The sequence below is a fragment of the Hippopotamus amphibius genome, chromosome 1 (genome assembly GCF_030028045.1).
Source record: "Hippopotamus amphibius kiboko isolate mHipAmp2 chromosome 1, mHipAmp2.hap2, whole genome shotgun sequence".
Taxonomy (NCBI): domain Eukaryota; kingdom Metazoa; phylum Chordata; class Mammalia; order Artiodactyla; family Hippopotamidae; genus Hippopotamus; species Hippopotamus amphibius.
In genome coordinates, this window is record NC_080186.1 from 56,600,054 (window position 1) to 56,727,431 (window position 127,378).

General features: G+C 38.6%; 3 protein-coding genes and 1 pseudogene across 4 annotated transcripts; 3 read left to right on the forward strand and 1 right to left on the reverse strand.

Annotated features, from left to right (window-relative positions):
* Positions 1-5,573: 5,573 nt before the first annotated feature.
* LOC130858221 (guanylate-binding protein 5-like) lies at positions 5,574-13,706 on the forward strand. Its single transcript, XM_057744329.1, is given in 10 exon segments — positions 5,574-5,763; positions 6,286-6,413; positions 7,456-7,565; positions 7,806-8,023; positions 8,392-8,634; positions 9,591-9,871; positions 10,633-10,845; positions 11,610-11,712; positions 12,008-12,189; positions 13,593-13,706. Coding segments are annotated over 10 exon segments (1,782 nt in total).
* An 8,125-nt stretch (positions 13,707-21,831) lies between these two features.
* LOC130860212 (guanylate-binding protein 2-like) lies at positions 21,832-45,345 on the forward strand (annotated as a pseudogene).
* A 19,287-nt stretch (positions 45,346-64,632) lies between these two features.
* Positions 64,633-89,337, forward strand: LOC130839502 (guanylate-binding protein 4-like). 2 transcript variants are annotated; one of them, XM_057713698.1, is made up of 11 exons: positions 64,633-64,743; positions 68,169-68,364; positions 71,552-71,679; positions 81,033-81,142; positions 81,346-81,542; positions 82,892-83,137; positions 84,025-84,305; positions 85,507-85,719; positions 87,521-87,623; positions 87,950-88,143; positions 89,017-89,337. In XM_057713698.1, exons 2-11 carry the CDS (start codon positions 68,175-68,177, stop codon positions 89,254-89,256), a joined length of 1,902 nt encoding a protein of 633 aa, XP_057569681.1. In that variant the 5' UTR covers positions 64,633-64,743; positions 68,169-68,174; the 3' UTR covers positions 89,257-89,337. The 2 variants fall into 2 exon arrangements, with proteins under 2 accessions (XP_057569681.1, XP_057569686.1); XM_057713703.1 differs by lacking the exon at positions 64,633-64,743 and adding an exon at positions 67,090-67,098.
* An 18,723-nt stretch (positions 89,338-108,060) lies between these two features.
* LOC130839590 (guanylate-binding protein 1-like) lies at positions 108,061-119,466 on the reverse strand. Its single transcript, XM_057713833.1, has 11 exons — positions 119,374-119,466; positions 117,318-117,517; positions 114,858-114,985; positions 113,862-113,971; positions 113,382-113,578; positions 112,528-112,770; positions 111,400-111,680; positions 110,543-110,755; positions 109,791-109,893; positions 109,353-109,546; positions 108,061-108,250 (listed from the first exon to the last, which is right to left on the reverse strand). The coding sequence occupies exons 2-11, from the start codon at positions 117,505-117,507 to the stop codon at positions 108,134-108,136; spliced, it is 1,776 nt and encodes a 591-aa protein (XP_057569816.1). The 5' UTR covers positions 117,508-117,517; positions 119,374-119,466; the 3' UTR covers positions 108,061-108,133.
* Between the last annotated feature and the right edge of the window lie 7,912 nt (positions 119,467-127,378).

Here is a 127,378-nt window from a genome sequence, read left to right on the forward strand (position 1 = left end):
AGAAGCCAAGAAGATGCAACAGGGAAAGAATAGTCTCTTCAATAAGTAGCATCAGGAACATGCAAAAGAAAGAAACTGGATCACTATCTTTCACCATACACAAAAATAAAATCAAAATGGATTAAAGACTTGAATGTAAGACCTGAAACCAAAAAACTCCTAAAACAAAACATAGGAGTGAGCTCCTTGACGTTGGTTTTGGCAAAGATTTTTTTAAATTTAACACCAAAACAAAGGCAACAAGAGCAAAAATAAACAAATGTAACTACATCAAATAAAAAAGCTTCTGCACAGCAAAGGAAACCATCAACAAAATGAAAAAGTGACAGACAGAATGGGAGAAAATATTTGTAGATCATCTATCTGATGAAGTTAATACCCAAAGTATATAAGAACTCATGCAACTCAATAGAAAAACATCTGATTAAATTTGGGTAGAGGACCTGAATAAACATTTTTCCAAAAAGGACATAGAAAGGGTCAACAAGTAACCGAAAAAAATGTTCAACATCACTAATTATTAAGGAAATGCACATCAAAACCACAATGAGATATCACCTCATACCTGTCCAAATGGCTCTTACCAAAAAGACAATAAATAACAAGTGTTGATAAGGATGTGGAGAAAGCGAACACTTACGTACTGTTGGTGGGAATATAAATTTTGTACAGCCACCACAGAAAATAGTATGGAGGTTCTTCAAAAATTAATAATAGAACTACCACATGACCCAGCAATTCCAGTTTTGGGTATATCTCTAAAGGATATGAAAACACTATCTTGAAATATATTCACTGTCATGTTCACTGCAAGATTATTCACAATAGTCAAGATGTGGAAGTAGCCAAACCATCCATCAATGGGTGAGTAGATATAGAAAATGTGGTGTGTATATATGATGGAATATTACTGAACCATAAAAAAGAAGGAAATATTGCCATTTGTGACAACATGGATGGACTTTGAGGATATTATGCTAAGTGAAATAAGTCAGAGAGAAAGACAAATACTGTATGATCTTACTTATAGGTGGAATGTTAAAAAAATTAACAATAAACTGAAATCACAGGACAGATGGGTATTAGCCAGAGGTGAAGGGAGAGTGGATGGAATGTGTTAAGGTGGTCAAAAGGTGCAAACCTCCAGTTATAAATAAGTCCTGGGATATAATGCACAGCATGGTGACTATAGTTAAGAATACTTTACTGCATATTTGAAAATTGCTAAAAGTATATCAAAAGTTCTCATCATAAGAAAAAAATGTAACTATGTGTGGTCACAGATGTTAACTAAACTTTTTGTAGTAATCAATTTGCAATATACACACATATCAAATCATTGTGTTGTATACCTCAAAGTAACACAATGTTACATGTCAGTTATATCTCAGTAATAATAATAAAAAGACTTAGAGAACTTTCTATTATTAATATCTTGGGTGGTTGAAAGATTTAAGTAGAGAAAATTATGAAGCTCTGAAAAACAATGTGCCAACACTACCAGACAATGGCTGAAAATAAGGAAGACAAACCAAATAAATATTTGCATGTTTGGGAGGACTGGATTTGAGGGAGGCAAAGGAGGCAGTAGGTTGCATTCATCTAGACTAAAATCTTCTCATAGGGATTATGATGCTTCTTGTTTGTTTGTTTCTTCTCTTTGAACACTGCAGTATATGGTAGGTATTCAAAGTGGTTGCTTTGAATATTTGCCTGACTGATGAAAGATGCAATTATAAAAATCTGTTGACCATTTAATGACTGATTATTATTTAAGTTCTTTAAAATTGTTTAGGCACAGTGGTTAAGAATCCGCCTGTCAATGCAGGGGACACAGGTTTGATTCCTGGGCTGGGAAGATCCTACATGCCGCAGGGCAACTAAGCCGGTGCAACACAACTGCTGAGGCTGTGCTCTAGAGCCCACAAGCCACAACTATTGCGCCTGAGTGCCACAATTACTGAAGCCCGTGCACCTAGAGCCCGTGCTCTGCAATAAGAGAAGCCACTGCCATGAGAAGCCCATGCACCGCAACGAAGAGTAGCCCCTGCTCACCGCAACTAGAGAAAGCCCACGCGCAGCAATGAAGACCCAATGCAGCCAATAAATAAGTAAATAAATAAATAAATAATTTTTTTTTTTAAAAAAAGAACAAAGACTTAAAAAATTAGCATCTGGTTTATCTACTTAAGAAGTTAATTTTTGTTCACTGAAATTATACCGCAGTTTGTTCTGTGTGTCAAACTTAAGTTTTCTCAGAAAAAAAATTCTATCAGAATTCCTAAATGTTTAGCAAGAGATGACCTGAATTGCATAGGATGGCTGGTTCCTTAAAAACAAACAAAAATGGTATACTCACATAATTTAAACATACTTTGGGGCTATATTCACTGTTGCAGAATTATTATGGTTTCTCACAGCCCTGAGGGGTAGAAAAAGGTGCAAATGATTTCAAAGTTCTCTTCCACGTACAATACGCAATTTCTGGGAAATCAGGCCAAGTACATCCAAGCCAGGAAATCCCCTTTAGAATCACTAATGACTAAGTTTGCCTTGTGGTTTCAGCTTGGTGCAGTGACATTTGAAAAACCTCTTCCACTTTCAGTTTTTGTTTCTTATTCCAATCCTCTGCCATCTGGCAGAGTGGAGTAGAGAGAAGAGAATCCACCAGAATTGGATAAGAAAAAAAAAAAAAAGTATACCAGAAACCAACAGAGCTAAACTGAGGGACAGAGTTACAACTCTTACCAAGTTCTCATCAAAGCAGCTTTCTTACCAACTCTTAAAGATCTCTACTACTGATTTTACAGTTAAGGTAAGACTGGGGCAAGGGTGGAAAGGGTCAGGATGTCTTAAAAAGTCTGTTCATGATACGATGCAGCTGAGATCAATGTGGACTATCAGTCCTTATTAAAGGTAAATTGTGGTGTTGTCATACAGGCAGCAGAATTCATTAAGTGCCAGTTCTGGCTGAATTAGCCACGAGCACGTGCAGGGACCCAGAGTCTGAAATGTCTTTACACTATTCTTCTTCCTTTGTCACCTCATGATCTATGGTGATCATAGTTGCCCCTTAAGTTACTTTTGATAAAACCTAAGATCCTTCAAACTGCAGCCTTAACTTTTGAAGAACTATGTACTATTTTCATGAGAAAGAACATTGAATGAGATGTAATGTAAATGGATTTCTTACATTGTTAAGGACAGAAGAAAAAAGTTGAAACCCAGAATGAACAATGGGGAAGTTTCATGAAAACGGCTATATATCTTAGTCATAGTCCTGTTCTTTCTTTGAAGATCAATTTCTCCCTTTAGAAAGAACCCTGAAATAATGAGTTTTGATTTCTTGACACCACTCATTCCTTAAGGCCTTTCTACTGTTCTATTTACTATTACGACTCAATACTGTCTGGCAATTTTGTTTACTCCTTGGAACTTTCTCCTCCTTTGAATTTCTTATCATGGCACATACTTCACACATCTCCTTGTTTGATTTCCATTTTTCTCCTTAATAAGAGGTTTTCCTCTTCCTATAAACTCAAACCAAAAACAACCCAAAGCAAAGTTAAGGCAAACAATAACAAAAGTAACACAAAGCCCATCTAGAACTATATGGCTGAAAACAGAGATATTTCTTCTAGAAACTCCATCAGTAGTCCTTCTGCGACTTTTCTTCTATATTTCTTGACATTTTCCTTCTTTACACATTTTTTTCCCTTTCCTACAGCACATTCTCTCTCTTTCTCTCTTTTCAGCTAGCTGCTATACTGATGTAAATAAATATTTATTTACTTTCTTTTTTTGAAGATAGGCTTAGAGTGTTAAGTGAAATGCCAGTGCTACACAGATAGCCAGATGCAGGTCTGACATAAGAAATCAGGTCTGCCCTATTTCAAACCCAAAATGTAAATTTGTGTTTCTCTGTGTTAATACATTCTTGCATTGTTTTTATCTACAAAAGGTTATGGGGCTCTAACAGAGTTAGCGAGAATGAATGCATCTCAGAGCACACGTCATAGGCTGAGTTATGATGTCAGAACAATCAAACACACTGAACCTGCAGAGATGTTCTGGAAATTGGGCTGTCCTACAAACATTAAAGATGTTACCCAGGTAACGTCTGGGGATAATGTGTAAAATACTTTCATTAATATAGATATAGCACTAATGTTAATATAGCACTCATGTTATTCACTAGGTCTGAAAATTCAGATAAACTAGTTTCCTTTCCCATTAGTGACATCATCCCAAAGCACAAGAGCTTGTAAGTTCCAAAAATCTGCAAATAGATTTAGATTGTGTATCTTCTGCTTTTCTAGCTAATTGTTGTATCTCATCACTGCCAGGTCCCTGTATCTTTCTAACCTAAAAAAGACTGCAACCCCTGCTATATACAAATCAGACAACAGAACTCAATGTACATAAAGTGGCACTACTGCACTGGAAATGAATTAGAATGAAAAGAGACTTGGCATTTGGGAATGTTAAATTATGTGGGATCCCATCTTTTTGGATGTGCCTTGGACTGGACATTTCCTGGCTCCCATGCCCTGATGCGATGACATTTGCAATGGATCTATTATCTGTTCCTAAGCAGTTTCTGTTTTTATTTATCTGTCACCTGGATAACCTCTGGGGCACTGGCTATGAAGAAAGGGGGAGAATGGGTCTTTATAATTCTTTAAAAGCTAGCAAGGGAATCCAGACCTTTGCATTGTAAGATTTCAGTTTTTTTAAAAAGGGAAGCAGATGGTGGGTTTTTAGCTTCTATTGAAAATAATCACTTCTAAAATGGAAGAAAATTGTTCTTTATGATATGGCAAGGCAGAAAAGTAAGTATTTGTTTTAATCTCAGATAGCTTAAAAATGTTTTATCAGAGACTCTTTAGGTTACAGGAATTGATGCCCAGAAATTAGAAAATAAGTGGTTAAGTGTTACTTAAGAAAGTATTTCCACTCACTTTCTCATTCATAAAATGATCACTCATTAAAATTTTGATTGAAGAACACATTAATAGCTACACAAAAATTCTTTAAAAGGAAAGCTTTAAGAAGTTAACAACTATTATTTGTTAGATAAGGCTACATAATGACTAGCAGGATTAAGTATAATACACTTTGACTGGACATAGCCCTAAATTAGAGAAAAGCAAGTTGATATAGAGTAAAAGCAAGACATGTAATGTAACAAATGGTGGTCATAAAGGTTCAATCTGAGGATTCAGGGAGGTAAAAACTAAGAAATATAAGCAGGCCAAAACCAATGGAGAAGAGTCAGACTCAAACCAGCAGTAAATTAGACTTGGAAAATGGTTTTCCATATGTCCACCAAATATTTAGGAACCAGTGGTTTAGCCTATTGTAGAACTCTGAAGGGCCTAGGACTTAATTTACTATGATGCTCTTTGCTTTTTTTTTTTTTTTTTTTTAAATAAATTTCTTCAGAAACTTAGGCCATGCTGGGGAGTAGTATGTCTGCAGGTTGAAAAAGCAAAATGACTTTTCTCTGCTTAAAGACTTGAAATTCCAGTCTATCCCACCTCTTCCCTTGCAGATCAGGTGACACCCTGAACATGGCCCCAGAGGTTCACATGCCAGAACCCTTGTGCCTCATTGAGAACATTCATGGACAACTGATGGTTAATCCGAAAGCTCTGAAGATCCTGCCTGCCATTAAGCAGCCCGTTGTGGTGGTGGCTATCGTGGGCCTCTACCGCACTGGCAAATCCTACCTGATGAACAAGCTGGCTGGGAAGAACAAGGGTGAGTGGCACCGGTGAAGTGCAGCCAAGTGCCTTCTGTCCACCCGCACTCCCAGCAAGGAGAACAGTGACGTGGGGAGAGGAAGTTAGAGATGCGGAGGTATATTGAAAGCTAATGTTTGGGCCACAGCTAGTTAATTATCTTCTGGGAGGTAAAGGATAGAGTTCTGTTTCTGACATATCACCTCTTTATTTTCTTAGCATCTCCTTAGACAATATCATGTGATTTTCCAATTATAAGGGAGAAGACATCATTAAAGTACTTCTACATATGTAATTATAAATGATTAAAATTTTAATATTTATATAACATTCTTTGAAAAAAAAAAAAACCATCAAATTTCCAGCCTACAGTACTTGGTATTCTTATTATCTCATCCCTTTACTGTGATTCAGATCAATTCTGGATTGCACTTTCTGCTACATCTTCATCTTGCTCTCCTTAAACGGTAGCTCAGTTATCAAGAAAATCTCCAATTTCCAGATTCCCTCCTCAATTACAGCCTCTCCACTCCCTCTGCAGGCTTCTCTGTTGGATCCACGGTGCAGTCTCACACCAAGGGCATCTGGATGTGGTGTGTGCCTCACCCCTCCAAGCCAAACCACACCCTGGTTCTTCTTGACACCGAGGGACTCGGAGATGTAGAGAAGGTAAGGAACACGGATTCCTTTTTAATCAACCTCCTCATCCCTGAACGTTCTTTACATAGAGAGATTTTTTTTTGTACTTCCACTTGACCAGGGTATACTTTTTTTTTTCCCTCTCTATTTTTAATAGTCAAAGTTTGGAAAGTTTCTCACCTGAAGTGAGAAAAATATATGTATAAGCCAGAATCATAATTGGGAGGCTACGCTAATGTGGAGCTAGGCGGTTAACCAAACTACAGAAAGATGGTACAAGCAAAATCACTATCACAGGTCTGACCCTGTAGAGGATAGAGATTTGCAGTGGACTTCAGGGCAGCGGGACTTGGAGCTCCAAATCAGGGCCCTGACACCAGGAGCTCTCGGACTCTGACAAGCAAGAATAAGTCTCCTCAAATCTTCTATGTACCCCCATCACAGCTGACTCCAAGCTACCAAAGTAAAGTCACTAAACTCAGGGCTCAGAAAAAATGCACACAACCAGCTTTTGTGAGCTGATAGGTGCTGGCTCGAGCACAAAATTAGACCTTTCCCTTGAACTTCTCTTGCTTTTTTTGTCTTCATTTTGCTTTTGACTTACTAAAATTCAAAATAGTCAACACATTTTTGCTTTAGTTGCTTCACCTGTAACATAGAGACAGTATTAAAAACTTATCTCACAGCGTTGTTTTGAGTATTAGATAAGATCAGTAATACGAACTGTCCTGTGTGTAAAAGCTACTCAATAAAATAGATGCATGTATTATGTATACAGACCAACTTTGTTTCACACAATTGAAAACCTTGATTTTAACTACTCTGGTTATCTTCACTAACTTTGACTATCCATTTTTCAAATACCTAACCAGTTATAAGAGGGACTGATAAGTTAAGAAAATTTGGTTTTTTATAAAATTATCAACGCTAATGACAGAACTATTCAAAGTTCATGTGTTTCTCACAAACCATTTTTGTTTGTCTTTAACATTTGTAGGTCAAGAGTCTATTTTTAATACCTGTTCATAAGGGAATGCCATGAGACATGACTGAAATTTGTTCTGACTTCTAGGGTGACAAGAAAAATGACACCCAGATATTTGTACTGGCACTACTACTGAGTAGTACCTTTGTATATAATACCATGAACAGCATCAACCAGAGGGCTATCGACCTCTTGCAGTATCCTTTTGTGGTCCAGGATTGCACCAAAGCCAGAGAGAACTGCCTTATTCACCAGCTGTGTTCATGAGTCTTTGTGTATCAAACACAAAAGTGAAAATATTGTAAACATTCAAAGGACAAGGAAAAGAGTTCTTGTATTTACTGATGAAATGAGAAATTGGTTACAACCCAAAGGGAATATAAAAGTACAGGAAGGTGTAGAATTAAACATGGCTTAGATGCAGTCCTATTTCCAAGTTTTCCTTAATTGCATTTCTGCTATGTGACGGAACTGTCAAATCTGCTCAGAACAGTTACCTCACCTCATCTTGATGGGGCAGATGCTGCAGCTGATTTTGCGAGTGTCTGTCCAGACTTAGTGTGGACTCTGAGAGATTTCTACCTTGACCTGAAAGCAAATGGGCAACTCATCACAGCAGATGAGTACCTGGAGAATTCACTGAGGCCAAAGCAAGGTAACAGGGACTTCAGTTTTGGAAAGAAGGAGAAAAGTAGCACAAGAAATTATCTTTTGTATGTTGCTGGTTAAACTTATAGTTTCCTATATTTACATACCTGACTAAACTACCACATAAATAATTAATACTATTAATTTAAAGTGACCTAATAGATTCAATAGTAAATTGTGTTACTCTCCTTTTCTTAGAGCAAATTACTTTTCCATTTTCCTTTCCCTGATTGATCACCTTTTAAGTTTTTGTTTAGGGTTTGTGAAAATGTAGCGAAATAAATAACATTAGGTAGAAGGCACATTTATTTGTGGGAAATAGATTAAAATGAATGTTAATCCTACACTAAGTAAATCCTATTTTTCCTTCCTCAGGCACCAATCAACATATTCAAAATTTTAATTTGCCCCGTCTGTGTATACAGAAATTCTTTCCAATAAAGAAATGCTTTATTTTTGATTTGCCCACTCATCGGAAGAAGCTTGCTCAGCTTGAGACACTGAATAATGATGACCTGGATCCTGAATTTGTACAACAAGTGGCAGACTTCTGTTGTTACATTTTCAGCCATGCTAAGACTAAAACTCTTTCAGGAGGCATCAAAGTCAATGGAGCTCGTGAGTACATTTTCCAGGATTTTCCTTCAGTTCAAAATAGAGAATGGGAGCACTGTTGTAATTTTCTCCTTCCACTGTCTAAAATGCATAGTAAGCTACTACAAAGAAAATCATACATATCGTATTTATTAAATTCCAGTGAGTACCAAAAATATTTCTAGGCTTTTTAAGTAATGCCTGCAAAGTATGATAAACTAGGAACATAACCTGAAGAAAAGGTTAGGTTAAAAAAGGTCTACCTATAAATGGTCCACTGTTGAGCTAGGCTAACCCACGTGGGTTGGCAGCATTTGTTCTACCAATCTTGGGGATATTTACTATGTGTCACAGCCTTTGATAGGCAGAAGATGAGGAAGATGCATACATTCTCTGTATAAATGGAATGTACTTGACACAAACTTAGATGCCCAAGTTGTCTAGAACCCTTAAAGAAATCTAAGCAGACTTCTTGGTCCAGTTGTTCCTAAATACTCTATGCCTTGGAACTTTGTTAATTATTGCTACACTCTAAAGGGAAGTTGAGTGCAAACAAAAATATGCAAAGGACAAAGAAGACAAATAGGAAAGTTCCAACAAACAGGAAGGTGACCTGATCTAATTTGCCTACCTTGTGCTTTTTCTGATGAGGGTAACAGTCATACCAGCTTTATATGTTGAAGTGGAAGAGAAAAGGGGAATTCTGAAACCTGAGGAAGAGAGAAAGAAAGAGTAAAGAGGCAAAAGGTCTATAGTATTCTTATCAAATGAACACACACAATGTTCTATAACCATTTCCTCATTTTTCAACAAATGTAAGATCTGTCTTCTCACATAATGTCCCAAAGGAAATTATTTGGGCCACTTGAACACTGTGCAGAAGGCTGAATACGCTAATTTAACATTCTCAGAATTACTCAGTTCAGAGCATGTCCTTTTTTTCTCTGCAAATAATTCAAGCATCTCTTCCTCCTGTGAAGATCTAGAGAGGCTGGTGCTGACCTATGTCAATGCCATCAGTAGTGGGGATATGCCTTGTATGGAGAATGCAGTCCTGGCCTTGGCCCAGATAAAGAACTCGGCTGCAGTGCAAAAGGCCATTGCACACTATGACCAGCAGATGGGCCAGAAGCTGCAGCTGCCCACGGAAACCCTCCAGGAGCTGCTGGACCTGCACAGGGCCAGTGAGAAGGAGGCCACTGAAGTCTTCTTGAAGAACTCTTTCAAGGATGTGGACCAAGTGTTCCAGAAAAAATTAGGGGTAATGATGTTTTTTGCTGTAGTTCATGGGACTTAGGGGCAATGTAGGTAAGGTACTGCTATGAAAGGCAAAATGAAGACTTAAGAAAAAATTCTTACTAGACTGAGAGACTGAGAGACAATGACTGTCACTTATGTGACCACTATTATTCTGAAAACAAAACAACAAAAAAAACACAAACAAATAAACATTTAACTACTCTACAGATTATGGAATTTTCACATGCAGACAACTCAACTTAGTATGTTACACCCATGGATTAATTTTTTTAACGTAATCTTATCCCTTAAAAAATTGTATTCATAAAATATTAATTAACTTTCCTTTTTTTATTAATCAAGCATACAGAATTGCCAAATGGATCTATGAAACTAGGTTTAATAGCACACACTCATCATTCTGACCAATTATCCATTCTACCTCCTCATTCGGAATCCCAGCCTAGTATAATACCGGGATGGTTGTAAAACAGTAGGTTGCATTTAAAATTAGGTCATGAGGCTAGAGATCTGCAGTCTGAAGATCCTATCTAAAGCAGAAAAAGCAAAAGAAAGGGGTTTCAGGAGATTTCAAACACAAAAGTCAAGTTATTTTTCTACAGTGTATCATCCTTGGAACTTTTCTAGGTTTGGTAGGGAGGATATAGTATTGCTTGCAGTCTTTGAGTTTCCATAAAAATACAGAAATTCTTTTTGTAAATCATTTCTAAAAGTACTGAAGTGTTTCTAACACCTTTTCTATGGGCCTCTGTCCCTTTGAAGACCCTGCTAGAAGCCAAACAGAATGACTTCTGTAAATGGAACTTGGAGGCGTCACTGAATCGTTGCTCAGCTTTACTTCGGGATATTTTTCATCCTCTAGAAGAAGATGTGAAGCAAGGGATTTATTCAAAACCTGGGGGATATCATCTCTTCATTCTGAAGAGAGAAGAGCTGAAGGCAAAGTACTATCAGGAGCCCAGGAAAGGAATACAGGTATCCCTAGTTTTATGTATTAATTATGGGGAATTATCAGGGGTCTCCTTTGAAAAATCAATGATCACGGGCAGGAAGAAAGACAGCTGTGGAATTAAACTGAACTATCACCATAATCACCAGACTATAATCACAATCCTCAACATTCATTGCAACAAAGGAACTTTTTTGGTTACACAGGACAGAATCCCAATAACTGAACTAACTTAAGGAAATAATTCACTGGCTCACATAAACTAAAGGCAAAATGTTTAAATTTAGTTTTAAGTATAGATATGTTCAAGAGTTTAATATAGTCAGCTGATTACATGTAACAATGTAATCAGTTTTCCCCTGTCTTTCCAATCCCGACTCCAGCTTTCTGTTCTGTTTTCCTCACCATTGGCTTCATTCTCAGGCAGGCTCACTCCACATGGCAGCAAAGATGACACCAACAGCTCCCAGCTTAACGAGTCCTTTGCGCTCTCAGTCTCACAGGACAGAAAGCATCTTTCCCACCATCCATATCAGTCTTTAAAACACCCAAGGTGCAGTATTTTCCCACGTATACCCAAATCTTTTGCATCAAGTGGTCTTGGGTAGTCCATCAGGCCAGCCCAGAGCTTGTGCCCACCCCCTGACAGAAAAGGCTTGGCTGATAGTTCCACTAAGCACAGACTGAGCACTTTCAGGGAGGAAAAGATGCTGGGAAGAAAAAGAAATAATGAGGTTTACAACATTTCTAATCATTTTCTAGCTCTAACTGCATTTTTTGGGGTTCCTAGGCTGAGGAAGCTCTGCAGAAATATTTACAATCCAAGGAGTCTGTGCGTGTAACCATTTGGCAGACAGACCTGGTTCTCACAGAAAGGGAAAAGGAGATGGAAGGTGAGAAGAAAATGGGGAAAAAAATGCAAGACAGAAATTCTATACATTTTAAATTAATTTGGCCTGGTTCACCTGGGATCATTAAACTAGAGCAAGAATGGCAAGGATGTGCCGTCCTTAGCTCCTCAGTCTATATCTGAATAGGGCACATACCTCAGCTACCATATGATTACCTGGAGGGGAAAAATGACCCCAGGGAACTTTCTCTATGAAGCAGCAGCAGTAACAAACGAGTGGGAGGCATAAGGAAGGGTACTTTAATCCTAGAGAGGTTTGTCATCTTCTTCCTTTTCAGAGGCGCGTGTGAAAGCCGAGGTCATGAAGGCTGAGGTACAAAGGTTGGGGGCAATTCTAATGCAGTACCAGCGAACGATGGAGTGGAGGCAGAGATTCCATCAGGAACAAGTGCGGCAAATGGAGATAGAGAGATTGTGCCAGCAGGCACTGCAACAAAGGGCCCAGGAACGTCGACTCCAGGTACTCACCAATTATTTCATTTCTGGATTTTAATCATATTCCTGTCTCTGTATTGATGAGAACGTGAAGCACTGACAATGTGGGAGAAGCAGCATAACATGTGGCTCAGGGCAAGGACTCTGGAATCAGCCTGGGCAAAATACCCAGCTCTGCCTCTTACTAAATATATTGTTTGGAGATGGTCATAATACCTATTTTATAGGGCTATTTTGATACTTAATGAGTCAATATTTGTGCTTAGAATGGTGCTTGGCACAGCCTAAGCACTATAATTTGTTAAGAAAAATCCAAGGCTATTTCTAACCCACACTCATTAGTCTTTTTTGTTATCTTGTTAATTGCTCTAGCTAGTCTTTTCCTTTGGTCACATATTACCTTGTTGAATTAATTTCATATTACTGTGTCTATGCCCCGTCCTTGCCTTAATTGTCACTGGTTCTGAAAGCCTTTAACTTGCAGAGTTTGTTTCATCCAGTCCTCTATTATTATTATTATCACTCAATTAGCAGTGGTTCCTATTTATCAAGCACTGTACAAAGCACTTTATATACATTCTCTAATCTATTCTATTCACTGTGAATCAGAACCAATATGTCCCTATTTTTCTGATTAGAAAAATTAGGTTCCAGAGAGTTAACTAAATGCCAATATCATGCATCCTAGCAAGTTATCAAAACTAGCAAGTTATCAAAACAGCCTTCCCAGTGAGTGAGATCTGCAATGCTTTCATTTCTCCAAACCTAGTCTGAAATTCTTCTGTGAGCACCCTTATGAGACAAAGGGCAGCCTCTCTCCAGGGTGGCTGATCTACCTGTACGTCCTTGTTTCCCAGACACTACTCCAAGACAATTTTGAGGTTACAGACCTGCACTGAAGGATAGTATTTTCAACCTGGCATTTCTGATCTCCTCACTCTTTCCTTCTACTTTTACCCCATAAATGTGGAGACCTGAAACGAATTCCCTTATCTAAGGCTCAGACTCCTCACCTGATTGTGGATATCACCTAGACACCCAGTTGTTGTATCATCCTCTCCTTGTAATACTAGATCTGACATTCCTTTATGTGCACATGAGAAGTCAAGATGTGACAGTGTCCCTAAGGACAAAGGGGGAAGAGGCCTTAGGATATAATTCTTGGGACACCAATATTGAGGGATTGAGAGATGATGATGTTTCTGCAGCTAGAGAGAGACATGGGAGAAGAATTACACTCAGAGGAAACCAAGAGTGAAAGGTAAAATGGACATGAACGGAGAGGAGGAATCAGAGACTATCTTTTGTTACTGATTGATTAAAATAAGTAAGGGAAAGTCAATGATTCGGGCTCCCCCCCACCCCCCGGCCAAATGATCTGGACACTACTTTTTGCTAAGCTTTTTGGTTTTATGTATCACTCTTTAGGAGGAGGTTGAGAAGCTCAGGGAGACATTGCAAGCTGAGAACAGAAAACTCCAGGATGAGATCCAGCATCTCCAGAGGAATGACTCACCAGATGATACATGTATCTTACTCTAAAGTACTAAACACTAGAACTTCATTTTCTTATTCACTTTCACTGAAGACACAAAGGAACAAGAAACTATAGAACGTGAGACAATCACCATTTAAATAAACTTCATAATAATCATATTGAAATAAGTCTGAGAAATACAAATTATGTGTGGAATCACTTACATGTGGAATCTTAAAAATAAAACTAACTAGTTAATATGACAAAAAAGGAGAAGACTCACAGATATAGAGAACAAACTAGTGGTTACCAGTGGAGGGGGGGAGGGGCAATAAAAGGGTAAGAGATTAAGAGGTACAAACTACTACGTATAAAATAAATAAGCTACAAGGCTATATAGACAACAGTGGGACCATGGCCAATATTTTATAATAACTATAAATGTAATACAACCTTTAATAATTGTGAATCACTATTTCATATACCTGTAACATATAATATTGTACATCCATTGTGACTCAATTATAAAAGAATTTCAATATGAAATTTTATTTATGTGGTATTTTATTCTATTCCTTATGATACCAATTTGCCATATTAGGAACCTGATAACAGCTATGAAAAGTGAATCTCTAACATCTAAATACTAGTACTTAGATTTCACCTCTGCTATCATCAAAGAGTGAATTTTGCAAAAATATATTGGTGAAATTGGGAAAGATTCTTAATGTCTTCTCAAATCCACTCAGAACATTTTGGAAATAGAAAGGTAGCTAATGAACCAAAGACCACCCTGTTCTATTAAAACAGTTCCTACCTGTATCTATTCAGAAGACAACAAATATAGTAAAAGGCCAATTTATTAATAATTATAACTGTCATTCTGTTCCTCAGTATAATGGAATGAAATTTTAAAAAGCATTAAAATGTTTCTTCTGCACGTCACAACTTTATACACCAGGATTACTGCTCACAATGAAATGCAAATATGGTAAGAAGGAAATACTCTAACAGAAGTGAAATGTAAAAGCTGAGATAAAATTCTGTAGCACTGTCAGCTTTAAGAAAATGTTACTTGGAATTTATTTGCTAATTTTAAATATTTTCTTTTGAATTTTTATTTTTTATTACTTTATTTAAAGCAGAACCCCTAATTATATAAGCTTCAAGATATCAAAATCCATACATAGCTTAGTATAAGCAAAGAAAAAATTCGGGAAGAATGTACGTCAAAATCGTAGTAACATCAAGGGTTTTATATATGCAGGTACATACTGCACGCATTTTTATCATCATGAATAGAGTAGGCATGTTAACGATAAGAATACTCTTTTCAAAAGCTGTAGGAGAGAGGAAGGAAAAAACAAATGTGTAAGTAAAACATTTCCAAAAAACCACGAACCGATTCACACAAAGAAAACCCCAAACCTCTTTCCTGTCAACACCCCTGAGAAACAGGCTGTTGAACTATCTCATCCTACAGTTACTCGCTCACATTCACGCCTGCGGCTCTGTATTTATTGCTGAGCCCTGGAAACCTAAGCCACCTGTAAAAGAGGGCCAGGCCTGGGTTTCCAACGCCAGGCGCAGAGGAACCGCGCAGGCTTGCCACCAGCCTCACTCCACAAACCGCTCTCCAACCCTGATTGAAAAACAAACACAAAACAACAGCAACCAAAACCAGTTAAAAACTCCAACAGTTAAAGCCACAAAATAAGCTCACCTCCTTTCGGTTCTTCTCATCCCCAACGGCTTTAAAAACATCCTGGTCGATTTTCAGCTTCTAAAGAAGAGTCGGTTTCCGGAGGAGCCAGACGCGGGAAGAACGTGAGGGGCGAGCAAAGGCGGCTGAGAAACGAGCCCTCGTCCCCCAGCGACAGCGCCCGCGCCACATGAATTCGCTCCTAAATGTGGTCATCCACGCACTTTACCGTGAACTAAGCACAACAATAAATTTGCCAGCACAGGCTCATTGCCCCGGCGCCACCCCTGCAAGCCGGGAAGGCAGCTGGCGGCCGCGCAGGGGGAAGGAGGGTCGCGGTTGCGAAGCCAAAGCGAGCGCACCTTGTTCTGGGATGCGCTGCTCCTCCTGGAGCATCCATCCAGGGCTGCACAGAAAGCCTTACAAAGGAGAAGGAGAAGCGCAGCCTACCTCAACTGCGGAAAGGGGTCTGAAGTCCTTTCTCTGACTGAGGACCAAAATCCAGCCCCTTTGCTGAGGTGCTGGGTAGGGTCGATTCCTCCCGCCCCCTCCTCCCTCCTTCAGACATTTCCTAACTGCCCCCTGCCGGACATTGGCGAAACAGAGAAAAAAGTCTAGAGGGTCCTTACCTTCAGACAATTTGCATCCCAGAAGATTGTTTCCCGTTTATTTTTATATTAACTATATTTAATTTCATAAATTCTACAAAGCTATGTTGTAGGGAATAATTCAATCTCCTTTACAATCGCCGACTGTTAAAAACAACTATAAAGTTTACTCTTATTTGTTTATCATACACTTTTTAAATGCATAGTCCATGCACAAATTACATCAAAATTAGCTGTGGTACTTGCTGTAGATAGGGATTTGGGACATTTTTTATCATCATGTCAGATGACTCTATGGATGATAACTTTTGGAAACTGCTGATCATCTACACAATCTAATAACCTAATTTACTGGTTTAATTGAAGTTTGAAGTTTCTTTGCTTGGATGTCTATCCTCCTTTACAGTAAAAACAAAAAACAAAAGCAAGCAAACAAAACACCCCAAACACACAATTGTGTAAACTCATCTACTCCTCCCCAAAGCTTTTTGAAATATTAACTCCAAGAAAAGAACACTTTAATTTCTTCTGCTCATAACACACCAAGAAAAAACTCCTGTTTTACTCCATACTGCTCCCCAACAGAAAATAAAATATTTTGTACAGAGGAGAAGTGTTAAGCCAATCTATAACTTTTTCTGACAAAAAAAAAATTCAGTTAACATAGATATCTTGGCATTTCACAGTTTACAGGACTTATTGACATATGAACTCATGGCCTCATATGGAAAGGCAGTATATTAATCCTGGCAAATTAAAAATTATTTATTAAGATGCTATTTGTTATTAACCTGTACAGTAATAAATGCAGAAGGAATCATTGTTTTACCTACATATTGTTAAGAACATAGAGTATCACAGAGGTAAGATCCTTTTTCAAGCTTTCATAGGCAATAAGTGATTTGAACCTAAAGGTTTGAACCCGAACAGTCTGTCCTGTGGCATCCTTAGATGGCTCTGGATTCCTCTTACCTGACTTGCCCTCCTTTGTGCCCTCCCAGCCACCTTTTTTGATGGTCCGCTCCTGCTTGCTCTTTCTTCTCACCAAATGTGCCCTATCCTTACTTTAAGAGACAGTTACATTCTTTATCTATTCCTTCTTATCTCAAGATCACTCCTCCATCCACTCTGTCTCTATTGCCCATGGATTCCCTCAATCTGTCCTCATTAAGGTCACAGGTCACCTTCATTTCATCTCTTTCTCGGAATAGTCTGTATATAAATTCAATCCTTGATACTCTCTATCCCCATTTCATGCTTGTTTTCTCCAGACCACTTCCCATTATCTATCACACACACACGTTTGGCTTTGTTATCTTTCTCCCTCTACTAGAATAGAGCTTCATGAGGCAGACATTTATATTCATTTTGTTGAATCCTGGATACTGAGCACCTAGAACAGTGCCTAGCACATAGCAAGTACTCAATATGTATTTATTGACAATACATAATGGAAAATATAATGATATATTTGGTCCTTCTCTTATGTGAACTCTTTCAATGTATTTAATACTAATGGGCATTGCCTCCTTGACACCCACTCTTCCTAGTCTTCTGAGGGATGTTCTCCCGGAACTCCTAGAACCTTCTGTGACTACTTCTTAGTCTCCCTCATGTCCTATTCTGTCTGTAGCTACACCCAAAATGTTGGTGTTCTCAAGGCTCCATCGTTAGTCCTTTGCTTTGCTCATTCTATTATTCATGCAACACCTTTGGTCAAGGTGATATAAAGGCATTCCTATAGTTTCAATGAAAGTATATCTAACTTTCTAGGCAGGTCTTTCCCCTGAGTTGCACGTCAGTTCAAGGTAGAAATGTGTATTTATTGTCTTGTATGAACTGAGAAGTGGCTTCACATTGTTGAACAAGATAGATAGAGCCCCCGACTCCGTGAACTTACTGTCAGGAGATACAAATGAGTATGATAAACTGTGGGTAAAAACTTTTCTAGCAGATGATTGTATTCAGGGTTACACAATTCCACTTGAGTATACAAGAAATTAATACAAGAAATAGAACATGTCCAGAAAAAAGATCAACATTCACTGAAAACATTGCTATAATTATTTTTGTTATTATTTGACATTCACTCAGTTATTCAAGCTGAAAGCCTACTTCATTTAGATGCCGTCTTCTCATTTTACTCATTTAATTCTTCTAATCATTTTAATCCTTTAAACAGCACTTATGCTGTTTCTTTTCAATTTTACCTTTCTACTTTCACCATTTTTACTGACTCGCTTCTTCTAGAAACTTTTATTGGCTTGGTCTTAGTTCAATGATATTAGATTATCCTTTCTACTTGAACAGTATCCTGTGCATATATCTATTATGATGTTTTCTCTACTCATGGTACAATATATGAAAAATTATCTGTCTTCTCCAATACAACATAAGTTCCAGAGATATTCATGGTTATTGTGGCAGACTGCTATTTATCTTTCAGTATCCATTCTTTGCTTCTCTCATTGTAAAAGAGCACCTGATTTTCACCTTGGCCCATAGCAACACAGGTTGCAATTACAATTAGAAATTAGAATTTCTAATTTAACTAGAGTTAGAAATCACAGAGAGACTAAATGCCTTGCGTTTCTTTGAAGACAGTCTGGCTATAAGATGTCATTCTAGTTAGTGGATGTGAACAGAAGTTATTATGCATAATCAATCATCCAGGAAATGTCCTTAAAGGGTGGGGACATAACCTCTTTCTTCCTTTCGTCCCATGGTGGGGAGTGCAGGTTGGCCATACCGGTTACTCTCCATTTTACCTTCCACAAACCAGTTGCTGCTCTCTTCTCTTAGGTTCTGAAGCTCCCCCTCTGTCTAGGCTGATCTACCACCAGTGAGGAGACTTCCCAAGGTATGGGAACCTCTCCCCCTTCACAGCTCCCTCCCCGGGATGCAGTCCCCATCCCTATTCCTTCTTTTTCTTTTTCTTTTTGTCCTACCCAGTTACATGGAGGTTTACTTGTCTTTTTGGATGTCTGAGGTCTTATGTCAGTGCTCAATAGCTGTTCTGTGTGAATCATTCCACTTGTAGATGTATTTTCATTGTTTCTGTGGAAGAAGGTGAATTCCGTGTCCTACTCCTCTGCCATCTTGATCTTGTTCTCTTGGCTGTATTTATTAACTTGGTCATAGTTGTACGTTTATATATTGGTCTGCCCATCCAGAAAGTCATCTTCTTGAGGGCCGGGACTGTCATATGACACTTTGCATAAACACAGCTAAATACACTGCCTGGAATTTATTAAATGCCCAATGAATAGCTGTTGAATTTAATTGAGTAACATTGTGTTTCTAACATTGCCATGATGAATAAAATTTGCTAAAGATAAAATTCCTTGCTTAACAGTTCACACCTTCTATGCTCTAGTCCTTATATTAATGAATTAAATAGTGATTAAGTGAATGAATTAAAGAAGAACGGACTTCTTTGTCCTTTGCTCTAATATAGTTTCTTGGGTGACATTAAGACCGACTTGCGGATTCTTAACATTGGCTCTGCTTTTGGGTCGCAACTTTGCATATAATAGCATGGGCACATCAACAACCAGGTGAATGACCCTCCAAGTTTTATTGAGTTAAGAGATGGCAACTGAGACTGTTTCTTCTTTCCTGGCACTCAGTTTCCATGGTTGGAAAGGGGACACAGGGCAAAGGTTAATGTTTATAAAATTTTGTGTGTGTAAGATCTGGTAATTGTGATGGATAGCATTTCTCCCTCCTTGGCTAGGTTCCCAGCTATGTGACCCAACTAACAGAGTTAATTAGGGTAAAATCTTCCTTGACACCTGATGAAGTAAAAAGCTCCATTGAGTTTTATAATTTCTTTCCAGATTTTGTTTGGACTATCTTGATTTCATCCTGAAGATAAAGATAGATGCACAACCCATAGTTGAAGATAAGTACATAGAAGATGCCTTGAAACTGATTCAAGGTACCAGAGTATGACCTGGGTGGTGGAGCATTCCACAAAGGATAGGATCAACTGAATATCATGATTCAGAACTTGACTTCAGTTTTTCTTTGAGCCTGAACTGAGATCCACGCTGAGACATAATGGTTGAGTGGCAATTGGTCATTGATATTCTTGGGTTACTACTTGTAAAACTCCTGTGCTGGATAAGCTCACTGAAGAAATTTGCACATCAGGGTTCTGTAGAAAAACAAAATGTATATGTTTTGCATTTATAATTATTATATACAAGAATTGTATATATATTTACAGAAATTACAGGATTTGGCTCATGCAATGATGGAGGCCAAGCAGTACCACAATCTGCTGTCTGCAACCTAGAGAACCAAGAAAGTCAGCAGTATAATTCAGTCTGAGTCTGAAAGCCTGAGACCAGGGGGAGCTGAGTGTATAACTCTCAGTCCAAGGCTGAAGGCCTAAGAACCAGAGGGGCTCTAGTCTAAGTTCCAGAGTAAAAAGGCCCAGGAATCAGAAGTCCTGATTGCCAAGGGCAGGAAAAGATGGATGTCCCAGCTGTAGAAGAGAGAGGGAGAATTTGTCCTTCCTTTTTGTTCTATTTGGGTCATCAATGGGTTGCATGATGCCCACCCACGTTGGTGAGGGTGGACCTTCTTCACTTAGTCCATTGAATCAAATGTTAATCTCTTCCAGAAACCCCTTCACAGACCTACTCACAAATAATGTTTTACCAGGTATCTACTCATCCCTTAGCCTTATCAAGTTGACTCATAAAATTAACAGTCCCAAAATTTGAGAACCAATGTCGGCACAAATAATTTTATGGCAACTGATACCACGAAAGTAATTTTCCAGTTTATAATAAGTGCTATAACTTCCCAAGGCTCACGTACCTACGTTCCTTATTACGTGCCCTTCCTGTTCTACGTTGCCAAAAATAGCTCATCAGAGCAGTGGTTACTAAACAGAATCTCAAGAAATAAAATGACCTAATTTAAAAACTATATTTCACAAAGAATATTTTGCTAGTGCCTGGACAGTTGCATCTTTCAGAGAAAGGATATTTACACCTGTTTCTCCAAAAATGACATACCCTTCCAGAAGACTGTTAGATCCTTCATTTTACTTTCCTTGGGACTTAACTACTCATACTTACCGCCTTACACATTATAGTACCATTTTATTATTATAATTTCACTACAAATGTCATATTTATCACAGTGGATAACTGATAACTGATGGATGTTTACTCATTCATTTATTCATTCCATCAACATTTATTTAATACTCAATAAGTACCATAAAATGACTCTGTAAGACATTGTCAAGTGTGATGTAATCTGATTATAGTTAAGGGGTGAGTTCTAAATTATATTTAGGTTCGCCTTACTCTTCGGGGTTTTCTGTTAAGACAATTCCCAAATGTATTTATGGTGTATGTATCATATATGTGCTTAGCTCTGATTTCTAAGTTTTTTCTTTCCTGACCTGGGTATCACTCTCTTCCACATGATATTTTACCAAACAACAGTGTATTCTTTCTGGCTTTAGTTTCTTACTTTACTTTAGGGCCCACTCTTCATTTCTGCCATGGAGACAATAGAATCACAAAGAATTATGACCATATTTTTCATTAATCAGTCATTCAATAAACACGTGGTAAACACTTAATTCACCAAACTCCATACCAGTGACAAGAAAACCAACCATAAGCTTCTTCACTTGGGCTGCATGCCCTACTTCCTCTGCTGAAGTACATCCTTGACTCTTGGCCTGTGCAGAAAATGATTTTCCTTATCTTTGCTGGATTAGCACAAATTTGATTTGCAATAAGGTAACACTAGATTGGGTTAAAGGAGTTTTGAAAGCATAGGAGCTGTAATGATGCAAAGATTCCTGGAAATGAAAGTCCTCAACCCCCTTGCCTGAAGGCTGCCCCTACAATGGTCACTATTTTTCTACATCTGCAGGTAAGACTCTCAAAATCCAAAATTCTAGCATACCCAGAGTGTATCAGGTGGTTCTTTCTGAAATGGAAGTGCTTTGTCCTTGACCAGCCAATAAGTGACAAAAATCTCTTATTACATGTTGATAACATGCCAGAAGACCAGCTGAATAGTAACTTCCAGGGGCGTTCAAAAATTTTCTATCCCTATTTGTTCACCCATGCAAAGACTAAGACCCCAAGAGAAGGGATCACTGTCACTGGGAACCATGAGTCACCTTTATCCTAAAGTGTATCTCTGTGTTCAGGATGTGTGGTGGAGCTTTGATTATACTGTGGGTTCATCAATATATGGTTTTTCAATAAAGCTTTAAAATTCCTTATCCCCCTAATCTCTTCAAACACTAAGTCATATGGGAGGTTGACTGAAATAGCACCTAAATTCCAGCCCCAAATTTATAAAGTTAGTGAATTAGAAGGAAATTTTTTCTTCAGGGTCAACTCCATTTTGGGGGAGCACTTATGCTGTCCACTGCTTTAGACTCTGCTATAGCTATCCTTGTAATTCTACAAGTTGGACATATTCTCTTAACTCTGGGCCTTTGCAATGAAATGAACAGATTTCTTAAAAAGACACTCTTGCATTCTCATCTGATACTCCTTATTTGTTAACCTCTGTTCCTCCTTATGGTCCCCTACTTCCTCACTTCCTGAGACTGGAAGGGGTGACCCTCCTCTGTGCTGCCATCGTGCCTTGCATGTTGTCACTCCTGCAACAACACTTTTTATGTAACTGTGAAATCGAAATTGCCTGTGTACATTTGTCTCCCCTACTGTATCTTGATCTTAGGTATTGGTCAGCGTCATATACCTTCATTTCCCAGTACAGAGTCCACCACATAAAAAACTGGTATAGGTTGAATAAGTACAAGAACTGCCATTCAATTTACCATGTCTTCACTATATTCCCTGCTCTCCCAGGGTTCTCAAAATACAGGACACAGTTTTAGGAACTAGTGCAAACGGGACTCACTGAGGCAGAAAGGACATGATCGCCCATCTGAACCTGCTGCCCTGTTCTCTCTGATGGACTGAAACTCCATGTGCTCTGTGTCCTCAAACTTCCTCTCAGGACAATTGCCAGGAATTAAGCTATCCCCTTTGGTTCACAGGTTAATTGTGGTGTTTAAAATAGTAAAGAAATTGCCAGAATCCTGAAAACCCCTTATAGTTCTACCATAGTTTGTTTTTTTGTTTGTTTTGTTTTGTTTGTTTGTTTTTGTTTTTGTTTCTGTTTTAATTCAGTTCAGGGTGCTTCTGCTGAAATAAAATGTTGCTTTTTCTATGAGAACCAATATCTCAGTGCACATAATACCCACAGGCTGACAGTGTGGTGAAATCTGAACATTGTCCATTGAGCCATGAGACAGCAACTCTGTGATCATTCTTCATTTCTCCTTTTCTTCTAAAGGTAGAGGAACACAGCTTTGCTTTCCTGAGGTAATTCTCAGTCACCTGCAGTTTCTCCAACCAATACTGGAATGAGAAGTCTGAGAGCTGAGCTAATCCCAAAGGCCGTTGGTCTCATCTAGAAAAATGTGCTGCATACTACATGTCTGGATGGTCTAAGAAGGGGGTGAGGGGGCAGGGAAAAGCACTCTGTTCCCATCAATCTGCCCAGTATACATGACCGGCAAATATAACATGAAACAGTCAACACAAAAATGTTGACATGCAGTTAGAGCTGTTTAAAGATCGGGAGGGGCTCAAGAGTGAGGCAAAGGACAACAAAGCTGAGTAAAAGCAATATTCAACCACTTTGAAGTTCAAGCATAAGTTGTCATCTGTTGTCATATTTTATATACACCCCAAGAAAAGGCTTTAGGCAAAAGGCCTTTCCATACTTGAAAACTAATTAATAATTATTGACTTACTGAAAGAATAACAGATCAATTTCAAGTACCTTTTCCACAAATATTTTGGAACTCAGGTTCACAACCATCCTTGCATGTGGTATTTTATACACTAAGTCAGCAGCTCTGCCATTCCTAGAGTTCTCTCCCTACTTTCTCAGACTTAGTCTACAGCTTGCCTCACTGATGTTGTCTTCTCACCTGTTAGCCCGATCTCAAATAGCCCTCAGACAGGGTATTTCTTAAGGAAACATTTCAGTGATGAAGTAGGGATTTAGGGGCAGGAAATTGTGAGAAAAGCAAAAAAGCAAAAGGAAAAAAAAAAAAAAAAAAGAGGAGCTCTCTCTCCAAGAACATAGGAACACAGGAAAGAGCTTAAGGAAGCTCGGGAGAGCTGGCAAGAGTGTCAGGTGGACTCCTGTGGCCTTCTCAGTCAGATTAAATTCTTCAACATATGTGTAGCTTGAATATAACAAGAAGGTAAGAGCATTTAAACAATCTCTTTTCAGCCTGGGGAGGTCCCTCCGTGCGCAGCAAAGATTCATCTCCAGGTGGAGGCAGTGAGGTTCTGTGGCAGGGACAGGATCCTCTCTTAGGGCAGAAAAGCAGGACTGCAGGTTCTAGCCCTGGAACATGCACAGCTGGCAGGGTATCTGGTCCTGATCACTCCTCTCAAGCTATCACATAATTTCACCACTATTGACTTCATTATTTCTGCCATACTTTATGTCAATTAATAAACTCATTGTACATTCAGAAAAGAATAATTTCTGTGCTAACTCCTAAGGTGATGATACCAGATTAGGGCAATTCACATACTCATTAATGACCCTACTGGAGGCAGACTAGAAACACACACAGCACACTGCTTATTGCAAAATACTTTAAAGTAAATTAGCATGTAGATAATATAATAATTTGTCTTCTTGTTTGCCCACTAGGATAAAACATTGGATGCTGCAACTATAGCAAATGAGACTGGTTTCTGTCCAAACCAAGGGGACTAGTACAATCCCTCATTCCAAGCCACCTTTCCCATATGACCTACCTTAATATACTAACTCTCTATCTGCACACAGTTGAACACTAATGTATGGTACTACTGCTTATTAAATACTTCTCTAAAAAATGAATGACCAAAGGATTGTGATACTCAAGAAAATATTTCTTGAATAAATGACTTTCTTTTTCAAAAGGGAAATTACTTTTTGTTGTGTATATTTTTCTACCATTATAAAACAATTTGTAGTCATTGAAAAAATCCACAATATTCAGAAATGTATAAAAATAAAAAATAATCTCTAATACCATCAATTAGTGAGAAATAAGATTAATTTTGGAGTGTATAATATATGTTTCAAGGCTTTTCTATACTAATTACTGATTTATAAGTTTTTTATAGATAGAATAACTTTATACCTACCATAAATTGAATTATTCTCAACCAACATACCAAATTTATTATGAATATTAACTTTAATTCATCTGGAAAGGAGTTTGGGGGTAGACAGCAAATTTAACTGTTTCATATTGTTGGGGAATTAAAATTTTTATCAACAGATAACATTCTTCCCATTACAATTGAGAAAAGAAGGAAGACTGTTTCATTATTGAGTAAAAAGAACCAAGTACAAGCATGAAAATGACTAGAAAGGATGAAACTTCACAATTTTTCTATACCCAACCAGGTAAGATCCTTTAGCACTGTTCTTAGCCAGTATGTGATGTTTCCTTGGATCAACAGTATCCTGTTTTCCCATGAGTACTGTGCAACACAGTTTGCTGTGACATCCTGAACTTCCTACACCTTCTTTTAAAGAATTTATCCTAATCTTACTTGAAAATTGAAGTAACTACTGTCTAGTTAATTGGCCTCATCTGAAAGAATAATGAAACATTTCTTATCTCCCTGAGAAGAGATGGTTACAGCCAGATTGAACCTATTTTCAGTTCTCAATTGTCAGGGAGCCTGAAGGTCTAGGTTTCTGGGTGTTCATACTTCAGGAGGGATGAAGCCAGGACACTTGGAGACTCCTCTGGGTTGTAAAGCTGCCAATGGTTTTATTTAGACCCTGGAGCGTTATTTACATCCAGAAGTTTAGAGAAAAGACACTGGCTTTTTGTTTCCAAAGAAACCCTCTGAAAAGGGGATAGGGAAATGAGCTTTTTCCACCAGGTAAAATTCACCTTTATTTACCCTTACATTACACAAAATTCACAAGAATATTCAACTGTTCCTGGAATTGTTTTTTGGTTGCCTTATACAAACAACAGGTGATTTCTCAGCATTAGCCCTATTTCAAGCAGCCCTGCCCTACTTTCACTTTCAGTCTAACTTGTAGTAACAGGAACTAAAGTTTCAAATTTATCTTCTCCTTAAATTGACACCATAATTTTACCTTCATGATAGGGATGAACTACAGACTGTCTGGTGTGCAAAATATTGATCAGAGTAAGTTAGAGTAGGCAAGAAAAGAGACAGGTAGAATAGGTGGGTCCTTGCCCAGTTTCAGATTAGAGTTGATTGAGCGCCAAAACTCTGTCGACACAGTGACCAATCATTTTAGGATCTGAGCCTATTTTCCTGAAAGTGCAGTTAAGAAACTTAATTTTGGACTAGGCTTTGCATTTCCCAATTAGTTCACAAAGACATCTAAATATTATCAGATGACTATGACATTGGAGAAGAAGCAGTGCAAGGCATAGTCATTTTGTTTTTCTTTGTTGTGGGGAGAACACATTTATAAAATAGGCCCCAACTGGCTTTTTTATTAGGATAAAGACGTGTCCCATAACATCTTTAAAAAATTTTAGTGTATGCATAAGATAGGAAAAGAAAATTGCTCAGCTCAAAAGTAAACAGTAGGAGAAATATCACAGAATGAATACAACTACTGTTCATTTGCACCAGTGCACCAGAGGTCTTCTTGTGCCCCCTTCTAATCAATAACCCTTCCTTCCAGTTCTAAAATAACTACTGTCTGACTTGTAACATCAGAAATTAGATTTGCTTGTTGTGAACGTCACATCAGTGGAACGAATCAAGCAGTATGTAGTATTGGGCCCAGCTCCTTTCACTCATGACAATTGGGAGACTAATTTTCAGTATTGGGAATAAGTGCAGTATGGTCATTTTCATGGCTATAAGGTATTCCATTGTGCAGACATACCACATATCCATTTCACTGTTGATTTACATTTGCATAATTTTCAGTTTGGAGATACTATGAATACAGCTGAAACTATCATTCTGCATATGTCTCTGATATGTGTGTGCATATATTTCTGATAGTAATGTACTTAGGAGTGAAATGGCCAAGTCCATAGAGTACTTATGTTCAACTTCAGTACATAAAGCCACAGCCAGTTTTCCAAAGTGGTTGACTCCATTTTTAATAGGACTCCAATCTTATTGGCTTAAAACAATGATTCTTATTTCCCACAAATTTGTGAGTTGGGTGGATTGTCCTTCTGCTGGACTCACCTGCTACCCGCATGTGCCTACCTTCTGCTGGTGAATAGCTGGAGATGGAGGACATAAGATGGATTCATCCACATGTATGAGGAACCACTCTCTTTACGTGGGATTTTCATCATTCAGTGGTCTAGCCTGATCTTTACGGAGAGGCTGGATTCCAAAAGCACAAGTCTGAATGCAGGACTACTTCGCAACCCTGGGTCATGTTTGCTGATGTATCATTGCCAAGTCGCATGGCCAAGCCTGTATTTAATGTGGAGAGGACTAGACAAGGGCATAAGTACCAGGAGGCATCTTCTGGTGCCATCAATATCAATATCTAAGCCTACCCTAGTGGATGTACTAAATTTACTCAGGAACTATGTCTAAGAATTCCAGTTACTCCATATCTTGGTCTACATTTGCAATTATCAGTATTGTTAATTTAAGCCATTGTGGTAGGTTTGCACAACAATATCCTAGCGATGTTAACCTGATTTCTCTTATGATTTATGATATTAGACCCTTTTCTAATGTTTATGATCACTTAAATATCTCCTTTTTGAAGAGCCTAAGTATTATATCCTTTTTTCTATTGAGTATCTATCTTTATAGAAGTCATTTATGTAGTTATTTATATATTTATACATGGTCATTTATCATTTATGTATGTCATCTCACATGCATGGTTTGCCTTTTTCCTCTATTAATGGTGTCTTGATAAACAATATATCTTAATTATTATATAGTCAAATTTGTCAATCTTTACAATTATGTTTAGCACATTTTATGTCCTAAAAAATCTTTCCCTACCCTCAAATACTTGAAAATATTTTTCCATAGTATTTTCTAGAGGCTTTATTGTTTTGCCTTTTATATTGAATTCTACAGTCCTGCTGGAATTGCTTTTTGTGTATGGTATGACATAGCAGTCATTTCCTTGTTTTTCCTTACGGATATTCATTTAACCCAGGACCATTTATTTAAAAAGTAATTATTTCTGCCTGAAGCAGTTTTAAATCATCCCTGGCTGGCCTCCTACTCCTGGCTGAGGCAAAATGTTGACATTTAATTTTAAGTCTGAGTTAATATTTTAAGTGGGAGCATCCACCATTGCTTAACATCAGTTTGTTCGGTCCACACTCACCTTTCTTATTCCCACTAATTTTCCCATTTATTAATCTATTATGTAACTCCCTCTGCAACTAAAGAGTAGGTTCCATTTCAGGTAAAGATTATTTTTATTCATATTTGTATTATATTGATATTTATTTGTATATATACCCAGGTGGAAACTCAGAGATAGAGAATGGGATGAAGAGCAAAGAAAGGAATTCCACTGAATTCTATTGAGTTCTACTGAGTATCTATAGAACACTACACTCGACATTTGTAGGGTATATAAGCCTTTAAATGAAACAAAGACTATTTAGGTCAACATATTTGTTACACTCTGACTCTTTTTCCTCATTGGGCAATGAGGATAATCATTACCCACATAATAAAACATTATTACGAGTCAAATTATATATGTAAAGAGTTTGGCTTAGGAAGCAATTGCTAAATAGAAACATTATTATTATTACTGTTCACTCAGCAAACACAGAGTTATTAAGTGAGGTGGTTGATAGCAATGGGTTCTGGAGAAAGACTTTCCGGGTTCAAATCATACTTAGTACCTTGTGATTTTAATAAATTATTAAATCTCTCTAAAATTGTGGTAAAAGTATTTGTAACAAGACTAAAAGGGAATAATCTATGTAAAGAAGTCATCACTGGGTATGAATCAAATGTGCAAAACAATGGACTCTATCCTCATTATTTTTTAGTATTTATTAAGCACTAAATGCCAACACCTGGATGAGGTGCAGAGAATTAAAAAATGTGTGATACAGTCCTTTCCTCACAGAACTTACAGTGCTCTCTTAAGTAACATGAGTAACCAGCTTCATTGTGGCTGAATCTAATTGGACCAAGAAAATTATTATATTAGGCTTTCTCATCCTAATGCTTTTCAAACTGCCCCCAACATGAAGTAAATAGCATTATTTTAATTGATCCAATGGACTTTTCTTTCATATTTATTATAAGCAGTCTCTAAGACATATTTTAGTAATAAAGTTTAAAATTTCCAGTTGACCTTTACTCTTTGTTATCTAGATTGCAAATTTTTTTCTCAGTTGTTGTTTCCTTTTAAACTATATGTATGCCCTAACATTTTATTTTTTTAATTAATTTTTATTGGAGTATAGTTGCTTTACAATGTTGTGTTAGTTTCTACTGTACAGCAAAATGAATCAGCTATACAAATATATATATCCCCTCTTTTTTGGATTTCCTTCCCATTTAGATCACCCTAGTGCATTAAGTAGAGTTCCTTGTGCTATACAGTAGATTCTCATTAGTTATCTATTTTATACATAATATCAATAGTGTGTATGTGTCAATCCCAATCTCCCAATTCCTCCTGCCACCACCCCTTTTCCCCCTTGTTATCCATACAGTTGTTCTCTATGTCTGTGTAAAGGTCTATAAAGAAACAATAAACCAATAAAGAATACAAACAAGTGGAAAAATAGACTAATAATATGAATATAACTTTCATGGTAAGATCAACTTTGCTGAGAATTAAATAACAAATCAAAACTGTAATTATTATTTCTTAAATATTTTCAAGTTTTAAAAACATCAATCAAATGTCAAACAAATAAATACCAACAAATTGTCAAATATTAAGATAGGTATTATAAGTAAAAATAAATAAATAAAGCTTCCAGTTGAGAAATCATGTCAGACTCTCTCACTAGCATAGCTCTTCGTGATTTCTTTGCTGAGTGATTGCCTTGGGCTCTACTTTAAGTTTCATTTTAGTCTAGTCCTTTCCAGACTTCTCTTGCTAATTTTGATTTTTTTATCATTGGGTTTCTGAAGAAAATCTGGAAAGTCGCAGGACATTGGAGGGATAAAGTAAAGCCCAAATTGCCAGCGAAAGAGAAAAGTGAAACCAGTGCAGCTGAACTCAGAAGAAAAAGAAAGAAGATAAGCACTTCTAACTTTCCAACTGAAGCAGCTTTCTTCTCACCTCTAAAGGATCCCTCCCCCAGGTAAGATTGAGGCTGGGTGGGAAGAGATTTATAGGAGGAAGTAAGTGTTCTCTAAAACAACTATCTCAAGACAGGCTGCAGCTGAGCCTGATCTGGCGCATGAGTTCAGTTGAAAGTCTGATGTTGGGCAGCAGGGTGTCCTTTAAGTGCCCACTGCTGCAGCTCTGTGTCAAATTAGGTTCCAGCAGAGGCAGAGTCTAAACCAAGATCCTGGAATGAATTAAGATTCTTTCTTGACTCTTGAATTACCTTTATCTTTGACAAAAATCCACTTAATAAAGCTCAGATTTCACTTCTTTATTGCAAACTTTTCTAGTGCTAGGTAAGTAGAAGTTGGGGTCTACAAAAAGAGGCAACAGGTTATTGTAATTTGGAGGCTTATAAAATCTTTGTGCAGACACTTCTGAGCCAGTCGACTGATTGATTCCCCTTTTATAAAAGTGCTATGCCTCATGTTATAAAATCGAACAAACTATCTCCCTGCCAGCAGTCCCAGTGGGCCATTGTAAGAGAAAATAGGTCCTGATTATAGAAAAAGAAAAACAAGACTTTTTTGTTGTTGTTGTTGTTGTTGTATTTATTATAAGAATATTCTTACATTATTACATCCTCTTAACAAGTATCCGTAGGAAAAAATTCTCTCGTCTCAGTATCGAGAATTGTCAAATGTCTATATTATTATTTGAACAACATAGAAGCAAATAACTTATGAGTACTTTTAGGGTATAAATAGTTAAAATACATGGCTGATTCTTAAGCTTTTAAAATTTGATTAGAGACAGATATTTTAATATTGTGGTATCAACATGACTACTGCTGTAATTTTGCGTGCTTTTATAGTACTATTCAGCAATATTCATTCTTCATTTACTTTTTCTTGTTTACTTGTGAGACTCTTCTGCCTGATGCTGATAATATAATAAAAACCTTGCAATGAAGTACTAGAACATAGGTAGATAATGTACCAGCTTCCAGACATGGTGAAATGTGTTTATATTTTCAGTTATGAAAAATCTTCGCTCTTCATTTCAAACAATAGAACATACTTTCCCTTTTATTAGTTGCAGTATTTCCTAGAAATAGGAATATTTCTTAGAGTTACTTGAATATTTCTTAATATCCTTTACAGGGTAAAGTTTCTTTTTTTTTCTTTTTTATTGAACTATACTTGCTTTACACTCTTGTACCAGCTTTTGAGGTACACCGAAGTCAATCAGCTGTATTTATACACATATCCCCATATTCCCTCCCTCCCTTGACTCCCCCCCACCATCCCTGTCCTTGCCCTCTGAGGCATCATCCGTCATCAAGTTGATCTCCCTTAGTTATATAACAACTTCCCACTGGCTATCTCTTTTACAGTTGGTAGTATACATATGCCTATGCTACTCTCTCACTTCGTCCCAGCTTCCCCTTCACCCCTGCCCCCAACCTCTTGTCCTCCAGTCCATTCTCTGCATCTGCATCCTAATTCTTGTCTTGTCACTGGGTTCATCAGTATCACTTTTTTTTTTTAAGTTCCCATATATATGAGTTAGCATATGGTATTTGTTTTTCTCTTTCTGGCTTACTTCGCTCTGTGTGATAGTCTCTAGGTCTATCCACCTCATTGCATATAGCTCAATTTCATTTCTTTTTATGGCTGAGTAATATTCCATTGTATATATGTGCCACATCTTCTTTATCCATGCATCTGCTGATGGGCATTTAGGTTGCTTCCATGTCCTGGCTATTGTAAATAGCGCTGCAGTAAACATTATGGTACATGTTTCTTTTTGGAGTATGGTTTTCTCTGGGTATATGCCCAGTAGTGGGATTCCTGGATCATATGGTAGTTCTATTTGTAGTTTTTTAAGGAAACTCCACACTGTTTTACATAGTGGCTGTACCAACTTACATTCCCACCAACAGTGCAGGAGAGTTCCCTTTTCTCTGCACCCTCTCCAACATTTGTTGTTTCTAGATGTTTTGATGATGGCCATTCTGACCGGTGTGAGCTGATACCTCATTGTGGCATTGACTTGCATTTCTCTGATGATGAGTGATGTTGAGCATCTTTTCGTGTGTTTGTTGGCCATCTGTATGTCTTCTTTGGAGAAATGTCTATTTAGGTCTTCTGCCCATTTGTGGATTGGATTATTTGCTTTTTTGGTACTAAGTTGCATGAGCTGCTTGTATATTTTGAAGTTTAATCCTTTGTCAATTGCTTTGTTGGCAAGTATTTTCTCCCATTCTGAGGCTTGCCTTTTGTCTTGTTTATGGTTTCTTTCACTGTGCAAAAGCTTTTGTTTCATGAGGTCCCATTTGTTTATTCTTGATTTTATTTCCGTTATTCGAGGAGGTGGGTCAAAAAGGATCTTGCTATGGTTTATGTCATAGAGTGTCCTGCCTATGTTTTCCTCTAGGAGTTTTATAGTGTCTGGCCTCACATGTAGGTCTTTAATCTATTTGGAGTTTATTTTTGTGCATGGTGTTAGGAAGTGTTCTAATTTCATTCTTTTACATGTTGCTATCCAATTTTCCCAGCACCACTTGTTGAAGAGGCTTTCTCTTCTCCATTGTATATTCTTGCCTCCTTTGTCAAAGATAAGGTGCCCATATGTGCTTGGGCTTACCTCTGAGTTCTCTATTCTGTTCCACTGATGTTCCTTTCTATTTTTGTGCCAGTACCATACTGTCTTGACCCCTGTGGCCTTGTAGTATAGTTTGAAGTCAGGAAGCCTAATTCCACCAACTCCATTTTTCCTTCTCAAGATTGCTTTGGCTATACGGGGTGTTTTGCATTTCCATACAAATAGTAAGATTTCTTGTTCTAGTTCTGTGAAAGATGCCATTGGTAATTTGATAGAGATTGTGATGAATCTGTAAATTGCTTTGGGTAGTTCAGTCATTTTCACAATGTTGACTCTTCCAATCCAAGAACATGGTATGTCCCTCCATCTGTTTGTGTCATCTTTGATTTCTTTCATCAATGTCTTAAAGTTTTCTGCATACAGATCTTTTGCCTCCTTAGGCAGGTTTATTCCTAGGTATTTTATTCTTTTTGTTGCAATGGTGAATGGGAGAGTTTCCTTAATTTCTCTTTCTGCTCTTTCGTTGTTAGTGTATAGGAATGCAAGAGATTTCTATGCATTAATTTTGTATCCTGCAACTTTACTAAATTCATCAATTAGTGCTAGCAGTTTTCTGATAGAGTCTTTGGGGTTTTCTATGTATAATATCATGTCATCTGCAAAGAGTGACAATTTTACTTCTTTTCCAATTTGGATTCCTTTTATTTCATTTTCTTCTCTGATTGCTGTGGCTAAAACTTCCAAAACTATGTTGAATAATAATGGTGAGGGTGGACACCCTTGTTTTGTTCCTGTTCTTAGAGGGAATTCTTTCAGTTTTTCCCCATTTAAAACGATGCTGGCTTTTGGTTTCTCATATTTGGCTTTTACTATGTTGAGGTAATTTCCTTCTATGCCCATTTTCTGGAGTTTTTATCATAAATGGATGTTGAATTTTGTCAAAAGCTTTTTCTGCATCTATTGAGATTATCATATGGTTTTTATCCTTCAGTTTGTTGAAATGATGTATCACGTTGATTGACTTGTGTATATTGTAGAATCCTTGCATCCCAGGGATAAACCCCACTTGATCATGGTGTATGATCTTTTTAATGTGCTATTGGATTCTGGTAGCTAGAATTTTGTTGAGGATTTTTGCATCTATATTCATCAGTGATATTGGTCTGTAATTTTCTTTTTTTTGTGACATCTTTCCCTGGTTTTGGTATCAGGGTGTTGGTGGCCTCATAGAATGAGTTTGAGAGTGTTCTCCTTCTGCTATATTTTGGAAGAGTTTGAGAAGGTTAGGTGTTAGCTCTTCTCTAAATGCTTGATAGAATTCGCCTGTGAAGCCATCTGGCCCTGGGCATTTGTTTGTTGGCAGATTTTTAATCACAGCCCCAATTTTCATATTTGTGATTGGTCTGTTCATATTTTCTATTTCTTCCTGATTCAGTCTTGGAAGATTGTATTTTTCTAAGAATGTATCCATTTCTTCCAGGTTATCCAATGTATTGGCATATAGTTGCTTGTAGTAGTCTCTCATGATCTTTTGTATTTCTATGGTGTGCATTGTTACTGTTCCTTTTTCATTTAAAATTCTTTGGATTTGCGTCTTCTCCCTTTTTTTCCTGATGAGTCTGGCTAATGGTTTATCAATTTTGTTTATCTTCTCAAAGAACCAGCATTTAGTTGCATTAATTTTTGCTATTGTTTCCTTCCTTTCTTTTTCATTTATCTCTGATCTATCTCTATGATATCTTTCCTTCTGCTCACTTTGGGGTTTCTTTGTTCTTTTTTCTCTAGTTGTTTTAGGTGTAAGTTTAGGTTGTTTATTCGATCTTATTCTTGTTTCTTAAGGTAGGACTGTATTGCTATAAATTTCCCTCTTACAAATGCTTTTGCTGTGTCCCATAGGTTTTGGGTTGTTGTGTTTTCATTGTCATTTGTTTCTAGATATTTTTTTATTTGCTCTTTGATTTCTTTAATGATTTCTTGGTTGTTTAATAGTGTGTTGTTTCACCTCCATGTGTTTGTATTTTTTGCAGTTATTTTCCTGTTATTGATATCTATTCTCATGGCATTGTGGTCAGAGAAGTTCCTTGATATGATTTCAATTTTCTTTCTTTCTTTCCTTCTTTCTTTCTTTCTTTCTTTCTTTTTTTATTTGTTTGTTTATTTATTTATTTATTCTACTGGCTGTGCTGGGTCTTTTTTGCTGTGCATGGGCTTTCTTTTTAGTTTCGGTGAGTGGGGGCTACTCTTTGTTTTGGTACGCGGGCTCCTCATTGCCATGGCTTCTCTTGTTGCGGAGCACGGGCTCTAGGCACATGGGCTTCAGTAGTTGCAGCACACGGGCTCAACAGTTGTGGCTCATGGGCTCTAAAGCACAGGCTCAGTAGTTGTGGCACATGGGCTTTGTTGCTCTGAGGCATGTGGGATCTTCCTGCAGCAGGCCTCAAACCTGTGTCCCCTACTTTGGCAGGCAGATTCTCAACCACTGCATCACCTAAGAAGCCCTGATTTCAATTTTCTTGAATTTACCGAGGTTTGATTTGTGACCCAAGATGTGATCTATCCTGGAAAATGTTCCATGTGCACTTGAGAAGAAAGCGTATTTTGTCATTTTTGGATGGACTATCCTATAAATATCAATTAAGTCAAGATGGTCTATTGTGTCATTTAAAGCTTCTGTGTCCTTATTTATTTTCTGCTTGGATGATCTGTCCATTGATGTAAGTGGGGTGTTCAAGTCTCCCACTATTATTGTGTCACTGTCAATTTCCCCTTTTATGGCTGTTAGCATTTGCCTTATGTATTGAGGTGCTCCTATGTTGGGGGCATAGATATTTACAATTGTGATATGTTCTTCTTGGATAGATCCCTTGATCATTATGTAGTGTCCTTCCTTGTCACTTTTAATAGTCTTTACTTTCAAGTCTAATTTGTCTGATATGAGTATTGCTACTCCAGCTTTCTTTTGACTTCCATTTGCATGGAATATCTTTTTCCATCCCTTTACTTTCAGTCTATATGTACCCCTTGGTCTGAAGTGGGTTTCTTGTAGGCAGCATATAGAAGGGTCTTGTTTTTGTATCCATTTAGCCACTCTGTGTCTTTTGGTTGGAGCACTTAATCCTTTTACATTTAAGGTGATTATTGACATGTGTGTTCTGATTACCATTTTCTTAATAGATTTGGGTTTGTTTTTGTAGGTGTTTTCCTTTTCTTGTGTTTCCTACTTAGAAAAGTTCCTTTAGCACTTGTTGTAAGGCTGGTTTGGTGGTGCTGATTTCTCTTAACTTTTGCTTGTCTGGAAAGCTTTTGACTTCTCCATCGAATCTGGATGAGATTCTTTCTGGGTAGAGTATTCCTGGCTGTAGGTTTTTCTCTTTCAGGATTTTCAGTATATCCTGCCATTCCCTTCTGACCTGCAGAGTTTCTGCAGAAAGGTCAGCTCTTATCCTTATGGGTTTTCCCTTACATGTTATTGGCTGCTTTTCTCTTGCTGCTTTTAGTAATTTTTCTTTGTGTTTAATTTTCATTAGTTTGATTAATATGTGCCTGGGTGTATTTCTCCTTGGGTTTATTCTGTAAGGGACTCTCTGTGCTTCTTGGAATTGGTTCATTATTTCCTTTCCCATGTTGGGGACGTTTTCCACTATAACCTCTTCAAATATTTTCTCAGACCCTTTCTTTTTTTCTTCTTCTTCTGGGATGCCTATGATTCGAATGTTGGTGTGCTTAATGTTATCACCAAGGTCTCTGAGACTGTCTTCCATTCTGTTTATTCTTTTTTCTTTTTCCTGCTCTGTGGCAGTTATTTCCCCCAATCTATCTTCTGACTCACTTATTCGTTCTGCCCCAGTTATTCTGCTGTTTATACCATATAGAGTATTTTTAATTTCAGTTATTTTGTTGTCCATTACTATTTGTTTGCTCTTTAGTTCTTCTGAGTCCTTATTAACTGTTTCTTGTATTTTTTGTATTTTGTTATCAAGATTTTGTATCATTTTTACTATCATTACTCTGGATTCTTTTTCAGGCTTTTTTCCTATTTCCTCTTCATTTATTTGGTCTTGTGGGTTTTTTCCTGCTCCTTTGCCTGCATGGTGTTTCTTTGTTTTCTCATGGTAGTCCAAACTTCAGGGGTTGATTGTCCCGGCAGTAAAGGGATTTAAAGAAGACTGTCCAAGCCCCAGAGTAATGGCAGAGTGTTGAGTCAAACAAATACTAAGTCAAGGAAACACATACATGTATAAGACACACAAATACTGATTCCAATAGAACATAAGGTACCAGAAAGACCTGACAGAAGAACCCCAGTATGCTATCAAACATTCAAAGATGAAACCAACAGGAATTCAAAACCAAAACAGAACAAAACAGAAACAAAAGCAAAAACAAACAAACAAATAACACCACACACACACAAACACAAATCCGGGCAGATACTGAAAGGTAGGATCAAATATAAAAAAGAGCTAGGTACCACCAAACAGACTGGAGATTCTCAGAATGAAATTAGACAATTATACTAAGAACTAAGATAAAGACAAAAACCTATTAATAAATAGCAAGGCAGTGTGTCATCTGGAGAATAAAGCAAGGAGACTGAGTCGATCAATAATGTTGCTTATAAGTATGTTAAGATAACATAAACTAAAAAAGGATAGAAGACAGGGCAAGGGAAGAGCATAATGTGATGGGAAATATGAAAAGAAAAAGAAAGAAATAGAAATGTGTATAAGATAGAGATGAAAAGAAGGGAGGAGAGATACATAGTCAGCACCACAAAAATCTTAGCTAGAAATAGAAATATTTAAAAAGGCTAAAAATGGAAATAGAATAAAAAATAGAATAAAAGAATACATTATAAAACATGTAGATCCTTTAGGACTAAGATTGTAATTAATAAAAACAAAACAAAGCAAAACCTAGAACTGACCCCAGTTCAACAGAATTAATGCTAATATTTCTGTTTCCTTGGGGTCTCAGCTGTAAGTGTCCTTCTACCCGCCTTGGGTTTTTTGTATTATTTTGTGACCAGCAGAGATTACTTTATTGTTCGTCTGTAAGCACTGGTGTGTGGGGAGGAGGGAGCAGGTACAATAGTGGCTCCTTCTCCTGGGAGCGAGTGAGCAGTGGTGCACTGTCTGGGTCACAGAAGTTCATTCGGGCGTAAAGGTGCCTGTTGCAGAGGGACGCCGGTGGCTCAAGTGTAAACAGAATGTCTCAGAGTTGGGCCTCTCTCTGTGCTTTTTGCTCTCTGCTGCCGGCTTGGCCTAAAGGGGTCCTTCCTCTGCCCGTTGCAGGCACCGAGAGAGAGAGAGAGAGAGAGAGAGAGAGAGAGAGAGAGAGAGGCTATGCCTGTGGCTCCTCCCCCCAGCCCATGAGCCAGGAGCATCCAGCTGCCACCATGGCCCCGCAGCTATCCTGGGCAGGTACTCCTCTCTGCGGACCTCTTCCCTCCTGTCTTTTCGGTCCGTCTCCCCACTGCCAACAATGTTTCTCACCCTGAACCCGCTCTCCGGTTCCCACGCTCCGGCTCCCAGACCCCCTGTTCAGCTTTGAATCAATGTCTCAGTCCGGGAATGCTGAGCCGTGGTGCAGACCCTTCATGTGTTTCTCACCCCTCCCGTCTGCCACAGCTCAGCTGCTTCACCATCTTTGAGCCGTCATAAATGCCTCCCTACCGGTTTTGTTAGGATCCTTGCAGTCCTTTCTGGTATCCAAGGTCGTCTGCTGCTGTTCAGTTGGTTCTCGTGGGAATTATTGCATCTTTTGGTGTATTCCCAATGCATCTGTGGAGAGGGATGCATTCCACGTCCCTCTACTTCACCGCCATCTTTTGACACCCCCTAAAAAGGCTTTTTTTTTGGCCATCCCTTATGAGATGGGACGCCTGAAAGGAGGCAAGACTGGCATCATATCAAATCTGAGCCCTCATCCAGAGCAAGTCAGAAGTCATCAACTATAACGGAAGCAACCGTGCTTTCTTATAGGATAAAAATAAAAACTGGCATGCCTGTAGTTTGTCTTTGTTGGTATGTCAAAAAGTTAACAAATGTTTTATCATGGACACGTCTAGTTACAGGGATTGAGACATTGAAGTTTAAAAGTTAATGGTAGGGTATTACTAAAAGAAGACTTCCACTCCTTTTAACTTTATAAAATTATCAAAATTATCAAATCATTAAGTACTGGTTAAAGAGGCCATGACTAAAGTCATGTGAATAAATTCTCTATATAGAGCATAGTTCAGAGAGAAAACAAGCTTTGATTTATAAGATAATGTTTCATAATGGTCGCTTCATTACCTGAGATAAGTAAAAGCGATATGCAAGTTGATATATGTGGAGACGATAAAGAATCAATCTTCAAACACAAGAAGGTCAAAATCTGGTAACATAATTGAGTAAAAAATAAACAAAGAATTAACTAAAATTTCAGAATCTATGACCTGATTGAAATAAAGAGGTGTTTATTGGAGGTTTGTCAGGACTGCAGCCCAGGAGACACAGATTCAAGAAGCACTTAAATTGTGTTCCTCCTGACTACAAAATGGAAGGAGTTTATAAAGGTCAAAACTGTAAGACCATAGTTATTTACATGAGTTGTTTGTCAAGGATTATAATTGGAGCTAGCAAAAAGTACAGACCTTTGTTAAGCAACAGTGGTTAGGGTCTGAAATGGTAGTATGCTTCCAAGGGGGTACCTTGAGACATAAAGTTGCAGGTGGCAGATGTTGTCCCAAATACAGCTGCTGGTGTCTTTGTTTGATACAGTTCAGAGAAAATTCAAGTTCTCCGTGGTGCAGGGATGTGTCTGAGACTAGATCCTCAATGGCCACCCAACTCTAGTTTTGTATGTTTAAACTATGATTACTCCATTTTCATTTCAGTTTGTCACCAAGAGTGAGATTCAGATTAGAGGTATCAGTCTTGGGTGAAAAACGTGAATGCAGATGCAGATAGAGAATTAAGAATCAGTGAGTGGGTGGACAGGGTGGGCTGTGTGGCAGCTGCAGGGGTGCCTGCCTGTGGGAGTGGGAAGCCACGGGGGAACCTGAGTCCCTCAGTCTGACCCACACCCTGCCCAGGAATAGACTTGGGAGAAACCAGGTCCAAGACTGGGTTAGGATGGCGTTTATGTCTCACATTGCATAAATAAATATGACAAAACATTCTCCAGATGCAGACTGCCTATTCTACATGCCTGAGCTCAGACTGCTCAGGGTGTTCAGTCCAAAGATTGAAATTTGAAGGTGAAAAGTTTTGAAAGGAAATTTTGTAATGAAATCAGAAGATGTGAAACACAAGGAAAAAAATCTCCATTTTCTGGAAATGCAAAACAAGATGCACTGGTGGAAATGTAGTCTGGTACACCCTTCTGGCAAAGAATTTGGCAATATATAACAAAAGTATATACTCTTACCTTTTGACAGAGCAACCTCACTTCTAGGAATCTATTCTGAAGAAACAGCTGCAACAATATGAAAATAAATATACACAAAGTTAGCAGTGTTATTCATTGCAACATTGTAACTGAAAAAAATTGGAAGCAATCTAAATGTCCACACATAGGAGAGTAGTTATATAAACTATGCACTTAATGGAGTAGGCACCCACCAAAAAGAATGAGAAAGCTTTTTGTGAAGTGACATAGAGTGATTTCTATATGCTTATGCCATGTGATCTTTCCTGTTAGAAAATGTGAATGAGAAAATATATCTGCTCATTTATGAAAAGGATATCTAGGAAGTATCAACCAGAAACTAATGAGATTGGGTACTTATTCACAGATGATGGGTGAGAATAGAGTAGTAAAAATAGAAAGGTGGAATGGGAATGGAGTGGTCAGATGAAGAAGTGACATTTGTCTGAGTACATCTTTTTTGGAAAGCTCTCACTCTTAGAATCGTGTAATGTTTCACATACTCAAAAAAGAAACACATACTTAAATTTAGCCAAGACGTGGGGGGGTCCTAAATGAAACGCAAACAGTAACAAATGAACCTGACTGCATTATAAATGAATAACTCTGCTGAAGAGGATGAGGAAGGAAAGAACTAACCTTAGAACTTTGGAATACGGTGTTTTGACTATATATATATAGGGCTAAAGACAAAAACAACTGTATCCTAATAATGTACTTTAGTTAGTAAATTTATTTATCACAGAGGCATAGATTAGGAATTTTGAAACTATTGATACTTTATGCACATACTAGGATTGAGCACATAAGCAAGTTTATTATGGATAATGAGAGCCATGACTCTCTAGTAGGGAGTTTAAATAAAGACAGAGAAAAGCTTGAATAATTCCTGTTGTGTTGAATTGGAATTAGAAACATCAGCAGGAAATTAAGGTTTTATACAGAAATAAATATAGATTTATGTACACATGTGCTAGTATTCATAGATAAATTTCTTAACTTGGCCCACTGAGGGGACCTAGAAGTAATGTACATACCTAGTGTGATATCCTGGCATCTAAATTCTGTTATCCGAAGAACAGAATCAGGACTTCTGGGAGAAATGGTCAATTCTAGAGCTGAATCAGGCAACATACAAGACAGACCAGGAATATCTTGTGGTGCCACAAAGTAAGGAAGTACTTAGAATATGATGGAAGCATGCCCAAAAGACCCGGGAGCCAGGCTGAAGGAGTTCTCAATGAACAAATCTGGGGCAAATTAAGCAACAAGTAAATAATGATAGTGAAGTATTAAACTCCATAGAATAAAATAAAATAAATATCTGTGAGTCTATATTGATATAACTAAATAACTGAATGAGTGAAAAAATAAATGGAGGAGAAGGGACAGCTCTTGTTTACAGTAGAACCTCAGTTAATAAACGTTGACGGAATGGGACGAGTACAAATCACCTGCAGGCAAGCACCACAGGAATAACTGTTACAAGCAAGGGTCATTATCAGTGAATGCTAAAACTAGCACTGAAAAGTGATATGAAACTTTGAATAGAATATATTTGCACAGTCTCAAAAATATCTCCCCAAATGGTACTTTTTAAATTACTATGAGGTAAATTGTAACTTTACAGTGGAGAAATCTGGCAGACATCACATAAATCAAGTGATCAAAGTTAACATCACAGTACAAAGTGTGTTCTATGGACATCATGCATCCCTTGATATGATACACTGAGACTAGCAGGACATCACATCCACAGCATTCTTGCCCAAAATGCATAACTTCAACCTAATCATGAAGAACCATGAGAAAAACCCAAACAGAGGGATATTTTGCAAAACAACAGACAGTACTCTTCTAAAATGACAAGGTCAAGAAAGAGAAAATAAAAATGAGGAACTGTTAATGATGAAAGAAGACTAAAGAAAGGTCTGAATGCAATGAAGTGTCCTGAATTGGATTCTCGATCAGAAAAGGACACTATGAGGAAAACTGGTGACATGGGAGAAAGGTGTGTGGATTAGTCAATAGTATTGTATCAGTGTTAAAATCCTGTTTCAATCATTGTCTATGGTTATATAAGATATTAATATTAGGGGAAGCTGGGGAAATGGTACATGGAAGCTCTCTGTATCCATTATACGCAAGGTTTTGTGTAAGGCTAAGCTCCTTCAAAATCAAGTTATTTTTAAAGAGAATCAGTGGACTAGTCTATAGGACAGACTTAAAGAGGCCGTGGGACTTTTAAAAACATATAAGGAACAAAGTTCAAGGACAGAAAACCAAATTTTCGTCCTAACTGTACTGTTCTCACTCAGCTGACTAGACATTGCTTTCCATCCTATCTCTTTCCTTGCAGATCAAGTGACACCCTGGACATGGCCTCAGAGATCCTCATGTCAGGCCCAGAGTGCCTCATTGCCAACATTAATGCGCGACTGCTGGTTTATCCGGAAACTGTGAAGATCCTGTCTGCTGTTCTTTATTGCAGTGCTCAGGCTTCAAAGTGCAGTGGCTTCTCTTGTTGCAGAGCACAGCCTCTAGGTGCACGGGCTTCAGTAGTTGCAGCACACGGGCTCTGTAGTTCTGGCACATGGGCTTAGTTGCTCCACAGCATGTGGGATCTTCCCGGACCAGGGATCGAACGTGCATCCCCTGCATTGGCAGGCAGATTTTTAAGGAAGACTAGGAAGACTCTCCCTAGGAAGACTCTCATTTAGGCCAGACACAGGACTAGTGGCCTGCACCACATGTACCCATACACTCACACACGCGTGCTTGTGTACGCTAAATTGTCCCCTTGACCTTTTTTATAAATTAGAAGTGAGGAGGGAAAGGGAACTCAGCAAAAAGGGAGATACAGGAAGGTTAAGAAAAGATCAAGACTTACTATCTTGTCCCCAAAATATCCTTACTCTAACCCATTCATTCCGATATCTTCCATTTGAGGGAAGGAGGAGGAGAGGGAAGATGTAAATTCCTCTGAACCTAGAGGTTAACAAAATATTCTGTCACTATTCTTCTCAAACAAAATCCTTAAAACTGTTGTTTGTGACACTTGAGAAACAAAACAAAGAAAATACTCTAGCAGTTGATTCAAAATAAATTTTTATATTCAGGATTAAACGGAATAGCTTGTTCCTCTCTCGCTCACTGACTGACAGTCACTATTTTTTTAAATTCCCTTTTGTAGGCCTAGAGAGGCTGGTGCTGACCTATGTCAATGCCATCAGTAGTGGGGATCTGCCCTGCATGGAGAATGCAGTCCTGGCCTTGGCCCAGATAAAGAACTCGCTGCAGTGCAAAAGGCCATTGCGCACTATGACCAGCAGATGGTCCAGAAGCTGCAGCTGCCCGTGGAAACCCTCCAGGAGGTGCTGGACATGCACAGGGCCAGTGAAAAAGAGGCCATTGAGGTCTTCATGAAGAACCCCCTCAAGTGTGTGGACCAAGTGTTCTAGAAAAAATTAGGGGTATATTTGTTATTCTGGTTAATGAGAGGCAGAAAATTCTGGGCCTTTCTTGACATGAGTAGTCCTCCCAGACCCAAAGACAGCAGCCCTCAGTTATGTGTACTCATTTTCAATCTTTACTAAAAAATAGACGGCTCCTACCTTATACCTAGAGACTATGTTACCATGACGGATTATTACAAATATCCTCTTCTATTGATTTCCACCCTCTGGATGCCACATTTTAAGCAAACAAGTAAACTGTAAAACTGTATTTACATAAAATTATTTTAATTTATTTTTCCATTTAAAGTTAGTCAAAGACACAGTGCTTTCATGTTCCCTGCAAATTATCCAGGAGGATTCACTTCTTTGTGAAAACCCTAAAAACATGTTGTATTTACTGTAAGGCAACAATAAAATATTCAGAAAGATAGGGAAGAGAAATCAATCATAAGAATGCTATTTGAGGACTCAAGTCTGAGTCCTTCCAAATTAAGGAAGGATTGTTGCATGACAAATAATCACTTGACAGATGACAATTCCTTCCCTGGCTTGCAGGTCAGGATTTTACAAATCATACCTCCCTGCTTTCAGAGGTTCTAATGAAAACTAAATAGTGAAGGTCAGCAGACAATAGACATCTTTCTAAAGAAACACTTGATATATAAGTTCTTTTCAATAATTTATTTAGAAAGCCTAACAAAAATGCTGTTTGTTACATACAGAAAATAACTGCAGTACAATCTCCATTACCTTTGTTAGCCTTATATTGAGAAAATATGCAAAAGCATTATAATTTTAAAGATTATACCACTAATCATTGACCCTTTTAAGCACTTACGGAAAAGTCATTGTGCTTAGTACTTTGCACCACTGCATATAATCCTGATATGAAATCTATGAGATAGATAAAATTTCCTGTGTTTTACCAACAAAGAAACCTCATTTCATGAAAGTTGAGTGTCACTAAGCCACAAAGTGGTAGAACCAGGAACTCCCTGCAGGCCTGTCTTACTGGACATTTGTGTGGTAAACTATCCCTAAATTAGGGACTTGAAAACAGAAGTTTCATATGGAACAGTGTCTATACTTTAAGAATCATTCCCTGAAGCTAAAAAAGCATAGGGGAAAAGCTTCAGATAATCACAAAGAGAAGTAGATGTATTTTTTTAAACTAGCACTCTATTTAGGGGTATTCTAGTATCTCCTGGCATGGTCAGGGGTGTGTGATGTTTATATGCCACATTCTCTCCAGAAGCACTTCACAGTAATCTATGTGTGGTTGACATCTTCGTCATGGCTTACTGTACCACGTGTGCTATTTTTTTCACTTCACAGGAATGGTTAGAAGCAAAGCGAGATGACTTGTAAACAGAATATGAAAGTGTCCTCAGATTATTGCATGGCTTTAATTCAGGATATTTTGGGGCCTCTATATGAAGATGTGAAGCAAGGAACATTTTCTAAACTAAGAAGTTATCACCTCTTTATTCAGAAGAAGCAGGAGCTAAAGAATAAGTACTACCAGGTCCCCAGAAAGGGGACACAGGTAAACGACCTACTGAGTGCCATTTCTGGGGACTTGCTTAGGTGACATGTTCAAACTACAGTGGGAACAACCAAAACGTGACCCGTAAACAGTGCCTGTGCTTTTCATTGATCCATTCACCGATTTATTCAATAGAAGAGATTACCATGGGATGAATAGCAGATTTCTCCTTGGAAGCACAGATGGAGCCCTCAAAAATGTTTGTAGAATTTCAATAATTTAGTCATTTGATCATCCAACAATTATCTACTCAGGCCTAACTATATGCCAGATTTTGTCAAATTTCTGGGGTTAGTGCAATTAAAAAAAAAAAGTTCTTTCAAAGTATTCATCAGCAATCAACAAATTATAGCTTACAGAAAAAACTAATAATAATAACAGTTAATACATATAGACCTTATTTTGTTTCAGGAAACAAACGAGCTTAACTCACTCAGTCCTCACCTATGAACTATATGTTACTGATATCCTCATTTTATAACTAAGAAAACTGAGACACAGGGGAGTAAAGTAACTCACCTAAGATGTACAGGTAATAGTGGTACAGCTGGAATGGAAACCCTTATAGCAAACTCTGTGCTCTTAACTATACTTCTGTGATGGTATACTTGGGTTATAACAGTTAGAATAAGGTTTGGGTATTTATCATTTAAAAGCAAAACAAAATAAAACAGGAGTGACTTTAAAAGACAAAATTTCTTTCTCTCTTACACGCAAGAAGTAAGGCAGAGGGAGTCCAGGTTGCTATGACAACTCCACAATCACTCTGTTCCCAGGCCCTTTCCTTGTTCTGCTCAAGCACCTTAGCACCCAGCCTCCATCTTCAAGGTCAATTTATGGTGTAAGGTGGCTGCTGGACTTTCACCCACTACTTCCACATTACTGATGGAAAGAAAAGGGAAAGACAGAAGAGTAAAAAGGGTCAACTCTCTTTAAGGTGATGTGTAAAATGTACTATATAACATTCTGCCTAAGTGATATGGGCCATATTTTAAACATATGGTCACCTCAGCTACCAGGGAAGTTGACTAGAAAATGCAACATTTTATCATGGCCCAAAATGTGCCCTGGTGGAAAAAAAATAAGAGTTCTGTTACTAAGGACAAAGGGGAGAAAAGTATTAGTGTGACTCTAGAAGTCAGTATCAGAGTGACCAAAAGTGCCCTGAAGAAAAACAAAGTAAGGTACAGGCATGGGAGAGGAAAGAAATGTGGTAATTGATATGTAGGTTTTTAGAGAAGGCCTCTTTTGTGATGTACTGTTTCAACAGAATCTTCAAAGTCAGGAAGTGAGCCAAGTGGGCCTCCAGAAGATGAAAATTTCAAACAACAGAAAATCCCAGAAGAATAAATTAGTTTATGTTCTAAGAATGGCAGGAATTGTGGCAAGAGGGCAGTGAGCAAAGGAAGAGGTGGCAGGAGGTGAGGTCAGAGGGATGTTCAGAGGCCAGAGGCTAAACCAGGTAGTATCCTGGAGGCCACTGAGAATAGTTTCAATTTTGCTTAAAAAGAGTTGGAAAATCAGCAGAGGATTTGGTGCATCAGAGTGAAGTAATCTTTCTTAAAATAACATAACACAACACTAACTGCTCTGAGGAAACAGACTAGAGGGGAGGAAGAGTGGAAGAAAGGAGGAAGACCAATTATGATGTTAATGCCATGGTCCAGGCAAGAAGTGATGATGTCTTGGACCAGGGTGTTTGGGAGGAGCAGATGACAATTGATGCACCTTGGTTGGTTTTATTTTGAAGTCAGAGCAAACACCATTAGCTGATGATGCTACCTGGGATTTGTGAGAAAAAAAAAAAAAAAAAGACATAAAGGATAGCCATAAGGTTTTTAACCCATACAATTAGAAGACCAGATTTACTAATTAAATTACTAAAATTGGGGTCACTGAGAATGAAGCAAGTTTGAGGGTGGATCCAGAGTTGGGTTTTAAGCTAGTTCAGTTTGAAATAGCATATAAATTCTAAAATGAGTGGTAAAATGAAATTGAATTAAGAGATGCACTGCTAGGTTTGAAATTAAGCTGTTTCTTATTTTCACTGCTTAAATTATATATTGTTCTTACTTATTAAATGGTTACTATTTTGTACATAGCTCTGAATAAGCAAAAAACAAGTTTATTTTTCTCAAATATGCCCCTCTAAATTACTTTATTGGGTCATTTCCTGCCATTAGTTCATTAGTCACTCTCAGACTAATGAATAGTCTTTTTTTCAAAATAAAATAAAATTCAGCTTGATATAAATTTTAAAATCTCCCTCTCAAATTTGATTCAAAGTTTCTCCTCTTTCTTCCATCTTCCCCTCAGATCCCAGTTATCCAATAACTCTGGCCTGGTCAGTAATAAGGCAAGGTTACCCACTCTCACCATACCTACTCAACGTAGTATTAGAAGTCCTATCCAGAGCAATTAGGCAAGAAAAAGAAATAAAAGGCATCCAAAATGGGAAGGAAGAAGTAAAATGAAATGATCTTATATACATAATTCCCTAAAGACTCAATTTAAAAAACCCTGATAGTATAAATAAAAGATTTAAGTAACTTGCAAGATATAAAATCATCATGAAAAAGTCAGTTGCATTTCCATGCACTAATAATAAATTACCTGAAAAGGGAATTAGAAAAATATTCTCACTTACAATAGCATCAAAAAGAATACAGTTAACCAAGGAGATTAAAGACTTGTATACTGGAACCTACAAAACATTGATGAAAGAAAGTAAAAAAGACACAAATGCAAAAACATCCTAGGTTCTCTATGCAGTCTTTTTACAGCAAATGGAGAGAAGCCCAATATTTTTTGTGGTATTCAGTTGGAATAGAGTGGTTTCTGTCTAAACTTTTCTTTCTGTTGCTAGGCTACCTCTCTCCTGATCCTTTGGTTAAAGAAAGCATGCTTTCATCAGGATATTTTGTTTCCTCGCCTGTTGGCATTGCTGGCTTGTTAGCTCTTCTTTCACCAAGTCTGAAATAGATGACTCAGAAAGATACCCAGGGAACTTATCAATATGCCATTACTTGGCTCCCAAAGTCCTAAGTCAGTCTTCACTACTCTCCCAAACTTTAAGATAGGTTTTGGTTTATACATAATTTTCCAATATTTGACTTACTTACAATTTTCAGCATTTTTAGTTGTTCTTAATGGGAGGAATAGGGAAAAGTACTTCTACTTCATCTTTCTGAAAGCAGAAGTCTCATCAACATAGGAATATTATCTAGTATTTCTTTTGTAACTCAAAGAAATTGCATATACATATATGTGATTCAAACTTAAAGAAAAATTACAAAATTTCCAGAATAATCCATAGAATTCCCATATACTCTTCATATAGGTTCACCAATTCTTTACTCCATTTGAATTCATTTTCTTCCTCTCTATGTATGTTTATACGTGTTGTCTAGTATAGTAAGCATGAGCCACATACAATTAAATTGAACAAAAATGAAGATTTAGTTCCTTAGTCACATAAGCCATATTTCAAGTGCTTGATAGTAACATGTAGCTATTTGCTACCAATATTGTCAGAGAAGATACACAATGTTTTCATCATTGGAGAAATTTCCACTGGACAGCTCTGAGTTATAGAAATGCATATTTTTAAGTGTTTGAAAGATTCCAGTCAGTTGGAGAAATCTTACACATTTACTCCTAAACACTTTAATATGTAATTCCTAAGAATAAGAACAGTCTCTCACATAACCACAGAACAGTGATCTAAATTAGAAAATTTGACATCAATATGATATTATCTAATCCACTTACCACATTCAAATTTCATGAAATGTCCCAGTATTTCTCTTTAAAAGTTGTTTTTCCTGGTCCAGAATCAAATCAATGATCATGCCTTGCATTTAGTTGTCATGTCTCTTCCTGACCTTGAATCTCTTCTCCCTTTGAAATGGACATTATTTTTTAGAGCCCTTTTATAGTCACAGCAAAATTGAGTATAAAGTACAGATAGTTCCTATTTATCCCCTGGCAAGAATCATTCACATCCTCACCCACTGTCAACATTTCCCATCAGAATGGTACATATGTTATTACCCATGCCCCTATGTTGATACATCATTATCACCCAAACTCCAAAGTTTACATTAGGGTTAAATCTTGCTATCATACACTCCATGGGTTTTGACAAATAGATAATGACATTTATCCATGATTATGGTAACATAAGAATAGTTTCACCACACAAAAAATCCCCTATGCTCTATCCATCCTTCTGCCTTAATTCTGGAAACCATTTATTCTTTTACTGAATCCATAGTTTTAACTTTCCAAGAATGTCATATAGTTGGAATCATACAGTATGTAGCCTGTTCAGATTGGTTTCTTTCACTTAGCAGTATGCATTCAAAGTTCCTCCACTTCTTGTTATGGCTTGATAGGTGTTTTTAGCATTGAATAATATTCTAGTGTTTAGATGTGTCATAGTATATTTATCAGTTCAAATACTGAAGACCATCTTGGTTGCTTCCAAGTTATGACAAATAAGAGTAAAGCTGCTATAAACATCTGTGTGCAGTTTTCTGTGTGAACATGTTTTCATCTCCTCTGGGTAAATAGCAAGGAGTATGAGTGCTCGATCATATGGTAATTGTATGTTTAGTCTTGTTAAAAACTGCCAACCTGGAACTTCCCTGGTTGTCCAGTGGTTAAGACTTTGCCTTCCAATTCGAGGGGGGAAGGGTTCAAACCCTGGTTGGGGATCTGGGATCCCATGTGTCTCAGGGCCAAGGGGCCAAGGCATAGAACAGAAGCAGGACTGTAACAAGTTCAATAAAGACTTAAAAAATACAACAACAACAACCTACCAACATGTCTTCCAAAGTTGCTGTACCATTTTGCATTCTCACCAGTAATGATTGAGAGTTCCTGTTGCTCCACACTCTGGCCAGCATATGACGATTTCAGTGTTGTGTCTTTTGACCACTCTACTAGCTATACAGTGGTGTCCCGTTGCTATTCTAATTTGCATTTTTCTTAATGGCGTGTGATGTGGAGCATCTTTTCCTATGCTTATTTGCTACCTGTATATATTTCATTGATGAGATGTCTGTTAGATCTTTCGCCCATTTTTAATTGACCTGTTCATTTTCTTAATGTTGAGTTTTAAAAGTTCTTTGCACATTTTGGATAATAGTTCTCTATCAGATATGTTTTTTGCAAATATTTTTTCCAAACTTGTGGCTTATCTTTGAATTTTCTTGACATTTTCCTCTGCAAAGGGGAAGCTTTTAATTTAAATATAGTTCAACTTATCAATTCTTTCTTTCATGGAGCATGACTAGTGTTAACACCTAAAAAGTCGTTGCCATACACAAGGTCATCTAGGTTGTCTCTAATTTATCACTCAGGAGTTTTACAGTTTGTGTTGTACTTTTAGAACAATGGTACATTTTGAGATCATTTTTGTGAGGTGTGTAAGATCTGTGTGTAAATTCTTTTTTTTTTTTCTTTTTTCTTTCTTTCCTTTTTTTTTTTTTTTTTTTTTTTTGCATGTGGATGTCCTATTGTTGCAGCACCATTTGTTGGCAAGATTATCTTTGCTCCATTGCATTGCCTTTGCCCCTTCATTGAAGATCAGTTGACTATACTTATACGGGTCTATTTCCAGGATCTCTTCTATTCCATTGATCTATTTCTCCTTTCTTTCTCCAATACCACACTGCTTTGATAGCTATAGCTTTATAGTAAGCCTTGAATTTCAGTAGTGTCAGTCCTCTGACTTTGTTTTCCTTCAGTATTGTGCTGACTATTCTGGGTCTTTTGCCTCTCTCTATAAGGTTTAGAATACATTTGTCAGTATCCACAAAATAACTTGCTGAGATTCTGATAGTGATTGTGCTGAATTTATAGATCAATCTAGAAAGTACTGATATTTTTTCAATATTGAGTCATCCTATGCATGAATTTGAATACTACTCCATTTATTTAGATTTTTTTTTATTTTGTTCATCACAGTTTTGTAGTTTTTCTCTTACAGATCTGCTACACATTTTGTTAGATTTATACCTATTTCCTTTGGGGGGGTGCCAATATAAATGGTAGTGCATTTTTAATTTCCAATTTCAATTTTCACTGCAGGTATTTATAAAAGCAATTGACTTCCTTGTATTGACCTTTCATCCTGCAACCATGATATAATCACTTATTAGTTCCAGGAGTGTTTTTGTCACTTCTCACCATTAAGGATGATGTTAGCTATAGCTTTTTTAATAAATATTCTTTATCAGGTTAAGGAAGTTCCTTACTATTCCTAGTTTACTGAGAGTTTTTACCATGAGTGTGTGCTGGATTTTGACAAATGCTTTTTCTCTGCCTACTCACAAGGTCATGTGGTTTTTCTTTGTTAGATTGTTGATGTGATGATTAATTGATTTTCAAATATTGAGTCAGCCTTATATACCATAGATAAATCCCACTTGGTTTTATGATATGTACTATTCTTTGTAGACATTGCTGTACTTGATCTGCTAATATTTTGTTGAGGATTTTTGCATCTATATTCATGAGAAATATTGGTATGTAGTTTTCTTTTCTTGAAATGTCTTTTCCTAGCTTTGATATTAGGGTAATGCTGACCTGACAGAATAAGGCAGGAGTATTCCCTCTGCCTCTATTTTCTGAAAGAGACTGAGGACAGTTCATATAATTTCTTCCTTAAGTGTTGGGTAGAATTCAACAGTGAACCCATCTGAGCATGGCACTTTCTTCTTTGAAGAGTTATTAATCATTGATTTAATTTATTTGATATATAGAGTATGGATAACTTTTGATTCACCCTTGTATATAAGCCTAACCGGATTGTTTGTTTCTTCTTTGGTGAGTTTTGGCAGAAAGTGTCTTTCAAGGAATTGGTCCATTTCATTTAGGTTATCAAATTTGTGGATGTAGTGTTGTTCATACTATTTCTTGATTATCCTTTTAATCTCCACAATATCAGTACTTTGTCCCATCTTTAATTTCTGATAATAGTAATTTACATCATCGCTCTCTTTCCTTGCTAGCCTGGCTAAAGGTTTAATGATTTTATCAATCTTTTCAAAGAAACAGCTTTTGGTTTTGTTGATTTTTCTATTGATTTCTTGTTTTACATTTTTTGAATTTCTACTCTAATTTTAATTATTTATTTTCTTCTGCTTACTTTGAATTTACTTTGTTCTTCTCTTTCTAGGTTCCCAATATGAACGATTAGGTTTTTTATTTTAGATTTTTCTTCTTTTCTCATATAGGCATTCAATGCTATAAATGTCTCTTTAAGCACTGCTTTCATTGGAATTCCACAAATTTTGGTAAGTGGTGTTTTCATTTCCTTTTACTTCAGATATTTAAAAATATCTCTTGAGATTTCTCCTTTAACCAATATGTTATTTAGAAGTGTGTTGCTTAATCCAAATATTCAGGAAGTTTCCAGCTCTTTCTTTCAGATTTCTAGTTTATTCTATTGTGATCTGATGGGAAATGTATAATTTCTATTCTTTTATTTATTGACGTGTGGTTTATGACCCAGAATGTGGTCTACCTTGGTGTATGTTCTATGTAAAGTTGAGAAGAATGTATACTCTGCTGATGCTGGATGAAGTCGTCTATAGATGTCAATTACATACAGCTGGTTGAAGACCTTCTTGAATTACACTATGTCCTTAAAGATTTTCTGCCTGCTTTGTTTGTCCATTTCTGACAGACAGGTGTTGAAGTCTTCAACAAAAATGATAGATTCATGTATTTCTCCTCCCTGTTCTCTCAGTTTGTGTCTCACATATTTTGGCACTCTGTTAGGCACATACACGCTAAGGATTGTTATTGGGTTGGTCAAAATGTTCATTCAGGTTTTTCTGTTAGATGTTATAGAGAAACCTAAATGAATGTTTTGGCCAAACCAATATAGCTTCTTGGAAATTTGACCCCTTTATTGCTATATAATTGCCCTCTTTATCCATGATCATTTTCTTCTTCTAAAGCCTACTCTGTCTGAAATTAATATAGCTTCCCAGCTTTCTTTTGCTTAGTGTTAGTATGGTTTATCATTTTCCATTGCTTTACTTTAATCTATATGTGTCTTTTTAAAATAAATTTATTTATTTATTTATTTATTGGCCGCATTGGGTCTTTGTTGCTGTGGGCTTCCTCTAGTCGTGGTGAGTGGAGGCTACTCTTTGTTGTGGTGTGCGAGCTTCTCATTGTGGTGGCTTATCTTGTTGTGGAGCAAGGGCTCTAGGTGTACAGGCTTCAGTAGTTTCAGCACATGGGATCAATAATTGTGGCTCACAGGCTCTAGAACACAGGCTCAGTAGTTGTGGCACATGGGCTTAGTTACTCTGCAGCATGTGGGATCTTCCCAGACCAGGGATTGAACCCGGGTCCCCTGCATTGGCCAGCAGATTCCTAACCACTGTGCCACCAGGGAAATCCCTATATGTGTCTTTATATTTAAAGTAGGTTTCTTGTACACAACACAGAGTTGAGTCTTGTTTTTCTAATCCATTATGACAGTCTCTGTCTTTTAATTGGTGTATTTAGACTATTGACATTTAAAGCAATTACTGATATAGTTGAATTAATATCTACCTTTCTTGTTACTGTTTCCTATTCATTGCCCTTGTTCTTTGTTACTATTTAATCGTTCACTCTTTTTCTACCTTTTGTGGGTTTAATTATGCATTTTATATGATTCCATTTTCTCTCCTTTCTTAGGATAGCAATTATACTTTTTTTAAACTTTTTTTAAGCGTTTGCCCTAGAGGTTGCAATATACATTTACAATAAATCCAGGTCCTGTGTCAAATGACACTACACCACATCACTAGTAGTGCAAGTACCTTATAATAACAAAATATCCCTCATTCTTCTCTCTGGTCTATTGTATCATTTCTATAATTCATTTCACTTATACATAAGCTACAATCTTCAAATACATTGGTGCTATTATTGTTTTGAATAAATTGTTGTATGTTAGATCAATTTACAAAAAGAAAGATAAAGGTTTTCATTTTCTCATCATTTATTCCTTCTTCAGTGCTCTTCCATTCTGATCCAAATTTCCTTCTCTGAAGAACTTTTAACATTTCTTACAAGGCAAGGTTACTGGTGACAGATTCCCTCAATTTTTGTTTATTTAAGAAAGTATTTATTTCTACTTCATTTTGAAGAATAATTTCAGTAGATACAGAATTCTAATTTGGTGTTGTTTTTTCTTTCAAGATTCTAAATATTTCACTCCATTCTCTTCTTGCTTGTATGCTTTCAAAAGAAAAGCCTGATGTAATTCTTACCCTAGTGCCTCTATGAATAAGGGATTTTATCTTTCTGGCTCCTTGCAAGATTTTCTCTTTGTCTTTGATTTTCTGCAATTTGAATATGATGTACTTATCAATTTCAGAAGTTTCTGTTGACATACCTCCAAGCTCATTGAGTCCTTCCCAACCATGTTCAGTCTATTGAGGAACCCATCAAAGACATTCTTATTATGTCACTATGTTTTTGGTTTCTAGTATTTCCTTATGATTCTGCGAGTTTTCATTTCTCTCCCTATATTACTCATTTCGTCTCTCATGTTTTTCTCTTTTTCCATTACAGCTCTTAGCATATTAATCATAGTTATTAAATTTCCTGTCTGACAATTCCAAAATTTCTGCCATGTCTGAGTCTGGTTCTGATGCTTGTTTCGTCACTTCAGACTACGGCGGTTCTTTTGTATTTTTGTGTGGGTTTTTTTTTTTTTTTCTTTTTTTTTTTTTTTGGCCTTTTAGCATGCCTCCTAATTTTTTGTCAAAAGCTGGCATGATTTAATAGGTTAAAGGAAATGAGGTAAATATGCCTTTAGTGTGAGGTTTTGTTATCTGTCTAGGAGTTAGGGTGTGTTTGCCACTTGTGGCTGTGGTATCAGGAGCTAAAATTTCCTTACTGTTTTTGTTTTTGTCTCCCTGTTGTCTTTTCATTTCCCTAGAAAACTTTTCTACTGCCATCTAAATGTGTATGTCTCCCCAAAATTCATACAATGACAATCTAATGCCCAATGTGCTGGTGTTTGGAGGTGGGGCCTTTGGGAAGTGATTAGTTCATGAGTGAGGAACAATCATGAATGAGTTTCATGCCCTTATAAACGAGACCCAAGAGAGTTCCCTTGCTATGGTACTCCTACTTCTAGTCTTTGGTGGAACTTTCATACTGTTCTCCATAGTGGCTGTATCAATTTGCATTACCACCAACAGGATACAAGGATTAAAAAGCTATACTTTAAAAGTTTTTATTTTGCATTCACTTTAAAAACATTGTGACTGTGTTGATAATTCTGGTTGACATTTTTCATTCAACACTTTAGAGATGTTCTTTCACTTTCTCCGAGCCTATATAATTTCTAACAATGTTTGTTTCCAATCCTAGTTTTTGTTCCTCTGTATATACTGTTTCTTTTTTTCACTAGTTGTCTTTAAGATTTTCTCTTTATGCTTGGTTTTTATTGCTAGTCTGTGAGGTGCATGGCCATATTTATCTTATATTTGTTTTGCTTGGGGTTCTATAAGCTTTTGATCTGCCTTTTTTTTTTGTCTTTTATTAGTTTTGGAAAATTCTGGGACACTTTCTCTTTCAACATTTTTTCTGCCTCTTTCTTCACTTCCTCTACTTTTATTTTTTCAATTATATGCACAGTAAACCTCTTGGCATTGTCCTGTGAGATGTCTTAAGCTATTGAATGCTCAGTTATCTTTTTTTTTTTTCAATTTATTTCTGTGTTTCCCTGTGGTTAGTTGCTATGGATCTATCTCAGGTTCTCTGATTCTTTCCACCAATTTGTCCACATCTTTCCTGTTAATTCCATTAAAATAATTCTTAATCACGTATTTGTGCTTTACTCTTATAGGACTTCCATTTAACTCTATTAATAGTGTCCATTCTTCAGAAAATTTTACATATGTTCATATGTGTTATTCACCTTTCCATTAGATCCTTAAACATAAAAATAATAGTGATTTCAAAGGCCCTGTCTGATTGTTCCAACATTAGGTTTATCTCTGATTTTGGTTCTGTTCCTTGTCTTCTCTCATTATAATGCACAGTTTTAACTTGGTTTTTTGGTTTGTTTTTCTTTTTGTTTTTTGTTTTGGCCTGACTCTATTTTTATTGTATGCTTGGCATTGTAAAAAAAAAAAAGTAGATATGGAGATAATAATATTTATTTTTGAAAAATGGCACACCTCCTTTTCCATTAGGATGATTATAGGGGGCATTGATTCAATGTAGCAATTCATCTGTGTTGGCTTTTGCTGGCTATAGTTACATCCAGTCCACTACAAGCTTTACATTCCTTCAGTGGAATTCTACCATTGCTCTGTTTATAGCAGATGGCCTGAGGCACCAGAAGATTTTCTGAGTACTCCTGTTTCACCCTCAACTTTTAGCAGACCCTGCATATTTGTCTTCTAGGCAATCTCTCTCCGTGCTCTTGACCTATTCCAATGGTAGACTACTCTTTCTGTTTTTTTGGTTTGGGTTTTGGTTGTTTGTTTGTTTACTCAATGCAAGCCTTTGTTGAATACCTGCATACTCCTAGATTCTCCAGGTATTCCTGCCGCACCTCAGACCTCAAGAAGCCCAGTCACCCTGCCCAGCTATGGCTATCACATATCTCCTGCCCTATATTTACTATTTCTTATGAGCACCTGATGGAGACCAGTGGAAATTTTTTATGAATATGTGTGCATTCCTCTTATGCCAAGGTTTCTCAGGGATTCTAGCTCTCACTAAGTCTTCAAGAAATCCATTAAAATTTTATTAATTTATTCTAATCCCAATAATCAGATAAAGGTTAAAAAAGTTTATGTGGGTTATCTTCTCAAAGGGGATTGTGACCTTTTGGAATTCAGTTTATCATCTTGCCTTGTGACTTCACCTGTGATCGATTTTAAAAAGCAAGATATTATAGATTTTTTGGCTCTTTCTTGTTTTTCAGACTGGAGCAATATTCTCTTGAGGGATTTTGCATTCTCAGCAGTTTGGAACATGGATCTCATTCTCTTGATCAGTCACTCTAGCTTTACCAATTTTATAAAGTACCAACATTTTGGGTGCTTTGATTTTCTTATTGTATATTGGTTTTCTATTTCATTAAGTGTGCTTTCATTTTTATTTTTGGTTCTTCTACTTTCTCTGCATTTGTATCACTTGTAGAGGTTGCTATTCAGCCTCTTTTCTACTTTAATTCTTTACTAGCTTATGGCTTTGTGGCTATGAATTTCACTGAAATTAGTGATTTAACTGCATCCTGAAAGTTTGATATATAGTATTTTCAGTATTGCTCATTTCAAAGAAATATTGTTTTTCAAAATAAAATTTTCTTTGACCTATAGGTTATTTAGAATTATAATTTTTAATTTATGTATATATATAAAGAATCTCTGGTGATCTTTTTGTCACTGTTTTTTTTAACATTGTGTTATGGTAAATTGGTATACTCTGCTTGACTTTAATTCTTTAAGTTGAAAAAATATGTTTTATACATTGTGTGATAATGGTTGTCAACATACTAAACATCCATTTGTTCAATTTGTTAATTATCCCCTTCAAATCTTCAATATCATTAGTGATTTTGTGTGATTGTTTTATCAATTAATCACAGAAGTGGGATAAATGTGTCCTTAAAATTGTGATCTTGCCTATTCTTTTAGTTCTGCCAGTTTCCTCTTCATTTATTGGAGGCTATATTATAAGGTACATACAAATATAACAATATTATTTCTTCCTGTAAAACTGAAACTTTCATCAATTTTCTGTATGATTGTAGACAGGCTCTTTTGCTCCAAAGTCTGTTTTTATATTCTGCTATATATTACATACACACACTATAGTTTGTTTTTATATAACACTTGTAAATATTTTTGTTTTTATAAAATATTAAATTTTTGTTTTCTATAATATTTATTTATTATTTGTAGAGTGTATCAACTCTCCTATCTTTCAGTTTAACCTTTCTATAACCTTATATTTTAGATGTGTCTCATAAATAACATATGCTTTAATTGATATTATGTGCCTAGTATGCATTATTTCTGTTGCATTAATTTCATTTCTATTTACTACAATTGCTGGTTTCTTTGCTTTTGTATGTTATATTGTTTTACACTGTCCTTGTGTTCCCCCTATTATATATTTCTTTTTCTCTCTTCTTTGTCTTCTTTCAGACACACTAAATATATTTTATTTCTCCATTTGTCTTCTATTTGTTTAGAAGCTGTTGATTGAATCAAGTCTATTGTTTAACTCAGAAATTAAAATATGCATTCCTAACACATCATGATTTAAAATAATGAATGTCTTTATTCTGCTTCCAAAGAAAACAAGGTCTGAAAAGCCACACATTTGCTCTTAGGATTTGTATGCTATTATTTTAGCCAGAATAATACTCCTTGCTCCCATGATGTGGGAGTAATCCTACCTCTATGATGATCAAAGTCAACTATCATGATAAACTACTAGTATGTTGACTCTTTCTTGTGCTTGCTGCTCTACTGCCACAAGATGTCCAGAGAGAACAGGCAGCAGCTACAGCTTTAGGTTTAGTGGAGCTCTTAGTGTGCCCCTGGAGGAAACACTCCTTCTCCAGGAACCAGGATCTCTAGAACCACAAGCCTAGATTTTCAAGGTCAACAAGCACAAATTCCCCCAAAGACGTCACTGTGAGTGATACTGAGTGCCACTGGCCTCCAAACCCATGTATTATACCTATTGTGTACACAGTGCCATATAATGTCTCTGGGCTTGTTATTTACCACATCCAGTGGTGCCCATCCTCTCAGAGTCATGGTCAAACTGGCCTCTCAACAGCCTCTATAAGAGTGTTCCACAGCTCTACTGGGCAAACAAATTCTGAATTAATTGTGTGATTTATGGTAGAACCAGTGGAACTCATTTCACATGATTTTAAGCTCATACTATATTGTGTAACTGGCCAAACTCATTCCCAAGAATTGAAAAAAAAGCTCACTTTAGGAAGGATGTGTTGACATCCTGCCATGGTCTTCACAGCACAGACAAGGAGCTAATTGAAAAGCTATAGCTTTAAAAAGACAATTACATGTTCTCCTCCAAACATGGCTGCATTAACAAGTAGACTTTCCTTTCTTTTCTTCCATTATAAGGCCGTGAAATAGGGAATAGAATTCAACTGAGTACATTGAAGAGTTAGGAATACTTTGAAAGAGAGAAAGTTTGTGCCTAACCAGAGTAGCTCCTTGTAGGGTAACAGCTGAACTTTCTAATCCCCTCACATCCAAGTAAGAACCAAGACAAAAGAAGGTGAGAGTTTAATTCATAGACATCTAAGCCACGTCTCATATGGGAATTAGATGGGCTAGTATTATATAGTATAAGATTTGCACTATACTCCTACACTTGTGATATGACTATTAGGCTCCAATATTCTTAAAAAGGAGTGGAGGAGGAGTCCCTCCCATCAGGAAGCACACAGGAGCCTTCTAGGCAGCTCCCTCCACAAGATGGCAGACAGCAGAATAAAGCAGGATCAGCAGTATTTCCTTCTGTGGAACTGAAACTCACAGCCACAGAAAGATAGAGAAAATGAAAAAGCAGAGGACTTTGTACCAGATGAAGGGACAGGATGAAACCCCAGAAAAACAACTAAATGAAGAGGAGATAGCCACCCTTCCAGAAAAAGAACTCAGAATAATCATAGTGAAGATGATCCAGGACTTTGAAAAAAGACTGGATGCAAAGACTGAAAAGTTTACCAAAGACCTAGAAGAATTAAAGAACAAACAAACAGAGATATGCAACACAATAACTGAAATGAAAAATACACTAGAAGGAACCAACAGCAGATTAACTGAGGCAGAAGGGTGAATAAGTGACCTGGAAGACAGAATGATGATAATCACTGATGCAGAAAAGAATAAGTAAAAAAGAATGAAAAGAACTGAAGACAGCCTAAGAGACCTCTGGGATAACATTAAACGCACAAACATCCAAATTATAGGGGTCCTAGAAGGAGAAGAGAGAGAGAAAGGACCTGAGAAAATATAGGAAGAGATTATAGTTGAAAACTCCCTAACATGGGAAAGGAAATAGCTACCCAAGTCCAGGAAGTGCAGAGAGTCCCAGGCAGGATAAACCCAAGGGGAAACACGCCAAGACATACAGTAGTCAAACTGACAAAAATTAAAGACAGAGAAATGTTACTAAAAGCAACGAGAAAAATGACAAATAATCTACAAGGGAACTCTCATAAGGTAAACAGCTGATTTCTCAGCAGAAACTCTGCAAGCCAGAAGGGAGTGGCATGATATATTTCAAGTGATGAAAGGGAAGAACCTACAACCAAGAATACTCTGCCCAGCAAGGATCTCATTCAGATTCAATGGAGAAATCAAAAGCTTTACAGACAAGGAACAGCTAAGGGAATTCAACACCACCAAATCAGCCCTATAGCAAATGCTAAAGGAACTTCTCTAAGCGGGACATATAAGAGAAGAAAAGGACCTACAAAAACAAAAACAAAACAATGAAGAAAATGGTAATAGGAACATACATGTCGCTAATTACCTTGAAGGTAAATGGACTAAATGCACCAACTGAAAGACACAGACTGGCAGAATGGATACAAAAACAAGACCTATATATATGCTGTCTACAAGAGACTCACTTTAGACCTAAGGACACATACAGACTGAAAGTGGAGGGGGGGGGGGGGGAAGATATTCCATGCAAATGGAAATCAAAAGAAAGCTGGAGTAGTGATACTCATATCGGATAAAATAGACTTTAAAATTTAAAAAAAAAAACAAACAGTGGAGGAGAGTGAGAAGGTAAACACTTCTGGTGAAGTATGTGTAGATCCAAAAAACTTAGAGGAATGGAAAACACTGAATGAAACCTCCATTACGGTGCATGAATGCACAGACACTTGGGGCTTTTGGTGTGTATCAGATCCTGCTTTCTCTTTCGGCATAGCTCTAATGGACACCTTCCCCCCAACCCCTACCCAACAATATTAAAGTCTGTGAACTTTGATCATGTGAACTCTCTGACACTCCAAGAATGGTAAAAGGAAACATTAAACCAGAAATAACTTTTCTCCTTTTATAAGTGGGATCTAAAGAGAGTTTAGCTTGAGCACTCAGTTAAACAGTGACACCTGACGCCCTAGTGACAAATTAAACATTCCTCAACATTGAATGGACCATCACTGACAAGTGCTAGAGATATTTAAGGGAGGTATACACGTACATATATCTTTACCACACCAATCCAGATGCAGAAAACTGGAATTTCAGTATTCCTTTATCTCATGTTCCAGATACACTAAGGCTGAATTTCCTCAGGTGATACACCTCCACGCCAGCTTGTGAGCAAAGTGACATATTTATTATAGCCTAGAAGCAATCGAGGTCTACGGCCTTATATTTTGTATAGTCTCCAAAGCCTATTCTTTTATCTTGTTTATTTCTGTGCTCTGCAATATCCAAGATGCTTTTAGTTTTGCCTTGTTTTCACAAACATTCTGTTGCACTGGATACTCTCTCCAGTTCTAGTGTTCCCTAAGCCTATGAAGTTTATCCCCAAAGGACTATTATTCCTTTGTACAGACATTTTCCTCTCCTGATGAACTGCACTCATATCTCTGAACTGAAAGCGCTTCAAGTTTGAGCTGTTTAGAACTCTGGTTCATCCACAGCTGTGGTTTTTCACTAAATGCTGAGTAGCAGGATGTGAAAATGAGACTCTGCCTCTCAGAATTTTCACTAGACCCAAAGCTTAGTACACTAGGTGACAAAGAAGCACAATTTCTAAAACAAGATGCTAGACCACTTTTTCTGGAGTTAAATTAATAGAAACTGAAGAAAACTTCATTTCAGTTAAATCAAGTCTCATTGACTGCCTTCAGTTTAAGAACCCATTTTAATCATTCTTCCTTTTCCAATATTATACTTTTGTGAATTAGACTTATGGAATATAATTTTTAAAGTACTTCTCATGAAGCAATTACACACCATGGAAGCTGGAAGTAAGACTCCAAATGTGTTTTACTCATTTGTAAGTAATAATATATATCATGTTTCAGAGCCAAATGTATCTAAGTGGCCTTACAGCCTTCATCTCGAAACACACACCCTTATACCCTCATTGACAAAAACAAGAAGTTAATGAAAACAGAAGCGAGGCGATCAAGAGAGCCAGAACCAGAGTGAAGTAAGCCAGAAAGAGAGAAACAAATACCATATGCTAATGCATATACATGGAATCTAAAAAAAATGGTACTGATGAACCCAGTGGCAGGGCAAGAAAAAAGAAGCAAATATAGAGAACGGACTTCAGGACACAAGGTGTGGGGGGGGGGGGGGGGAGATGCAGAATGGTGAGGGGGCAATGGGAGAAGGGGAAGCTGGGAAGAAGTGAGAGAGTAGCATTGACATACATACACTACCAAATGTAAAATACAATAGAGAGCTAGTGAGTTGCATAACACAGGGAGATCAACTCACTGATTGGTGATGGCTTAGAGGGATGGGATAGGGAGAGAGGGGATATAGGGATATATGTATAAATACAGCTCATTCACTTTGTTGTACAGCAGAAACTGGCACAACAGTGTAAAGCAACTATACTCCAATAAAGAGCTTTAAAAAAACAAGAGAGCCAGAACAAGACCAAGAGCGAGAGAGAAAAGGAGAGAGAAATTTCTTGGATCCAGGTAACTGAGAAAGGATTAACTTTATCTGGTCTTAGGTCATGCGCACGATCTCCCCCTAAATCAATCTCGGTGGCTCAGGAATTATGGGGCCATGGAAATTTTCCCAGCTTAGGTTTAAGTCTTGAATTGGCCAAGTTTAGTCCCAGGATCCTAGAAAACTCTGTCCCTGATACTGATGCATATACTTTTAGAGTTATAACATGCTTTGCAGCTCCAAATATGGTATCATTCTATTTTACAAAATAAGCTTATGGCAATCGGGCTAAGGATTATTACACGTTTGTAGCTGCTTTTGCAGCTAGATAAGTCTGCATATGGAATACGTGCCAAAGCACTTGCTCTTGGCGAGTCTTGGGCATAGAACTTGGAGATTATACTCTGCCTGTCCTTCCTTTCCCTCACTACCATCTGAAATACAGATGTGGTAGTGAAACCCTGCTCCATAGGGTTAAAAACCTGTAGCAGAAACTGGTGACTAACAGAGATTCTTGAGCTCATCTTACAGAACAGCAGATAAGGGAATAGCTTGTTTGAAAAATCCCTCCTCTTGTAACACTACAGAACTGGCTGAAATCAGGTGAAACCAATACGGCTGATCAGCGTCTACAAAGAACAGACTTGCTTGTCCCATAGGTAATCTATGGTCATCACAGCCCCAAATTTTCTGACCTGTTTCATGACAGATGCCCCTGATTTTTCACATGCGTCCCATGAAGAAGCATGTAACTCAGGTAAGCCTGCACAGAATAGCAATTACCTCACCTTTCCCCTACCTCCAATCACCTTTCCCCAAGGCCTAAGACTACCCTGCTTCTTTGTCCCCTAAATATTCCAAGCACCTCTCCTTCTGGGAGGCAGACCTGAGACTTGTTTCCTGCCTCCTCACTGGGTTGCCTTGCAAATCAAGTCTTTCTCTGCTGCAAACCTCAGCATCTCAGTGTTTTGGCTTGCAGCTCCTCAGACAGAAGAACCTGGTTCCCTAACAGCAGCTGTCAAGCTTTTAACTGGCAGGTAAGTACAATGCCATAGAGGATGCAGAACAGGATGGAAGGAATGTGAATCAACCCCCAACCCCCAAATGTGCATCTACCCTAGTAAAAGAAAAGGAAAAAAAAAAAAACCAAACCAAACCAAAACAAAACTGTAACAAAATAATAGTGAATAAGTCTGGGCTATAAAGTCCAGGATTTTATACACACACATATTTTTATCTCTAATGAAAAAATCTCCAAGTTAAAAACAAAATGCATTTTTAGAAAGGAAAGAGAAAGGAAAGGAACAAGTGAAACATTCTTCAAGTGAATAAACAAACCCCTTCTCTCACAAAAGCGCCCCTGGGAGGCAGGCTGTTGAATTCTCTCATCCTACCATTACTTGGCCCACATTCACGGTGGGGTCAAGGACACCTAAGTCTCCTGTGGAGGAGGGACAAAGTTGGGTTTGCTCAGCCAGGTGTGGAACTCTGTCTTCCTGTCTTTCCAGATTTCATCCAGGTTCCCGTGTCCGATTTAAAAAAAAAAAAAAAAAAAGGTGTGTCCTTATGTCCTTTCGATTTCGATTTTGCTTCTCATAAATCCTACCCATAACTGGATAGCCTATAATAGTCATCTGACTTTTCAGCTTCTGAATATGAGTCGTTTTCCGGAGGAGCCACATGCAGGAGGAGCCCTAGGGGCGAGCCAGAGCAGCTGAGAACTTGAACCCCGGCTACAGTGCCCGCGCGCCACGTAAGTTTCTCCTAAGCTTTACCTTCCAAGCGCATGTCCCTTAAATAACAATAAATCCCCCAGCGCAGACCCCACACTGAAGCAGCAGAAGCCGCGGATGGCAGCGCCGGGCGGAGGGTGTGCGCCCGGCGGGGCGCGTGGCTCTGGCAGCTCAGCGTCTCCTTTTGGATCCCAGGCGGCTGCGAGGCGTGCTGCTGGGATGCGCTGCTCCTCCTTGAACATCTAAGCAGGGTTGCAGCAAAAAGTCCGGCGTGGGAGAGGGAGGAGTGCTTGCGACATCTTCTGAGGAAAGGGGGCTGAAGTCCTTTTTAGGACCCCTGTCCCCTCGCAGAGGCTCTGCGTGAGGTCTCTTCCTCCAGCCCCCTCCTTCCCTCCTCAGACACATCCTGACTGCGCCCCACTGGGCATTGCAGAAACAGAGAAAAGATGGTCTTTGACATAGAGACAATTTAAATCTTAAATTGACCCTGGATTGTTTTTGTCTTAACCGCTGATCCTCTGAATCTACAGATCTGTATTATATGGGATAATTCAATTCACTCTCACTAAAAAACGATTAAGAATAACTGGAAGGTCTAATCATGTTGGTTTATCATGCATTGTTTTTCATGAGTGGCCCCTACATTAGCTGCATTAGAATACTTTGTGGTACTTGCTGAAAATACAGAGTCTGGGGTATTTTAACTATCACTTTAGATAACCCTCCTGAACAGTAACTTTGGAAACTGTTGACCATCTTCTGCCATCTAGTAACAATTTTCTTTTCCACTTGTTTAGTTTTGAAGATAAAAGCTTTTTGGTTTTGGTACCTCAGGATACTTTGAATTAAAAAAGAATCTCTGTACACTCATGGACTTACTCCAAGCTTTATCAATATTCAGTCCAAGAAATAAGCTCTACAATTTCTCTTGCTTACAGCTATTCACCTTAAAAATAAAACAGGTGTTTTCCCAGCAAAAGTGAGTTAATTCAGGAATAGCAGAGGAATTGCAATTTGGGACAAGGAAGCTATAGCAAAAGCCATAGGCAAGCCCAACAAAGAACCTTATTTGATAGAGAAAAGGAACGTGCTGCGGAGGGTGGTTTGCAAAGAAAAGTCAGGGTTCAGGTGATGATCAATTCTCATTGACTCACTGAGTTTCCAGGTAGTCAATTCTTGCGGGAGATGCAGTGTATACCTTTTTTGTTGGGGACTGTCATTGGTGACTCTTTCCTGTTGAAGATTTTTCTCTTGGGGTCTGTAACTGACAATTCTTCCTGAAACTGACCTCTGGTCGGTAGTTCTGCATGAGAGCTCCCCCTTCTGGCCTGCTGACTCCATTTGCGTGAGGTTTCCTTCTGGGGAAGGGGGCGGAGCGCCGAGTGCCAGGTGCTCACAGCGCGGGCTTGTGGGAATCTTAGGTCCCAGACCAGGGATGGAACCAGCACCCTCCTGAGTGAAAGCTCAGTAGTCCCAAGCACTGGACCGCCAGGGAACTTCCCAGGTTCCCCTCCATTAATTTTCACACAGCACAACAGTTAAAGGTCATGTTCTACTCCCCCATCTCTGCTCCCAATCCACTACAGGAAAAGGAACGCAATGGTACAGAGGAAGTCTTGCTCAATAAATTCATGTTTCTTCAGATAAAAAGATTTTAGATACAGTACCTTATATTTCTTGGCAATTTGCAGCTTACAGAACTCATTGAGACATTATAACACATTGTCTAATTGCTGATTATTGAAATAGTGCATGAATCCAGGAAAATTTTTTTCTATAATTGATAGCCTATGTGTTACCAGTTGTACAGTAATGAAACAGGCAAGAATTTCTGACTTATCTATAAACTGATAAGAAAATGGAGGCTTTGGAGGTAATTTCCTGTTTCAAGATTTCAAAAGACAGTAAGTGACTTGACCCCTCTGGTTTGAACTCCGGCAGCCAGACTCCAGAACCCGTACTCGGACATCCCAGGGCAGCTCGGAGTTCCTGCAGCCTGACTCTTCCCCCATCAGTGTCCTCACTCTCAGCTGTCACTGCTGAGGCTCAGCTGCCTGCTCATCTCCCTCATGGGCTGTTTCCTCCCACCTGCTTGCAGCCAGGGTGAGAAGTGTCAACTGTTTCAGGGCAAAGCCAATCCTCCACTTTCATTCAGAAATTACCCTCCCTGTCTTCAGAGACAGTCTATTTTAAAACAATCGTATACAGGATTTACTATGTAGCAGCATAATTTTAAAAGCATTATAAGCAGAATGAGATATTGAATCCTCCTAGTGACCATAATGACTGATTGATTTTTACTTTTAGGGTCACCATTTTACAGAAGAGAAACCTGAGACCCAGAGAAATTGATCTTCCCAGTCATCACACAGTTGGTAAAGTATGGGGACATGTGGATGTTGCTTAGTATTATCTTGGAGAAAATAAAGGGACAGTCACAGCTCTCTGACTGCTGTCTAACTCTTGTGATCATGAAACACCCAATCATTGTGATGAAATCATTTAAAGTAGAGCCTGGCCCAGAGGTGAGACGGACAGATACAGGCAGGCCTTAACACACCCTGGTTGCTTGCCTCTCTTCCCTATCAGCTTAAATAGTAACAAATGTCCTGTAATTTCAGTGAATAAATTCATTTTTGCATGCACAACTTTGTTAGGTACCTTTAAGGACTGTCCTATTGCGTTTGAGAGAGAGCTGCATTCTTTGTCTCTCCTTTCTCTCCAGTCACTCCTCCTCCAGCCTGTTCTGTTCCCAGCAATTCACTGCATCTGTCCTCATCAAGGTCACAGATCACGTTCATTTTTCCTTTCTTGGCAAGTTTTTCCCTGACTCAACTCTATGTCAGTTCAACCCCCAACACTCCCAACACCATTCCCTGCTTATTTCCTTCTGAGCATTTACCATCCTCTAATATATATATATGTCTTTTGCCTTTACACGTTCTATATTATCAGTCTCCTTCACTAGAATAGAGCTCCACGGGGCAGGGATTTGTATGCATTTTGTTCACTGTTTGATGCTGAGCCCCTAGTACAGTGTCCAGCACATGGTAGGTTCTAATAAACATTTGTGCAATTAATGAGTGACCAAATCAGTCTGGAACTCCAGGAATCACCTCTGGTCACTCCTCATCTCCTTCATGTCCCATTCTGCCTCTACTTAGTGTTCTCAAGGCTCCATCATCAGTGCTTTGTTTTCTCATTCTGTTCACTGTATGCATCACGTGGGCAAGCTTGTTTTAGGGTTCATTTAAGCAATATGATAATGTACGTAATGTATCTATACAGCCCTTGACACACGAGGCTAAATATTTGCCTTTTAGAAATATACAAAACATATAAAATTGATATTTAAGTTCCACAAGAAGAAGGCTGATGTCCACATGACTTAAGTAACCATGAGAGATGACCTTATGTTCTACTGAGTTGTTCCTCTGGGTTACAGCTTCCCATGGCGTCTGGATCCACCATAATGGACCCCATCTGTCTGATGAAAAACCAGAACAATCAGCTGAGAGTGAATCCAAAAGCACTGAAGATTCTTGACCAGATATCTCAGCCTGTGGTGGTGGTGGCCATTGCAGGGCTGTATCGGACGGGAAAATCCTACCTGATGAACCGCCTGGCAGGACAGAACCATGGTGAGTGTTGTTCAGTGTCACTCAGGACCATTTGCTTGGAAGCAGTGATAACACAGGCTGCTGGTCACCCTCCTCTACTGTCACGTTAAGGAAGAGCCTAACCCCTCCCACTGAAGAAAAATTCTCTCATCACCGCATTTATAACTTTAAACCCTTCTCTCCACAATGTGTACTTTTTTTTCCAGTAATCACGAGTTCCTAATCTCATCAAAACATCCACCTTGTTCATCCTGGTCCCCCACTGCCATCTGCTCAGGGGCTCATCTTCAACAGTTATTCCCTTCCTTTCTCCTTCATCATTTTGCCCTTAACCACAGAGTCATTCCTAGCAGCAACCAAATACTGTTCAACATGTCTTATTTTTAAAAAGGGATGCAAGGAATTACAGACAGTAAAATCCCTATATCCCATATCTCAGTGGGGGTACCATGCATTCTTTTTGGCTTAATTTCACAGCAAATCTTTGGTAAACTATACCCCTTCTCTTTCTCTAATTAGTCTTTTCTAATATATGAACTCTAACACATTTGGAAGAGTGCATAAAAATGCATATAAAGTGGATAAATGTGAAGTGATGATCTGTTGAATCACCACCCAGATCAAGAAATAAAACATCACCAACACCTCAAAAGCCCAAATCACACCCTTTCACATCCTCACTAGAGCTCACCAATGTTTTGGTTTTCATGGTGCATTCGATCACTTTTCCTATGTAAACATGATTTTGCAATCTATGTAAACATTCCTTAAAAATAGCTTAAACTTTACAAAAGGAATTACATTCTGTTATTCATTGGGATCTTGCTTCATATTCCCAATAAGAAGTTTATGAGGTTAATCTAGCCTGTCACATATGCCTGTAATTATTTTCACTAGTTTATGCTTTGCACCTGACAGAAGATACCACAATTTATTCATCCGTTTGTTGCTGATGAACGCTGGTATTATTTGTAGCTTTTATCTTCTATGAATGGTGCTCTCATGATTATTCTTCCATCTATATCCTAGTGCATGTGTACACTAATTTCATGTTATATCCAGAAGTGGAATTGCTGAATCAAGGAGGATGTATGTCTTCTGCCTTTCTAGATAATATCAAACAGACTTTTAAGCTTTGTGTTCAGTTTATATGCTTATTAGCATAATTTAGAATTCTCCACATCCTTACAAAATTTTGGTGAAAGCACTTTTTAACTTTTGGTGATCTGGTCTCTGTATAGTTGCATGTTCTTTGCCTCACTACAAATAAGCTTGAGCACCTTATCACATATTTGGCATTTGCATTTCCTCTTTCGAGAGGGTTTTTTTTTCTACCAAGTTGCTTGTCTTGTTTCTTACTGATTTTTAGGATAATCTGCCTACATCCTGTTGGGCGTTTCTAAGAAGAACACACACCATTTCTTTCCTAATGCCTTCCTCTGTGGCTCAGCAGCTCCGCACAATTAGGGGGTAGAACAGTCCACTAAACTCTAAGGATCCCCAGGAATATCTCATTGCCTCTCTCACTCAAACGCTCTCTCTATCTCTGACTCTGTATCTTTCTCTCTCTCCCCCACCTCTCTTTTTCTACCTTTCCTTCTCTCTCTTTTTGGTTTGAAATCTCTTATTGGCTTCAAAGAAAACATTTATGTTTGTCTTCCTTTGAGAGGAACTTGATCACCAATCAGGGGAGGACATTTTTCCTTGCTAGCCTAAATTAATAAATAGGTCATTTGGGGAGGGATTAAAGATTTGAGAACTCTAAGAAAAAGATACATACAAGGAGTTTCAACAACATTGTTTTTTTTTTTTTCTACTCAAGATAACATCAGGTAATAAGGAGGTGATTTCCCTTAATGAGGAAATACCTAACCTAATTTTGTTTTAAAACACCTGAATTGTGACTCACCACCCCAGTCATGTCACAGGAAGAACAAAAACAAACAAACAAAATCATCACCCAGTCAAGGTGGAGTAGCAGAAACAGGCCACTACTCCCTCTCCTTGTGATGACTTCTTTGTCTGTCCTTTAGCTCTCATAACTGACACTGATGAACTCCAGTTACACCTTGTCTTTTCTCCCTGGGGGAACTGGGAGTTCAGATTGCTCTGTATTAATCAGCAAGCAGTCAAATACCATCACGATGTAGAAGAGTGCAGATCATCTCAGGTGTTAGACACTCTCTGAACAGAGCACACAGGATGTGGCAGTTGAGGGGCCTGAGCCATGCGGAGCCATGCTCCCCTAGGCATTTCATCATATCCATTTCTATTCTCTGTTGAAAGGAGCATTGGCATCTGGCAGACAGTCAAAATCTTGGACTGTTGGATAAGATGTATTGCCTACAACCTCTTGGGTGTATATCTCACATCTTCTTCCCCTTTGGGTTTAAGTCTTTAGAAGGAAGGGTAAGCAATTCTCACAGGTTCTTTCTGCTTTCCCTTCTATTATAGCCCCACCTGAGTCCGTGAACAAAGAACTATCTTTTTTTTTGAAGAGAACAGAAATGAGGAAAATATGGGGAGAAAGTGGAGGGGAAAAAAAAAAAAGCTAACAAAATCTGATGAATCAGTCCAGGTTCTGAAAGGACACAGATAATCCACTTAAGGGTAACTGAAGATGTTTGATGGAGGGACAATTACAAGGGCACAAGCAGGGAAAAGGGGACCAGTGAAGGATGCAAAAGCAGTTAGAGGGGCAGGAACAATGGCCAGGTAGCCTTTATAACTCCCATAGTGTAAAGAGGCAAAGAGTGGATTCCAGAATGTGGCAAAGACCAGAGTTACTGGATGGAGATAAATGAAAGGAGATGTGACCAAAGTAGAGGAATACAGGCCCTGGGACATCTTGGCTCACCAGGGTGAAAACCAGGGGAACAGGAGGCTGACTTCTGACCTCCTGCTAATACCAGTCACTGGTGGAACTCCAGCAGAAAGTGGAAGAAAACGGAGCTCTTCAGTGTCAGATAAATATAGAAAGGCTTATAGAGCTAACATTATTTGAACCATTAATGTTAGGAGGAGAATATGGGGCACAAAGTGTTTCTTGAAAAGGTTTTGAAGAGGTTGGATTTTCTGTCCTTGTTGAAATGGAAGCACCTTCCTCCCAGGAAGGCACTCACTTTCAGGCAAGTTTACCCAAAGTGACCCCTGGGCAGCCTGGGCTATCTGCTCTTACTGTGTGTTGCTTTCTCCTCTTTCTTTGCAGGTTTCCGTCTGGGCTCCACGGTCAGGTCTGAAACCAAGGGCATCTGGATGTGGTGTGTGCCCCACCCCTCCAAGGAGAGCCACACCCTGGTCCTTCTGGACACTGAGGGCCTGGGTGATGTGGAGAAGGTGAGGCAGGGAATCTTCTTTACTCTTGAAACTTAATTCCTGATATTCTACCTACAGTTCAATTTCCCATCTCAGTTCAAGTTTTATGACATGTTCCTGTAAACTGCAAATCCAATTATGAATAATGAGGCTAAATTCTCTAACCTTGAATTTACTCTTTAATAAGATCAATACTTTGGTTATTGGGGATAGATCTCCTTATTTTTAACACTGGGGTAAAAGATACATGTTAACAAATATTTATTGGTCATCTGAATTCCTGGTCTTTGTGTTAAGTACAACAGATATTGCAGTGAGTGAGATATGGGCCCAGAGCTGAGTTGGAAAGATAAGAAATATGCAGTCTTATCAGTACAGGGAGCCATGAATAAAAATAGTGCGAACCTATCCCAGTTGTTCAGGTTCAGGAAGACTCCTGGTAAGCTATAATCCATGGAATCAAGTGGCTCTACAGGTTAAGGTGTATGGAGTTGTTGGGGTTGGAGGTAGGAATCATGAAAATCATTTTCAGTGAATAAACTATTTTTTAAAACTCCAGAAAAGCTTCCACAATACTAGGAATATTTTATTCCAAGTTTTGGAGCTCTGAAGATGAATTCTTCAATGAGTACTATAAAAACATGAGCTAGGGTAGAAGAAAGATGGGGGCGAAGTCGAAGGACGTGGAATGCATCCCTCTTCACAGACGCATTAGGAATACACCAAAAGATGCAAAATTCCCACAGAGAATCTGCTGAACACCAGCAAACACCAGAGAGGCCTGCAAAGATCCCAACATAACTGGGTAGGACAGAGGGAGGAAAGAAAAAAAAAGGAGAAAGAGGAGGAGAAGAAAGGAAAGGGATGAGTCCCACACCCTAGGGTGGGGGAATCTGAGACAGAGGGGAGATTGCCAAATTTGGGGAAATGTCCCTTATCTGATGGGGAGGCCCATTCTCCAACGGGGAATATCCTTGGGTCAGTGGGGAGGCATTTACGATGGTCCAAGAAGGGTGAAGCGGCTGAGCTGTGGCAGACAGGAAGGAGTGAGAAACACATGGAAGGTATGCATCACGGCTCAGCGTGACCAGACTGAGATGTTAATTCACAGCTGAGCAGGGGGTCTGGGAGCTGGAGCATGGGAACCAGAGAACTGGTTCAGGGTGAGAAACATTGTTGACAGTGGGGAGACAGACTGAGAGGACAGGAGGGAAGAAATCCGCAGCAAAGAGTGCCTACCGCAGAGAGCCACGAGGCCATAGTGGCAGCTGGATACTGCTGACTCACAAGCAGAGGGGAGGAGCTGCAGGCAGAGCCCCTCTCTCACGGCCTGCAATGGACAGAGGAAGGACCCCTGTGGGCCAAGCTAATGCACTCAGGGATAACAAACGCCCCTGGATGGGGCTGGCTTAGAGTGCCTGCAGACAAGAGCCAAAAGCCCACAGAGTGGCCCAACTCTGAGACATTCTGTTTACAGCTGAGCTGCCGGTGTCCCTCCACAACAGGCACTTCCACGCCCGACTGAACTGCTTTGACCCAGACAATGCGCCACTGCTCACTCACTCCCAGAGGAAGGAGCCACTTTGTACCCTCTCTCTCCCTGCACACCAGCGCTTACAGACGAACAATAAAGGAAGCTCTGCTGGTCAAAGAATAATACAAAAAACCCAAGGCGGTTAGAAGGACACTTACAGCTGAGACCCCAAGGATATCAGTATTAATTCTATTGAACTGGTCCATTCTGGGGTCAGTTCTAGTTTTTTTGTTTTCGTTTTGGTTTTGGTTCTGGTTTTTTTTTATTAATTATAATTTTAGTCCTAAGGGACCTACATGTTTTATAACATATTCTTTTTCTGCTCTTTTTCTTCTATTTTTATTTTTAGCCTTTTTATATATTTCTATTTCTAGCTAAGTTTTTTGTAGTGCTGACTGTATCTCTTCTATCGTCTTTTCATCTCTATCTTTTATATATATCTATTTCTTTCTTTTTCTTTTCATATTTTCAGTCACACTATGCTCTTCTGTTGCCCTGTCTTCTATCCTTTTTTAGTTTATTTTATCTTAATATGCTTATAAGCAATATCATCGGCCTGCTCTGTTTCCTTGCTTTATTCTTGAGATGACACAATGTTTGGTATTTATTATCAGGTTTTTGTCTTTATCTTACTTCTTAGTATAGTTGTCTGATTTCATTCTAAGAATCTTCAGTCTGTCTGGTGGTACTCTAGCTCTTTATTATATTTGATCCTAGCTTTCAGTATCTCCCGGGATTTGTGTTTGTGTGTGTGTGGTGTTATTTGTTTGTTTGCTTTTGCTTTTATTTCTGTTTTGTTCTGTTTTGGCTTCGAATTCCTGTTGGTTTTCTCTTTGAATGTCTGATAGCATACTGGGGTTCTCCTGTCAGGTCTTTCTAGTGCCTTATGTTCTATTGGACTCAGTATTTGTGTGTCTTATACATGTATGTGTTTCCTTGACTTAGTATTTGTTTGACTCAACACTCAACACTCTGCCATTAGTCTGGGGCTTGGACAGTTTTCTTTAAAGCCCGTTATTGCCGGGACAAGCAACCTCTGAAGTTTAGACTACCACCAGAAAACAAAGAAACACCATGCAGGCAAAGGAGCAGGAAAAAAACCAACAAGACCAAATAAATGAAGAGGAAATAGGAAAAAAACCTGAAAAAGTATTCAGAGTAATATAGTAAAAATGATACAAAATCTTGATAACAAAATACAGAAAATACAAGAAACATTTAATAAGGACTCAGAAGAACTAAAGAACAAACAAACAGCAATGGACAACAAAATAACTGCAATTAAAAATACTCTAGATGGTATAAACAGCAGAATAACTGAGGCAGAAGAATGAATAAGTGAGTTGGAAGATAGAATGGGGGAAATAACTGCCACAGAGCAGGAAAAAGAGAAAAGAATAAAAGGAATGGAAGATAGTCTCAGAGACCTTGGTGGCAACATTAACTGCACCAACATTTGAATCATAGGCATTCCAGAAGAAGAAGAAAAAAAGACAGCGTCTGAGAAAATATTTGAAGAGGTTATAGTGGAAAACGTCCCCAACATGGGAAAGGAAATAATTAATTAAGTCCAAGAAGTGCAGAGGGTCCCATACAGAATAAACGCAAGGAGAAATACACCCAGGCACATATTAATCAAACTAACAAAAATTAAACACAAAGAAAAATTATTAAAAGCAGCAAGAGAAAAGCAGCCAATAACATATAAGGGAAAACCCATAAGGATAACAGATGACCTTTCTGCAGAGACTCTGCAAGCCAGAAGGGAATGGCAGGATATACTGGAAGTCCTGAAAGAGAAAAACCTACAGCCAAGAATACCCTACCCACCAAGAAGCTCATTCAGCTTCAACAGAGAAGTCAAAACCTTTCCAGACAAGCAAAAGTTAAGAAAATTCAGCACCACCAAACCAGCCTCACAACAATTGCTAAAGGAACTTTTCTAAGTAGGAAACACAAGAGAAGGAAAACACCTACAAAAACAAACCCAAAACAATTAAGATAATGGTAATCGGAACACACATGTCAATAATCACCTTAAATGTAAATGGATTAAATGCTCCAACCAAAAGACACAGACTGGCTGAATGGATACAAAAACAAGACCCTTCTATATGCTGCCTACAAGAAACCCACTTCAGACCAAGGGATACATATAGACTGAAAGTAAAGGGATGGAAAAAGGTATTCAAAGCAAATGGAGGTCAAAAGAAAGCAGGAGCTGCAATTCTCATATCAGACAAATTAGACTTTAAGGTAAAGACTATTACAAGAGACAAGGAAGGATACTACATAATGATCAACGGATCCATCCAAGAAGAACATATCACAATGGTAAATATGTATGCCCCCAACATAGGAGCACCTCAATACATAAGGCAAATGCTAACAGCCATAAAAGGGGAAATTGACAGTAACACAATAATAGTGGGAGACTTGAACACCTCACTTACATCAATGGACAGATCATCCAAACAGAAAATAAATAAGGACACACAAGCTTTAAATGACACATTAGACCATCTTGACTTAATTGATATTTATAGGACATTCCATCCAAAAACTACATAATACACTTTCTTCTCAAGTGCACGCAGAGCATTTTCCAGGATAGATCACATCTTGGGTCACAAATCAAGCCTCAGTAAATTCAAGACAATTGAAATCATATCAAGCATCTTCTCTGACCACAATACCATGAGACTAGATATCAATTAGAGGAAAATAACTGCAAAAAATACAAACACATGGAGGCGAAACAACACACTATTAAACAACAAAGAAATCATTAAAGAAATCAAAGAGGAAATCAAAAAATATCTAGAAACAAATGACAATGGAAACACAACAACCCAAAACATGTGGGATGCAGCAAAAGCATTTCTAAGAGGGAAGTTTTAAGCAATACATTCCTACCTTAAGAAACAAGAAAAATATCGAATAAACAACCTAAACTTACACATAAAACAATTAGAGAAAGAAGAACAAAGAAACCCCAAAGTGAGCAGAAGGAAAGAAATCATAAAGATCGGATCAGAAATAAATGAAAAAGAAAGGAAGGAAACAATAGCAAAGATCAATGAAACTAAACGCTGGTTCTTTGAGAAGATAAAGAAAATTGATAAACCATTAGCCAGACTCATCAGGAAGAAAAGGGAGAAGATGCAAATCCAAAGAATTAGAAATGAAAAAGGAGAAGTAACAAGGGACACCACAGAAATACAAAAGATCATGAGAGACTACTACAAGCAACTATATGCCAATAAATTGGAAAACCTGGAAGAAATGGAGAAATTCTTAGAAAAATACAATCTTCCAAGACTGAACCAGGAAGAAATAGAAAACATGAACAGACCAATCACAAGTACGGAGATTGAGACTGTGATTAAAAATCTGCCAACAAACAAAAGCCCAGGGCCAGATGGCTTCACAGGTGAATTCTACCAAACATTTAGAGAAGAGCTAACACCTAACCTTCTCAAACTCTTCCAAAATATAGCAGAAGCAGGAACCATCCCGAACTCATTCTACGAGGCCACCATCACCCTGATACCAAAACCAGGCAAAGATGTCATAAAAGAAGAAAATTACAGACCAATATCACTGATGAATATAGACTCAAAAATCCTCAACAAAATACTAGCCAGCAGAATCCAACAGCACATTAAAAAAAATCATTCACCATGATCAAGTGGGGTTTATCCCTGGGATGCAAGGATTCTACAATATACACAAATCAACCAACGTGATACGTCATATCAACAAATTGAAGGATAAAACCATATGATAATCTCAATAGATGCAGGAAAAGCTTTTGACAAAATTCAACATCCATTTATGATAAAAACTCCAGAAAATGGGCATAGAAGGAAATTACCTCAACATAATAAAAGCCATATATGAGAAACCAAAAGCCAGCATTGTTCTAAATGGGGAAAAACTGAAAGAATTCCCTCTAAGAACAGGAACAAGACAAAGGTGTCTACTCTCACCATTATTATTCAACATAGTTTTGGAAGTGTTAGCCACAGCAATCAGAGAAGAAAATGAAATAAAAGGAATCCAAATTGGAAAAGAAGAAGTAAAATTGTCACTCTTTGCAGGTGACATGATATTATACATAGAAAACCCCAAAGACTCTACCAGAAAACTGCTAGCACTAATCGATGAATTCAGTAAAATATCAGGATACAAAATTAATGCGCAGAAATCTCACATTCCTATGCACTAACAACGAAAGAGCAGAAAGAGAAATTAAGGAAACTCTCCCCTTTACCATTGCAACAAAAAGAATAAAATACCTAGGAATAAACCTGCCTAAGGAGGCAAAAGATCTGTATGCAGAAAACTTTAAGACACTGATGAAAGAAATCAAAGATGATACAAACAGATGGAGGGATATACCATGTTCTTGGATTGGAAGAATCAACATCGTGAAAATGACTGTACTACCCAAAGCAATTTACAGATTCAATGCAATCCCGATCAAATTACCAATGGCATTTTTCACAGAACTAGAACAAGAAATCTTACGATTTGTATGGAAATGCAAAACACCCCGTATAGCCAAAGCAATCTTGAGAAGGAAAAATGGAGTTGGTGGAATCAGGCTTCCTGACTTCAAACTATACTACAAGGCCACAGTGATCAAGACAGTATGGTACTGGCACAAAAGTAGAAAGGAAGATCAGTGGAACAGAATAGAGAACTCAGAGGTAAGCCCAAGCACATATGGGCACCTTATCTTTGACAAAGGAGGCACGAGTATACAATGGAAAAAAGACAGCCTCTTCAAGAAGTGGTGCTGGGAAAATTGGATAGCAACATGTAAAAGAATGAAATTAGAACACTTCCTAACACCATGCACAAAAATAAACTCCAAATGGATTAAAGACCTACATGTAAGGCCAGACACTATAAAACTCCTAGAGGAAAACATAGGCAGAACACTCTATGACATACATCAAAGCAAGATCCTTTTTGACCCACCTCCTAGAATCATGGAAATAAAATCAAGAATACACAAATGAGACCTAATGAAACTTAAAAGCTTTTGCACAGCGAAAGAAATCATAAACAAGACAAAAGGCAAGCCTCAGAATGGGAAAAAATAGTTGCCAACGAAGCAAAGAACAAAGGATTAATGTCCAAAATAGACAAGCAGCTCATACAGCTTAATACCAAAAAAGCAAATAACCCAATCCACAAATGGGCAGAAGACCTAAACAGGCTTTTCTCCAAAGAAGACATACAGATGGCCAACAAACACATGAAAAGATGCTCAACATCACTCATCATCAGAGAAATGCAAGTCAAAGCCACAATGAGGTATCACCTCACACCGGTCAGAATGGCCATCATCAAAAAATCTAGAAACAATAAATGTTGGAGAGGGTGTGGAGAAAAGGGAACTCTCCTGCACTGTTAGTGGGAATGTAAGTTGGTACAGCCACTATGGAAAACAATTTGGAGGTTCCTTAAAAAACTACAAATAGAACTACCATATGATCCAGTAATCCCACTAATGGGCATATACCCAGAGAAAACCATAATCCGAAAAGAAACAGGCACCATAATGTTTATTGCAGCACTATTTACAATAGCCAGGACATGGAAGCAACCTAAATGCCCATCAACAAATGAATGGATACAGAAGATGTGGCATATATATACAATGGAATATTACTCAGCTATAAAAAGGGATGAGATGGAGCTATATGTAATGAGGTGGTTAGACCTAGAGTCTGTCATACAGAGTGAAGTAAGCCAGAAAGAAAAAAAACAAATATTGTATGCAAATTCATATATACGGAATCTAAAAAAAAAAAAAATGGTCCTGATGAACCCAGTGACAAGACAAAAATAAGGATGCAGATGCAGAGTACGGACTGGAGGACACGAGGTTGGGGGGGGTGGGACGCAAAGGGGAAGCTGGGACGAAGTGAGAGAGTAGCATAGGCATATATATACTACCAATGTAAAATAGATAGCCAGTGGGAAGTTGCTGTATAACAAAGGGAGATCAATTCGATAATGGATGATGCCTTAGAAGGCAAGGACGGGGAGGATGGGGGTTAGTCGAGGGAGGGAGGGAATATGGGGATATGTGTATAAATACAGCTGATTTAACTTTGGTGTACCTCAAAACCTGGTACAAGAGTGTAAAGCAATTATATTCCAATAAAGAGCTTTAAAAAACAAACAAACAAAAAAAAACATTGCCTAGACCCACCATAAGAATGTAAATGGAATAACATTATGTATTTTGTCTTCACAGTCTTACTTGCAATCAATCTTTTCTCCTTATCTTTGTTAGCATCTAAATTAAAGTAGTAGCAGTTAATCTTTGGCTTTCACCAAGCAGACAAGGTTTGGGGCATGAATTAAGAAATTCTGAATTTTAAAATCCAGATTTAGGGGCTTGCTAAGTGGCCCAGTGGTTGAGAATGTGCCTGCCAATGCAGGGGACACGGGTTCGATCCCTGCTCGCGGAAGATCCCATATGCCTCAGAGCAACTAAGCCTGTGTGCCACAACTATTGAGCCTGAGCTTCAGAGCCCATAAGCCACAACTATTGAGCCCATGTGCTGCAACTACTGAAGCCTACGTGCCTAGAGCTCATACTCCGCAACAAGAGAAGCCTCAGCAATGAGGAGCCCGCGCACCACAAGGAAGAGTAGCCCCCGCTCACCACAACTAAAAGAAAGCCTGCGCACAGCAAGGAAGACCCAATACAGCCAATAAAATAAATAAATAAAGTAAATAAATAAATAAATTTATAAAAAAAAAATCCAGATTTAAGATATTCAATAGTCAGCTCAGTGTCAATCCGTGATAGTCTACTGATTCCTACTAGGTTGTCGTTTGTATAACCTTCTTCTTTTCATCTAATTGCATTTCTCAAGGGACCAAAGCACACCAAATTGCAAACTGATAGCAGCAGCACTACTTGCTGCCCTTACTACATGTAGTGCATTTCCGTAGCATATAAAAACTGTCTCAAAGTCACTCATGACTTGTCCTGAATCTCGTTTTCAAGCTCATCATCTGTTACCACATGGGCAAGCACTAGTTCCATCAAGTAAGATTACCCTGTAATATCTCTATAAGACCACACTTTCTGACAATTGTAATCACCATCTGTGGGTCCTTCCACCTGCATGGTCCCTATAGCTCCACAAATCCACATTCTGTCAATTCTTTAAAGCTCAGCTGTTTTCATCTTAATGCCATCATATCACTGTCAGACATAATCACTTCTTGCTCTGAATTCACAGAGTACATTTTCTAGATTTTTTTTTGGAATTGCCCCTTTGTGTTTTACATTATAATAGTTGGTTCCATGCCTGACAGTTTATCATCTAGGATGTATTCATATGTTCCCAGGTATATGTGCCGCTCCATCTCTCTAGGGCAGGGACTGTGATATGAAACTTTATATCCACACGAGCAGATGCAGTATCTGCTGTTTTCTAAATGCACAATGAACTGATGATGAATTTAACTGAATATCACTCATCCCTAATATAGCCCATGATCAAGGAAAAATGGCAAAAGAATCATGGTCCACTTATTATTGCATAACTTCTGTGTTCTAGGCACTGTACTAAGCATTTGACACACATTTATGATGTCACTCACTGCTGTTAACAGCTAATGACCCTGACGCCTTGAGAGGCATCAGTGTCAACACCAGAAAGGTTTGCATTTAGCACTGTCTTGAAATTTTATGTTATTTGCCTCACTATTGAGTTACACTACAGCTGTCACAGTAAATGAACAACTGAATGAGAGAATGGGGAGTGGAGTCCTCAGTCCCCTGCTGTAATGTACTTTCTAGGGTGACTCCAAGAATGACTCGTGGATCTTTGTCCTGGCCGTGCTTCTGAGCAGCAGCTTTGTCTACAACAGCATGAGCACCATCAGCCACCAGGCCCTGGAGCAGCTGCAGTATCCTTCCAGGAACTGAACCACATGTTTCATTCAGGTTATGGGAATAGCAAGTGACTCTGTTTCTTCTTTCCCTTGACTCCATTCTCATGGCTGATGAAAAGGGAAAACGGGGCAAAAGGGAATGTTGATAAAACTTGTTTTGGGGTGAGATCTGGAAATTGTGTTGGAGGGCATTTCTCGTTCCTTAGCTAAGATCCCAGCTATGTGACTGAACTAACAGAGCTAACCAGGACAAAATCATCTCCCAGCTCTGGCGAAGTAAAGGACTCAGCCGATTTTGTGAGTTTCTTTCCAGACTTTGTTTGGACTGTGCGGGATTTCATGCTGGAGTTGGAGTTAGATGGACACCCCATCACTGAAGACGAGTACCTGGAGAATGCCTTGAAGTTGATACCAGGTATCAGAGCAGGGCCAGGGTGGTGGGAAATTCATTAGAAGGTGGGGTAAACAGAGCCCTGACATTCAGCACTTGATGTCATTCTTCATTTGGGGTTGGAGTGAGGCTGTGCTAATGGTGTTTGGTGAATGACAGGTGGGTGTGACTTCAGTCATTATTGTTACTGGAAAAACCCCAGTGATCAGAGCTTAAGCCCACAGAGGAAATTTAGAATCCAATATTAGAGCAAATGATTTTAGAAAAATTGATACCTTGAAAAAAAAGACTCATAAACATATTGCATATTAAGTCTAAGTGCTTCTCCTTTCCTATTTGAGAAATATAATCCATCAACTTGGAAACAGACTCACAAGGTAAACAAAAGAACTAATTTTTGAAATACCTTCTTTTAACACAGTGTATCTTACCAGCATACATAGCTACTTCCTTCATGTTGATAGATAGCTATTTACACACTAAAGAGTTCAGAAAAAAAAGAAGGCATTGGCATGTCCTTTAAGTAAGAGTGTCAGATCCTTAATAGGTTCTTCCTCATACTATCACACTCTTCATTCTAGAAACTTACACAGTATATGTCATGTTACTATATGAGTTACTCAGATTATTTTAGCAGAGAGTGGTATGGGTGGTACCTAGAAGCAATAGTCATTTCTTAATTTAATCATTTACTCATTCTTTCAATAAATACTTGTTGAATTGCTGATATACGCCCAGAATCACTCTATATGAGAGTCACGTCCAATGTAAGATGATGCAGAGGATGGATGAGGTCTCCTAGTTTCATTGAGGCTACCCTTATATGAGAGGGTGTCTGCTAAAGTAATCTCCAAACATATTTATAGTATGTGTACTTTTCTACTTTGATATATGTCTTTTCTTTACTGTCCTGAGTATCATTTCTCTGTCTAGGGTTATTTTCTCAGCAATATCATAAATACCTTTATCTCTACCATTACATTACTTTAGAGCCCACATGTCATTTCTGACATGGGGACTGCAATATCAGGAAAATATTTCTGACAACTTATTGGATTTTTCTATCACTGAAGAAACATCTAATAAACAGCTGATCCACTGTGCACCATGGAAGGGTAAGGAAAATAATCAACAGTTTCTTCACTTGCAATGGATTCCTTCCCTGCCTCCTCAGAAGTACTTCCTTTACTCTTAGCTCTGTACAAAGAAGGGGAGGGAGGTCCTATGCCCTGAATCGATTAGTATAGACTCAATAATAGGAGATACACAGGCACAGAAGTTACAGTGACGCAAAGATCCATGGAAATGAAAGTCCTCAGCCCCCCTACCTACAGGCGGTTCCTTCAATGATTGCTGTTTTTCCACTTCTGCAGGCAAAGATCCCAAAATCCAAACTTCCAACATGCCCAGAGAGTGCATCAAGAAGTTTTTTCCAAAAAGAAAGTGCTTTGTCTTTGATCGGCCTACAAGTGACAAAACATTATTACGTCACATTGAGAAAGTGCCAGATAACCAACTGGATGTGAATTTCCAGAAGCAATCAAAAAAGTTCTGCTCATATATCTTTACCCATGCAAGGCCCAAGACCCTAAGAGAAGGAATCACTGTCACAGGGGGAGGTGAGCCTCCTTTGCTACAACATATCTCTCTGTGGTTCAGTGTGTGTGGTGAAGTTGTGACTGCACTCTGGGTTTGTCAGTATTTGTCTTCTCATCTCCAAGTAACTTGGAAAAATGGATGTTCATGCCACACATGGAAATGCATGTTTCTTCATTAAAAGAAGCCTGTATTAGTCCACCAAATCTCAGGAACCTATTACACTAATGATATAAGTTAAAGATTGAAATCTTTATGGCGATGAGCTGTCTGAGGGGATAAGTGTTTTGAGTGAGGATATGCAAGATATTTTGTGAGTTTACATGAATCAGAAAATAAAGAGTAGTCCATGAATCCATGTAAGCTCACTGAGAGTCTGAGAAACAAATGTAAATACAATCTTATGTACAGGGCTGGCTTCACGCACATGCCACCTGGGCAGCCACACAGTGCCCTGTGCCGAGATGGGCCCTGCTTATTTAATGTTTGTATTACTGGCCTGAAATTCTTGATGACATTTTCATCAATACATTTCCATTTACAAATAATCCCCACAAGTTATGTCATTTACCTACATGTATTATGAGTTCTTTTTATTTTCTTACTAAGCGAAGAGTGTTCTGGGAGACCTTTGAGTATATTGTTTGAGATTACTGAGCTAATATTGTAATGGGATGAATTTGATCCAAAAGATAGAGTGAACAGGAGATATAGTGATGTTATTATAAAGAAGTGGATTCATAGAACGAAAAGGAGGAGGATACAAGAATAAAGAAAATGAGGAGAAGAATAAACAGAAGAAAACTTCAACTTCAAAAAATTTTTAGTGATTTTTGGAGTGCTGATCTCTAAAGCTATTAAGACGGAAGAGAATTCTCTCTTTATTTCATAAATATCATGTATCATTCAGGGTTGGGGACTCTGGCAGTGTCCTACATAGATGCCATCAACAGTGGAGGAGTTCCTTGTTTGGAGAACGCAGTGACAACTCTGGCTGAGCGTGAGAACTCAGCAGCTGTGCAGAAGGCAGCTGACCACTACAGCGAGCAGATGGCCCAGCGACTGAGGCTCCCCACGGACACGCTCCTGGAGCTGCTGGAGGTGCACGCAGCCTGTGAGAGGGAAGCCATTGCAATCTTCATGGAGCACTCCTTCAAGGATGAAAATCAGGAATTCCAGAAGAAGCTGGCGGTAATGTGGCCTAGAATATATCCTTCCTAATGCCTTCATCTGGAATGATACCTATACATTCCCTTTTGACTCCATGATTTATGTGCTTCTCATCATAAAAGGAGCTTAGATCTTGTGAATGATTGGGCTCTACAGGCTACAGTCCATCCTTTTTCTAAAAGTTGGTCTTTTTATTTTCTCCCTGTGCTTAGCAGCTGGAAAAAAAAAAAAAACACATCTATTAACTTACAGTTCCTCAGGTCAGATCCTAGCCCAGAGTCTATGGGTTTCCTGCTCATTGTACCACAGCTGAAAACAAGGTTCAAATGGGCTTGGTACTCACATGGATGCTCTGGGGAACCTCCCTCCATCTTCAACCCAGCCATGGTGCACTGTTTCCTTCTTTTGTTCCTAGCCTCTGTGACTACCTCTTCTGCCACCAACTGGAGAAAACAGCTTTTAAAGGGCTGTGACTACTTAATGCCCACCTAGGTAATCTCCATTTCATAAAGTCAACCTGTTCCCTGCAATATCGTCTAAACACAGAATAATTGTTCCTCATATTCACAAGTCCAGGGACTATGCAGTGTGTGGACACCAGGAGAGAGACCTCTTGGAGATCACAATTCTGCTTACCATTGGCACCTTCACTGAAAGTTTGACTTTCAGTCTCCCTTGACTATCCTATAAGTCACAAAAATCTTAGTTCATACAGAGTAAAACCAGCTCAATTGTAATGTATCAGTACAAGCAAAAATTTCTGTTCCCATGTTTTCACACACTCAAATCCTCAGTGAAACAAGAATTCAAAAAGAGTTCAAAACTCTGTTCAGTGTATACTTAATTCATTAGTAGGAAATGGATTTGCTATGCACGTATTTTTATCCATACCACCCAAGGTTGCAGAGGAAACCCTACTTCCAGTCTTAATTGCACTTGCGTTGTTCACTGGTGATGGGTGGATCACTACTAATGCTACTACTGTTACAGCAGTAGTTTGCCTCTGCCAACCCCGTCGTTGCACAGATGTTGAGACTGAGCCCACAAGTCACACAAAGAGTTGGTCAGAACTGGGACTAAAACTAGACTCCTGACTGCACGTTATTTATCGTGAGTCTCATGTACCCTGATGCTTTCAGACTGCTTCTTCCGAGAGGATCACAGGTGGACCTTCCCTTCTAACAGCTTCTTTCTATTGGATTTCCCCATATTTCCCTGGCAGGACATCATGAAGAAAAAGAAGGACGTTTTCATGATCCAGAATGAAGAGGCCTCTGTCAAATATTGTCAGGCTGAACTTAAGCAGCTTTCAGAATCCTTGATGAAAAGTATTTCAGGAGGAACTTTCTTTGTCCCAGGAGGACACAGTCTTTACTTAGAAGCAAGGAGCAAGTTGGAACAGGACTATAAACTGGTTCCCAGGAAAGGAGTGAAGGTGAGGAGTAATGGCATTGGGAAAGAACAGCAGATTAAAGTCAGAGGGCCTTGTTGGTCCATTTGGTTGCCAGGTCGTGTTTGTTCAGAGGCTGCTGGTCATGAGGATGCTGACTGTGGAACCCAGGGGGGCTCTCCTTCTAGTGCTGCATTTGTGGTGAGCAGAGTGAGGGACCAGGAGACACCAGAACTGTTGCCTGTCCACTGGCGGGAGAAGCAGGTCCTAGGGCTCGTGGCAGCCCACTGGAGAAGAGAGCCAGATCCTGGGGTCTGGGTGCAGGGCCCAGGAGTCCCAGAGCATGTACTGGATCACTGCTGGGTAGAGCCAGTTAGGCTTCTGGATCTGGGATGTCTGGAAGCTTCTGTGGGCCTCATATAGGTCCAGGTCTGAGCCCAGCTGCTCCCAGGGCACGATATGGCCCTGGGAGCAGCTGAGTGAGTGTGATCAGGTCCCTGACCCTCTTATGGACAAAGCCATGTCTAGAGGTGCCTGTGGGCACAGGAGGTTTGCTGGCAGGTGGGGCTGCATCCATGCCGTGTTATTTGCTTGGCCTGAGGCTCCCAGCACTGGCATTTGCAGACCTGGACCAGAGCAGGGTTGGGTCTTGGGGTTAGTAAGCTAGAGGGAAGATTCTAAAATGGCTCTTGTCAGCACCCGTGTCAATGTGATAAAAGGAGCTCCCCAAGAGGGCTGCCACCCGTGTCTGTGGCCCCAGGGTGAGCTGCAGTTGCCTGGAGAATCTCCAGGGTCAGCAGGTAGGTCTGACCCAGGCTCCTATGAAATTACTCCTTCTTCTCTGGATCCCGGAGCATGTGAGATAGAGTGTGCGCCCTTTGAGGGTTAAGACTCTATTTCTTATTTTGAACAATAAAATAAATGATATTTTAAAATGTTAATCCACAGAATTAAAAAAAAAAAGACTCTATTTCTCTCAGCCCTCTGGGACTCCTGAAAGTTACCCCACTGGCTTTCAAAGCCAAATGCTCTGGAGGGCTGTATTTCTGGTGCTGTTCCCTGGTTGCCGCGGCCAGGATGGGGCTGGGACCTCTCGCTTCTCTGGGAGGACCTCTGAGGTTGTAATTATTCTCTCGATTGTGAATAACCCACCCAGGGGTATTAGATTTGACTATATGGAGACTCCACCCCTCCTACCCATCTTGTTTTGGTTCCTTACTTATGTCTTCAGTTGTAGGAGATATTTTCTGATAGGTTCCAGTCTTTTCACGGATGGTTGTTCTTGGAAATTGTTGCGATTTTTGTGTGCCTGTGAGAGGAGGTGAACTCAGGGTCTCTGTACTCAACCTTATTGCCGAGACAATCAATTTAGTCCTCAGAGTAATGAATTAAGTACTACTGTCATCCCCATTATAAAATTGAGACATATGATGTATGGATAAATTACTAAGGGGCCTAAGATCACACAGCCATCAAGTGGTGGTGCTGGTAGGGCAGCTGTAAGTTCTTGGTAGTCATTCAAAATTCAGAATAAAGCTTAGGAAAGCTTCCTGGAAGAGGAGGTGGAAGCTACAATTTGAAGTCTCCATAAATGATATCCTAAGAAAGAAAGAGTAGATGAGCATTAGTCAAAAGAAAAAGAATGTTCAGATATAGCTGTTGCCAACAGTGGAGGATGGGTGTTTATAGAATTGCACATAATTCTGGGGTCTGTAACCATTTGGGGATCCTACAGAGGATGGAGAACTTAAAGGGTCCAATCTGTAGGTTTATTGAACAGTAATTTCACAGCAAGACACTACATCTTTGCTGCCTGACAAATCTTTGCTCCTTGTTGTTTCCTCAGGCAAACGAGATCCTCCAGAGCTTCCTGCAGTCACAGACAGAAGTAGCGGAAGCCATCCTGCTGGCAGACAAAGCCCTCACTGATGGGGACAAGGCCATGGCAGGTACAGGGGAGGGCTGAGCTCACAAAGGGAAAGGTGTCTCTTGTGCTGCCCTTTGGCAGGTATAGTACCAAACACTTCCTGACACAGAAGCTTCCCCTTCTTCTGTGGTACCTCTCTGGTACATCTGGAAATAACCTTGGGGGTTTGAGTGGCACAAACATCTGTTCAGTGCCTTTGCATCACATGCTGAAGCATGTTTTCTCATATGGTAGTAGGAATAGTCAGATTCCTTCCCACCAGTTTAAAGCCATTTTATCTCTGAGTAAGGAGGTGACAGCTCGGCCTAACTGTTATATTCTTCCCTCTTTAAAACTCTTGTGAAATAGTTGAGTGTGCCAAGAAGGATGCAGCTGAGAGGGAACAGGAGCTGCTAAGAGAGAAACAGAATGAAGAGGAGCAAAACATGGTGGCACAAGAGAAAAGCTTCAAGGAATACATGACCCAACTGAAAGAAAAGATGAATAGGGAAACAGAAAACTTCCTAAGAGAGCAGGAAAAGATGCTGGAGCACAAGCTGAAAGTAAGTCTGGATGGGTCTGGGCAGGGCCTGATCAACAGAATGCTAGCTTCTCAGAAATAAAAGCACAGAAATTTGACCTAAAGACAGATCCCAGAGGGAAATCCAAAGACATGTGGTTCACTGTAACATCAAAGAGATGTGGATTGTGCTGAAGACTTGCCTCTGTAAGACTCAGCACCTGCTGTAGTGCTAGGGTTTGGAGTGTACACATAAATGGCCCAGTCCCCTGGACTGATGTTTGTGGTGATTACAGGGTCACATTTGCCCCCAAGTGAATAGACATCAGCCCTAAAGTCCTTGGAATTTTTGGTACAACCATCAGAGACCTGGAATAGTTCCATCTGCTCTTGAAAGTATCAGATTGTGCCTGATATGAAGTATTACATTCTGAAAGCTCTAAAGTGTGCTGCATTTGTTTCCAGGCTTGCCTTATTTATTTTAAATACCTAGAGTAAATGCATTCTTGGTCCCAACCTGGACTTTGATAGCCAGTGTCAAAAAGAGAGTCAGCAGTGCCATTTTTGTGATATATTTGTGGTCATCCTACCTCAGTGAAACTGACAAGTATTTAGATTTTCCCTACATTCCCTCCCAAAGTGCATTCTTAGGGCTGGAACACATTCCTGGGGTCGTTTTCAGGCCTGACCGAGTCCCAGCTCCTCTGTCCCAGGTAGATGGTATTGAGGGATCCTGGGAAGTTCTAAACCATGAATGTTCTCATTACCCAGGTCCAAATATTTGCAACTATTAGATAAACATCAAAAAACCTCTAAGATATTAGAGAAATAGACACACATACCTATCTGCTGTACTTGTTTGATACAAAATGCTGATTTGGCATATTTTCAAAAGAGGACTTTCTCCTTTTTACAGATGCAAAAAGAACTACTTAAAGAAGGATTTGAAAAGGAAGCTGTGGAGTTAAATAAAGAGATAGATCAACTAAAAGGAGACATTGAAACAACTAAAAATAATCAGTCCTTAAAGATTTCAGAGGCCCTTGATGTGGCTAGTATGGCATTAGTTGCAATACTTCCTGGGGGCTATAAAGTACTTGGTATGGGAGTGAAACTTCTCTCTGATGTTATGAAAAAGCCTCAGAATCCCTGTTAAGTATATTTTGAAAGGCTTCTTAGCTTTTACTATTGTAATACTGTAGCTTATGTTTAAAATATGTATGCCATGATGGCTTTGTTGAAGAGGAATTTAAAAATAAAATCTGATTACCAAAGAATTACCAAACTGTTTACTAAAGTGATTACCAGGGCCTGAAATACCAAAAAACAATCAACTTTTAGAATTCATTAATTTAAAGAAATGTAAAAAAAGTTGGAAGAAAAAGATTCATTATAGAAAAGTATTAATAAAAGGAAAAAACAGATGGTAAGAAGAACATTTGTAATCTATAGTACAATCACATAGATCAATTTTTTAAGTTTTATTGAGCCCTTATAAATCAGTGATGAAAGAGCAACACATTTTTTAAATAGGCAAAAATATGCCAAGAGGATAAATGTGTTTAATTTTACTGATTATAAATGATGTACAAGGTAAAATTAGGGGGGACCTGTGTCCTGGATGCACCAGAAAGAACAGCTTGGACAGGACACTGGTGGGCAAGGGTTCCAGGAAGTTGGCAGTCCCTGATATTTGCCAGGGAGAGTGCAAATTAAAAAACCTCCAAAACCAAATAAATGAAGAAGAAATAGGCAACATACTTGAAAAAGAATTCAGAGTAATGATCATAAAGATGATCCAGAATATCAGAAACAGAAGGGAGGCACAGACCGAGAAAACACAAGGAATGTTTATCAAGGACCTATAAGAACTAAAGAACAAACAAAAAGTGATGACACAATAACTGAAATGAAAAATACACTAGAAGGAGTCAATAACAGAATCACTGAGACAACGAACGAATAAGTGAGTTGGAAGATGGAATGGTGGAAATAGCTGCCAAGCAGCAGAATAAAGAAAAAATAATGAAAAGAAATGAGGACAGTCTCAGAGACCTCTGGGACAACATTAAACCCACCAACATTTGAATTATGGGGGACCCAGAAGAAGAAGAGAAAGAGAAAGGGTCTGAGAAAATATTTGAAGAGATTATAGTCAAAAGCTTCCCTAACATGGAAAAGGAAATAGCCACCCAACTCCAGGAAGTGCAGAGAATCCCATACAGGATAAACCCTAGGAGAAACACAGAGGCACACATTAGTCAAACTAAAAAACATTAAATTAAAAGAAAAAAAATTAAAAGCAGCAAGGAAAAAACAAAAAATAACTCAGAAGGGAATTCCCATAAGGTTATCAGCCGAATTTTCAGCAGAACCTCTGCAGGCCAAAAGGGCGTGGAAGGATATATTGAAAGTAATGAAAGGGAAACACCTACAACCAAGATTACTCTACCCAGCAAGAACCTCATTCAGATTCAGCAGAGAAACCAAAAACTTTACAGGCAAGCAAAAGCTAAGAGAATTTAGCACCACCAAACCAGCTGTACAACAAACGCTACAGGAACACCTCTAGGTGGGGAACACAAGAGAAGATGAAGAAGAAAAAGACCTATAAAAAACAAACCCAAAACAATAAAGAAAATGGCAATAGGAACATACATATTGATAATTACCTTAAGTACAAATGGGTTAAATGTCCCAACCAAAAGACACAGATTGGCTAAATGGATACAAAAATTTCCTCCTACTCCTGACAGTATTCCTACTTCTCTGGAGCCACCTACTTCTCCTGGTCCCTCTGACAGATCCCAAACTCCAGCTCCCTGTGTCCCTCCATACCCTCTGTCACCCCAAAAAAGAGAGGCTGGTCCCTCTGGGGTAACTCACAGTGGAGCTTCCTATCACCCAGGATCAGGGAGATTATGCCCTCTTAGGGAAGTGGCAAATGGTGAAGGGACAATCAGAGTACACGTGCCCTTCTCTTTAATCGACTTAGCCCAATGCAAACAGAAATGGGCCAATTTTCTGAAGACCCTAGTAGGTTTGTTGAGGAGTTTCATGCCTTAACCCTGGTCTATGACTTAACTTCAAGTGCTTTTATCTACCTGCAGCACCCCTGAAGAAAAACAGAATCTGAACAGCAGCCCAGGGGCACACTGACCAGCTTGCCAGAAACCAATCCGAACATTATGCTGTGGATGGAGATGCATTTTCAAATCAAGAACCCCCTTGGAATTATAATTCCCAGGTGGGAACAGAAACCAGGAAGCACATGATCCAATGTGTATTAGAAGGGATGAGAAAGTATATCAGAAAGTCAGTTAACTGTGAAAAGGTTAAAGGAGTTACCTAAGAAAAAAAAGAAAATCCAGCCCTCTTTCACGGGTGCCCTGTGGAGGAACTTAGGAAGTATATCAACATAGACTCCTGTACTTCCAAAGGTCAGACCCTGCTGGGACAGCACTTCATCAGCCAATCCACCCCTCATATTAGGTGGAAACTCCAAAAATTACAACTTGGACCGCAAACCCCCATGCCCCAACTCCTAGATGTAGCCTTTGGGGTATTTAATAATCGAGATCAAGCTGAGGAGGAAGAGAGAACCCAATGTGAGAAAAGACAGGCCAGGGCTCATGCAAAACTGATAGCCGTTGCTGTCAGCCATGCCTTATGACCTCACGACACCCCAAGGGGAACGAGAAAGTTGAACTATCAGTCCGGAGGTAAGACCAACAAGGGGGAATGCTACAAATGCAAGTCAACTGGCCATTGGGCACGAGAATGCCAGAAAGGGGCCCGAGAATGCCAGAAAGAGCCCCCCGGGCCATGCCCAGCCTGCAAACAAACAGGTCACTGGAAGAGGGACTGCCTTCTGTCCCGAAGGCGAAAGGGGGCTCCCACTCCCAAGATGGCCATGCTGGACGACTGAAGCGGCCTTGAGATTCTGGCGGCTCTCCACAATGAGGTGTCTATCTCCATTGAGGAGCCCTGGGTAGTCCTTGACATGGCAGGTAAGAAAATCAATTTTTTACTTGATACAGGAGCCACTTACTCTGCCTTAGTTTCTCATGCTGGACCTCTTTCCTCCCGTTACTGGTGTTGATGGGAAGCCTCGCACCCATTACTTTACTGGGCCTCTCACTTGCCAGTTTGAGCAGCAGTTGATTTCACAAGCCTTTTTAGTTGTGCCTGAGTGTCCCACCCCACTACTGCAGAGAGACCTTCTGAGCTCCTGAGGGGCCATGCTCCAGTTAGGAGGTCCCGAACAGCCCCATATCTTAACTCTGACTAAGATGGACCAGCCAGAAGAGCAGGGTCCTATTCCCAGCCATATTCTACAGGCAGGGGACCCTTTAGTATGAGACAAGGAATCCCTGGAAGGGCCATAAAAGCCCAACCTGGAAGAATTAGCCTTAGGCTAGAAGCTGCCTATCCTAACAAGAGACAATATCTCATAAAGCTGGAGGCAAAGAAGGGTTTACAAATCCTTGCAGATAAATTCTTAAGGCATGGCTTCTTGGGTGCCCTGTCAGTCTCTGTGCCATAGGCCTATTCTGCCAGCTTTTAAGGCAAATGGGGAATATAGCATTGTACAAGACTTTAGAGCAGTAAACGATGCAGTGTTCCCTATACATCCCCTTGTGGCCAATCCTTACACAATATTAACCCAAATCCCTGAGGACACCAAGTGGTTTACTGTACTTAATCTGAAAATATGCCTTCCTTGTTTCACATGACAATGCAGCTATCTGGAAAGAGACAGGACTTCTAAATGCAAGAACTTCCCCTATAAAATATGGTGCTGAGATTTTACATCTCAAAGAAGCGGTTCAAAAGCCAAAAACAGGTAGCGGTCATTCACCGCCGTGGGCACCAAAAGGGAACTTCTCATGTTTCCCAAGGAAACAACAGGGCAGATTGGGAAGCAAAGAAAGCAGCACTGATGCCCATAACCAAATGGCATTAATCCATCCTTTACCCCTTCTGAAGTTATACCCAGGTACTCAACTTCTGAAGAGCACTGGGCATGAGACAGAGAGGGAACCAAGGGAACACATGGCTGGTGGCACACAGATCAGAAATTGCTCATACCTCTCTCTGAACAATGGAAAGTTATTAAAGGGCTACATGATTCTCTGTATCTGGGGAGAGATGCAAGATCTTCAATTGTTTTCCAAATTTTTACAGGGAAAGGGCTCCTGGAGACAATTAAAAGAGTTACTTGAGCCTGTGCCCTTTGCATCACTCATCATCCAGGAGGCAACCTCACGCCTCCCCCTCTCGTTAGCTCAATCCAGCAACGTGGGACTCACCCAAAGAGGAATGGCAAATAGATTTCAATCAGATGCCCTCTTTCCAGGGCTTCAAATACTTATTAGTCTTTATAGATACTTTTACTGGATGGATAGAAGCCTTCCCTACTAAAACGGAGAAGATGACTGAAGTGGCTAAGGTACTCCTAAAGGAAATTATTCCTAGATTCAGGTTGCCCCGTCACCTTCAGAGTGACAGTGGACCTTCATTTGTAGCAAGGTCACACAACAGCTTTCACAGGCTTTAGGAATTAAATACCACCTCCATTCATCCTGGAGACCTCAGTCCTCAGGAAAAGTAGAACAGGCCAATCATACTCTAAAGTGGGTTAGGCAAGAGACATTAGAATTTTCTTCAGTAGGAAAATGAAGAATTCTGACTCTGTAAATTACCATTCTGAGCCTTGCGTCTCTGGAAGAAGGCCATTTTCCATCAGGAACTTGGCCATAATTCATTATAGGATGGACAGAAGGGTCGCTGCTTCTCTAATCTAATTATGTCATCTGTTTTCTCTAGGGCATCACAGAATAACAGTAATGCAGGGACTCCAGCCACTCCCCACAGCAATTTCTGTAGAAATAACAACAGGAGTCACCCTGGGGCCCCTCAATGAGACAGGGTGAGAGCTCCATGACCCCAACTAGGTAGGGTCTATGAGCCCATTGCCAGCCAATAAAGATTTTTTGGGGTCTACATCTCTCAGGGGAAATTTGAGGCAGGAGACAGGTGGGCCCCCAGGGCAAACAGTTTGAGTTAATTCCCTGTGGATGGATACTCCAAGAGACAGGAATAACAGCACAATTGAGAGAGGTGGCTAGGCCCTGCCCAGATAGAAGATAAGAGATCACATATTCCTCATTCTTGAAGTCAGGAGACCTCCTCAGACTACACATGCACAGAAAGGCTCCTTGAAGGTCAAAAGGGGAGTGATGCCAAGTGGCCAAACTTACCCATAGGCCTCTTTGACAGAATCAATCTTGGCTAAGAGATGTGCATGCACACATGGAAAAATCCTGAGATACACCAAATGTGGACTCTGAAGCAGGCAAATCAAAATGATTGATCAAAGGAAACAAGGAAGACATGCCCCATAAAAGTGATTCAAACTGCCACGGGGGCATGACTCTCTCTTTGAGCCCACCTGTGTCTCTATCCACAGGTACTCTTTTCTTTCTTTTCTAATGCTTTACTGTTTCACTACTTTCCATCTTTGTGGGAATTCTTTTCTGCAAAACCATACAGCCAGGGCCTTGCCACTGACCACTGGTCTAGTGGCTAGGATTCAGTGCTCTCACTGTTGTGGTCTGACCTCAGTCACTGGCCAGGAACCAAAATCCTGCTTCAAGACACTGTGGGCCGAGGTCACCCGAGATCATTCTCAAAGTACTCCAAAAAACTGAAGAAGAGAGAAAACTCCCAAATTCACTCTACAAGGCCACAATTACCCTGATACAAAACCAGACAAAGGCACTACAAAAAAGAAAATTATCACAGGCCAATATCTTTGAGAATATAGAGGCAAAAATCCTCAACAAAAGGTCACCAAGCCAAATCTAACAATGCTTAAAAAGGATCATATACCATGATCAAGTTGGACTGATTCCAGTGTCACATGGATGGTTCAACATACACAAATCAATGAATGTGATACACCATATCAACAAAAGGAAACACAAAAACTACATGCATTCTCAACAGATGCAGAAAAAGCATTAGACAAAATTCAATATCCATTCATGATAAAAACTCTTGTCAAAGTGGGTATAGAAGAAACATATTTCAACATAATAAAGGCCATTTATGACAAATCCAACATAATATTCAAGGGTAAAAACCTGAAAGCTTTCCCACTAATTTCAGGAACAAGACAAGAATGTTCACTCTTGCTGATTTTACTTAACACAGTAGTGGAAGTCCTAGACACAGCAATCAGACAAGAAAAAGAAATAAAAGGTATCCAAATTGGAAGGGAAGAGGTCAAACTGTCACTATTTGCACATGACATGATACTCTACACAGAGAATCATGAAGTCCCACACAAAACCTATTAGAACTAATAAATGAATTCAGCAAGGTTGCAGAATACAAGATGAATATACAGAAATCTGTTGCTTTTCTATTCACTAACAATAAAATATCAGAAAGTGAAAGTAAAAGAAATCCCATTTAAAATGACATAAAAACAAAACAAAACAAACAACTTAGGAAGAAACTTAACCAAGCAGGTAAAAGACTTATACACTGAAAACTATAAAACACTGATATAGGAAACTGAGGATGATTTAATGAAATGAAAAGATATCCCATGTTCTTGGGTTAGAAGAATTGATATTGTTAAAATGGCCATACTACCCAAAGCAACCTACAAATTTAATGTGATCCCTATCACAGTGTGCATGAAATTTTTCAAAGAACTAAAACAAATAATCCTAAAATGTATAGGAACCATAGAAGATCCAGACTTGCCAAAGCAATCCTGAAGAAAAAGAACAAAGCAGGAGGCATAAGCCTCCCAGACTTCAGATAATACTACAAAGCTACAGTATCAAAAAGCATGCTATTGGCACAAAAGCAGACACACAGATTAATGGAACAGACTAGAGGGGCAAGGAATAAAACTACCCAGCTATGCAACTAATCTATGACAGAGGAGGCAAGAATATAAATGGAGAAAAGACAATCTCTTCAACAAGTGGTGCTGGGAGAGCTGGACAGACACAAGTAAAACAATGAGATTAGAACATTGCCTCATACCATATATAAAAATAAACTCAAAATGGCTTAAAGCCCTAAATATAAGACATGACATCATAAAACACCTAGAAGGCAACGTATGTGAAGCAGTCTTTGACATGAATTGTAGCTATATTTTCTTAATTAGTCTCCCAAGCCAAAAGAAATAAAGGAAAAAATAAACAAATGGGACCTAATCAAACTTAAAAGTTTTGCACAGCAAAGGAAAACCACCAATGAAACAAAAACACAACCTATAGAATGGGAGAAAATATCTGCAAACGATGAAACCAACAAGGTGTTAATATCCAAATATATAAACGGCTCATACAACTCAATATCAAAAAACAGAAACCCAATCAAAAAATGGGCAGAAGACCTGAATAGCTCTCTTTCCAAAGAAGACATACAGATGGCTAACAAGCACATAAAAAGACGCTCAGTGTCACTAATTACTAGAGAAATGCAAATCAAAAGCACAATGAGCTATCAAGTGACACTGGTCAGAATGACTATTTTCAAAAAAGTCTACAAACAGGAACTTTGCTGGTGGTGCAATTGTTAAGAATCCGCCTGCCAACGCAGGGGACATGGGTTCGATCCCTGGGCCGGGAAGATCCCACATGCTGTGGAGCAACTAAGCCTGTGTGCCACAACTGCTGAGCCCACATGCCACAGCTATTGAAACCCCCATGCCTAGAATCCGTGCTCTGCAACAAGAGAAGCCACCACAATGAGAAGCCCACGCACCACAATGAAGAGTAGCTTCTGCTTGCCGCAATTAGAGAAAGCCCAAGCACAACAACAAAGACCCAACAGAGCCAAAATATATATATATATGTATAAATTTAAAAAAATTAAAAAATTTTAAAAAGCCTACAAATAATAAATGCTAAAAGATGTTGAGAAAAGGGAATCCTTATGCATTGTTGCTGGAAATGTAAATTGGTGCAGCCAGTATGGAAAACAGTATGGAGGTTCCTTAAAAAACTAGATATAGAACTACCATATGGTCCAGCAATTCTACTCCTGGGTATATATCCCCCCCCCCAAAAAAAAACGCCCCACAAAACACTCTAATTCAAAAGGATACATGGTCCCCAATGTTCACAGTATCACTATTTACAACAGCCAAGACATGAAAGGAATCCAAGTGCCATCAAGTGATGACTGGGATAAGAAGATGTCATGTACATACAATGGAATATTAGCCATAAAAAAGAGCGAAACATTGCCATTTGCAGCAATGTGGATAGACCTAGAAAATATTATGCTTAGTAAAGTAAGTCAGAGAAAAACAAATACTATACCACAGCACCTATATGTAGAATCTGAAAAATAATACAAATGAATGTATATACAAAACAGAAACAGACTTACAGACATAGAAAACAAACTTATGATTACCAAAGAGGGTGGGGGGGAAGTTAGGAATGTGTGATCAACAGATAGAAACTACTATACATAAGATAGATAAGCAACAAAGATTTACTGTATAGCACAAGGAATTACACCCAATATCTTATAACAACCTATAATGAAATATAATATGCAAAAAAAATTGAATCACTATGATGTACACCTGAAACTAACATAATATTGTAAATTAACTACACTTCAATTAAAAAAAAAAATAAAGTGAGCTATTGAATAAAATGCCTAGCAATATGCCTGATACACAGACAGGCAAACAGCTGCCCAGTGAAGGTCAGTTCTAGCTGATGACAAGAGATAATTTCAGCTTATATAACAGAAATACTCATTCTAATAAAATAACTATAAAGTAGCTTAAAAATTATGTTTTTTGGACATTGCAGAATACGTGCAATATTATGTCTATAAGTAATCAGCAATACCTGCATTAGAAGTAGAGAGTTCAAGGATTTTTGAAGTACAAATTGTCTTCAGAAATTTAGGTCTACTGCCAATGGTGCACAGTCTCCCGTGGGCCAAAAACATGCTACAGGAGAAAAGAAAAAATTTTAAAGGGAGTAAATATTTACTTATATCACTATTAAACATTTATAGCTAGCTAATAGACCATAAGCTTGTATAAAATAGAAATACAAATTTTTGACAGCTGAATTTTCTTTCTATGATATAATCTCTCATCACTAGAATCATTCTAATCACTCTAATATAATCCTCCTTATACAAATTTATGCTGTGTCGTTTTAAACTAGAGATATGTGAGAATATGGTAAATTCAGAAAACAAAGTTCTAATTGAGTCAAAAAGCATTAAACCACAGGAAGTAAAAGTTCCATTTCTAGTAGGCATTAAATCCAGAATATTTCCATCTAGGAACTACATATCTTTTGGAATCATCTAGAGAAGTCACTAGGAAAGCCCCAACTTTTAACAGTACATTAAAGTTGTTAGAAACAGGTTATTTAGAAAGTTGTTTGAAAAGGACTATAGTAGGTCCTTGATAAATATAAAGAATACATGAGTGACTCTTCCCTTATTTTCTCAGATGGTACTTCCTTCAACAATTCCATAAGATAGCTAGGTAGCTGGAATCTATTGAAATGGCTTCTAACAGGCATGCATCTGAATTACTTCTCTACCTGTAAGGAAATCACTATCAATCATGGGTCAGTGTAGGGAGAGCAAAGCAAAATGGAATTCTTATTATACTGCCATTTAGAAGTGAAAGCATTCAGGCCAGCAGAAACTTCCCATAAAGTTTCACTCCAACAATGTTTTACCAGTGGATGGCATTTCCTTTATCTCTAAAAATCAAACTTTTAGAAAAAAAGACATACTTTATCGATTCAAAGGGACCACTGAAACTATCAATACTTATGAATCTCTTTAAGTTACCAAAATATGAAGGCTACAGAAAGCTTTAGATGTGAAAAATAATATACTGGATGTTTCCTAAAAAGTGAAATAGAAAATCCTGACCTTGTCAACAAATCTCAGCTTAAATGACAGCCTCTTAGCCATTCTACATCACATCAGCCTAGGTTACTCCTCTGCAAACCACTTTCTGTTTGTTTGGCTGACCACCCACACATTCATTTGATAATTTAACGTAGGCGCCATGAGCAGGGGGACCTGGTGTGTTTAGTTCACCACTGTCTTCTCTGGCACATAGGAGGCACACGATAAATGCGTCAAATGACTGAATGAATACATAAAATCACACTATAAATTAATGATTTAAGTGAACTATTTATGATGAGTCCTTTTAATGAAATATTGATTCCTCTGTAAATAATATCTCATGTTTTATGACTTTGAAGTCAAAAACCAGGTTTTCTTAAATCAAGAATTGCCTATTCTTGGGTCATTAATAGTTCTGTTCAGGAATAAAATATTAATTGGATTAGGCAGTAGGCTAGTTCTGAGGAAAAGTATTACCAAACAACAATAACTACATTGAACAATCTTCATTCAGTATCCTTGAGTTATATGGTTTAGGACAATATTTTTTCAGCAAATAAATGCCAATTTATTTAAGTTTAACCTAATTTCTTTGGTATTAAGTAGTATAAGCAAATGCCTTCTTGTAACTAAAAGAGTGAGAGAAACCTCTTCTACCTTCTTCAGATAAATGGGCGTGAGGAGCTGGGAGGGGAGCAAACAGGATTAGGAATCAGGATACCTGGATTCTTTTTTTTTTAATAAATAAATTTATTTGTTTGTTTGTTTGTTTGTTTATTCATTGGCTGCTTTGGGTCTTCGTTGCTGCGCACGGACTTTCTCTAGTTGCGGTGAGCAGGGGCTACCATTTGCTGTGGTGCTCCAGCTTCTCATTGCGGTGGTTTCTCTTGCTGCAGAGCACAGGCTCTAGGTGCACAGGCTTCAGTAGTTCTGGCACATGGGCTCAATAGTTGTGGCACATGGGCTTAGTTGCTCCATGGCATGTGGTATTTTTCCCGGCCCAGGGATGGAACCTGTGTCCCCTGCATTGGCAGGTGGATTCTTAACCACTGTACCACCAGGGAAGCCCAGGATACCTGGATTCTAATCCTTACTTTTGATATTAAAAACAGGTTTCTATCCTTGGACAATTCCCTGACTCTTGCTGGGCCTGTTTCCTCATACTTCAAAACAGATGAAAAAATGAACCCTTGGTTTGAAAGGTAATCTCAGAAAGTATTGTAAGTCACTGGCTGGTTATGTGTGACCTCAGACTGCAGGTCTTGGGAGATTCCCCCCAGGTTGGGCAAGCCACACCCTCTGGCCACCACACGTCAACACCCACTCCCCCTAGGGAGCTGACACTAAATCTACCCATTTTCCTCTGGAAATCCCAAAGCCTAAATCCCACCTCCTCTTCCCGGTTTTCTATAGCACATTACCTCCATAATGCAATGTATTGCCTAGAAACTGACCCAGCCCTTTCACTTTCCAAACTTTCGACTGTGTCTTTTGGAACAGCCGCACCATTCTCAGCAAACTCCATTGTATCTTTATGTTTTCAGAGTGTCCCCTGTACCTCCTAGCTGCAACACAAACCTTATTGCTCCCTGAAGATACCACTTCTATATCCCTCAGTGTCAGCTTTCATTTGTATATGCCCCACTTACCTCTTTCTTGCTGTCTATTTTACCATTACCAGACTATTATTTCCCTCACCTTCCTCACTGATATTATCTTCTGACCTGCTGATAACTCCTTGTCATTCATCAGAGAGTTTGTCATTAGGCACACAGTTTTCTTCTCAGCTCCAAGTTCTGTGATCATCCCAGGTAATTCCAACGTCTTCAGAGATGACCCATCCAACAACTGACATCCCTGTGCCCATTGCTCTCCTCATCCATTCCACCCTAGGCACTCTCTCCTACACTCACACCCTGCACCTTGCCATTACCTCAATCTGGTCTAATCCCAAAACAACTAATTGAAGCATTCTGATCTTTGACCATAAACTACCTATCCTTTCAATTTCCTCACTTATTCCAATGATTACTATTCTTAAACATCATCAAGATCGATGATGGGTGATGTCTTAGAGGGCCAGGACAGGGAGGGTGGGAGGGAGTCGTGGGAGCGAGGGGATATGGGCATATATGTATAAATACAGCTGATTCACTTTGGTGTACCTCAAAAGCTGGTACAAGAGTGTAAAGCAATTATATTCCAATAAAGAGCTTAAAAAAAAAAGATCTCTAGGAAGCTGTCTCTACGTTTCTCAATCAGCCTCACCTTCCTTTATTTTCCAATTTAGATGCCAGTTCTACCGCTTCAATCATGTTCTTGACAATGAGTGCCCTAGCTCCCTGTCTGTCTTTTATAGATAGGTATCTATAAAACCCCAGCCCTGGATGAACTCAATTACAGTGTCTGTTTTTCCTACAGTCCATGAAACTGTGGACTGCTGGAGAAAATCACAAAGGATAGGATTGGTTTCACCACAAATTATGGTCACTAATCTCAAGTTGAGCCCCAACACTCTCCAGCATTTCTACTATATTTTATAGGAAGAGGGTGGCAGAATATGCCAACCCAAAATATGCCACTTTGACCTAAGGATTATTTTGAGCTAAAGGCACTGGAAAGAGAGCCGAGGCAAGAAGAGTGATCTGATCTTCCCCTTTGGTCCTGAAAACAGGAGATAAAATTCCCGTGTGAAAGATATTTGCCCTGTACTGGGAAAAAAGAAACACTCTTAGGGAGTTAAAGCTGAGAGAATTTTGTACAAACAGATGTTATTAAAATAATTCTTATCTTCCTTTAGTCTCCCCATATTTTTTGGTGACTTTTCCACAATGGCCTCTCTTTGTTCAATCCAGCATAAAAGCACTTGGTTTTGCTACTTCTTTGGGTCTTCATTTCCTTGTGAAAACTCCTGTGTCACATAGAACTTTTATCAAATGTGTGCTTTTCCCCAGTTAATCTGTTTACTTCTTGGGCTCATCCAAAAGCCATTAAGAAAATAGGCAATATTTCTCTCCCATAGTACAAAATGATTATTTAAAATTTTCCCACACTCCTCTAATATAAAACCCTCTTTAATCTAAGCAGATGACCTTGCTCTCTATCACAGAGAAAATAGGAGCAATCAGATGGGAACTCTTTCAACTTACTCACATCTTAAAAACCAAACCTAAGATATTCCTTTTTTCCTTCCTACTATAATAAGGGAAGTGACCCTGCTACAAAAGGACAGTCCCTCCTCCCATGACTTAGATGTCATTCCTCTCCTCTCCACACTGAACTTGTTCCATTATTAGCCCTCTCCTCTGTGTATTCAGATTTTCTTGCTCAAGCCCCTTCTAGTTATTGGGTTGGTGAAAACGTTCCTTGTTATTGGGTGGGCCAAAAAGTTCATTGTTAAAAGTGGGATATTAAAGGCCCCTGCTATTATTGTATTGCTATCTATTTTTTCTCTTAGATCTGTTAATATTTGTTTAATATATTGATGTGCCAATGTTGGGTGCATATATATTTACAAATTATTATATCTGCGTGATGAGTTGATCCCTTTTTTCATTACATAATAACCTTTTTGGTCTTTTGCGATTGTATTGAATTACAGTCTATTTCGCCTGATATACATGTAGCTACTTCTACACTCTTTTGGTTATCATTTGCGTGGGATATCTTTTTCACCTTTTCATTTTTAGACTATGTGTGTACTTAAAGCTGAAGTGCATTTCTTGCAGGCAACATAACGCTGAATCTTTTTCTTTTTCCTTATCCATTCAGCTGCTCTATGTCTTTTGATTGGAGAAGTTAATACATTTACGTTTAAAGTAATTATTGGTAACTTGGGTCTCACTTCTGTTATTTTGTTAATTGTTTTCTGACTCTTTTGTGGTTCCTTTGTTCTTTTGTTTTCTTCCTTTTTGATTTGTTGTTTTTTATAGTGGTATGCCTTGAGTCCTGTCTTTCTAACTTTTATGTGTCTACTAGAGGGTTTTCCCTTGTGGTTACCCTGAGGCTTACATGAGACATCTTATTTTTACCACACTGTATTTTAAGCTGATAACAACTTAACTTCACTTGCTTACAAAAACTCTACACTTTTCCGTCACCCTGCCACACCTCATGCTATTTATGTCAGACTTTATCTTTTTATATTGTGTATCTATGAACAAATTATTGTGTTATACTTTTAATAATTTTGTCTTTCAAGTTTTACATTAGAGTTACAAGTGATTATACACAATTATTACAGTACTCGAGTATTCTGAATTTGATTATATATTTACATCTACCAATGAGTTTTATACTTTCATATGTTTGCATTTTGTTACTTAGCATTCTTTTGTTTCTACTTGTAGAAGCCCCATTAGCATTTCTTGTAAGGCAGGTCTTGTGATGAAGAACTCCTTCAGCTTGTTTGTCTAGGAATGTCTTTATCCTGCCTTCATTTCTGAAAGACAGCTTTGGTGGGCATAATATTCTTGATTGGTATTTTTTCCTTTTAGCACTTTGAATGTATCATCCCACTGCATAATGTCTGTTGAGAAATCTGCTGATAACCTTATGGAGATCTCCTTGTATGTAATAAGTCACTTTTCCCCTGCTGCATTCAAAATTGTTTTTGAATTTTGAGAATTTGGCTCTACATTTCTGGGGGTAATATTCTTTGTTTCATCTTGTGTGAGCTCCTTAGAGTTTCATGAGTGTGGAAGTTCATTTCCCTCCTGAGACTTGAGAGTTTTCCAGACATTATTTCTTTAGATAAGCTTTCTGCCCTTATCTCTCTCTGCTCTCCTCTGGGACTCCAATAATGCATACATTTCTTTGCTTAATGATTTCCCATAGGTTTTGTATGTTTTCCTCGCTTTTCTTTTCTTTTTCTTTTTGGTCCTCTAACAGGCTAAGTTCAAATGACCTGTCTGCAAGGTCACTGATTCTTTCTTCTGAATGATTGAGTCTGATACTGAAGCTATTTAATAAATTTTTCATTCAGTTGTTGTATTCTTCAGCTGCAGAATTTTTTGGTCCTTTTCCATGGTTTTTATTTCTTTTATGATATTCTCATTTTGTTTATATATTATTTTCCTGATTTTTTAAGTTGCCTATCTGTGTTCTCTTGTAGCTTACTGAGTTTCTGTAAGTGTTTACTTAGAATTAGGAGTCAGGAAATTCATAGTTCTCCATTTCTCTAGAGTCAGTTACTGGAGATTTCCTTTGTTCCTTTGGTTGTGTCATATTTCTCTGATTCTTTTTGTTCCCTGTAGCTTTGCATTCGTATGTGTGTATCTGAAAGGACATTAACCTCTACCAGTCTTTATGGACTGATTGTATTTTAGCAGAGAAAGACATTCCCCAATCAGCCCAACTAGAGCTTCTATGAGCAACTCAAATGTTTTCTGAAGATATGCATTCTCCACTCCTCTCCCTCCCTTCTGAGGAAGAAGTTTCAGGCTTATACATACTCCAATTTCAGAGAATCATGTTTTCCAGGCACCTGCTGTAAGCTGGTTTCCCTTCTCCCTATAGCAGTGCTCTGGTAAGCTGCTATGTAGGATACACACTTCTGTCCTCTCCTTCTCTCCTGGGGAGATATTGCAGGCTTGTACACCTTCTCCCAATCCCACAGAGCTGTGCAGCCCACCGTAAACCTCCTGCTCCTTTTCCTGAGGTTATCGTACTGAAATACTGAGTCTCTGGGTGCAAGTTCCACGTCTCTCCCTCCCAGCTGATGGAGAAGATTCTGGATTATGTCTTTTCCCTGCCTACAGAGCCATTGCAGCTATTGAGAGCCACTGGCTGCTTTTTCCTATGGCAGTGTAATAAAATATTCATGACAGCATGTGCTGGAAGGGCAGGAGGCTGGGTCAAGCTCTACTTCTTTCCCTTCCTCTTGAAAGGGACGTCTCAAAATGGTGTGCCTTCTCTGAACCCTGCAGAGCCATGTGAGCTGCTGAGAGCTCCTGCCCCACCCCCCCTTTTCTGTTTGTTTTTAGCTTCTCCCAGGAGGCTGACCAACTTGGTTGCCTCAGAGCTCCCAGTGAGGGGAGACAGAAATAGATCTCTTGAGCAGCACTCCGAAAATCTAGGAAAGGTGGATGCTTGCTTCACTCATTCTTTGCCCCCAAGGGAAAAATTGTGAGCTGAGGGGATTTCTCTAAGTGCTGAGCTGTTCGGGCTTGAGGGAGAGGCTGATGTTAGTAAAGGAAAACTGCTCTTCTTACCCATTTCAGAGAGATTTGTCTCACTTTGTGCTCACTTGAGCTCTTGCCAATTCTTAACTGGATTCTGGAGCATATGATTAACGACTGGAGATCTCAAAAAGGTATTTTGGCCGCAAAAGCATTTTTAAAATATGTTCTTGTTAGGGGACAAGGGCTGGGACCTCCTGTTGCACTATCTTACTGATACCTTATCAGAATTTTTTTTTTACTACAAAATCAGTTTCTTTATAAGCTATAGGATTATTCAGCCCATTATTTCAACTTGGGTGGTTTTTTGTAAGTGTGTGCTTTTTGAGAAATTAGTCTGTTTCATCTAAGTTATTGAAATTATGCATCTACACTGATAATACTGTTGATAATTAGTGATAATCAGTGATAATGTTGCTTTTTAATTTATCTCTTAATATATCAAATATTAAAAACATTTATTAAATCTTTATATTTGTGTTTTTTAGTGCATACATTTTCACTGACCTAACTGATTATTGACACTGGACATGTGTAGGGCAGGGAGTTCTGCTATTTTGTCTGTATCTCAGTTTTTGGTGTGTTCCCTCCCTCTAGAACTATGGAGTTTATATTTCCTTTATAAACCCATAGAAGAAAAATGACCAACCTGTCACTTAAACAGGGAAGATATTCTTCTCTATGCTAAAAAGAATTTTGACACAGAAACCCCAGAAGGCTCAGCAAATGTAGGCCCTAACATGTGGTAGCTTTGGTAGATTCAAAGTGTATAACATTGAATTGTCCTTTTCTTGTCATTATAGCACTCAATGACCCATCTCAGATCTACTATATCAGAAAGTCAGGGGAAGGGTAGGGGCCATAGAATCTTTGTATTTAATACATTTATTTTAATGCACAGCTAGATTGAGGACCACTGTTGAAAGCAACATGGCTCCCTGGGAAGAGAGCTATATTTTGTTCCTGGAGATATTATAGAAAAAGCATTAAACCAGAAGTCAGATGATTTGGAATCTGGTATAGAAACTCATGCTACCAACCTAGAGAGGAAGTTACTTAATTTAGTTTAGCTTTAATTTGCTTATTTTTAAATGATTAACAAACCACTACTTGGTCTTGAAGGCAGAGTTATTCTATTCTATGGTGAAGTTTCATCAACTAATAAACATGTATTTGACTTACTCCTTTCTTGGAGCTCAGCTTGGGAAATACAAAGTATATCTACATAAACACTCCATCTAATATGCTGTTGGTCTCACGTGGTCCCTTATGAAGTTGCAGTTTGAGTAAAGAAGTACTGCTTATAAGCGCTTGCCCTACTGTGGAGAGAGGTGTTCTCCATCCTGATATGAGCAAAGGGGATTCAGTGGAGTAAAAGGTCCCAAGGCAACCAAAAAAAAACGCATGCTTGTTAATGTAGATTTAGTGGCATTAGCTGCTTCCCTGCTTTTCTCTCATTATGTAATATTTTGAAACACTGCATAATCTTTTCAAGATGCTAACATATACAATCTAATTTGTATGTTCCTTACAAATGCAAGGAACATAAGGCAGGTGCATAGAACTTTGACTAATGTTTCTAGTATATAAAGCAAGAGTCTGCAAACTATGGCTTCTGAGTGCCACCTGTTTTTGAAAACAGTGTATTCTTGGAACACAGCCATGCCCATCCATTTATGTTTCATCAATGACTGCTTTATGGCAGCATTCAGTGGCAGAGTCAGAGACCATATGGCTCACAAAGCCATCAATAGTTACTATCCCATCTTTTACAGTAAAGTTAGCCAACCATAGCTATATAAACTAAAACCTTATTTTTCTGGTTAAAAACTTTAAAAAATCAGAAATGTAAACTTCAATAAGGCATAATTTATATCCAGATTAAAAATAATTCTTAATCACTTTAAGAAATTTCAACCACATACCCAGGACTTTTGACAATTGTGACAAAGTCTATTGTAAGTAATATCAAGAGCATTATCTTACTGGTCAAAAAAAGTAAAAAACAACCCATAGTCTCTTTGGGGAAAATAAGCAGGCTTTCAAATATGACTCTTAAGAATTGGGAAAATATAGCCTAAACTTTAGGGTTATAAACAATCAAATAATAAATTTAGCTCAGTTTTCTAGCACATTATCTGTCATCATTTCAAGTTCATCTTTACAAATTATAAATTGCTACAAACACACCATGTATAATTGTCATCACGTTACTATGTTTAGTCCAATGTCACTTACCTAAAGTTCTAAAGAGCCCCATTAAAGTTATAATCTGGGTGAATTGAGCAAGAAGGGAAAGTTTCCTTCTTTAGCCCATTGATTTATGATCCAACTCATACTCATGCTAATGGTTTCTCCCATCTTCCTATGGAAACTCTGTAGAGTTTCTACATCACTATATAAGGTGATTTGCTTTCGCTTAGAATTCACCAGTAAGCACTGCCCATTCCCAGTGCCAGGAATCACATCATTGCTGACAGACTGTGCAGTCTTGAAACAATGGGACACTGTATACTGTCTTCACTAAGAAGCTAGAATGGTTGACCTTGAAATTGGAAACTGTTGTGCACTTGGCCAAACTCATGACCAACTATGTCCCAAGTCTTTAATCTGAGACTTTACTCAGTATCCACTTGTCCAGGTAGTGGTCATCTGGAAGAAGAAGCTCCAGGATGGTACCAGATTTTGATACCTCCTGGGTTGGCACAGAGGTAAAATGCATCTTGTTACACAGTTTACAATATTGTGAGGTAGATGGACATGATTACAATATAGTACTGCATGTCTTTGCAAATTTTTAGTATAGTAAAAATGCAAAACGTAAATATTAGCAAGTGTGGTGACATTTTTCTTAATTTTAAACTGCTTGATTAATACGTCAGATGAGTGACCAGAAAAGCTCTATTCTTTAGTTCTTTAGCTTAGGGAACAATAATTGTTTCGTTCTTGCATCTTCTTCTTGAGATTCTTTATTTCTTGATGAAGTCGTGTGTTCTTTTCTTGGAATCCTTCCTGTAGTAGTTGGGCCTGTTCCTAAAAAAGTGCAAGTGGCGGCTGAATAACGTGTAGCATTAAGTAAATCTCTAACTTCTATCTAGTTTCCACATTCATAGATTTTTAAAAAATATTTAATTTCTTCTTGAAATGTTCTCTACCATTAATTTCATTATACTTTCTCTTGGGCCTTCCAGCTCTGTGATTACTTTTTCTGAGTCTCCTTGAGTTAAGAAAGATTTGGGGGTTATATCTCCCAATATGTTGCTGAACCTAAACTACCAGTCTTAATGTTTTATCCCATTAATTGTACACAGACTTTGTGGGCAATCTTGATGAAAAATTTGGTTTCAAATCTTATCTATACATTTTGAGTTTTTTATACTCAAACATACACATGTAACACAGAAATAAATGAAGAATTTTCAAAATCTGTTGCAGTGTCTTAATCTTAGATCAGGGAATTTGATCCAAGCTTCCACAACTTGGTGGCAAGGGAAGCAAAATATAGGTAAGGGAATCAGGGCCCCGGACTGATCATACTGGATCTCTGCACACAATTCCCAACTCAACACACACTAGGAGCAGGGCATAGAAAACTGGTAGGAGTGACAGACTGACACAATGGTGTGAGAGTTAAGGAGTCCTTCTGCTTATGAAGGTTCTCTTGGAGCTAAAAGTCATACCAGGTCTGACAGAGAAAATATTTGTGGATGCCTCTAAGTGATGAAGACAGTTCAGATATCTTCCTAAGCACTGTCATGCTATAAAAGTTAATTTAGTCTCCTCTGAAACTCTGTTTCATATCCTAAGCAATGAGAACATAGCGGTTTTTGCTTCATATAGTACTAAGCAAGAGATGTGGATAAGACCTTTTTTATAATGCCTAGCAGATAATAGCTACCATGATTGGCAGGTATAATGCTAAAGGACTTGGTGTGACTAACTGCAAATAAAAGCTTTTAACAACCAGACATTGTAGGGGCCATTTCAGGCCAGCAGATAGAGATTGAAAAGTACAAGTGGGCAAGCAAGGTCCTTCTTCTGGGCTTCATGTTCTCACTGCCATGCCACGCTTGTGAACAGGGAGAGTGGGGAGAAAACAGAATAACAGGAATCTCAAGGTGATGCAATTAAATACCTGAAGTTTGAGAGCGAGAGTTCTCTCTTGCTCTTTCAGCAACTGGACCCTATCCTTCTCCATCTTCTCAGTCAGTTGTTTCACATGTTCCTGGTAACTCTTTTCTTTCTGTTCCATCATCTGCTGGTTCTTTGTTTGCATTTCCTGCAGCATTTTTGCTGCAGCCTGTGCAGATTCAGCTTTCACGCGTTCCACTGTCAGGAGGAAAAGGAAAAGAAAAATGTATGTGGATGACCATTTTGCTCCTTTCTTCCATGTACACTTACCTGTCACTGTTGCTACTGACTGCATACACCCTACTCAGAAATGACTTTAGCAAGTAAAAGGCATTTTTTTTTCTCATCTTGCTATAGTTTAAGGGTTCTGTGTTCACCCAGATGAATAGTTAGCGCTTTCAAGATCTTTCGAGGCTATCTAGTCTCTTGACTCGCTCCTCACCTTCAATCAACTTTTCCTTCTCTGAGAGAGTCTGGTCTGTCTGTAGAATTGCATCCATTACAGACTCCTTGGACTTCAAGTAGACCTGAAGAATCTCTTCAGCCTAGGACCCAGAAAAAATGGGGTTAGTAAGAGGAAATGGCTGTAAGCACTTATTCCTATTTGCCCACCATCTTTCCCTCTAGGAATTGCTCCTCTTGGCCCGGGCGTGCCTGGTGGTCAGGATTCCCTGTCACTGGGTTGAGCACATGTTCCAGGCTGCCCAAGCATGACACTGTCCTGAGCAGAATCCTTTATAAGAGATTGATATAGATATAAATAGTGATTTTCTGTTCTTTTAGACTGAGGGCTCTAATTTTGGAGCTGTTGGTGCTGTGGTCCCACATGGGGTGAGCTTGTTGGAGAATGAAGCCATCATGGCAAAAGCAGATCAGAAGAAAGCGGGTGGAGGGAGAGTGGGAGGGAGGAAAGTGTGGGGTTGAGGGGCGCAACAGGCAGAGAGATAAATGATGACATTACTTGAAATTTTGGATATATCTGATGGCCCAATTTATACCTCGGTTGTTACCTGAGTGCAGTCTCTTGGATGAGCAGATAGGATATATCTGGTATAACAGACTCCCAGTATGTGTTTTTGGAATGAGAGCATGAATCCTGTCAGTTCTGTAATTACGCATCTGTGTGCAATACACTTGGTCACACTGCTGTTTCAAGGGGCATGTCAGCAGCTTCCCAGAATTAATTTTGGTTACCTGTATTCCCTTCCTGGGCTGCTCAAGATACTTTTTCTTCAGCTCTTGTATCTTCTCAATGAAGAGGCGATAGCCTCCTGGTTTAGAATAAATCCCCTGTCTCACACCTTCTTCTAGAGGACCAAAAATATCCTTAAGTAAAGCTGAGCAATGATCTGATGATGCTTTAAGATTCTGGTCACAAAAGCCATCTCGCTTTTTGTCTAGTTGGGCCTTTAATGTAAAAAATAAGAAGTAAAAAGAATAGTGAAAAGATGTTAAGTTGATCTCAGAATTTTTGGAAAGACTTCTCATAAAAGTGAAAATAAAAAAGGTCTGTGACCCCCTAGAAGAACTTAGAGGCCCTCAGCAAAACCATATCCTTCCTCCTGATCCTGCCTTTCTACACAAGTCCCTTTCACCATGGGGGTGACCTTCAGAGCAGAGATTACTAGCTTTATGCTATACCTTTGGAGGTGATTTTCAAACTGGAGCAGTGATTGCACATGAAATAAATGTGGCTCAACATAAGCCTGTTCATGGTAACTAAGACTAAAATTTTCTTTGATTTTGGCCAGAATATCAATGAGTCTGATAACAGTGAGCATGTCATTTGATTAGAAGCTCTGATTGTTACTTACATGCATGTAATGAAATTATAGGGAAGATTATTTATTCATGAAAGAAAAAAGTTTCAATGCATCCTAATAAAGTATACCAATAAGAATTTCTTCCTCTTGTGATAATAACACATAGTGTTTGTCACCATTTAAAAGTCTAGTAAAAATTGCTTTTCTCAAACTGAGCACCCGTTTCATTTTCTAATAGTACTTTACTTTCCAAGAGCCTAATCCTAGTAAATTTAAGAAAAAAATTACCCCTAGTTCTTTTTGAAATACATGGTCTATATCTTTGAAGGACCTCTTCATGAAGACTTCAATGGCCTCCTTCTCACTGGCCCTGTGCAGGTCCAGCAGCTCCTGGAGGGTTTCCGTGGGCAGCTGCAGCTTCTGGCCCATCTGCTGGTCATAGTGGGCAATGGCCTTTTGCACTGCGGCTGAGTTCTCAATCTCGGCTAAGGCCAGGACTGCATTCTCCATGCAGGGCACATCCCCACTACTGATGGCATTGACATAGGTCTGCACCAGGGTCTCTAGACCTGCAAATAGAGAACAAATGATGATGTTTATTATAGGTGGAGTGAGGAAACTTTCTATTCTGTGTAATTCTGATGATGTCTATTACCAACCATTTGCCTTACAGCATCAGTGTCCTCAGCATCACCTGCAAACTGGCTAAAAATGCAGACTCTCAGCCTCTGCCCCAGTTCCACTGACTTAGACCCTCATGTCTGGCAGGAACCTCAGGTGGTACATATGCACATCAAAGGTTGAGAACATCTGTTCTAGATCGCCTAGGCCTGTGTTTATTGAGTGTATTCACTTCACCCCCAAGCACTGTTAGGACAGAAACCATATCCCTCTCATTTATGTCTGTATCATGAGCCCTGGTAGGTCCATGGGAAACATTTAATTAATATTTGTGGAACAAATCAAAAGGAGTCCTTTTGTTTATTCTGGCAAAGTTCTGGACAACTTTCTGTGATGGTGGAAATGTTTTGTATGTTCTGTCCAGTGTGGTAGCCACTAGACACGTGTAGCTGTGAGCCCTTGAGACATAGCTGTGTGATCATAATGTTAAATTTCCCTGATTTTAATTCATTTACATTTAAATTTTGATAGCTGCACTTTTCCATAGACAACCATATTGGACAGGGCAGGTCCAGTTTACTAGGACAATTTTAAGCTCTTTTTTTCTTTAGCCTTTTCTATCTTTTCTCACCTAAGAAATTTGACTAATAAAACCTGTTAGATGTGTTGCTGCCATCTTGAATTCAGCGCAATAATAGCAGTAGGTGTGCATTTTTCAGAGCTGAAGCCAGGTGGATGTTATTACACCATCCTTTAGTCTTAACAGTGAGAGTAGAGACTGGGAAGAGGACTCACGAGGTCCATTGACTTTGACGTCTCCTGAAAGAGTTTTCGTTTTGGAATTGCTGAAGATGTAGGAACAGAAGACTGCAGCTTGTTGCACAAATTCGGAGTCCAGATCATCATCACACAGTTCCTCAAGCTGGCCCAGTTTCTTCCTACTAGTGGGCCGATCAAAGATAAAGCATTTCTTGTTTGGGAAGAACTGCCGGATACAGAGTCGAGGCAGATTAAAATTTTTATCTTTTTGATTGGTACCTGGAGGAAGGTAAAAAGAATTTGCCTAATATAGGTGCTTGCAAACTTTCTCCATAAAGGGCCAAACAGTAAATATTTCAGGCTTTGCAAGCCAGATGGTCTCTTTTCCAAGTACTCAGTTCTATTATTGTAGCATGAACGCAGGCATAGACAATCTATAAATGAATGGGCATAGCATTATTCCAATAAAACCTTATTTACCAAACCAGCTGGTAGGCTGAATTAGACATTATTTGCCTGTGGGCCATCCTTTACCAACCTCTAGACTAGTGCACGGTTCATGCTTTTATTTATTTTCTTCCAATAAATGACCTATTCTACTCCATATTCTTCAGTTAATTACAGCATCACAAGCCCTAGGCAGGGAGATAATATCAATCTAATCACAGCACAGGGAAAGGTGAAAGAAAAAGAAACTTGTTCTTAGAACAGGGAGAAAATAATTTAAAATTGAATCTATTAATTCAGTTAGTAAACAAGCATGAATTCTTAGTAATCGCCCCCTGAGAAGAAATAAAAACCATAGATATAAGAAAACAGCTGATAGAAAACGAAAGAATGATAGTTTTCCGTGTTTTGTCATCCCATTTACCACCTCTAAGTCTCCTGACCTTTCCTAAGCTTGAGTGAATTCTGCAGGTACTCGTCTGCTGTGATGGATTGCCCATCTGCTTCCAAGTCTAGGGAGAAATCCCTCAGTGTCCACACAAAGTCTGGAAAGAAGCTCACAAAGTCAGCTGAATCCTCAAACCCATCCACGTCAGGTGAGGATTTTGCCCTAATTCTATCTGTGAGTTCCGTCACATAGCTGAGTAGCAAGTTAAGGAAAACTGGCATGAAAGAACAGTGCCCCGATCCTACATTAGTTCCACATACAAAACCTTTGTTTTGCCTTTGTTCTTAACCCAAGTATCAATTCTTCAGTAGGTACTGATATGTAAGATTTTTCCCCTGCCCTTGAATTATTTTTTAATGTTTCTCTTTTTGTGCTTTATTCACCAGGATTCACAGTTAGGCAGCTGTTTTTTTTTTTTTTTTAAATATTGGTCTCCCTTCTGACTTTCATGCTGTTTGGAACCCGAAAAGGATACTGCAGTTGGTCCATGGCCTGCTGGTTGATGGTTCCCATACTGTTGTACACAAAAGTGCTGCTCAGGAGTATTGCTAGAGCAAAGATCCAGGAGTCATTCTGGTTGTCGCCCTGGAAATCAGAGCACATTTGAACCAGGATTATGTTTCATTCTTATGGCACTTTCCAGATCGGCAGTAGTAAAAGAATGCTCATTTAATTAGAGTGTTTTTTAGACTAACGACCTCTATGAGAAAACCAAATCCAAACAAAAATGATTATTAGTAGGACTGGAACTTTGAATAGTTTTCTGATTAGTGATTTTGGTTTAGCCTGATTCTCACTAGCCCCTCTTATGATCATTGGTAGATAATTGCAAACAGTCCTTGTTGGTGGGTATTCTAAGGACTTAAATATAATTTAAATTTAAACTTTTCTTTTTATTTTTACAGAACAATTGCCTTAATGTAAACGTAATAATATATGTATCTATCTCACTGAGCAATGGTTTTGCATCTAATGCTTTCCGTTACTTATCTTTTAAATACTTAAAACAATATTGTGAGGCAAATGTAGATCTAGTACATCTGTTTTACAGATCGGAAAGCTGAGGTTAGAAGAGGTCAAATAATTTGCTAAGGTCACTGAGTTACTGAGAGACTTTAAATTTAAAGTCAAGGTATGAGACTTAAGAACGTAAATCCTTAACAAACGTTCTTTGCAGCATAAGATTCGTTACGTTGAATTTATTTGTACTCCCTTTATCCAGGGTTAACTGGCTTAGCTTACAGCCTTTTAATAATTAGAATACTGTCTACTGACCGCTATGGTCTTCTTCTAGCATTCTACCTTATGAATATTTTCCTGCCCTCTGGTTGCTGAATTGGGTCTCATGGCATGTAAACAGAAATGAAAAAACCTGGTTAAGTGCAAGGTCATATTAAAAAAAAAATTAAATACTTGTAGAGAATATTCAGACATGAGGGGTTTCGTTCAAATTTGAATCCTCAGTCCTTACCTTCTCCACATCCCCTAGGCCCTCAGTGTCAAGCAGAACTAGAGTACGGTTTGGCTTCTTGGGATGAGGCACACACCACATCCAGATGCCCTTCGTGTGAGACTGCACCGTGGAGCCCAGAGAGAAGCCTGCAAGGGGGTGGGGGAGAAGAGAGGGTGGCGTTTTAATATCAGGTGGTGTTGGAAATTTAGATGAAAGTTAACAAAATCAAGTTTAGGAGAGAGAACCCAAACCACAACCAGTATTAATCTTACTTACAATCAAAGAAGCAGGGAAATTAGAATAGCAAATACATGAAAAGACTCAATATTTTCATGATAAAAAGAATCAATAAACTAGAAATAGAAGGAAACTATCTCAACATGATAAAGGTCATATAAAAAACCCACTGCCAACATTATACTCAGTGGTGAAAGACAGAAAGCTTTCCTTCTACAAAAATTAACCAAAATGGATCAAAGACCTACATGACACTCCTAGAAGAAAACAAAGGAGAAAAACTTCACAATATTGGATTTGACAATGATTTCTTAGATATAATACCAAAAACATAAACAACAACAATAAAAATGACATGTTAGACTTCATCAACGTTAAAACTTTTTTGTGAAAGGAAACTATTAACAGAGTTAAATAGGTAACACACAGAATGGGAGGAAATATTAGCTAGTTGGGAATCTGATAAAGGATTGATATCGAGTATACATGAAGAAGTCCTACAATGCAACACAAATAAGCAAATTAAAGATCAACCCAATTAAAAAATGAGCAAAGGACTTGAATAGACATTTCTCCAAAGAAATTATTCAAAAGACCAATAAACACGTGAAAATATGCTCAACATCACTAGTCATTAGGGAAGTACAAAGCAAAACCACAATATCTTGTAACAACCTGTAGTGGAAAATAATCTGAAAAATATATGTATAACTGAATCACATGGCTGTACACCTGAAACTAACACAATATTGTAAATCAACTGTACTCAAAAAAAAAAGCAGCGTAACATAGTTTAGATCTTATGTGAATCCTGAAAATTAACTGATATTTATAAGGAAATTGGAAAATTTAACACTGAAGGAATTTGATAATATTAAAGAATTTTTATTTTAAAAAAACCCACAATGAGATACTACTTCACACCCATTAGAATGGCCACTATCAAAAAATCAAAAAATAACAAGTGTTGGTGAGAATGTGGAGAAATTAGAACCACTGTGTGTTACTTGTGGGAAGGTAAGATGGTTTCTGTGGAAAACAAAATGGTGATTTCTTAAAAAATTAAACATAGAATTATCATATGATCCAGCAATTCCACTTCTTTGTTTTTCCTTCCCCCCCCCCATGTTTATTGAAGTATAATTGCTTTACACTGTTGTGCTATTTTATGCTCTACAACAAAGTGAATCAGCTGTATTTTTACATATATCCCCATATCCCCTCCCTTTGAGCCTCCCTCCCACCCTCCGTATCCCATTCCTCTAGGTCATCACCAATCATCGAGTTGATCTCCCTCTGTTATGCAGTTGCTTCCCAATTTTACATTTGGTAGTGTATATATGTCAATGCTACTCCACTTCGTGGTATATACCCAAAAGAAGTGAAAGCAGGGACTTGAGCAGATATCTGTATACCCATGTTCTTAGTAACATTATTCATAATAGCCAAAATGTGGAAGCAACCCAAATGCCCATCAACAGATGAATGGATAAACAAATCAGTATGCACATACAATTATTTAGCCTTAAAAAGGAAGAGAATTTTGACACATCTACAACACTGATGAACCTTGAAGATGTTATGCTAAGTGAAATAAGGTAATCATGAAAGGACCAATAATGTATGATTTCCCTTATATGAGATTCCTAGACCAGTCAAATATATAGACAGTGTAGAATGGTGGTTGTCAAAGGCTGGGGCATTATTGTTTATTGGGGTACAGCGTTTCTGTTGGGGGAAACTTAAGGAGATGGATGTTGGTGATGTTTATACAATAGTGTGAATTTACTTAATGCCACAGAATTTTTAAAAATGATAACAGCGGTAAATTTTACGTTATGTGTATCTTACAACAGTTAGCGAATAGAAAAGAAAAAGGAAATAACCAACACAGTTTTAAATATTTTTTAAATCTTAAAGATCAGTGGAAACTTGCTCTAACTACATGAACATTTTTGTGAATGTCTTGTAATTTATTGTTACATACATTACTTATTTTTCATTACTGCATTAGTTTGTCTAGGAAAGGAACAATTTATGCTTTTAAAGGAGAGACTAAGGCAAAGTGCAAAGAGTGGTGAGCCAGTTCTTTCAGGTCATAGCGAAGATAACCGTAAACTGAAAGTTAGCTTTCAATATTCCTCGCAGGTCTCTAAGTTCCTCTCCCCACATCACTGTCCTCCATGCTGGGAGTGCGGGTGGACAGAAGGGACTTGGCTGGGCTTTGCCGGTGCCACTCACCCTTGTTCTTCCCAGCCAGCTTGTTCATCAGGTAGGATTTGCCAGTGCGGTAGGGGCCCACGATAGCCACCACCACAACGGGCTGCTTAATGGCAGACAGGATCTTCAGAGCTTTCGGATTAACCAACAGTCTCCCGTTAGTGTTCTCAATGAGGCACTCTGGGCCTGACATGTGGGTCTCTGAGGCCATGTTCCCTTGTCTGCAAGGGACAAGATGGCATGAATTAGAATTTCCAGTCTAAACAGATCAAGAGCTTTCACCAGGTTATTTTGCATTCAGAAGGAGGAATCATAAAATCCCCCAACATGACCAAGTTTTGTGTCAACAGTGAGATAGATGAGGGAAAGACATTTTAGAAAGTTACAGAAGTATTAGCAAAGTAGTCCATTAAAAACATTGATATGACAGTGACTTATCAACATTCAACCACCCTCATGAACAAAATCTTCCATTTAGTTTACCATGGAAAACTTCCCTTTTGGATTCTCATTTAAAAATTTATACTAGACATTAAATGTAAAATAGAATAGGATTCAGAGAGATTTGTTGTACATCCTGGCTAAGTGTGAGAAATTCAGTATTTATTTATTACTAATTCTTACTATGAATAAAGAATTTCATGAATAAATGTTATCACTTGATATATGTCTCTGAACAATTTCCAGTGATCTTAAATATGTTTTTTTTTTTTCTCACTAGTTTTCCTTATCTTTACTGGAATATAGGTCCACGGAACTCACACTGCTATTCTAGAAGTAGAACTTTAGCAAATTTTATAAAAATATGTGACCTTGTGAAACGTGTGGCTAGGGATCCTTCCAAAACCTTGGTATGGGCTTGTGGAAGATAGGGGCTCTGAAACTTAGAATTCATCAGCTTCAAAATAAATTAGCTTCCAACTAAGTGGGGGTAAACTGCACAACTGCAAATAGTGCATGTTGCTAAAAATCATATTTTTGTGTGTGTGTGTGTGTGTGTGTATGTAAAGGAACAAAAGACAATGAAATAAAGATGAAAAGATCAGGAGAGCTACAGAAGAAAGTTGTTGAAAGAAAATATCTTATTTCTAGCCATATACTTCCAAGTTTTCTGTTTTGTTCTTTTTTGCATTTTGTTGAGGAGAAGTAGAAGCGGGAAGAAGAGGAAGAGTTGGGGTGAGAAGAGAGGGATGGGTCGGAAAAAGAGAGGGGAAGCTGAAAAGAAGAGAGAACTCTCAGACAAGTAGCTGATGAATGAACCTAGTGCCAAGTCAAGGAATTCAGGGGAAGAGTTTCCAGAAGGCAAGATCAAAACTCCTTGAGAGCACGGAGAGAGTGAAGTAAACAAAGATGGTGCCTTTAGTGCTGGACTACAGTAGATTCTTTAAAGAGGAAGCATTTTAGTAAAGTGGTGGGGCTGAATTCTGCTCCTAAGGGGTAAGGAGTGAGTTGACACCAAGCAATTGGATCTAATGCACCTGCACTATTTCGAAAAGGAGAAGTCCACTTTGAAACAAAGTTCCAATGTAGAACTGAAGAGTATGGTGCTTTCATGAATCTACATCTTTCACTCTAGGTTTCAGTTTTTCCTTTGTCTTTAACAATGTCAAGTGGCTGTTTCCACTGCATCTCATTTACTATTCATTCCTTCTCATGAAAATAACATATTTGTCACCCTTTCAGTTTCTTAGCTGCAGTCGAATCAGTATTGAGCAAGTTGTATGAACAACAATGGTAATTTAATTGTGTCCCCAGTCAACACAGACATCAGCAAAGAGAAAGACAATCCTAATGCATTTCAAGCTCTTAGATTAGCCCCGTGTCCCTGGTGCCTAATTCCGCAGGAGCACAGTAATGACCCAGGGATATGCTGCCACCTGATAACACCAGGATCTCGTGTTGCACGTCAGGTTCAGCTGCAGCCTATCTTGATGCTGGTCATTTTTTAGAAAACCAGCTAACCCTTAAAAATCCCTTCCCACCCCTGCACTAATCTTAACATAGTCTCCTTTTCCCAGAGCAAGGCTGCTTTAGCATTGGAGAGAAAGCTGCTTTGAGGAAAAAGAAGAGTTCTTACCTGCTTTCTTCTCAGTTTAGGTGGAGTGGTTCTGTAACTTCTCTTTCTCTCACTAGATGGTTAGACTTTTATTTCATCCACCCAGTGTCCTGCGGCTTGCCTGATTTCCTTTAAAGAGCAGACAGTTAGAAGAAGTAAAGCAACCTCTGTAACAGATTTAGAGTAATATGAAACTGAAAGCACTGAGAATAAAGCAATGACTCAAACATAAAAGGAACTTTTGAAGCTATCCTAGTAGGAGGGAACATGAATTTGACACTATTTCTCAACTAGAACCTTCACATTAATTTTTTGAAAGACATCTTAGAAACCATCTGATGTTTTAAAAAGTGTCTATTAGATGCTTAAATATAATGGAAAATATCTCAGGATTGGGGGTCAGTTTGGGAAACCTAGAATGAGGAAGCATATTTGTAGGTTTAATTTCTTTAAATAACGGACACATTTGCAGTGGACCTGGCTCCTCATTTGTCCATGCCGTGGGTGAGGAAAAGGACACATCTTACACATTCGTGAACACACAGCACCTGGAACTTAATACCCAATGCACAGACAGGAAGAGGCTCCTGTGTTACACGTGTTCCAGGCTCAGTGCTGACTGCTCTACATGGGTTAAATAACTGATATCTCATAACAAACATTTCCCCACCATTTTATAGAAACTGAGGCACTGGAAGATTTAATGTCTTGTCCCAAATCACAGCACCGTAAATAATCTGAACTGAATCATTCTTGATTCCAAACCCTCTTGTTAAGCCACTTCACTATACTGCCTTTCCATGTTTGCGCAGTGAGTAGCAGAAGTAACCGTATTATTTCCTGATTGCTTTCTAAGAGGTACATATGTTACATGTCTAATTCAATCCTGACTACAGTCATGCAGAATAAGTGGCTTTGTCTCCATCTTACAGTGGAAACAAGGAGGCCTGAGGGAGGGTAAAATAATACGCCTGTTCAAATTCATTCAGCAAGTCATAGAGGTGGGATGCGAATTTGAAACTCTCTTTACCCTTACACTATGCTTTTTCTCCCCTTGAACAATGCTTCTGAAGGAAGGAAGAGGGAAGTGAGGAGGAAGGGAGGTATTTACAAGTTTCGCTCCCGATCTCATGTGCGTAGGTGTTTCTCCACACCTGGAAGCCACTGTCTGAAGTTTAACAAAGTAGAATTAAGTACACTCTTTTCTTCCCCTCTTTGCCATTATCTTTTAAAGTGTCTCTGAGTAGTAGCACTTTAACTTGCTTTGAACAATATAATTTATCTGGGTCTTTCAGTTGCTGGAACACACTCAGGTTCCTCCTGTCTTAGTGGTCTGTGTACAGCAATTTGCTACATCTGAAACTTTCGTACCCCCAATCTTGGCAAGATTGGTTCCTTCTTATTCTACTGGTCTCAGCTAAATGGCATCTTCTCACTGATGTCTTCCATGAACATTAATCTCCATCCCATCACCTTGCTTTTTTGCCTTTTTTTTTCTCTTTTTTTTCTCCTTTCCCTATGACTACGTGAAATTCAAGTTCATAAAAACAGGGACCACATGTGTTCACAGATGTACCTCTAGCAATTAAAACAGGGTTTGTGACAGTGTGGGCAAAGCTGAAGCCTAAACGTTGGATTAAACGGAAAAGACTGCTATCCAAGGGCGTTGTGATCTTCCATGACAATGCACATCCACATCCTTCTGCCCACACTGTCAACACTCTGCAAATACTTTGTTTTGAGGTGTTAAAGCATCCTCCCTATAGTCCTGATCTTGCTCCATGGAACTTTCACCTGTTTGGTCCTCTGAAAGCAACCCTACAAGGATGAAGATTCACTTCTGGTGAAATGAAGACAGGGATGCATTTGTGGCTCGCAGCTCAGCCTAATGAGGGAATACTAAAGCTTGTTGACAGATGCAAAAAGTGCATTGAAAAGCAAGGAGCTTATGTTGAAAAATGGTGTATTTATCTTTTCTAAAAGTTAATTAAAATAAACTCTACCTCCAAAGTGAGGATAATTTTTGACTCACCCTCATACTATGACATTCTGGTTAGTCATTTTCTGAATTAAAAGTCTGTGGCTTTCCTCTACTTTTTCTCATGAGGAAGGGTTTTCTTATGTCAATTAAGGACAACTTGCAACTGTTTTACTGAACACATACCAGTAGAAAGTGAAAGCAGGGATAAACTTAGTTTCTCAGAAATCGACTAGATACTAGGAAACCAGCTCCTTCCTGAATAGTACCATGGGTTGTGTGCAGTTTCATGGCTTTTTTTTTTTTTTTAATGTCAGGCTGCTTGAAATATTTTCTAGGGATGCTTTTCTCTAAATGCTGGCCATGAGGAAGCTATAATTCCTCACTTTCCAGTGTACTTGGAATTAGAGTCTCTAGAATACTTGTATTATTCTAAAAGATAATCACAGATCAGGTTAATTTGCATGTTAGTATCATTAAAACTTTGTATATGTATAAATGCTTAGTGTTTTCAAATGTTGTACAGAATTTCAGGTCCCATAAAATAGACTCTGAATTTCAGGTGTGGAATGTTTTTATATTAGGCTGCTTTTCATATGAAGAACTCCATGCAGCCTGTTCTAGGGTACTCAGCACCAGCGACTCAATTATTCAACTGGGGTCACTAAGTCTCATATACAGTAGAGTCAAGACCATCAAGTTAGAGAAACAGTCTGCAATATATGTGTGTATATAGAAAGCCTATGTGCTGCGTGCACCTGTGCTAGGTGCTGAGGGGTGTATGAAGATCAATTAGATATATTGCCCTAAATATGAACTAATCCAGGGTGTGAAATTGCCTTGCACTCAAATAATAAAAGCAAAGGAATGGAAAGGGCAGGGAGGGAGGAGCATTGATTATCCAAGTACCTAGTCTCAAGATCTCAAATTGGAGCATTTGAAACTTTTACCCATGAGGGATTTATTTTAATACCAGATTTAGGAAATGGATTGAATTTTAGTATTTTTAAAGAATAGCCTGACAGTACTTACTCATGTTTTTTTTTTTAATTTTTAGTTTTACTTAATTTTTATTGGAGTATAGTTGCTTTACAATGTTGTGTTAGTTTAAATTTATTTCTCAACCATCTATTCTGTCCTCTCTGTCTATTCTACCTGTCCTTGGTACTCAGTACCACATTTTAAATGACTATCATTTATATTTTGTTTCAACAATGTAGTGAATTCTTTTCCAGTGCATGTTATGTCTCCTCTTACCAACGACTTCTTAGTGAAAATTAGAATCATTTTGTGAAATTCCTCCAGCATTGGGATTATATTGGATATAACAAACAAGTACAAACTGAATTATAGATACTATTTGTAGTTAATTGCTTTCATTTTGGAGTATGGATTGTTGCTTTATTTATTTAAAACTCCTTTTTAATCTTTCAGTATTGTGTAGTTTTCTACATTTCTGTTCAACATCAAATTTTTATGTATATTGTTACATTATTATGTTTCCTTTTAAATTGTGGGTAAAAAACAACATAAACTTTAATTGTACAGATTAACTGTACTTACATGGTAATTATATTCACATCATTGTGGAACAGATCTCCAGAGCATCTTCATCCTGCAAAACTGAAACTCTATACCCATCGAACAGCTCCCCATTCCCCTCTCACCCTAGCCCTTAACAACCACCATTCTACTTTATGTTTCTATGAGTTTGACTCCCTTACATACCTCATATAAGTGGAAGCATAAATTACTGATCTTTTTGTAACTGGGTTATTTTTTAAAAAAATAATATGTTCAGGGACTGAAAGATGGCGGTGAAGTAGAAGGATGTGGAATGCATCCCCCTCTACAGATGCATTAGGAATACACCAAAAGATGCAATAATTCCCACAGAGAACCAGCTGAACACCAGCAAACGACCTCAGATACCAGAAAGGACTGCAAAGATCCCGACATAACCGGGTAGGACAGAGGGAAAAAAAACATAGGAGAAAGAGGAGGAGAAGAAAGGAAAGGGATGGGTCCCACACCCTAGGGTGGGGGGATCTGAAACAGAGGGGAGATTGCCGAATTCGGGGAAATGTCCCTTATCTGACGGGGAAACCCCTTCTCCAATGGAGAATTTCCTTGGGTCAGTAGGGAGGCATTTGGGACTGTTCAAAGAGGGTGAAGCGGCTGAGCTGTGGCAGACGGGAGGGAGTGAGAAATACACGGAGGGTCCGCACCACGGCTCAGCTTGCCTGGACTGAGACGTCAATTCACAGCTGAACAGGGGGTCTGGGAGCAGGAGCATGGGAACCAGAGAACTGGTTCAGGGTGAGAAACATTGTTGGCAGTGGGAAGAAGGACCAAGAGGACAGGAGGGAAGAAATCCACAGTGAAGAGTGCCTACCGCAGAGAGCCGCGAGGCCATAGTGGTGGCTGGATACTACTGATTCACAAGCAGGGGAGAGGAGCCATGGGCATAGCCTCTCTCTTGGCACCTGTGATGGACAGAGGAAGGACCCCTGTGGGCCAAGCTAAGGCACTCGGGGATAACAAAAGCCCGCAGCTGGGGCTGGCTTAGAGTGCCTGCAGCCAAGAGCCAAAAGCCCACAGAGTGGCCCAGCTCTGAGACATTCTGTTTATACCTGAGCCGCCGGTGTCCCTCTGCAACAGGCACCGCCACGGCTAACTGAACTGCCGTGACCCAGACAGGGCACCGCTGCTCACTCACTCCCAGGGGAAGGAGACACTATTGTACCCTCTCTCTCCCCATATACCAGCGCTTACAGACGAACAATAAAGGAAGCTCTGCTGGTTGCAGAATAATACAAAAAACCCAAGGCAGGTAGAAGGACACTTACAGCTGAGACCCCAAGGAAACAGAAATATTAGTATTAATTCTATTGAACTGGTCCATTCTGGGATCAGTTCTAGGTTTTTTCTTTTTTTTTTTTTATTAATTACTATCTTAGTCTTAAGGGACCTACAAGTTTTATAACATATTTTTTATTCTATTTTTAGTTTTAGCCTTTTTAAATATTTCTATTTCTAGCTAAGTTTTTTGTAGTGCTGACTGTATCTCTTCTCCCTTCTTTTCATCTGTATCTTTTATACATTTCTATTTCTTTCTTTTTCTTTTCATATTTCCAGTCACACTATGCTCTACTGTTGCCCTGTCTTCTATCCTTTTTTAGTTTATTTTATCTTAATATGCTTATAAGCAATGTCATCGGTCTGCTCTGTTTCCTTGCTTTATTCTTGAGTTGACACACTGCTTTGGTATTTATTATTAGGTTTTTGTCTTTATCTTAGTTCTTAGTTTAATTGTCTGATTTCATTCTAAGAATCTTCAGTCTGTCTGGTGGTACTCTAGCTCTTTATTATATTTGATCCTAGCTTTCAATATCTCCCTGGATTTGTGTTTGTGTGTGTGTGGTGTTATTTGTTTGTTTGTTTGCTTTTGCTTTTGTTTCTGTTTTGTTCTGATTTGGTTTTGAATTCCTGTTGGTTTTCTCTTTGAATGTCTGATAGCATACTGGGGTTCTTCTGTCAGGTCTTTCTAGTGTCTTATGTTCTACTGGATTCAGTATTTGTGTGTCTTATATATGTATGTGTTTCTTTGACTTAGTATTTGTTTGACTCAGCACTCTGCCATTAGTCTGGGGCTTTGACAGTCTTCTTTAAAGCCCTTTATTGCCAGGACCAGCAACCTCTGAAGTTTGGACTACCATGAGGAAACAAAGAAACACCATGTAGGCAAAGGAGCAGGAAAAAACCCCACAAGACCAAATAAATGAAGAGGAAATAGGAAAAATGCCTGAAAAAGAATTCAGAGTAATGATAGTAAAAATGATACAAAATCTTGATTACAAAATCTCAATTACAAAATACAAAAAATACAAGAAACATTTAATAAAGACTCAGAAGAACTAAAGAACAAACAAACAGCAATGGACAACAAAATAACTGCAATTAAAAATAATCTAGATGCTATAACCAGCAGAATAACTGAGGCAGAAGAATGAATAAGAGAGTTGGAAGATAGAATGGGGGAAATAACTGCTACAGAGCAGGAAAAAGAGAAAAGAATAAAAAGAATGGAAGACAGTCTCAGAGACCTTGGTGATAACATTAAGCATACCAACATTCAAATCATAGGCATCCCAGAAGAAGAAGAAAAAAAGACAGGGTCTGAGAAAATATTTGAAGAGGTTATAGTGGAAAACGTCCCCAACATGGGAAAGGAAATAATTAACCAAGTCCAAGAAGCACAGAGAGTCCCATACAGAATAAACCCAAGGAGAAATACACCCAGGCACATATTAATCAAGCTAATGAAAATAAACACAAAGAAAAAATATTAAAAGCAGCAAGAGAAAAGCAGCCAATAACATATAAGGGAAAGCTCATAAGGATAACAGCTGAACTTTCTGCAGAAACTGCAGGCCAGAAGAGAATGGCAGGATATACTGAAAGTCCTGAAAGAGAAACACATACACCTGAGAATACTCTACCCAGCAAGAATCTCATTCAGATTGGAGGGAGAAATCAAAAGCTTTCCAGACAAGCAAAAGTGAAGAGAATTCAGCACCACCAAACCAGCCTTACCACAAGTGCTAAAGGAACTTTTCTAAGTGGGAAACACAAGAGAAGGAAAAGACTTACAAAAACAAACCCAAATCTATTAAGAAAATGGTAATCAGAACACACATGTCAGTAATCACCTTAAATGTAAATGGATTAAATGCTCCAACCAAAAGACACAGACTGGCTAAATGGATCCAAAAACAAGACCCTTCTATGTGCTGCCTACAAGAAACCCACTTCAGACCAAGGGATACATATAGACTGAAAGGAAAGGGATGGAAAAAGATATTCCATGCAAATGGAAGTCAAAAGAAAGCTGGAGTAGCAATACCCATATCAGACACATTAGACTTTAAGGTAAAGACTATTAAAAGAGACAAGGAAGGACACTACATAATGATCAAGGGATCCATCCAAGAAGAACATATCACAATGGTAAATATGTATGCCCCCAACCTAGGAGCACCTCAATACATAAGGCAAATGCTAACAGCCATAAAAGGGGACATCGACAGTAACACAATAATAGTGGGAGACTTGAACACCCCACTTACATCAATGGACAGATCATCCAAACAGAAAATGAATAAAGACACACAAGCTTTAAATGACACATTAGACCATCTTGACTTAATTGATATTTATAGGACATTCCACCCAAAAACTGCAGAATGCACTTTCTTCTCAAGTGCACACAGAACATTTCCCAGGATAGATCACATCTTGGGTCACAAATCAAGCCTTGGTAAATTCAAGAAAATCGAAATCATATCAAGCATCTTCTCTGACCACAACGCCATGAGACTAGATATTAATTACAAGAATAAAATTGTAAAAAATACAAACACATGGAGGCTAAACAATACACTATTAAACAACCAAGGAAACATTAAAGAAATCAAAGGAGGAAATCAAAATATATCTAGAAACAAATGACAAAGGAAACACAACAACCCAAAACCTATGGGACGCAGCAAAAGCAGTTCTAAGAGGGAAGTTAATAGCAATACAATCCTACCTCAAGAAACAAGAAAAATATCGAATAAACAACCTAACCTTGCACCTAAAACAATTAGAAAAAGAAGAACAAAGAAACCCCAAAGTGAGCAGAAGGAAAGAAATCATAAAGATCAGATTGGAAATAAATGAAAAAGAAAGGAAGGAAACTATAACAAAAATTAATAAATCTAAAAGCTGGTTGTTTGAGAAGATAAACAAAATTGATAAACCATTAGCCAGACTCATCAGGAAAAAAAGGGAGAAGACGCAAATCCAAAGAATTAGAAATGAAAAAGGAGAAGTAACAAGGGACACCACAGAAATACAAAAGATCATGAGAGACTACTACAAGCAACTATATGCCAATAAATTGGATAACCTGCAAGAAATGGATAAATTCTTAGAAAAATACAATCTTCCAAGACTGAACCAGGAAGAAATAGAAACTATGAACAGACCAATCAGAAGCACTGA

What these genes read in the sequence shown, in the direction of transcription:
- LOC130839590 (XM_057713833.1), bottom strand. Translation starts at nt 117,507, where the DNA reads ATGGCCTCAGAGACCCACATGTCAGGCCCAGAGTGCCTCATTGAGAAC. An exon ending in GCCTAGGGGATGTGGAGAAG is followed by an intron (nt 113,972 to 114,857) that starts GTAAGGACTGAG and finishes TCTGATTTCCAG; the next exon opens with GGCGACAACCAGAATGACTC. An exon ending in CGTCAAAGTCAATGGACCTC is followed by an intron (nt 111,681 to 112,527) that starts GTGAGTCCTCTT and finishes CTCTATTTGCAG; the next exon opens with GTCTAGAGACCCTGGTGCAG.
- LOC130839502 (XM_057713698.1), top strand. Translation starts at nt 68,175, where the DNA reads ATGGCGTCTGGATCCACCATAATGGACCCCATCTGTCTGATGAAAAAC. An exon ending in CAGGCCCTGGAGCAGCTGCA is followed by an intron (nt 81,143 to 81,345) that starts GTATCCTTCCAG and finishes CTAAGATCCCAG; the next exon opens with CTATGTGACTGAACTAACAG. An exon ending in AATTCCAGAAGAAGCTGGCG is followed by an intron (nt 84,306 to 85,506) that starts GTAATGTGGCCT and finishes TTTCCCTGGCAG; the next exon opens with GACATCATGAAGAAAAAGAA.